General features: G+C 37.9%; 6 protein-coding genes and 7 long non-coding RNA genes across 13 annotated transcripts; 11 read left to right on the top strand and 2 right to left on the bottom strand.

The window, feature by feature from the left end:
* Window positions 1–1,369: 1,369 nt before the first annotated feature.
* On the top strand, window positions 1,370–1,795 carry LOC146740483 (uncharacterized). The gene is made up of 2 exons (XR_014929985.1): window positions 1,370–1,440; window positions 1,715–1,795. It is a non-coding gene; the product is annotated as an uncharacterized LOC146740483 (long non-coding RNA).
* Window positions 1,796–4,632: 2,837 nt separating this feature from the next.
* Window positions 4,633–5,057, top strand: LOC146740482 (uncharacterized). The gene is made up of 2 exons (XR_014929984.1): window positions 4,633–4,703; window positions 4,977–5,057. It is a non-coding gene; the product is annotated as an uncharacterized LOC146740482 (long non-coding RNA).
* A 1,503-nt stretch (window positions 5,058–6,560) lies between these two features.
* On the top strand, window positions 6,561–6,985 carry LOC146740481 (uncharacterized). Its single transcript, XR_014929983.1, has 2 exons — window positions 6,561–6,631; window positions 6,905–6,985. It is a non-coding gene; the product is annotated as an uncharacterized LOC146740481 (long non-coding RNA).
* A 910-nt stretch (window positions 6,986–7,895) lies between these two features.
* Window positions 7,896–8,320, top strand: LOC102807545 (uncharacterized). Its single transcript, XR_013422505.1, has 2 exons — window positions 7,896–7,966; window positions 8,240–8,320. It is a non-coding gene; the product is annotated as an uncharacterized LOC102807545 (long non-coding RNA).
* A 71-nt stretch (window positions 8,321–8,391) lies between these two features.
* On the top strand, window positions 8,392–19,015 carry LOC102801273 (uncharacterized). The gene is made up of 17 exons (XM_085501806.1): window positions 8,392–8,452; window positions 9,077–9,109; window positions 9,664–9,894; window positions 10,168–10,380; window positions 11,002–11,232; window positions 11,506–11,718; window positions 12,340–12,372; window positions 12,926–13,156; window positions 13,426–13,638; window positions 14,259–14,489; window positions 14,762–14,974; window positions 15,594–15,626; window positions 16,181–16,411; window positions 16,684–16,896; window positions 17,517–17,747; window positions 18,021–18,233; window positions 18,858–19,015. The coding sequence occupies exons 1-17, from the start codon at window positions 8,392–8,394 to the stop codon at window positions 19,013–19,015; spliced, it is 2,982 nt and encodes a 993-aa protein (XP_085357932.1).
* A 589-nt stretch (window positions 19,016–19,604) lies between these two features.
* LOC146740480 (uncharacterized) lies at window positions 19,605–20,029 on the top strand. Its single transcript, XR_014929982.1, has 2 exons — window positions 19,605–19,675; window positions 19,949–20,029. It is a non-coding gene; the product is annotated as an uncharacterized LOC146740480 (long non-coding RNA).
* Window positions 20,030–20,941: 912 nt separating this feature from the next.
* LOC146740479 (uncharacterized) lies at window positions 20,942–21,366 on the top strand. The gene is made up of 2 exons (XR_014929981.1): window positions 20,942–21,012; window positions 21,286–21,366. It is a non-coding gene; the product is annotated as an uncharacterized LOC146740479 (long non-coding RNA).
* A 5,592-nt stretch (window positions 21,367–26,958) lies between these two features.
* Window positions 26,959–35,453, top strand: LOC102808061 (uncharacterized). Its single transcript, XM_085501805.1, has 15 exons — window positions 26,959–27,019; window positions 27,641–27,871; window positions 28,145–28,357; window positions 28,979–29,209; window positions 29,483–29,695; window positions 30,317–30,547; window positions 30,821–31,033; window positions 31,655–31,687; window positions 32,241–32,471; window positions 32,741–32,953; window positions 33,574–33,804; window positions 34,077–34,289; window positions 34,414–34,473; window positions 34,639–34,848; window positions 35,200–35,453. Exons 1-15 carry the CDS (start codon window positions 26,959–26,961, stop codon window positions 35,451–35,453), a joined length of 2,838 nt encoding a protein of 945 aa, XP_085357931.1.
* Window positions 35,454–40,495: 5,042 nt separating this feature from the next.
* Window positions 40,496–78,502, bottom strand: LOC100313725 (SCO-spondin). Its single transcript, XM_085501162.1, has 53 exons — window positions 78,344–78,502; window positions 77,227–77,481; window positions 76,866–76,943; window positions 75,943–76,710; window positions 75,734–75,835; window positions 74,429–75,142; window positions 73,908–73,980; window positions 73,270–73,313; window positions 73,133–73,159; window positions 71,805–72,044; window positions 71,611–71,694; window positions 71,239–71,367; window positions 65,776–66,492; window positions 65,480–65,558; window positions 65,321–65,364; window positions 65,140–65,175; window positions 64,954–65,013; window positions 63,958–64,113; window positions 63,460–63,711; window positions 63,177–63,287; window positions 62,233–62,919; window positions 62,035–62,136; window positions 61,087–61,773; window positions 60,890–60,991; window positions 59,948–60,634; window positions 59,751–59,852; window positions 58,809–59,495; window positions 58,566–58,650; window positions 58,243–58,286; window positions 57,899–58,063; window positions 57,219–57,470; window positions 55,467–55,547; window positions 54,554–55,285; window positions 52,538–52,645; window positions 51,707–52,393; window positions 51,500–51,572; window positions 50,664–50,707; window positions 50,465–50,500; window positions 50,206–50,265; window positions 49,880–50,059; window positions 48,921–49,013; window positions 48,527–48,637; window positions 47,136–47,255; window positions 46,140–46,766; window positions 45,898–45,994; window positions 44,864–45,081; window positions 44,183–44,350; window positions 43,746–43,995; window positions 43,392–43,517; window positions 43,014–43,178; window positions 42,811–42,860; window positions 41,727–42,029; window positions 40,496–40,773 (listed from the first exon to the last, which is right to left on the bottom strand). The coding sequence occupies exons 1-53, from the start codon at window positions 78,468–78,470 to the stop codon at window positions 40,763–40,765; spliced, it is 12,036 nt and encodes a 4,011-aa protein (XP_085357288.1). The 5' UTR covers window positions 78,471–78,502; the 3' UTR covers window positions 40,496–40,762.
* A 3,839-nt stretch (window positions 78,503–82,341) lies between these two features.
* Window positions 82,342–92,576, top strand: LOC146740478 (uncharacterized). The gene is made up of 6 exons (XM_085501803.1): window positions 82,342–82,998; window positions 86,915–87,005; window positions 88,546–89,247; window positions 90,223–90,831; window positions 90,862–90,897; window positions 91,846–92,576. Exons 1-6 carry the CDS (start codon window positions 82,342–82,344, stop codon window positions 92,574–92,576), a joined length of 2,826 nt encoding a protein of 941 aa, XP_085357929.1.
* Window positions 92,577–93,064: 488 nt separating this feature from the next.
* LOC146740477 (uncharacterized) lies at window positions 93,065–95,875 on the top strand. Its single transcript, XM_085501802.1, has 3 exons — window positions 93,065–93,074; window positions 93,495–94,196; window positions 95,190–95,875. Exons 1-3 carry the CDS (start codon window positions 93,065–93,067, stop codon window positions 95,873–95,875), a joined length of 1,398 nt encoding a protein of 465 aa, XP_085357928.1.
* A 2,139-nt stretch (window positions 95,876–98,014) lies between these two features.
* On the top strand, window positions 98,015–115,278 carry LOC146740476 (uncharacterized). The gene is given in 13 exon segments (XM_085501801.1): window positions 98,015–98,024; window positions 98,445–99,146; window positions 100,094–100,795; window positions 101,364–101,477; window positions 104,904–104,974; window positions 106,151–106,838; window positions 107,664–107,759; window positions 107,871–108,585; window positions 109,686–109,801; window positions 109,925–110,615; window positions 111,693–111,735; window positions 112,301–112,400; window positions 114,602–115,278. Coding segments are annotated over 13 exon segments (4,725 nt in total).
* On the bottom strand, window positions 104,853–106,068 carry LOC144348176 (uncharacterized). Its single transcript, XR_013419794.2, has 3 exons — window positions 105,982–106,068; window positions 105,760–105,803; window positions 104,853–104,951 (listed from the first exon to the last, which is right to left on the bottom strand). It is a non-coding gene; the product is annotated as an uncharacterized LOC144348176 (long non-coding RNA).
* Window positions 115,279–118,735: the final 3,457 nt, after the last annotated feature.

The raw sequence follows: 118,735 nt of genomic DNA, 5'->3' as shown, positions 1-118,735 counted from the left end.
AGCTGTACCAGCACCAAAGACAACCAAAATGCCTGGTGGAAAGTGGATCTTGGTGGGAATTACCTTGTTCATGAAGTAATTGTTACTAATCGACTAGATTGCTGTGGTGAGTTGTTTCTTGGTACACTCTCGATCACACTAGTTACAATGGTATTATACAGGTTGCTTTGGTGTCTTTGCATCAAATTGGTACAGTGTGTCCTTTTATTTGTGGAAATCACCAGTTATCTGTATATGTTATATACTCTTTGAAAATATGCAATAAAATGCTTTCACTATAACTTTAATATGGCTGGTTTAGCCATATATTGAGGTTTTTCTATATGTAGCATGTAGTTTTATGAAGCGGGTTACACAAGGTTCATCATTGCATTTCAGAAACCCGTATTTTGAATGCTGAAATTCGAGTTGGTTTGTCAGATGATATATCAGAAAATAGTCAATGTGGTGAAAAAATAACTTCAAGTCAGACCAGTCAGGCAAACATTCATATCCAATGTAACAGTCCAATCGTTGGGCGTTATGTCAGTATGCAGCTGGTAGATAGATCTGACCTTCTCAACTTTTGTGAAATGCAGGTCATGGCTGAAGGTAAGGAACAATCATTGTACATTACCCCTAAAACAACCAAGACGAACTCACCTGACCATGGAATAGTTTTGCTCAGCGACCTACAGCAACATACAGTCCCCATCATTGTTTTCCAATGCGTAATTCATTTATTGATTCTAACAGAAAATGTAGCAAATGGTTGAGAAAGACCAGTAATCACTGAACACATCTTATGATACCATAAACTTCATTAGTATATATATAACTCAATATCAAAGCATAACATTTATTTGTGCAGACACAATGATTATGTTGACTGAATTAATCGTTTTATAATAATAATTATTTCTCCAATTGCGTATAAAATCTAAGAAGGCAGGCACAATCTCAGCAACACTGAATAAATTAAGTGTCTGCATTTCCAAATCAACAAATTACAAATCTCTATATCAAATGTTGAGGTAATATGAAGGTTGACATCTAGAAAAATGGAACATGGTATAAATTATTTGTCGAGTATTTAGTTAGGAATGATTGCGTAAAAGTAATTGACCATTAACTAAAAAAGTTCATCAGCTCCGTGTGCACCATCACGTTAGTCAGCATCTGTTTTAGCTAATTTGAATGCTGACGTAATTGTCACTTTATTCATTTCAGGGTCACAACCAGCACTCGTGAATGTAGCGATCGGTAAGACAGCAACGCAAAGTAGCGATTGGTCGGCTACTTACCCGGCAAGCAATGCTGTGGATGGTAATACAAACACGGATTGGTATAGTGGCAGCTGTACCAGCACCAAAGACAACCAAAATGCCTGGTGGAAAGTGGATCTTGGTGGGAATTACCTTGTTCATGAAGTAATTGTTACTAATCGCCTAGATTGTTGTGGTGAGTTGTTTCTTGGTACACTCTCGATCACTCTAGGTTCAATGGTTTTATAGAGCGTTGCTTAGGTGTCTTTGCATCAAATTGGTACAGTGTGTCCTTTTATTAGTTTTAATTACCAGGTATCTGTATATGTTATATAATCTTTGAAAGTATGCAATAAAATGCTTTCATAATAACTTTAGTATAGCTGGTTTTACCATATATTGTGGTTTTTCTTATATGTAGCATGTAGTTTTATGAAGCAGGTTACACAAGGTTCATCATTGCATTTCAGAAACCCGTATTTTGAATGCTGAAATTCGAGTTGGTTTGTCAGATGATATATCAGAAAATAGTCAATGTGGTGAAAAAATAACTTCAAGTCAAACCAGTCAGGCAAACATTCATATCCAATGTAGCAGTCCAATCGTTGGGCGTTATGTCAGTATGCAGCTGGTAGATAGATCTGACCTTCTCAACTTTTGTGAAATGCAGGTCATGGCTGAAGGTAAGAAACAATCATTGTACATTACTCCTAAAACGACCAAGACGAACTCACATGACCATGGAATAGTTTTGCCCAGCGACCTGCAGCAACATTCATTCTCCATCATTGTTTTCCAATGCGTAGTTCTTTTATTGATACTAACAGAAAATGTAGCAAATGGTTGAGATAGAACAATAATCACTGAACATATTGTATGATACCAGAAACTTCAGATTAGTTGACATATAACTCAAAGCATATCACTTGTTTGTGAAGACGCAATGAATGAGTTGACTGAATTAATGTTTTTATAATAATAATAATAATAATTCTTTCTTCAATTGCGTATAAAATCTAAAAAAGCACGCACAATCTCGGCAACACTGGATAAATTAAGTGTCTGCATTTCCAAATGAACAAATTACAATTCTATATATCAAATGTTGTGGTAACATTGAAGTTGACATCTAGAAAAATGGAATATGGTATCAATTATTTGTTCGAGTATTCAGTTAGGAATAGTCGTGTTAAAGTGAATAACCATTATCTAAATTATTTCATCAGCTCCGTGTGCACCATCACGTTAGTCGTCATCTGTTTTAGCTAATTTGAATGCTGACGTATTTGTCACTTTATTCATTTCAGATTCACAACCAGCACTAGAGAATGTAGCGATCGGTAAGACAGCAACACAACATACATTCCCCATCATTGTTTTCCAATGCATAGTTCTTTTATTGATACTAACAGAAAATGTAGCAAATGGTTGGGATAGAACAGTAATCACTGAACATATCGTATGATACCAGAAACGTCAGATTAGTTTACATATAACTCAATATCCAAGCATATCACTTGCTTGTGAAGATGCAATGAATGAATATGTTGACTGAATTATTCTTTTTATAATAATATATCTTTCCCCAATTGCGTATAAAATCTAAAAAGACAAGCACAATCTCAGCAACACTGGATAAATTAAGTGTCTGCATTTCCAAATCAACCAATTACAAATCTATTAATCAAATGTAGAGGTAACATCAAAATTGACATCTAGAAAAATGAAACATGGTATCAATTATTTGTTCGAGTATTCAGTTAGGAATGATTGTGTAAAAGTGATTATTCATTACCGAAAATATTTCATCAGCTTCGTGTGCACCATCACGTTAGTCTCCATCTGTTTTATAATAATTTGAATGCTGATGTAAATGTTACTTTATTCATTTCAGAGTCACAACCAGCACTAGAGAATGTAGCGATCGGTAAGACAGCAACGCAAAGTAGCGATTGGTCGGCTTCTTACCCGGCAAGCAATGCTGTGGATGGTAATACAAACACAAATTGGAATAGTGGCAGCTGTACCAGCACCAAAGACAACCAAAATGCCTGGTGGAAAGTGGATCTTGGTGGGAATTACCTTGTTCATGAAGTAATTGTTACTAATCGACTAGATTGCTGTGGTGAGTTGTTTCTTGGTACACTCTCGATCACACTAGTTACAATGGTATTATACAGGTTGCTTTGGTGTCTTTGCATCAAATTGGTACAGTGTGTCCTTTTATTTGTGGAAATCACCAGTTATCTGTATATGTTATATACTCTTTGAAAATATGCAATAAAATGCTTTCACTATAACTTTAATATGGCTGGTTTAGCCATATATTGAGGTTTTTCTATATGTAGCATGTAGTTTTATGAAGCGGGTTACACAAGGTTCATCATTGCATTTCAGAAACCCGTATTTTGAATGCTGAAATTCGAGTTGGTTTGTCAGATGATATATCAGAAAATAGTCAATGTGGTGAAAAAATAACTTCAAGTCAGACCAGTCAGGCAAACATTCATATCCAATGTAACAGTCCAATCGTTGGGCGTTATGTCAGTATGCAGCTGGTAGATAGATCTGACCTTCTCAACTTTTGTGAAATGCAGGTCATGGCTGAAGGTAAGGAACAATCATTGTACATTACCCCTAAAACAACCAAGACGAACTCACCTGACCATGGAATAGTTTTGCTCAGCGACCTACAGCAACATACAGTCCCCATCATTGTTTTCCAATGCGTAATTCATTTATTGATTCTAACAGAAAATGTAGCAAATGGTTGAGAAAGACCAGTAATCACTGAACACATCTTATGATACCATAAACTTCATTAGTATATATATAACTCAATATCAAAGCATAACATTTATTTGTGCAGACACAATGATTATGTTGACTGAATTAATCGTTTTATAATAATAATTATTTCTCCAATTGCGTATAAAATCTAAGAAGGCAGGCACAATCTCAGCAACACTGAATAAATTAAGTGTCTGCATTTCCAAATCAACAAATTACAAATCTCTATATCAAATGTTGAGGTAATATGAAGGTTGACATCTAGAAAAATGGAACATGGTATAAATTATTTGTCGAGTATTTAGTTAGGAATGATTGCGTAAAAGTAATTGACCATTAACTAAAAAAGTTCATCAGCTCCGTGTGCACCATCACGTTAGTCAGCATCTGTTTTAGCTAATTTGAATGCTGACGTAATTGTCACTTTATTAATTTCAGGGTCACAACCAGCACTCGTGAATGTAGCGATCGGTAAGACAGCAACGCAAAGTAGCGATTGGTCGGCTACTTACCCGGCAAGCAATGCTGTGGATGGTAATACAAACACGGATTGGTATAGTGGCAGCTGTACCAGCACCAAAGACAACCAAAATGCCTGGTGGAAAGTGGATCTTGGTGGGAATTACCTTGTTCATGAAGTAATTGTTACTAATCGCCTAGATTGTTGTGGTGAGTTGTTTCTTGGTACACTCTCGATCACTCTAGGTTCAATGGTTTTATAGAGCGTTGCTTAGGTGTCTTTGCATCAAATTGGTACAGTGTGTCCTTTTATTAGTTTTAATTACCAGGTATCTGTATATGTTATATAATCTTTGAAAGTATGCAATAAAATGCTTTCATAATAACTTTAGTATAGCTGGTTTTACCATATATTGTGGTTTTCTTATATGTAGCATGTAGTTTTATGAAGCAGGTTACACAAGGTTCATCATTGCATTTCAGAAACCCGTATTTTGAATGCTGAAATTCGAGTTGGTTTGTCAGATGATATATCAGAAAATAGTCAATGTGGTGAAAAAATAACTTCAAGTCAAACCAGTCAGGCAAACATTCATATCCAATGTAGCAGTCCAATCGTTGGGCGTTATGTCAGTATGCAGCTGGTAGATAGATCTGACCTTCTCAACTTTTGTGAAATGCAGGTCATGGCTGAAGGTAAGAAACAATCATTGTACATTACTCCTAAAACGACCAAGACGAACTCACATGACCATGGAATAGTTTTGCCCAGCGACCTGCAGCAACATTCATTCTCCATCATTGTTTTCCAATGCGTAGTTCTTTTATTGATACTAACAGAAAATGTAGCAAATGGTTGAGATAGAACAATAATCACTGAACATATTGTATGATACCAGAAACTTCAGATTAGTTGACATATAACTCAAAGCATATCACTTGTTTGTGAAGACGCAATGAATAAGTTGACTGAATTAATCTTTTTATAATAATAATAATAATAATTCTTTCTTCAATTGCGTATAAAATCTAAAAAAGCACGCACAATCTCGGCAACACTGGATAAATTAAGTGTCTGCATTTCCAAATGAACAAATTACAATTCTATATATCAAATGTTGTGGTAACATTGAAGTTGACATCTAGAAAAATGGAATATGGTATCAATTATTTGTTCGAGTATTCAGTTAGGAATAGTCGTGTTAAAGTGAATAACCATTATCTAAATTATTTCATCAGCTCCGTGTGCACCATCACGTTAGTCGTCATCTGTTTTAGCTAATTTGAATGCTGACGTATTTGTCACTTTATTCATTTCAGATTCACAACCAGCACTAGAGAATGTAGCGATCGGTAAGACAGCAACACAACATACATTCCCCATCATTGTTTTCCAATGCATAGTTCTTTTATTGATACTAACAGAAAATGTAGCAAATGGTTGGGATAGAACAGTAATCACTGAACATATCGTATGATACCAGAAACGTCAGATTAGTTTACATATAACTCAATATCCAAGCATATCACTTGCTTGTGAAGATGCAATGAATGAATATGTTGACTGAATTATTCTTTTTATAATAATATATCTTTCCCCAATTGCGTATAAAATCTAAAAAGACAAGCACAATCTCAGCAACACTGGATAAATTAAGTGTCTGCATTTCCAAATCAACCAATTACAAATCTATTAATCAAATGTAGAGGTAACATCAAAATTGACATCTAGAAAAATGAAACATGGTATCAATTATTTGTTCGAGTATTCAGTTAGGAATGATTGTGTAAAAGTGATTATTCATTACCGAAAATATTTCATCAGCTTCGTGTGCACCATCACGTTAGTCTCCATCTGTTTTATAATAATTTGAATGCTGATGTAAATGTTACTTTATTCATTTCAGAGTCACAACCAGCACTAGAGAATGTAGCGATCGGTAAGACAGCAACGCAAAGTAGCGATTGGTCGGCTTCTTACCCGGCAAGCAATGCTGTGGATGGTAATACAAACACAAATTGGAATAGTGGCAGCTGTACCAGCACCAAAGACAACCAAAATGCCTGGTGGAAAGTGGATCTTGGTGGGAATTACCTTGTTCATGAAGTAATTGTTACTAATCGCCTAGATTGTTGTGGTGAGTTGTTTCTTGGTACACTCTCGATCACTCTAGGTTCAATGGTTTTATAGAGCGTTGCTTTGGTGTCTTTGCATCAAATTGGTACAGTGTGTCCTTTTATTATTTGTAATTACCAGGTATCTGTATATGTTATATAATCTTTGAAAGTATGCAATAAAATGCTTTCATAATAACTTTAGTATAGCTGGTTTTACCATATATTGTGGTTTTCTTATATGTAGCATGTAGTTTTATGAAGCAGGTTACACAAGGTTCATCATTGCATTTCAGAAACCCGTATTTTGAATGCTGAAATTCGAGTTGGTTTGTCAGATGATATATCAGAAAATAGTCAATGTGGTGAAAAAATAACTTCAAGTCAAACCAGTCAGGCAAACATTCATATCCAATGTAGCAGTCCAATCGTTGGGCGTTATGTCAGTATGCAGCTGGTAGATAGATCTGACCTTCTCAACTTTTGTGAAATGCAGGTCATGGCTGAAGGTAAGAAACAATCATTGTACATTACTCCTAAAACGACCAAGACGAACTCACATGACCATGGAATAGTTTTGCCCAGCGACCTGCAGCAACATTCATTCTCCATCATTGTTTTCCAATGCGTAGTTCTTTTATTGATACTAACAGAAAATGTAGCAAATGGTTGAGAAAGACCAGTAATCACTGAACACATCTTATGATACCATAAACTTCATTAGTATATATATAACTCAATATCAAAGCATAACATTTATTTGTGCAGACACAATGATTATGTTGACTGAATTAATCGTTTTATAATAATAATTATTTCTCCAATTGCGTATAAAATCTAAGAAGGCAGGCACAATCTCAGCAACACTGAATAAATTAAGTGTCTGCATTTCCAAATCAACAAATTACAAATCTCTATATCAAATGTAGAGGTAATATGAAGGTTGACATCTAGAAAAATGGAACATGGTATAAATTATTTGTCGAGTATTTAGTTAGGAATGATTGCGTAAAAGTAATTGACCATTAACTAAAAAAGTTCATCAGCTCCGTGTGCACCATCACGTTAGTCAGCATCTGTTTTAGCTAATTTGAATGCTGACGTAATTGTCACTTTATTCATTTCAGGGTCACAACCAGCACTCGTGAATGTAGCGATCGGTAAGACAGCAACGCAAAGTAGCGATTGGTCGGCTACTTACCCGGCAAGCAATGCTGTGGATGGTAATACAAACACGGATTGGTATAGTGGCAGCTGTACCAGCACCAAAGACAACCAAAATGCCTGGTGGAAAGTGGATCTTGGTGGGAATTACCTTGTTCATGAAGTAATTGTTACTAATCGCCTAGATTGTTGTGGTGAGTTGTTTCTTGGTACACTCTCGATCACTCTAGGTTCAATGGTTTTATAGAGCGTTGCTTAGGTGTCTTTGCATCAAATTGGTACAGTGTGTCCTTTTATTAGTTTTAATTACCAGGTATCTGTATATGTTATATAATCTTTGAAAGTATGCAATAAAATGCTTTCATAATAACTTTAGTATAGCTGGTTTTACCATATATTGTGGTTTTCTTATATGTAGCATGTAGTTTTATGAAGCAGGTTACACAAGGTTCATCATTGCATTTCAGAAACCCGTATTTTGAATGCTGAAATTCGAGTTGGTTTGTCAGATGATATATCAGAAAATAGTCAATGTGGTGAAAAAATAACTTCAAGTCAAACCAGTCAGGCAAACATTCATATCCAATGTAGCAGTCCAATCGTTGGGCGTTATGTCAGTATGCAGCTGGTAGATAGATCTGACCTTCTCAACTTTTGTGAAATGCAGGTCATGGCTGAAGGTAAGAAACAATCATTGTACATTACTCCTAAAACGACCAAGACGAACTCACATGACCATGGAATAGTTTTGCCCAGCGACCTGCAGCAACATTCATTCCCCATCATTGTTTTCCAATGCGTAGTTCTTTTATTGATACTAACAGAAAATGTAGCAAATGGTTGAGATAGAACAATAATCACTGAACATATTGTATGATACCAGAAACTTCAGATTAGTTGACATATAACTCAAAGCATATCACTTGTTTGTGAAGACGCAATGAATAAGTTGACTGAATTAATCTTTTTATAATAATAATAATAATAATTCTTTCTTCAATTGCGTATAAAATCTAAAAAAGCACGCACAATCTCGGCAACACTGGATAAATTAAGTGTCTGCATTTCCAAATGAACAAATTACAATTCTATATATCAAATGTTGTGGTAACATTGAAGTTGACATCTAGAAAAATGGAATATGGTATCAATTATTTGTTCGAGTATTCAGTTAGGAATAGTCGTGTTAAAGTGAATAACCATTATCTAAATTATTTCATCAGCTCCGTGTGCACCATCACGTTAGTCGTCATCTGTTTTAGCTAATTTGAATGCTGACGTATTTGTCACTTTATTCATTTCAGATTCACAACCAGCACTAGAGAATGTAGCGATCGGTAAGACAGCAACACAACATACATTCCCCATCATTGTTTTCCAATGCATAGTTCTTTTATTGATACTAACAGAAAATGTAGCAAATGGTTGGGATAGAACAGTAATCACTGAACATATCGTATGATACCAGAAACGTCAGATTAGTTTACATATAACTCAATATCCAAGCATATCACTTGCTTGTGAAGATGCAATGAATGAATATGTTGACTGAATTATTCTTTTTATAATAATATATCTTTCCCCAATTGCGTATAAAATCTAAAAAGACAAGCACAATCTCAGCAACACTGGATAAATTAAGTGTCTGCATTTCCAAATCAACCAATTACAAATCTATTAATCAAATGTAGAGGTAACATCAAAATTGACATCTAGAAAAATGAAACATGGTATCAATTATTTGTTCGAGTATTCAGTTAGGAATGATTGTGTAAAAGTGATTATTCATTACCGAAAATATTTCATCAGCTTCGTGTGCACCATCACGTTAGTCTCCATCTGTTTTATAATAATTTGAATGCTGATGTAAATGTTACTTTATTCATTTCAGAGTCACAACCAGCACTAGATAATGTAGCGATCGGTAAGACAGCAACGCAAAGTAGCGATTGGTCGGCTTCTTACCCGGCAAGCAATGCTGTGGATGGTAATACAAACACGGATTGGTATAGTGGCAGCTGTACCAGCACCAAAGACAACCAAAATGCCTGGTGGAAAGTGGATCTTGGTGGGAATTACCTTGTTCATGAAGTAATTGTTACTAATCGCCTAGATTGTTGTGGTGAGTTGTTTCTTGGTACACTCTCGATCACTCTAGGTTCAATGGTTTTATAGAGCGTTGCTTTGGTGTCTTTGCATCAAATTGGTACAGTGTGTTCTTTTATTAGTTGTAATTACCAGGTATCTGTATATGTTATATAATCTTTGAAAGTATGCAATAAAATGCTTTCATAATAACTTTAGTATAGCTGGTTTTACCATATATTGTGGGTTTTTTATATGTAGCATGTAGTTTTATGAAGAGGATTACATAAGGTTCATCATTGCATTTCAGAAACCCGTATTTTGAATGCTGAAATTCGAGTCGGTTTGTCAGATGATATATCAGTAAATAGTCAATGTGGTGAAAAGATAACTTCAAGTCAAACCAGTCAGGCAAACATTCATATCCAATGTAACAGTCCAATCGTTGGGCGTTATGTCAGTATGCAGCTGGTAGATAGATCTGACCTTCTCAACTTTTGTGAAATGCAGGTCATGGCTGAAGGTAAGAAACAATCATTGTACATTGCTCCTAAAACGACCAAGACGAACTCGCATGACCATGGAATAGTTTTGCCCAGCGACCTGCAGCAACATTCATTCCCCATCATTGTTTTCCAATGCGTAGTTCTTTTATTGATACTAACAGAAAATGTAGCAAATGGTTGAGATAGAACAATAATCACTGAACATATTGCATGATACCAGAAACTTCAGATTAGTTGACATATAACTCAAAGCATATCACTTGTTTGTGAAGACGCAATGAATAAGTTGACTGAATTAATCTTTTTATAATAATAATAATAATTCTTTCTTCAATTGCGTATGAAATCTAAAAAAGCACGCACAATCTCAGCAACACTGGATAAATTAAGTGTCTGCATTTCCAAATGAACAAATTACAATTCTATATATCAAATGTTGTGGTAACATTGAAGTTGACATCTAGAAAAATGGAATATGGTATCAATTATTTGTTCGAGTATTCAGTTAGGAATAGTCGTGTTAAAGTGAATAACCATTATCTAAATTATTTCATCAGCTCCGTGTGCACCATCACGTTAGTCAGCATCTGTTTTAGCTAATTTGAATGCTGATGTAAATGTTACTTTATTCATTTCAGAGTCACAACCAGCACTAGAGAATGTAGCGATCGGTAAGACAGCAACGCAAAGTAGCGATTGGTCGGCTTCTTACCCGGCAAGCAATGCTGTGGATGGTAATACAAACACAAATTGGAATAGTGGCAGCTGTACCAGCACCAAAGACAACCAAAATGCCTGGTGGAAAGTGGATCTTGGTGGGAATTACCTTGTTCATGAAGTAATTGTTACTAATCGCCTAGATTGTTGTGGTGAGTTGTTTCTTGGTACACTCTCGATCACTCTAGGTTCAATGGTTTTATAGAGCGTTGCTTTGGTGTCTTTGCATCAAATTGGTACAGTGTGTTCTTTTATTAGTTGTAATTACCAGGTATCTGTATATGTTATATAATCTTTGAAAGTATGCAATAAAATGCTTTCATAATAACTTTACTATAGCTGGTTTTACCATATATTGTGGGTTTTTTATATGTAGCATGTAGTTTTATGAAGAGGATTACATAAGGTTCATCATTGCATTTCAGAAACCCGTATTTTGAATGCTGAAATTCGAGTCGGTTTGTCAGATGATATATCAGTAAATAGTCAATGTGGTGAAAAGATAACTTCAAGTCACACCAGTCAGGCAAACATTCATATCCAATGTAGCAGTCCAATCGTTGGGCGTTATGTCAGTATGCAGCTGGTAGATAGATCTGACTTTCTCAACTTTTGTGAAATGCAGGTCATGGCTGAAGGTAAGAAACAATCATTGTACATTGCTCCTAAAACGACCAAGACGAACTCACATGACCATGGAATAGTTTTGCCCAGCGACCTGCAGCAACATTCATTCCCCATCATTGTTTTCCAATGCGTAGTTCTTTTATTGATACTAACAGAAAATGTAGCAAATGATTGAGATAGAACAATAATCACTGAACATATCATATGATACCAGAAACTTCAGATTAGTTGACATATAACTCAAAGCATATAACTTGTTTGTGAAGACGCAATGAATAAGTTGACTGAATTATTCTTTTTATAATAATAATAATAATTCTTTCTTCAATTGCGTATAGAATCTAAAAAAGCACGCACAATCTCAGCAACACTGGATAAATTAAGTGTCTGCATTTCCAAATGAACAAATTACAATTCTATATATCAAATGTTGTGGTAACATTGAAGTTGACATCTAGAAAAATGGAATATGGTATCAATTATTTGTTCGAGTATTCAGTTAGGAATAGTCGTGGTAAAGTGAATAACCATTATCTAAATTATTTCATCAGCTCCGTGTGCACCATCACGTTAGTCGTCATCTGTTTTAGCTAATTTGAATGCTGACGTATTTGTCACTTTATTCATTTCAGATTCACAACCAGCACTAGAGAATGTAGCAATCGGTAAGACAGCAACACAACATACATTCCCATCATTGTTTTCCAATGCATAGTTCTTTTATTGATACTAACAGAAAATGTAGCAAATGGTTGGGATAGAACAGTAATCACTGAACATATCGTATGATACCAGAAACGTCAGATTAGTTTACATATAACTCAATATCCAAGCATATCACTTGCTTGTGAAGATGCAATGAATGAATATGTTGACTGAATTATTCTTTTTATAATAATATATCTTTCCCCAATTGCGTATACAATCTAAAAAGACAAGCACAATCTCAGCAACACTGGATAAATTAAGTGTCTGCATTTCCAAATCAACCAATTACAAATATATTAATCAAATATAGAGGTAACATCAAAATTGACATCTAGAAAGATGGAACATGGTATCAATTATTTGTTCGAGTATTCAGTTAGGAATGATTGTGTAAAAGTGATTATTCATTACCGAAAATATTTCATCAGCTTCGTGTGCACCATCACGTTAGTCTCCATCTGTTTTATAATAATTTGAATGCAGACGTAATTGTTACTTTATTCATTTCAGAGTCACAACCAGCACTAGAGAATGTAGCGATCGGTAAGACAGCAACGCAAAGTAGCGATTGGTCGGCTTCTTACCCGGCAAGCAATGCTGTGGATGGTAATACAAACACAAATTGGAATAGTGGCAGCTGTACCAGCACCAAAGACAACCAAAATGCCTGGTGGAAAGTAGATCTTGGTGGAAATTACCTTGTTCATGAAGTAATTGTTACTAATCGTCTAGATTGTTGTGGTGAGTTCCTTCTAGGTACACTCTCGATCACTCTAGTTAAAATGGTTTTATAGAGCGTTGCTTTGGTGTCTTTGCATCAAATTGGTACAGTGTGTCCTTTTATTAGTTGTAATTACCAGGTATCTGTATATGTTATATAATCTTTGAAAGTATGCAATAAAATGCTTTCATAATAACTATAGTATAGCTGGTTTTACCATATATTGTGTTTTTTATATGTAGTATGTAGTTTTATAAAGCGATTACATAAATTCATCATTGCATTTCAGAAACCCGTATTTTGAATGCTGAAATTCGAGTCGGTTTGTCAGATGATATATCAGAAAATAGTCAATGTGGTGAAAAAATAACTTCAAGCCAAACCAGTCAGGCAAACATTCATATCCAATGTAGCAGTCCAATCGTTGGGCGTTATGTCAGTATGCAGCTGGTAGATAGATCTGACCTTCTCAACTTTTGTGAAATGCAGGTCATGGCTGAAGGTAAGAAACAATCATTGTATATTGCTCCTAAAACGACCAAGATTGGTCACATGACCATGGAATAGTTTTGCCAAGCGACCTGCAACAACAAACATTCTTCATCATTGTTTTCCAATGCGTAGTTCTTTTATTGATACTAACAGAAAATGTAGCAAATGGTTGAGCTGGAACAGTAATTACTGAACATATCGTATGATACCAGAAACTTCAGATTAGTTTACATATAACTCAATATCCAAGCATATCACTTGTTTGTGCAGACGCAATAAATATGTTGACTGAATTTTTCTTCTTATAATAATATATCTTTCCCCAATTGCGTATAAAATCTAAAAAGACAAGCACAATCTCAGCAACACTGGCTAAATTAAGTGTCTGTGTTTCCAAATCAACAAATTACGAATCTATTAATCAAATGTAGAGGTAACATCAAAATTGACATCTAGAACAATGGAACATAATATCAATTATTTGATCGAGTATTCAGTTAGGATTGATTGTGTAAAAGTAATTATTCATTACCGAAAATATTTCATCAGCTCCGTGTGCACCATCACGTTAGTCACCATCTGTTTTAGCTAATTTGAATGCTGACGTAAATGTTACTTCATTCATTTCAGGGTCACAACCAGCACTAGAGAATGTAGCGATCGGTAAGACAGCAATGCAAAGTAGCGATTGGTCGGCTTCCTACCCGGCAAGCAATGCTGTGGATGGTAATACAAACACAAATTGGAATAGTGGCAGCTGTACCAGCACCAAAGACAACCAAAATGCCTGGTGGAAAGTGGATCTTGGTGGGAATTACCTTGTTCATGAAGTAATTGTTACTAATCGACTAGATTGCTGTGGTGAGTTGTTTCTTGGTACACCCTCGATCACGCTAGTTACAATGGTATTATAGAGGTTGCTTTGGTGTCTTTGCATTAAATTGGTACAGTGTGTCATTTTATTTGTAGCAATCACCAGTTATCTGTATATGTTATATACTCTTTGAAAATATGCAATAAAATGCTTTCACTATAACTTTAATATGGCTGGTTTAGCCATATATTGAGGTTTTTCTATATGTAGCATGTAGTTTTATGAAGCGGGTTACACAAGGTTCATCATTGCATTTCAGAAACCCGTATTTTGAATGCTGAAATTCGAGTCGGTTTGTCAGATGATATATCACAAAATAGTCAATGTGGTGAAAAGATAACTTCAAGTCAAACTAGTCAGGCAAACATTCATATCCAATGTAGCAGTCCAATCGTTGGGCGTTATGTCAGTATGCAGCTGGTGGATAGATCTGACCTTCTCAACTTTTGTGAAATGCAGGTCATGGCTGAAGGTAAGAAACAATCTTTGTACTTTGCTCCTAAAATGACCAAGACGAACTCATGACCATGGAATAGTTTTGCTCAGCGACCTGCAGCAACATTCATTCCCCGTCATTGTTTTCCAATGCGTAGTTCTTTTATTGATACTAACAGAAAATGTAGCAAATGGTTGAGATAGAACAATAATCACTGAACATATTGTATGATACCAGAAACTTCAGATTAGTTGACATATAACTCAAAGCATATCACTTGTTTGTGAAGACGCAATGAATAAGTTGACTGAATTAATCTTTTTATAATAATAATAATAATTCTTTCTTCAATTGCGTATAAAATCTAAAAAAGCACGCACAATCGCAGCAACACTAGATAAATTAAGTGTCTGCATTTCCAAATGAACAAATTACAATTCTATATATCAAATGTTGTGGTAACATTGAAGTTGACATCTAGAAAAATGGAATATGGTATCAATTATTTGTTCGAGTATTCAGTTAGGAATAGTCGTGTTAAAGTGAATAACCATTATCTAAATTATTTCATCAGCTCCGTGTGCACCATCACGTTAGTCGTCATCTGTTTTAGCTAATTTAAATGCTGACGTATTTGTCACTTTATTCATTTCAGATTCACAACCATCACTAGAGAATGTAGCGATCGGTAAGACAGCAACACAACATACATTCCCCATCATTGTTTTCCAATGCATAGTTCTTTTATTGATACTAACAGAAAATGTAGCAAATGGTTGGGATAGAACAGTAATCACTGAACATATCGTATGATACCAGAAACGTCAGATTAGTTTACATATAACTCAATATCCAAGCATATCACTTGCTTGTGAAGATGCAATGAATGAATATGTTGACTGAATTATTCTTTTTATAATAATATATCTTTCCCCAATTGCGTATAAAATCTAAAAAGACAAGCACAATCTCAGCAACACTGGATGAATTAAGTGTCTGCATTTCCAAATCAACCAATTACAAATCTATTAATCAAATGTAGAGGTAACATCAAAATTGACATCTAGAAAAATGGAACATGGTATCAATTATTTGTTCGAGTATTCAGTTAGGAATGATTGTGTAAAAGTGATTATTCATTACCGAAAATATTTCATCAGCTTCGTGTGCACCATCACGTTAGTCTCCATCTGTTTTATAATAATTTGAATGCTGATGTAAATGTTACTTTATTCATTTCAGAGTCACAACCAGCACTAGAGAATGTAGCGATCGGTAAGACAGCAACGCAAAGTAGCGATTGGTCGGCTTCTTACCCGGCAAGCAATGCTGTGGATGGTAATACAAACACAAATTGGAATAGTGGCAGCTGTACCAGCACCAAAGACAACCAAAATGCCTGGTGGAAAGTGGATCTTGGTGGGAATTACCTTGTTCATGAAGTAATTGTTACTAATCGACTAGATTGCTGTGGTGAGTTGTTTCTTGGTACACCCTCGATCACGCTAGTTACAATGGTATTATAGAGGTTGCTTTGGTGTCTTTGCATGAAATTGGTACAGTGTGTCATTTTATTTGTAGCAATCACCAGTTATCTGTATATGTTATATACTCTTTGAAAATATGCAATAAAATGCTTTCACTATAACTTTAATATGGCTGGTTTAGCCATATATTGAGGTTTTTCTATATGTAGCATGTAGTTTTATGAAGCGGGTTACACAAGGTTCATCATTGCATTTCAGAAACCCGTATTTTGAATGCTGAAATTCGAGTTGGTTTGTCAGATGATATATCAGAAAATAGTCAATGTGGTGAAAAGATAACTTCAAGTCAAACCAGTCAGGCAAACATTCATATCCAATGTAACAGTCCAATCGTTGGGCGTTATGTCAGTATGCAGCTGGTAGATAGATCTGACCTTCTCAACTTTTGTGAAATGCAGGTCATGGCTGAAGGTAAGGAACAATCATTGTACATTACCCATAAAACGACCAAGACGAACTCACCTTACCATAGAATAGTTTTGCTCAGCGACCTACAGCAACATACAGTCCCCATCATTGTTTTCCAATGCGTAATTCATTTATTGATTCTAACAGAAATTGTAGCAAATGGTTGAGAAAGACCAGTAATCACTGAACATATCGTATGATACCATAAACTTCAGATTAGTTTATATATAACTCAATATCAAAGCGTAACATTTATTTGTGCAGACACAATGATTATGTTGACTGAATTAATCGTTTTATAATAATAATTATTTCTCCAATTGCGTATAAAATCTAAGAAGGCAGGCTCAATCTCAGCAACACTGAATAAAATAAGTATCTGCATTTCCAAATCAACAAATTACAAATCTCTATATCAAATGTTGAGGTAATATGAAGGTTGACATCTAGAAAAATGGAACATGGTATAAATTATTTGTCGAGTATTTAGTTAGGAATGATTGCGTAAAAGTGATTGACCATTAACTAAAAAAGTTCATCAGCTCCGTGTGCACCATCACGTTAGTCAGCATCTGTTTTAGCTAATTTGAATGCTGACGTAATTGTCACTTTATTCATTTCAGGGTCACAACCAGCACTCGTGAATGTAGCGATCGGTAAGACAGCAACGCAAAGTAGCGATTGGTCGGCTTCTTACCCGGCAAGCAATGCTGTGGATGGTAATACAAACACGGATTGGTATAGTGGCAGCTGTACCAGCACCAAAGACAACCAAAATGCCTGGTGGAAAGTGGATCTTGGTGGGAATTACCTTGTTCATGAAGTAATTGTTACTAATCGCCTAGATTGTTGTGGTGAGTTGTTTCTTGGTACACTCTCGATCACTCTAGGTTCAATGGTTTTATAGAGCGTTGCTTTGGTGTCTTTGCATCAAATTGGTACAGTGTGTCCTTTTATTATTTGTAATTACCAGGTATCTGTATATGTTATATAATCTTTGAAAGTATGCAATAAAATGCTTTCATAATAACTTTAGTATAGCTGGTTTTACCATATATTGTGGTTTTCTTATATGTAGCATGTAGTTTTATGAAGAGGATTACATAAGGTTCATCATTGCATTTCAGAAACCCGTATTTTGAATGCTGAAATTCGAGTCGGTTTGTCAGATGATATATCACAAAATAGTCAATGTGGTGAAAAGATAACTTCAAGTCAAACCAGTCAGGCAAACATTCATATCCAATGTAACAGTCCAATCGTTGGGCGTTATGTCAGTATGCAGCTGGTAGATAGATCTGACCTTCTCAACTTTTGTGAAATGCAGGTCATGGCTGAAGGTAAGAAACAATCATTGTACATTACTCCTAAAACGACCAAGACGAACTCACATGACCATGGAATAGTTTTGCCCAGCGACCTGCAGCAACATTCATTCCCCATCATTGTTTTCCAATGCGTAGTTCTTTTATTGATACTAACAGAAAATGTAGCAAATGGTTGAGATAGAACAATAATCACTGAACATATTGTATGATACCAGAAACTTCAGATTAGTTGACATATAACTCAAAGCATATCACTTGTTTGTGAAGACGCAATGAATAAGTTGACTGAATTAATCTTTTTATAATAATAATAATAATAATTCTTTCTTCAATTGCGTATAAAATCTAAAAAAGCACGCACAATCTCGGCAACACTGGATAAATTAAGTGTCTGCATTTCCAAATGAACAAATTACAATTCTATATATCAAATGTTGTGGTAACATTGAAGTTGACATCTAGAAAAATGGAATATGGTATCAATTATTTGTTCGAGTATTCAGTTAGGAATAGTCGTGTTAAAGTGAATAACCATTATCTAAATTATTTCATCAGCTCCGTGTGCACCATCACGTTAGTCGTCATCTGTTTTAGCTAATTTGAATGCTGACGTATTTGTCACTTTATTCATTTCAGATTCACAACCAGCACTAGAGAATGTAGCGATCGGTAAGACAGCAACACAACATACATTCCCCATCATTGTTTTCCAATGCATAGTTCTTTTATTGATACTAACAGAAAATGTAGCAAATGGTTGGGATAGAACAGTAATCACTGAACATATCGTATGATACCAGAAACGTCAGATTAGTTTACATATAACTCAATATCCAAGCATATCACTTGCTTGTGAAGATGCAATGAATGAATATGTTGACTGAATTATTCTTTTTATAATAATATATCTTTCCCCAATTGCGTATAAAATCTAAAAAGACAAGCACAATCTCAGCAACACTGGATAAATTAAGTGTCTGCATTTCCAAATCAACCAATTACAAATCTATTAATCAAATGTAGAGGTAACATCAAAATTGACATCTAGAAAAATGAAACATGGTATCAATTATTTGTTCGAGTACTCAGTTAGGAATGATTGTGTAAAAGTGATTATTCATTACCGAAAATATTTCATCAGCTTCGTGTGCACCATCACGTTAGTCTCCATCTGTTTTATAATAATTTGAATGCTGATGTAAATGTTACTTTATTCATTTCAGAGTCACAACCAGCACTAGAGAATGTAGCGATCGGTAAGACAGCAACGCAAAGTAGCGATTGGTCGGCTTCTTACCCGGCAAGCAATGCTGTGGATGGTAATACAAACACGGATTGGTATAGTGGCAGCTGTACCAGCACCAAAGACAACCAAAATGCCTGGTGGAAAGTGGATCTTGGTGGGAATTACCTTGTTCATGAAGTAATTGTTACTAATCGCCTAGATTGTTGTGGTGAGTTGTTTCCTGGTACACTCTCGATCACTCTAGGTTCAATGGTTTTATAGAGCGTTGCTTTGGTGTCTTTGCATCAAATTGGTACAGTGTGTTCTTTTATTAGTTGTAATTACCAGGTATCTGTATATGTTATATAATCTTTGAAAGTATGCAATAAAATGCTTTCATAATAACTTTAGTATAGCTGGTTTTACCATATATTGTGGGTTTTTTATATGTAGCATGTTGTTTTATGAAGAGGATAACATATGGTTCATCATTGTATTTCAGAAACCCGTATTTTGAATGCTGAAATTCGAGTTGGTTTGTCAGATGATATATCAGAAAATAGTCAATGTGGTGAAAAAATAACTTCAAGTCAAACCAGTCAGGCAAACATTCATATCCAATGTAGCAGTCCAATCGTTGGGCGTTATGTCAGTATGCAGCTGGTAGATAGATCTGACCTTCTCAACTTTTGTGAAATGCAGGTCATGGCTGAAGGTAAGAAACAATCATTGTACATTGCTCCTAAAACGACCAAGACGAACTCACATGACCATGGAATAGTTTTGCCCAGCGACCTGCAGCAACATTCACTCCCCATCATTGTTTTCCAATGCGTAGTTCTTTTATTGATACTAACAGAAAATGTAGCAAATGGTTGAGATAGAACAATAATCACTGAACATATTGTATGATACCAGAAACTTCAGATTAGTTGACATATAACTCAATATCAAAGCATAACATTTATTTGTGCAGACACAATGATTATGTTGACTGAATTAATCGTTTTATAATAATAATTATTTCTCCAATTGCGTATAAAATCTAAGAAGGCAGGCACAATCTCAGCAACACTGAATAAATTAAGTGTCTGCATTTCCAAATCAACAAATTACAAATCTCTATATCAAATGTTGAGGTAATATGAAGGTTGACATCTAGAAAAATGGAACATGGTATAAATTATTTGTCGAGTATTTAGTTAGGAATGATTGCGTAAAAGTGATTGACCATTAACTAAAAAAGTTCATCAGCTCCGTGTGCACCATCACGTTAGTCAGCATCTGTTTTAGCTAATTTGAATGCTGACGTAATTGTCACTTTATTCATTTCAGGGTCACAACCAGCACTCGTGAATGTAGCGATCGGTAAGACAGCAACGCAAAGTAGCGATTGGTCGGCTTCTTACCCGGCAAGCAATGCTGTGGATGGTAATACAAACACAAATTGGAATAGTGGCAGCTGTACCAGCACCAAAGACAACCAAAATGCCTGGTGGAAAGTGGATCTTGGTGGGAATTACCTTGTTCATGAAGTAATTGTTACTAATCGCCTAGATTGTTGTGGTGAGTTGTTTCTTGGTACACTCTCGATCACTCTAGGTTCAATGGTTTTATAGAGCGTTGCTTTGGTGTCTTTGCATCAAATTGGTACAGTGTGTTCTTTTATTAGTTGTAATTACCAGGTATCTGTATATGTTATATAATCTTTGAAAGTATGCAATAAAATGCTTTCATAATAACTTTAGTATAGCTGGTTTTACCATATATTGTGGTTTTCGTATATGTAGCATGTTGTTTTATGAAGAGGATAACATATGGTTCATCATTGCATTTCAGAAACCCGTATTTTGAATGCTGAAATTCGAGTTGGTTTGTCAGATGATATATCAGAAAATAGTCAATGTGGTGAAAAAATAACTTCAAGTCAAACCAGTCAGGCAAACATTCATATCCAATGTAGCAGTCCAATCGTTGGGCGTTATGTCAGTATGCAGCTGTTAGATAGATCTGACCTTCTCAACTTTTGTGAAATGCAGGTCATGGCTGAAGGTAAGAAACAATCATTGTACATTGCTCCTAAAACGACCAAGACGAACTCACATGACCATGGAATAGTTTTGCCCAGCAACCTGCAGCAACATTCACTCCCCATCATTGTTTTCCAATGCGTAGTTCTTTTATTGATACTAACAGAAAATGTAGCAAATGGTTGAGATAGAACAATAATCACTGAACATATTGTATGATACCAGAAACTTCAGATTAGTTGACATATAACTCAAAGCATATCACTTGTTTGTGAAGACGCAATGAATAAGTTGGCTGAATTAATCTTTTTATAATAATAATAATAATTCTTTCTTCAATTGCGTATAAAATCTAAAAAAGCACGCACAATCTCAGCAACACTGGATAAATTAAGTGTCTGCATTTCCAAATGAACAAATTACAATTCTATATATCAATTGTTGTGGTAACATTGAAGTTGACATCTAGAAAAATGGAATATGGTATCAATTATTTGTTCGAGTATTCAGTTAGGAATAGTCGTATTAAGGTAGCGAGAAGGTTTTGTGACGTTTTTAAATAAAACATTCTCTGTCTGTTGTCTCGTTCAGAACAGTAATTTAGGTTATATATATCAAAAGACTAAGTATAGAGGTGCAAGTTCGCACAAACTGGACAGACATTGTTTACGTAATTATCACGTGACATCAAAAATGGCGAACCTTGTAAAAATGACTAAGTACGCGATTGCGAGAGCACACTGCGGAATTTCCTGGTGAAATTTAAGTTATGCATTGTCTGTAATCAAGTCCATTGAAATGCGTCTCCGATAATCAAAAGACCTATTATTCCGATTTCTATGCAGGTTTGTTTTTTTGTCCCCAAATTATTTCATACTTGGCACCTTTAACAGACTATTATTCTGTGACAAAGCATTTTCTTTAAAAACCCAGAAATATTTCGCACCATCATTATCTTTTGAACAATAACTGCGAGTTTGAATGTCCTAGTCCGAACGCACTTGATTTGGCGGCGGTCCCAATGAGTCGTTCTCGATCAAAACTTCAACTCGAGAAAAACGCGAAAAACAGTTTTGGTTAATAAAACACTGTAGATTTGCTGCATTATTATAAATATACACTAAAAATGGCCAAACATATTAACCACTGATATCATAGAACTCATAAAAAGTGTCAGATAATGAATAATTTCAAGCTCGAGCGCGAAAAAATGAAGAAAACTGCTGGCATTTGAGTCCGTACTCCAGGAACGTTCGGGTTTTCCATTGTTATGCAAACGAACAACGAGGGATAATCCTCTGACAAACATTACTGTCCCACTGTACACGCTGACAGTTTACAAACAAGCTAATCCTTCAAGTGTCTCAGATAAGACATCTAATAAAACGGTTTTCATGGTGAAACAAAATGGCCGATGTTTGAAAAAACATTGCTGTGTCAGAGTGCGACACTGAGTGGCAGATTTTTCTTTGCCTCGTCTGTTAACGCTTTCTTTCTTTTCTTCGCCATTGCGTTAGAAAAAAAAATGTATTAGTAAAATAGAATATTGACTTGGAAAATAAAACGATTTAAAAGAAAGTTGTGCAAAGTTACAGTACTCCTTTCGCACAACCTCCCGCCCGCTTACGCTTTCCAATCACCTTTTTCTCTCGCTTTTGCGACCGCTTGTTGAATTCCACCGGACAATTTCCGCTTTATTTTCGACCGCGCAAACCCCGAAATATCACCGCCCACCTGCTCGCTCGCGTGCATTTAAAATTCGGACTAACAGAATAATTTCCGAGGTTCACATTGTCTTATAATTGTCTTTCTGGTTTTTATAGATGTTGAACAGCTGACAAAAGTTCAAATACTTTTTGTTTTAACTATATACAATTACATGCACGCAACCTGACCCTTTGACCTCGATTTGGCTTGGACTGAATATTTTATTTTAAACAATATTCTGAAGTGAAATACAAAATGTATTTCAACACAAGTACGACATGGTTGTCTGGGGTTTCTTTCCTGATTGTTGAGTCTTCGCAATGTGTTTTGTATAATTATTGTTGTTTTCCCCCGATGCTGAAGGACCGTAAAGCTAAATGCATGCATGGGCTGAGTGAAAGAAAATATTTCTAAGCCTAATATAAAACCTAATATTACACCTCTTTGTGTATTTGTTAATTTTACATATGTTTGCCATGACAGTATGTTTGTAAATATCTAGAAAAATCTCGTCTTTCGTTGATAATTTCGATTGTTTGTTTGGAATGTCGATCCCCGTTGGTTTCTCCATACTGAGTTTAGGAAGGGCGTCGATCAACACCGTGACAATCAGCCGAGAGAAGACAAACATTGACCGTAATTCATGGAGATCATGTCCGTAATTTGTGGGCTGAAACCCCAAATAATTAATCAAGTATTATTATTTTAATATATATTTTATTTTACATCGCAAAACTAAACCATGCCCAAAACAGAGCTAGAGTTGTTCGCGGTGAAACAACCACATTGAAGACGATGCAACTCCAGCTAGCCATTTCTTACCTTGAAATAAAAAAAATAAAAATTCGAAGAGCATAGGGGAAAATATTAATAATCATCCTTATCAATCGCTTGCTTTATTTTATTCGAATTCATGAAATTCAAGATTTTTTTTACATTTGTTGGCAACTTCCGCGCTAAAAATGATTGAAAATGTGGGTGTGGTTATTTTGCAAAGTCCTGTTGATAATACGGACAAATATGGTTCTGTGACCCAGTTCGTGCTCCGATCAGGTGACTCTCAGCCAATCAATGATGTTGTAACAAAGCATATTTGACGCTAATTGAAGGGTCGTCGTACAATCCAATCACCGGCGTCGATTCACATAGTTGTTTGTGCTGTGACAGGCTTCAAAATTATTCGCTGAAAAACATATATTTTGACAAACTGATGGAATTTGACCTTAGTTCAAAAAGAAAATACTAGGCTAAGATACATTAGAGCTCACGCGAATCAGTTTTCTCTGCAAGTTGTGAAATAAAGTAAACCAGAGTAGCGTCGATTTTCAGCCCTGAAGGACTTTGAATTGTTCATCGACTGGCCACCAAATAGTTATGGCTATAACTAAATTTGACACGCTTTTCATTTAAGCCCAATAAATTATTCATACATGTCAAGCTCTGTTCGATTTGTTCAGGGCATGTGGCCGTTTTTAGTCGAAAATATTTTTTGTGGGAACACTTTTGCGGTACGTATACGGTATAGACCGAGCTCATTCAATGATCGTGACTTAATTTTAAAAATTGAATGTCAAATTTTACCAGACGTGGACCGATGTGGATTCGATATCGTTATTTTTGGAATTAATCACTAACATTTCCTCGTTTCTCTGCTCTGCCAAAAAGAGTTACCTAGGCTTTTTTTCACGTAACTGTCTCATTAAAATAAAAATATTACATCTAGAACAAGCACCCAAAACACGTAACAAGAAGTCCCAGTTCAGTTGCTTTCACGATACAAGTGTAATACAGCTATTAGATTTGAAGTGTCGTTCAGAATGTAATAATAGATAATACTAGTTGTATGTTCACACTTTACTATCAAAACCACCATTTCGACCACCCATGTGCCAGTTTTCAGTGTTTGGGCGAGCGGTCAATGTTTTCAATGAGCGAGCGAGCGAAAAAAAAAACGCGATTAAAATGCGGTCGGTTTCCGGTCGGACATGACCGCGTGGTCGGAAATTAAGCGATAAGCGGTCGATGTAAAAGCGGAAGGTTGGGCGAAATGAGTACTGTATGACCATGTTTCTCCGACGAAGTCTCGACTGACAATAATGCTGACAATGGACGTTAGATAAACACGCATTGTTTGCAACTGGAAGCTTACCACCCGTTATATCAGAATCGTCAACAACAGAGTATACAGATAAGATGTTATCATTTAATTCCTTCCAAAGATAAACACTATGCAAATATCCACGACATGGCAGTTGTAGTCTTTTTCTGCTAGTGTTTTAAAACACTAATTTGAGCAACGTTATTTCGCAATTTCGATCTTTTGTAAACCTGGGGTGATGTATCAAGGTCTAAAGTAACCGTTTTATCAATTTTTGAAAAATCAAGAAAAAATTGAAAATTTCCCTTCTCGCTACCTTAAAGTGAATAACCATTATCTAAGTTATTTCATCATCTCCGTGTGCACCATCACGTTAGTCGTCATCTGTTTTAGCTAATTTGAATGCTGACGTATTTGTCACTTTATTCATTTCAGATTCACAACCAGCACTAGAGAATGTAGCGATCGGTAAGACAGCAACACAACATACATTCCCCATCATTGTTTTCCAATGCATAGTTCTTTTATTGATACTAACAGAAAATGTAGCAAATGGTTGGGATAGAACAGTAATCACTGAACATATCGTATGATACCAGAAACGTCAGATTAGTTTACGTATAACTTAATATCCAAGCATATCACTTGCTTGTGAAGATGCAATGAATGAATATGTTGACTGAATTATTCTTTTTATAATAATATATCTTTCCCCAATTGCGTATAAAATCTAAAAAGACAAGCACAATCTCAGCAACACTGGATAAATTAAGTGTCTGCATTTCCAAATCAACCAATTACAAATCTATTAATCAAATGTAGAGGTAACATCAAAATTGACATCTAGAAAAATGGAACATGGTATCAGTTATTTGTTCGAGTATTCAGTTAGGAATGATTGTGTAAAAGTGATTATTCATTACCGAAAATATTTCATCAGCTTCGTGTGCACCATCACGTTAGTCTCCATCTGTTTTATAATAATTTGAATGCTGACGTAAATGTTACTTTATTCATTTCAGAGTCACAACCAGCACTAGAGAATGTAGCGATCGGTAAGACAGCAACGCAAAGTAGCGATTGGTCGGCTTCTTACCCGGCAAGCAATGCTGTGGATGGTAATACAAACACGGATTGGTATAGTGGTAGCTGTACCAGCACCAAAGACAATCAAAATGCCTGGTGGAAAGTGGATCTTGGTGGGAATTACCTTGTTCATGAAGTAATTGTTACTAATCGACTAGATTGCTGTGGTGAGTTGTTTCTTGGTACATCCTCGATCACACTAGTTACAATGGTATTATAGAGGTTGCTTTGGTGTCTTTGTATCAAATTGGTACAGTGTGTCATTTTATTTGTGGCAATCACCAGTTATCTGTATATGTTATATACTCTTTGAAAATATGCAATAAAATGCTTTCACTATAACTTTAATATCGCTGGTTTAGCCATATATTGAGGTTTTTCTATATGTAGCATGTAGTTTTAAGAAGCGGGTTACACAAGGTTCATCATTGCATTTCAGAAACCCGTATTTTGAATGCTGAAATTCGAGTTGGTTTGTCAGATGATATATCAGAAAATAGTCAATGTGGTGAAAAAATAACTTCAAGTCAAACCAGTCAGGCAAACATTCATATCCAATGTAGCAGTCCAATCGTTGGGCGTTATGTCAGTATGCAGCTGGTAGATAGATCTGACCTTCTCAACTTTTGTGAAATGCAGGTCATGGCTGAAGGTAAGGAACAATCATTGTACATTACCCCTAAAACGACCAAGACGAACTCACCTGACCATGGCATAGTTTTGCCCAGCGACCTGCAGCAACATACAGTCCCCATCATTGTTTTCCAATGCGTAATTCATTTATTGATTCTAACAGAAATTGTAGCAAATGGTTGAGAAAGACCAGTAATCACTGAACATATCGTATGATACCATAAACTTCAGATTAGTTTATATATAACTCAATATCAAAGCGTAACATTTATTTGTGCAGACACAATGATTATGTTGACTGAATTAATCGTTTTATAATAATAATTATTTCTCCAATTGCGTATAAAATCTAAGAAGGCAGGCACAATCTCAGCAACACTGAATAAATTAAGTGTCTGCATTTCCAAATCAACAAATTACAAATCTCTATATCAAATGTTGAGGTAATATGAAGGTTGACATCTAGAAAAATGAAACATGGTATAAATTATTTGTTCGAGTATTTAGTTAGGAATGATTGCGTAAAAGTGATTGACCATTAACTAAAAAAGTTCATCAGCTCCGTGTGCACCATCACGTTAGTCAGCATCTGTTTTAGCTAATTTGAATGCTGACGTAATTGTCACTTTATTAATTTCAGGGTCACAACCAGCACTCGTGAATGTAGCGATCGGTAAGACAGCAACGCAAAGTAGCGATTGGTCGGCTTCTTACCCGGCAAGCAATGCTGTGGATGGTAATACAAACACGGATTGGTATAGTGGCAGCTGTACCAGCACCAAAGACAACCAAAATGCCTGGTGGAAAGTGGATCTTGGTGGGAATTACCTTGTTCATGAAGTAATTGTTACTAATCGCCTAGATTGTTGTGGTGAGTTGTTTCTTGGTACACTCTCGATCACTCTAGGTTCAATGGTTTTATAGAGCGTTGCTTTGGTGTCTTTGCATCAAATTGGTAAAGTGTGTCCTTTTATTAGTTGTAATTACCAGGTATCTGTATATGTTATATAATCTTTGAAAGTATGCAATAAAATGCTTTCATAATAACTTTAGTATAGCTGGTTTTACCATATATTGTGGTTTTCTTATATGTAGCATGTAGTTTTATGAAGAGGATAACATATGGTTCATCATTGCATTTCAGAAACCCGTATTTTGAATGCTGAAATTCGAGTCGGTTTGTCAGATGATATATCACAAAATAGTCAATGTGGTGAAAAGATAACTTCAAGTCAAACTAGTCAGGCAAACATTCATATCCAATGTAGCAGTCCAATCGTTGGGCGTTATGTCAGTATGCAGCTGGTAGATAGATCTGACCTTCTCAACTTTTGTGAAATGCAGGTCATGGCTGAAGGTAAGAAACAATCATTGTACATTGCTCCTAAAACGACCAAGACGAACTCACATGGCCATGGAATAGTTTTGCCCAGCGACCTGCAGCAACATTCATTCCCCGTCATTGTTTTCCAATGCGTAGTTCTTTTATTGATACTAACAGAAAATGTAGCAAATGGTTGAGATAGAACAATAATCACTGAACATATTGTATGATACCAGAAACTTCAGATTAGTTGACATATAACTCAAAGCATATCACTTGTTTGTGAAGACGCAATGAATAAGTTGACTGAATTAATCTTTTTATAATAATAATAATAATTCTTTCTTCAATTGCGTATAAAATCTAAAAAAGCACGCACAATCTCAGCAACACTGGATAAATTAAGTGTCTGCATTTCCAAATAAACAAATTACAATTCTATATATCAATTGTTGTGGTAACATTGAAGTTGACATCTAGAAAAATGGAATATGGTATCAATTATTTGTTCGAGTATTCAGTTAGGAATAGTCGTGTTAAAGTGAATAACCATTATCTAAATTATTTCATCAGCTCCGTGTGCACCATCACGTTAGTCAGCATCTGTTTTAGCTAATTTGAATGCTGATGTAAATGTTACTTTATTCATTTCAGAGTCACAACCAGCACTAGAGAATGTAGCGATCGGTAAGACAGCAACGCAAAGTAGCGATTGGTCGGCTTCTTACCCGGCAAGCAATGCTGTGGATGGTAATACACACACAAATTGGAATAGTGGCAGCTGTACCAGCACCAAAGACAACCAAAATGCCTGGTGGAAAGTGGATCTTGGTGGGAATTACCTTGTTCATGAAGTAATTGTTACTAATCGCCTAGATTGTTGTGGTGAGTTGTTTCTTGGTACACTCTCGATCACTCTAGGTTCAATGGTTTTATAGAGCGTTACTTTGGTGTCTTTGCATCAAATTGGTACAGTGTGTTCTTTTATTAGTTGTAATTACCAGGTATCTGTATATGTTATATAATCTTTGAAAGTATGCAATAAAATGCTTTCATAATAACTTTAGTATAGCTGGTTTTACCATATATTGTGGGTTTTTTATATGTAGCATGTAGTTTTATGAAGAGGATTACATAAGGTTCATCATTGCATTTCAGAAACCCGTATTTTGAATGCTGAAATTCGAGTCGGTTTGTCAGATGATATATCAGTAAATAGTCAATGTGGTGAAAAGATAACTTCAAGTCAAACCAGCCAGGCAAACATTCATATCCAATGTAACAGTCCAATCGTTGGGCGTTATGTCAGTATGCAGCTGGTAGATAGATCTGACCTTCTCAACTTTTGTGAAATGCAGGTCATGGCTGAAGGTAAGAAACAATCATTGTACATTGCTCCTAAAACGACCAAGACGAACTCGCATGACCATGGAATAGTTTTGCCCAGCGACCTGCAGCAACATTCATTCCCCATCATTGTTTTCCAATGCGTAGTTCTTTTATTGATACTAACATAAAATGTATCAAATGGTTGAGATAGAACAATAATCACTGAACATATTGTATGATACCAGAAACTTCAGATTAGTTGACATATAACTCAAAGCATATCACTTGTTCGTGAAGACGCAATGAATAAGTTGACTGAATTAATCTTTTCATAATAATAATAATAATTCTTTCTTCAATTGCGTATGAAATCTAAAAAAGCACGCACAATCTCAGCAACACTGGATAAATTAAGTGTCTGCATTTCCAAATGAACAAATTACAATTCTATATATCAAATGTTGTGGTAACATTGAAGTTGACATCTAGAAAAATGGAATATGGTATCAATTATTTGTTCGAGTATTCAGTTAGGAATAGTCGTGTTAAAGTGAATAACCATTATCTAAATTATTTCATCAGCTCCGTGTGCACCATCACGTTAGTCAGCATCTGTTTTAGCTAATTTGAATGCTGATGTAAATGTTACTTTATTCATTTCAGAGTCACAACCAGCACTAGAGAATGTAGCGATCGGTAAGACAGCAACGCAAAGTAGCGATTGGTCGGCTTCTTACCCGGCAAGCAATGCTGTGGATGGTAATACAAACACAAATTGGAATAGTGGCAGCTGTACCAGCACCAAAGACAACCAAAATGCCTGGTGGAAAGTGGATCTTGGTGGGAATTACGTTGTTCATGAAGTAATTGTTACTAATCGCCTAGATTGTTGTGGTGAGTTGTTTCTTGGTACACTCTCGATCACTCTAGGTTCAATGGTTTTATAGAGCGTTGCTTTGGTGTCTTTGCATCAAATTGGTACAGTGTGTTCTTTTATTAGTTGTAATTACCAGGTATCTGTATATGTTATATAATCTTTGAAAGTATGCAATAAAATGCTTTCATAATAACTTTAGTATAGCTGGTTTTACCATATATTGTGGGTTTTTTATATGTAGTATGTAGTTTTATGAAGAGGATTACATAAGGTTCATCATTGCATTTCAGAAACCCGTATTTTGAATGCTGAAATTCGAGTCGGTTTGTCAGATGATATATCAGTAAATAGTCAATGTGGTGAAAAGATAACTTCAAGTCAAACCAGTCAGGCAAACATTCATATCCAATGTAGCAGTCCAATCGTTGGGCGTTATGTCAGTATGCAGCTGGTAGATAGATCTGACTTTCTCAACTTTTGTGAAATGCAGGTCATGGCTGAAGGTAAGAAACAATCATTGTACATTGCTCCTAAAACGACCAAGACGAACTCACATGACCATGGAATAGTTTTGCCCAGCGACCTGCAGCAACATTCATTCCCCATCATTGTTTTCCAATGCGTAGTTCTTTTATTGATACTAACAGAAAATGTAGCAAATGAGTGAGATAGAACAATAATCACTGAACATATCATATGATACCAGAAACTTCAGATTAGTTGACATATAACTCAAAGCATATAACTTGTTTGTGAAGACGCAATGAATAAGTTGACTGAATTATTCTTTTTATAATAATAATAATAATTCTTTCTTCAATTGCGTATAGAATCTAAAAAAGCACGCACAATCTCAGCAACACTGGATAAATTAAGTGTCTGCATTTCCAAATGAACAAATTACAATTCTATATATCAAATGTTGTGGTAACATTGAAGTTGACATCTAGAAAAATGGAATATGGTATCAATTATTTGTTCGAGTATTCAGTTAGGAATAGTCGTGGTAAAGTGAATAACCATTATCTAAATTATTTCATCAGCTCCGTGTGCACCATCACGTTAGTCGTCATCTGTTTTAGCTAATTTGAATGCTGACGTATTTGTCACTTTATTCATTTCAGATTCACAACCAGCACTAGAGAATGTAGCAATCGGTAAGACAGCAACACAACATACATTCCCATCATTGTTTTCCAATGCATAGTTCTTTTATTGATACTAACAGAAAATGTAGCAAATGGTTGGGATAGAACAGTAATCACTGAACATATCGTATGATACCAGAAACGTCAGATTAGTTTACATATAACTCAATATCCAAGCATATCACTTGTTTCTGAAGATGCAATGAATGAATATGTTGACTGAAGTATTCTTTTTATAATAATATATCTTTCCCCATTTGCGTATACAATCTAAAAAGACAAGCACAATCTCAGCAACACTGGATAAATTAAGTGTCTGCATTTCCAAATCAACCAATTACAAATATATTAATCAAATGTAGAGGTAACATCAAAATTGACATCTAGAAAGATGGAACATGGTATCAATTATTTGTTCGAGTATTCAGTTAGGAATGATTGTGTAAAAGTGATTATTCATTACCGAAAATATTTCATCAGCTTCGTGTGCACCATCACATTAGTCTCCATCTGTTTTATAATAATTTGAATGCTGATGTAAATGTTACTTTATTCATTTCAGAGTCACAACCAGCACTAGAGAATGTAGCGATCGGTAAGACAGCAACGCAAAGTAGCGATTGGTCGGCTTCTTACCCGGCAAGCAATGCTGTGGATGGTAATACAAACGCAAATTGGAATAGTGGCAGCTGTACCAGCACCAAAGACAACCAAAATGCCTGGTGGAAAGTAGATCTTGGTGGAAATTACCTTGTTCATGAAGTAATTGTTACTAATCGTCTAGATTGTTGTGGTGAGTTCCTTCTAGGTACACTCTCGATCACTCTAGTTAAAATGGTTTTATAGAGGTTACTTTGGTGTCTTTGCATCAAATTGGTACAGTGTGTCCTTTTATTAGTTGTAATTACCAGGTATCTGTATATGTTATATAATCTTTGAAAGTATGCAATAAAATGCTTTCATAATAACTATAGTATAGCTGGTTTTACCATATATTGTGTTTTTTATATGTAGTATGTAGTTTTATAAAGCGATTACATAAAATTCATCATTGCATTTCAGAAACCCGTATTTTGAATGCTGAAATTCGAGTCGGTTTGTCAGATGATATATCAGAAAATAGTCAATGTGGTGAAAAAATAACTTCAAGCCAAACCAGTCAGGCAAACATTCATATCCAATGTAGCAGTCCAATCGTTGGGCGTTATGTCAGTATGCAGCTGGTAGATAGATCTGACCTTCTCAACTTTTGTGAAATGCAGGTCATGGCTGAAGGTAAGAAACAATCATTGTATATTGCTCCTAAAACGACCAAGATTGGTCACATGACCATGGAATAGTTTTGCCAAGCGACCTGCAACAACAAACATTCTTCATCATTGTTTTCCAATGCGTAGTTCTTTTATTGATACTAACAGAAAATGTAGCAAATGGTTGAGCTGGAACAGTAATTACTGAACATATCGTATGATACCAGAAACTTCAGATTAGTTTACATATAACTCAATATCCAAGCATATCACTTGTTTGTGCAGACGCAATAAATATGTTGACTGAATTTTTCTTCTTATACTAATATATCTTTCCCCAATTGCGTATAAAATCTAAAAAGACAAGCACAATCTCAGCAACACTGGCTAAATTAAGTGTCTGTGTTTCCAAATCAACAAATTACGAATCTATTAATCAAATGTAGAGGTAACATCAAAATTGACATCTAGAACAATGGAACATAATATCAATTATTTGATCGAGTATTCAGTTAGGATTGATTGTGTAAAAGTAATTATTCATTACCGAAAATATTTCATCAGCTCCGTGTGCACCATCACGTTAGTCACCATCTGTTTTAGCTAATTTGAATGCTGACGTAAATGTTACTTCATTCATTTCAGGGTCACAACCAGCACTAGAGAATGTAGCGATCGGTAAGACAGCAATGCAAAGTAGCGATTGGTCGGCTTCCTACCCGGCAAGCAATGCTGTGGATGGTAATACAAACACAAATTGGAATAGTGGCAGCTGTACCAGCACCAAAGACAACCAAAATGCCTGGTGGAAAGTAGATCTTGGTGGAAATTACCTTGTTCATGAAGTAATTGTTACTAATCGCCTAGATTGCTGTGGTGAGTTGTTTCTTGGTACACTCTCGATCACACTAGTTGCAATGGTATTATAGAGCGTTGCTTTGGTGTCTTTGCAGCAAATTGGTACAGTGTGTCCTTTTATTTGTGGAAATCACCAGTTATCTGTATATGTTATATACTCTTTGAAAGTATGCAATAAAATGCTTTCACTATAACTTTATATGGCTGGTTTTGCCATTAACTTAAGTGTTTCTAGAATTAGCATGTAGTTTTATGAAGCGGATTACATAAGGTTCATCATTGCCTTTCAGAAACCCGTATTTTGAATGCTGAAATTCGAGTCGGTTTGTCAGATGATATATCAGAAAATAGTCAATGTGGTGAAAAAATAACTTCAAGTCAAACCAGTCAGGCAAACATTCATATCCAATGTAGCAGTCCAATCGTTGGGCGTTATGTCAGTATGCAGCTGGTAGATAGATCTGACCTTCTCAACTTTTGTGAAATGCAGGTCATGGCTGAAGGTAAGAAACAATCATTGTACATTGCTTCTAAAACAACCAAGATAGTTTCACATGACCATTGAATAGTTTTTGTCCACCGACCTACAACAGCATTAATTCACCGATATCGTTGTTTGTCCCATAGTTCCTTTATTGATGGAAGCAGAGGACGAAGCGATTGGCAGTGAGAAACCAATGTTACATGGTACGTAATAACAGGAGTGATGCATGTGTATCTGTTTTAGACTCAATAGCATTTCATGTATCCTCTCATCCAATAGACGCTCACGTGTTAATGTATCAACTAGTGTGTTTGGTAATATATGTCATACCTATAAGTTCCAATCTGCAACTTTTCGTACTCAAACAGAAAATGTTGGACTAAAAGGAACAGCAAGCCAAAGCAGCACTGCTTATGATGGACCAGCTCATTATGCAAATGATGGAAATGATGATTCTATATATGGTGATCAAAGTTGTAGCCATACTGCAAAGGAACAGGGCGCTTGGTGGAAACTAGATTTGGGAGAAACATACTCTATTTCTCAAGTGGTAATAACAAATCGACAGGATTGTTGTTGTAAGTAGATCTTAAAATGCAATGATGTTATTTTAGATTATATTCATTATAATTTTCTTAAAAAATACAAAAAATGTCTAACACAAATACATGATATTTTATATATCTCGAATTGTTGTATTGTGTGCATGAATTGCTTACATGTAAAACATGTGAAATTATGACCAGGATATTCTGTCTAATGAAATCAATTGTTGATTTATTCATTCCATCGAGTTTAGTGAATATATGTCATGTAATAAATAATGCATGTTTTCCCAGTCTTTTCAAGCTCGCACTCACAAACTACGCGGTTATACATGACATAACATATCAAATACGATTAGAATAATTGACGTTTATATATTTCAGCTGAGAGAATTGATGGAGCTGTTGTGTTAATTGGTGGCAATTCTGATTTAAGCCAAAATGACCAATGTGGAGATCAAATAGACTGGAACGCAAACACATATGGAGAGAAGATCACACTTGATTGTCAGCTAAATGGACGTTATGTTGGGGTACAATTGAAAGATCATAACAACTATTTACATATGTGTGAGGTGGAAGTGTTTGGAAAGAAACATCACAAAACTACTCCTTGTTCACTGAATTGGACATATTAGTACAATAAATCATATTAGTTCGGTGATTCACGGGAATGAGGGTTTCCCATTATTAAATTAATTTCATTGAAATGAGTGACTCAAATTAACATATTTGACAAATCTATTTTTATTTCTTTAATTTTAGTATAGACGTTTATGACTACTAATTGTGTTACTGTATGTATCCACTGAATGATTTCGCGAGAAAGTTATTGTAACGTTCGATATTTTTGTTTCATTTCTAATGTTTATACTTTTTTCCAGAGAGTCCATTGTCATGTCAATGTATCATATTATTATACTTTATAGCCCTACCAGCCAATCAGATTCGCTCATTTGGCACTCAATATTTCCACATATATTTTTCAATCTGTGGACATCATTTCAGCTTCTGCGCTTGTTCAGACGTCATAATAGTTCTGAAAATGGCCAATTTACTGTAGCAGTTTTCAGCAACTTCTTGTACATTACTTGGGATGCGTTCTATATGAATACTTGTATCTGGGGGCGCATCACTGAACAACATATCTAAATCGATCGGTTGGTTGGTTCGAGGTTCCCATAATGTACCTCAGTGACGAATGATGAAACTTTAATTTCGCGTGTATTTTTATTTATCGACTATGTATATCACTGTTTAGTACATCAATCTATTATTTGACAAGTTCTTGTGTATCGCATATTCATATGGGTTATGAATATTAAATTGCACTTCTTACCGGAAATGCGTTGTTTTTATTTAGGACCTAATTTCCCCTGTGCCGTGCACAGTTTAGGGATGGTTGTCTGTTCTGCAAAATGATTTTTGTTTTTTCGAGAGTTGCCGTGAAACGCGGAGATACTTAACACCAGAGGCCCATATATCAAATTCGCAAAGGGCATTCAGTTTTCAGAAGTCACTTCATTTTGTTACTATTGCGTCATTTGCTGTTATTATTATATTCACGCACCAAGTCTATGACACTACATTGATATCCTCACAGGAGCCCGACAATCTATACATGGACGTCCATGTGGGCTTTACGATCGAAACCACGAAAATCACTAATACTTTTTTCCGACCGATCAGGCTGTGCACTACTAAACAAGACATGCACACATTTTTTAGCTGCTGAAAATTATACTTCCGCATACAACATTTGCAGTCCCGCTGTTTGAAGGTATCCCACGCATGCGCAGATTGACACGAACAGTATCTGTTCCTACTGCTTCAACCATCTGGCAAATTCCAAATACGATCTGTATTCTCGTTCCAGTGTATGAATACAGATGAAATTTTTCTCATTTCGTAGTGCCTGTTGTTGAAACTCGTACCCAATGCATAGACGTTGTTTGCGTCATGTTTATATAAACTACAGAACTACGAAATAAATTGACGTAATACTAATAACTAGTTTGTTTGGTTCATATCTGGTTCATAGCTTGAAATTTTCACTGCAGCGACTAGTTATATATTGATCAACGGTGTTGTCCGTCATATTTCTCAGATATATAGGGCTTTATTGTTTTCATGTCGCAAAAGTATCACTGGTTTATTTTTGAAAGATTACGGACTGCGTTCACTCGATTGTACCATATATTGTGCCCCTGGTTTTTAGTTTGACATATTACAAAATGACAAATTAAATACAAATATTGCGTTTTCGACCGTTTTGCGATAGTCTTTGATTGAATGCGACATTTACTGTTCATTCAAAGTTCAAAGTTGCATAGGAACGTAAGTTGATACATTCTGTTATTGTACCTCATGACCATGACAGCCAATCAGATTCACGCATTTTAGGTAGACATATTCCCGTGTCTACCATGCTGACATATTGGGATGTCTACCTCCATCCGAGTATCTTTCTCCCAAAGACGCGGCATTATTGATGAAATAACTAGTTTGTCATGTTTGTTTTCACTATCTATTTGAAGATAAAACTAGGATTTTCACATGATTTTTACCCGCTCTTGTCGATCAAATTCAATCATTGTTTTTGAACTCTTTCAACTTGTACATTTGTGTGCATACTTGCACTCAGCTCTACGAGCGTGCCCTGAATGATTGCCATAATTGAGTGCAACAATTTCTATTTTACTATTTATTTGGTACATGTATAATAATAATAATACAAATATTTATCTCAACAAGGGTAGACATACATTTTTAGAGACCTTCCGAGCAAAGCCGAGGCTGACAATGAGATCTACGCGTCGCTAAAACTGTATGTCCCCCTCTTGTTTGCGTGAACATTTATAATGGCGATGTATATTAGAGGCGCCGTTGGTGGCAGAATGTATAAACCGGACCGAGATGATACGAACAAATACAAACCGTTCTGCTGGAGTGATGAAACTTTTTAAATGGACGACAATCACGCGTTTCGTTTGTTTCAAAAACGTTTTTTTTTTTTTAAAACGTGTGTATTTGTTCTGCATTAGATGCTTGAAGGCAAACTTATTCTTGATATCCTTCATGAATTAATACTATTTTTGTGGCGGGTGGGTTGCCAGTAGTCAAAATCTGCATCTTTTATTTCTCTAGTAATATCAGTCTCCATTTAGTCAGATTCACCTTGCCTACGTGTACAATACTTTATCACTTGGTTCTACTAATGGAGAAATTCCCTCTCACTCTGGTCTGAGTTCTTTCTTCTTAATTCTATTTCTATTGCATTATTTGCATCACGTTTCTGGTAAAATCTGGCTGTAATTGTACTGTACCTGGTATAGTTTTTCTTTTTTCTATGGGGAATGTTACCATCTCAGGTACCGTATTCACTGACTTCAGAATTGTGTCGCTTAAAAAAATGACTCATTAGCATTGCCATGCAAGTATGTAAATTACTTAATTTACATTCACCGTTCATTTATCATCCTGCATCTGGGCATGGAACTACAAACTACAATGGAATATTTTTAGAAATGAATGTAAGCGAACATAACATTGTCAACGAAACTACTCACCGCTCCACGACCTCTCATGTTGTACTGTTGTGTTTCCGGTCACGTGATTACACCGAACCGATCGCGCATGCTCAATGACACCTACTTCACATTGTACGCAGGAATATTTAATTCATAAAATTTAATTTTTTTACGCATGGAAACGCCCATAGTTAAAACGGCTACGCAGTACTGTTGAAAGAAATGTTAAGACAAAATACATAAGCCTATTAACTGAACTGAAACAAAGGACGTTTTAATCTTCTTTAATCCGTTATTCTTCCTGGGGTTTGTAGTTCCATGATTTGGAGAGAACGACATATTTCAGACATTCAGTTTGAGCCTACATTCCCCACTCCAATCAAATAATTTTCACAGCCTTGGTGAGTTGTATACATAACGTATATATAACGGCTGTGTTCAGAGACGCATGTTCATCGTTCATAAAACGGGAGAGGTTCTTTGTCATTAAAGAAAACCCCTAAAGAAAAAGCTCCACAAATGTAGGAGAATGCAATTTACTGTTTTTTATATCAGTTTTCATTCTCTAGATATTCAACTTTTCATCGGTATTATGTAATTAGCCATCTTGATTCTCAAGCAAAGGATTATGAGTAAAGTATGACATCATAGAATCTGTTGTCAGAAATTGAGAAAATTATTTCATCTATAACTTCAAAAGTTGAACTTTATGTTATGTTGTTTGGGTTGATGTTTCCTTTAATGTTTCCTTTCATAAGGTATACACGCGATGTGTATATAAAGAGCACTCATTCTGACTTCTAGGATATACCTGCATTTGCGTTCCATGTGTTTGAGTGATCGTGACAACCACGAAAATCAGCATAGGATGTCACTAGTGTGTATTAGTTTGAAACGCATTTTAATACCATTTTTTGCTTCCTAGATAAGTCGTCATTGGCAAAATATAGTAGTACATTCTACGATAGACGACTTTCCCGGAAGTCGAAGATACGGCGTTTCACATGCGCCCCTAGGAGGGGGGGGGGCTACTTGCAAAAAATAATGACAGGAGTGTGTAGCTGGTTGTTTGAAACCCCTACCCCTTATCAGCAAGTAACTCAAAAAGCAGGTGGGCTTGAAAGAAAAAATACAAAATGCTTTGACGATCGAAAAGTTACAGAAAGAAAAAGTCTGCTTCATTCTACTGAATCACTCAAGCTCTAGAGGCAGTTTTTGGAAACTATGGACCCCTTTTCAGACAGAAATAATGAAAAAAGGATACCCCTTTTCAGACAGACATGGTAAAATAACATACTCCTTTTCAGACAGAATCCTAGATCCGCCCATGGTGAATTTGGGACCCCTTTCGGCGGCACATATGCATATAGCACTTCTATCTTCTATCTTCTATCTTCTATCTTCTATTCTCTTCTATCGACTATAAGCCATGACAAAGCAGGAGTATTTTTGCACCCCAGTCTCGCTACTTCCGGGAAGTTTTCTATGCAGCAAACCACGTGGTGGCGCTATTGCATCAATCGTACGATGGCACTATTCTCGGGGCAACCATCACGATGAAAACAAAGGCCAAAAACTCTCAGAGAACGGTACTTTGGGATGGTTGTTGAAACTCCCCTGGACAGTGTGACAAGATTACCCCTCCGTGTGTAACATATATAATAAATTCGGTTGTTGAGTCTGTTTTTTCCGATCCGAGGATTACGCAATTTTCGATATTTAATAATAGGTATTTTGGCTTTCTATTTTATCACTGGTTAGAAGTGAGTATGGTTTACGAGAGGTGGGCTCATCTGATACGTGTATGGTCCTCAATTCGCCCAGTACTGCTTCTTGCAATACCACACATTGGCAACATCAAAAACAATATAATATTCATGTGAATTCGCAAGGTCCGCTTCAGATCTGTTTATGTATAAACATGAACGAACTAAGTGCTAGTTTGTGATATGACTATTAAGCAACAAAATAAACAATGCACTACAAAACACTATGGCATTATAGAAGTCACGCAATGTCATTCAAATTTTTTGTAAATAATGTATTTTACAAGTGTTGTATATGTTATTATGAGTCCATGTCAAACATGACGCAAAGACTGTATCGCTCTAAGAAATATTTGGTAATAACAAAATGACACAACATAAAAATGAAGCTAGAATATTATCTCTTTATTTTTGAACACCAGAAAGTTACATATATTCATAATATGGGAAGATGTTTTTCCCATTATTTGCTTCAGTTAAATTGCATAAAAGTTAAGAAACATAGGTTGCAAAATATGTTTTGAAAACTGGTCATTGTGGTTTAACAATATTGAATAAAATTTAAACTGCAAATAATTTAATGATTTATTGTATTTCTGAATTTCTTCTCCGGTTGTACATACTACGTGATTAATTTAAATTGTTGTCTTGTTAAGGCTCACCTAAAATAAAACATAAAGTCAAGAAATCAATATAATAAGCAACACATACCATGCATGTGTGCAACACAATATGTCATCAAATATTAAATATCTTAAGCATTCTTGTTTTAAATGCATAATTATAATTTTCTTTGTAAAGTGACACAATATCATTTATATATATATTGACAATCATCGTTTACATATACCAATACATTTTCAGCAATTATATGTAAATTCACATATGTTTAAAATTTATTTGCCACATTTTATTTGTAACACTTGTTACCTAATGAGCTACTCCTATGAAAGTTAAGTATTGGCCAGAAATATTAGAAGGATAATGGTTTTTGAAGTACGTTTTTTAACTGAACTAAAATGTGAATATCAATAATTTACTGGAGATATATACACTATACACAATTATCAAATACAAATGTCAATTGATATCATTTCTTTTAGACAATGATATGTAATGCAGTAGAATGTTTTATAATGATCTAAGATAAACTTGTTTTCCGCAATACAATTTGAAACGCAAAATAATTAATATACCTTTATCAAACATAGTAAATATTTATTATAATTGACTCATTAAGAGCTATTCAAGCTGAATTCAAGTTATGCACTTGAATCTTACTGCACATATATGCAATGTATAAGTTCCCTCTGTATATGAAACACATTATCATCCTTGAAACACTAAATCATATGTCAATTTGTTGAAATATTTTCACATCAAACGTAACATTAATCTTATATGATTTTTTTATTCCATGTCACGGAGCAAAATTTTGAAATATTAATAAATATTTTTAGATATTAAGAAAAGTATTTTGACCATTTTCCACTACATTTCTGTGGGTTTTTTTTCATTTTCAATATCCTGATGGCATGAACCTATAATAATGAAAATTTGTTGAACATGATATATAAATTTCAACTTGGCCCAAACCTTTTCAAAATATGCTTACCTCCACAGGCCTTGCAGTCACATCCAACGAAGTGGACCATTGTAACATCTTTTGTTGTGCCATCCGGACATATTAATGTTAGCACATCACCTTCGCTGGGTTTTTTGCCATCACTAATATCATCATCAACCTTGTCTGGAAGAACACCTTGGCAACACTTACATTTGTTCTCATAGTATGGTGGGTCTGGTATGGCTATTGTCTCAGAATGACATTCCCCTTCACATGTATTGATTGCAATTCCATCTGCAGTACAACCATCTGAGTCTGTGATATTTCTTATTTCAGACACTAGGGAACATACTGTGAATAGAATGAAATAGTATCACTGTTACAGATTGCATGCAATTACATTAAACAGAAAAACAATACACCATGCTAAAATTCCCCAAATAAAAATGGATATAGCACAAGTCCAATAAGAGGTAAAGTGTGTTTTTTCAAGCCACACCCAAATGGCGTACATCTGTAATATATCTGTAGAACATAATATTAAAAATGTAAATGTATACTAATTGAGGTATATATAAAGATTCGTTGGTGCCATACTATATAATTTGGTTTTAAAAAACGATGCAGGGATCTTCATACAATTTATGAAAAACATTTTGCAAAACAGTAATCTGTTTATATATATTTATATTATAGCCACTTTAGTATAGGTTTCTGTATAATTTGAATTGTGCAAATGATAAACTCCTATTTTGTGTTTTTAGAAAGGTAATTGCTGTCGCAAAATCAAATCTAAGGCTGGTCCTAAATTATTTAATATTTGCTGTTCAACAAGAATGTGTCTTCAAGCAAGTTATGTATAAGAAGACAGGGAAAAAATATGAATCTTCAAGCTCTGGGATCAATTTAAGTTTGAAACTCTAATACCAATTGACAAAATGAAATAGAATTAATGCTCACATTAACACATAAATAATCATATGTAACTGTTGGTTATAATTGTACTCTCAATACCCAGACCTTTTGCTCAAAATTTTCCATTCCCATGTAGACTTGTTTATGATACCAATTAACAAGATAGCTGATGCGATTCTCACATAAACATAATGTTCTTTTTCCTTATATTACTCACCTGCACAATGTTCTTCATCCACACATACCATTTCACTATTTGTACACATGCTGTAAAAAAAATAGACGATTAATTACATGTAATTAATATGCAAAAATAATGTGTTTTTTTTCTTGAGCACTGAATCATCTTCAACAGATATATTTTTATATGTATTCATTAATTTATTTTCTTTCACTGGCTTATATTTACACCAAACTTACCACATCTGACATTCTTCATCTTTAATTAACTCGCCATCTAAATATGTCACTCCATCAATTACACATGGTCCTGGTGCACATTCTTCCAACATACATTCTCTGGTATTTTCACTACTGCCTATGCACTCTTCTCCTCCATTGGCTGCAGATGGGTTATTTGCCGACCTTCAATATAGAATGAAGAATAATGATGTACTAAACAGGCATCTAGCAACAATTATGTACAATCAGGTTTAGTATGCACAATTCTTTAATGTGACTTGGTAAGTATCAGCTTTTTAAAGCCCCCACTTTAATGTAACTTTTCAATCTTATGCACTTTGCTATCAATATCTTCCCAAGGCAGATGTTCAAATAAGTTTTCATAATGATACCTACCTAAATCGAGACTCTGATCCTTGGCCACATGTTTGACTACATTCTGTCCATGGCGTCCAAGCACTCCACCCACAGTCCACTGAACATTCCTCTTCAGTACATATAATTTCACCTTCTTTACATGTGCTATTTTCAATAAACAAAATATTTCATTTTAACCACAAATTTTAAAAACAATTGTTCCATATTGGCTGTGATGAACTTCCTGTATCCTCTGTTCAGTTGATATATGTATTGTCAGAATAAAACACACCCTGTGTAAATAAAACCAGGATCCAACTAAAACAACCAGTAGATCATGTTCCAGTCATACTTCTATGTGTAGAGCATTAGTACAATTGCATTTTAACTTACCAGTTATTACAGTCTTTTTGAATAATATCCCCTGGTGGCCAAAGTTTCCCGTTTTCATCGACACACTCACATGCTTTAAGTGGTACACATTCATCATCATCATTTAACAAAGTATTTTCTGGACAATGGCATCCTGGGACACATTCATCAGCATCAACACACTGTGCATTCTCCTGCAAGTCTCTACATGAAAGTGGACACTGTCTCTCACAGTTTTCATCCCACTCTGTTCCTGTGGGACATTCTTCATCTAAGAATAATCATTTGACGGATTGATTAATAGAATACACACATGTTAAGCAGAATAGCATTATTTATGGAGCAGCAGTACAGTTATACTGATGTCTAATAATATAACAATTTCGTCATTTTACATAATATTGGCATGGTGATGTTTTTATTTATTCACTCATATGCATTAAACATTTAAAACTTACCACACATTTCTGGGTTACATTCCTTTATTTCGGTTTTTACTCCTTCACAATCCTCACCATCATTCTTTGGTGGTGGATCATCACATTCCCTTGACCTAGTCGTTCTGCCACTTCCACATGTCTTGTCACATTCTCCCCATTCAGACCATGGTGACCATTCACCATCAACTGTGTACGAGATTTAATAATTTAATTAAATGGTTATATAGTGGACAACATTTAGTTATGCATATTCAGTATTCGATGACCATTACAAATTGACACTAATGACACAGGAAATGTATATACAAGAAAAACAATAGTTCACTTGAAACATACGATGAGTGTAGTTTGTAATATTCCTAATTCTCAGGGATGGAGCTACGACACAGAAAATTTCATGTTGCTAAGATGTGCGTGCACCACTGTACAATGTATTTATATAGGCTCTGCGCAAGCTGTTTTGGAGCGCTGGTCAAAGAGCCGGTGAAAACAGCTAAAATCCTGAACAACAAAATTTATATAATTATGTTGCACATGTAGGAGTAATCTTATTATACACAGTTATACGCATACTGTTCAGAAATATCTCAAAAACTAGCCCAAAGTACAGTTTTTTGAGAGCTCTTGACCATTGTTTTTGCCGACTGTGGTTGCAAGGCGATGATAATGTGTGAATCTTCGCTTCTGAAAATACTGTACCTGAGCATGCTTCCTCGTTACAGAACTCAACCTCTTCTGTTTGGTCCTGGTTTTCGCATTCCTCACCACCATTACGTGCCGGAGTAAATGACCTTGATCTTGTTTTCTCTCCCATACCACAAGTTTTAGTACATGGCGTCCATTCACTCCATGGATCCCATGTACAATCCTCTTTACAGAGAACATCCTCACACTGGAATTGCCCGTGTTCACAAGTGCTATAGAAACATAATTGTCATCAATACTGTGAAATACTTGGAATTTAAATCAATTTTCGCTATTTTCACCGAAGGAAGGATTCAGTGAAAATAAAATCCAGCAAAAATATCTTTTTCCTATATTGTACATTCAACTTGTCAAAAATTAGTGAAAATAAATTCCATACAAAACAGGGAAAATGAATTCCGGCTAAAATAAAGTATTTTACAGTATATTGAATTGGTTACGTTTTATTTGCATAATTATATACATAAACATTCATATTGTATGTATTTAATAATAATAATTAAATAATTAATTAATTACTCTACAAGAACCATCTGTATGGTAAAAACAAAACATAACATTGTACAGACAAAAACAAATATTATGTTTTAATAATAACTAAAATCATAAAGAAAAATATCTATTACAGAAATAAAAGCCCTCGTTCTTATTCAATTTAATTTGTATATTGTATTTTTTAAATATTTGGCCAATGCAATACTAAAATTGCACATTTTTATAAAGTTGTTTAGTCTTTCTTTTTTCTGATTTGTTTTGATATGATTACATTCATAACCACGCCCATTTATGGCCTACCTGGACCATTAATGAGCATAACCTGGAACAATAGTTGATAAGATATAACACAAAAAATAACTGACAACAATTCCATGCTACACTACATAATCAAATCAGTAGGAGAAAAATATATAGACTCCATGGTACACATGAAGTAATGTCAGGTGTTTTGAAATAATCAAGTACATCCTGCTTTACATATTATACATCTACCATATATCATTGTGTATGTTAGTGCTTCTAGTACTTACCAATTTTGGCATTCTTTGACAAGTACAAATCCAGGTGGATATTCTACTCCATTTACAACCATTCCAATTGATTCAGGAAGTGGCACAGCAGTTGTTTCTGAAACAAATAATTGAAAATTAAGTAAAAATCTTAAATCACAGTTAGCAATGTTTTTTTATCATATATAACCATAAATGTACAATACATACAAACAATAATAATAATACAATACAATAATTATACAATACAATACAATACGAACCTAATAATGTCTGTGTTACAGACGGTCCACCTGGTCCACCAGGTCCACCAGGTCCACCTGGTCCACCAGGTCCACCTGGCCCAAGTGGTCCCAATGGGCCATATGGTTCTCCTACATTATCTGGTATAAGTTCTTGTTCCTCATCAGTTGATGGAGGCCCATCTGGTCCACCAGGACCTCCAGGTCCACCAGGCCCACCTGGACCTCCTGGTCCACCAGGCCCTCCAGGTCCTCCTGGTCCTCCAGGTCCACCAGGCTCCCCTGGTTCTTGAGGTTCTTCTGGCAATGTGGATGGATCACCAGGTCCTCCAGGACCTCCTGGTCCACCGGGGCCACCAGGTCCTTTTGGCCCAAGTGGTCCTCCAGGTCCCTTCGGCCCACCAGGCCCATCTGGTCCACCCGGACCACCAATTTCTCCAATGTCATCTGGTATTTCAGTTTCTGGTGATACAGTAGGTCCTCCTGGTCCCCCTGGACCACCAGGGCCTCCCAACCCACCAGGTCCACCTGGTCCACCTGGGCCTCCAGGCCCACCAGGTCCTCCTGGACCACCTGGACCACCTGGTTCATTTACTTTATGTTCAGCATCTGGTGGGAGAGTTGGTCCACCTGGACCTCCTGGTCCACCTAAAGTAAAATCAAAGAAAGCTTAGAAAGAACTCCCATGATGATACGAGGTACCTGTACCTTACGAAACAGTGCTTTGGAGTTTCAATATTCATGTAGTTGTGTATTAATTCCTCTATTAGCGTATTTATTCACTCTACATATACTTTGTATTGAGCACTTTTGTTTTGAAATAATCGACTCCCACATCTAGACTACATACAGACAGACATACAGACAGGGTAGCTGCAAAGACTCCCTTTTGTGCTTCGCACACGAGAGTCAAAAATGGCTAAATGTTAAATAAATACATTTGATTAATAATAAAATTTAGCTTAAAACAAAATCCTTCAATTCCTTGTCATAATTTGACATATTATATCCACCTACCTGGTCCTCCTGGTCCCCCTGGTCCTCCAGGTCCATCTGGTCCACCAGGCCCATTGGGTCCCAAAGGCCCGCCAGGACCACCAGGTCCACCTGGTCCACCTGGTTCTCCAGGTTGTGGCCCTGAATGGAATATAGTGTTGTTAGCTTCTCAACATAAATAATATTGTATGCAATAATAAAAATGTTAATTTACAGATTTAGTCTCTGTCTGGAATCATGTGAATGGCATGGAAATGATGACTAGATACATACACTACATACACTACAAAGACTTTGTTATATGTTTCACATTACAAATATAACTTTTCACACATGCAATGGAAACCCCACAGGCTTGAATGGTTGTATTTCAAATTGTTTATTAAAAATGATACCAGAATCATAAAACCTTTAACACCACATGCAGTATTTTTTTTAAAGATTTAACTATACTTCAAATTTTCTAGTTTGTGAGGGTAGCAATACATTTCATTATTAAAATTGAATATTTGCTTATAGTTAAAGTGAAGACCATATATTAAGCAAATATAATCACAATTAAAGCCAACTCAACCCAAGTTTTATGGACTTCAAGGTAAATAAATGCATGAGGTTATAAATGGCAAACAAGGGTATTTGGTAAAGAATATAAAACCTCTCTGGGGAAAATTAGAATATTTGGTGGGAGATAACTGAGCGTAAGAAAAAAAATGTGCTCATTTTTAGCTAATCTTGATATTTAAGCCAGTTTATTCAGTTTCAGAGAGGGATCACAGGTCTTGTAGTGCCAGATATAAGACCTTGCTTCAGCTATTCAGATTGCTAGATTCAGATTAACCATGTTATAATAGTTTAATGCATATGGTAATACTTTTTCCTTTCCATGTCACCCTTCAATCATGGTCAACATGGTTTACATCCATACAAATTATTATCATGATTGTTTTGAAAAGAGAACCCATTAACGTTCAATCCAAAATTATCTGATATTACGATTTGACTGTATTAACTATTTGAATGTCATATGTTTTATTGCCGAAAGTGTGGTGGAACATTCTGAATTATATCTCTACAATTTCGTAGTTAACTTTCCATCAAATGGAAATAATTTTCTATGGGCTACAGGTTCATATTTAGATAAACAAATAGGAAGAACCTAAAGTAATTAAAGCAAGGGAGTCATCACCTGCGCATGTGTCAGATGGCCTTAGCGTGTCATTATTTACAAACAATCGTCTACCCATGAGCCTTTGCATTTTTAGCAGGTGATGACCCTCCCGCTTTAAAGTAATTGTGAATTGTTACAAAAGTTCAAAGGTTAACCAAAATTCTGCTAAGGCTGGTTTGAAGAATTATGGACTGAACACAAGCTCAAGCTATAGTTATCATAGCATGAAATACAACTGATGTACCTGTCGTTGGTATTTCTTCTTCTAAATACAAACATCTGCATTCGTCAACCCCAACACATTCCCCATCTTGCAATACCTTATCATCAGGGCATTCACATCCACCAACACATTCTGAGAAAAAAAAATTATATTTATAATTAATACTGTAACAATAGGTAAACTGATATGTATATTACGAGGTCATATCAAGCTGAGGGTTACATTTCCATCATGTAAATACTTTTTCATTGTTCGAACTACAAGGTTGTGCAATATGTTGAAACTTTTCATAGATGTACCAAATATGAAAAAAATAATTAGAAATTTATATTATTTCATTCATGTATATGTTAATTAAAATATCAAAAGCAAAAACAACTATGGCAAAAAATAACCCCCTTGATAAAGAAATCACCTTCCGCTATGCATTCAACATCTGCTTGGATGTCTAAACATGTTCTGTGGCATGCATCCATACATTCGTTAAGTACCAAACCTTCATCACATTCTAAAAAAAATGAAGAGTATTATGTTGGTTAGTGTAAACTGTATGTTTCAATAAAGTTGATATAACATTTATCATTAGTACTAGGGCTCTAAGGGAGATTCTTTCAGGAAACATTCACTATGAGCACTATTGCATGATGGTTAAACAGGTGCCAACTGACCTTAAACTAAAGTGGCCACTAAAATTTGTTGAGAACAAGATAGATATAATAATAATAATAATAATAATAATAATAATAATAATAATAATAACAATAATAATAATAATAATAACAATAATAATAATAATACATTTTTTGCATCTTTATATAATACATATAATACTGATCAGAAGTAAAATGTCAGTTAATGTTATTTCTGATCTCGAATATTTTGTATAAGTATTCACCAATACTTATTAAATATGTGTTCTCTTGAATATATATTTAAATATCTGGACATCGCTTATTAATTCTTTTGGAATATTGTTTTTATTAAATAACTTTTGAATTTGTGTTCCATGAAGAAATGTTCCTCATTTTTATCTGGGAAGGAAGTTGTGGGTTGAGTACATTGTATCTCTATGATATGAAACTTGTTTTGCCTCTTATAATGTCATCTTTTATCTTTATCACATTCCTCTAAAATATATATGTAACCGTGGTCATGTATTAGGCACTGTACAGTGAAATTAATGTCATGTGAGAAAGATCAAAGCATAATTTAAAGGACAAAAAAGTCACTCTACTGCTCTCAATGAGATATCTGTAGCCATTTGTATTTAGGGTCTTTTCAGTAAAACAATCGGAAACCCATTGTTTAACAATCATGAACATAAATATATTAAATATATTTGTTAAAATTTTTACAATCTACTTGTTTTATTACCTTCACATTGTTGTGGTGCTACACATGTTGTAGCTTGCACTGCACTGCCAGGGCATTGTAGATCTGGGTCATTGGACGATGGTGATGGATTGTTGCATCCCCGAGACCTTACAATTTCCCCTACACCACATGTAATTGAGCAATCTGACCATGGTCCCCATGACGACCACTCACCAGGAACTATAAAATGCAAGAAACACAGTAAATAAATCGATACAGTAAACATATAAATGTGAATGAATTTCTGAATTGTTCAGGTTACTGTGAATCAGGAATATTGTATGTTTATGGATCCGAAGTGCTAATGTTTGTATGTACACATGTACCTTCCATTGGTGGTTGGCTCGTACCAATGAAAGCTGGAAGTACTGGTGGAGGTTGACGACCTGCAAAAATAATATATACAACATTTTATCAATTCTGGTTAAACAATGATAAAATTCAGTCTTTTATACATGCATATCATTGTAACAATCAAAGTATTCTATTCTACACAGCAAGTTATCTTGAATCCCTCTAGTTTTTTTTTTAGTTTTTGTTGCAACTTTAAGTATTTGTATCACTGTATACATGATGCAAACTTACCAATAGTAGTCTCCTTCACAGTCGGCGCTGTTGAACCTGCAGATGAGTGGAGACAAGCTTTTTATTACATTTACCAAGTAAATAAGAAGGGAACATGTATACTTAATGTGAAAATTAACCAATAGAATCACAACAGTCACAGCTACAAATGAAAGTATTGGTGATGCAGAGATTCGATAATTAAGTTTTAATAACTTACCACATATATGGTCTGTACAGTTTAACATTCCCTCTTCACACGTGCTGTATAATATGAAATATATGTATCATCATTGCAATTTTGACATTAAACCATGAAATAAGTTTGTCTAAAGGTTTAACTATGACAAATCTATCTATATGAAAGCATACTGATGATATCCATAGTGTAGAAATTAAACTAATCTTAACCTTCTAGAATAATGTAAACAAATTATCAATTATCTATTTTACACAACAGCATTTTTTGGAGCTTTGATAAAATTTGGCTCTTATATATCTTGTGGTTGAGCACAGATAAGACTTGACCGGACATGACCTTGGACCTTGGAAACATATTGAGACCAAAATCTCCTATATTGCCTTGTCCAAATAATGTTTCATTTATTTCCAAATTGATAGTTTAATTGTGCATTTCAAATCAAATCCACTGGAAACAGAACATTTCATCAAATGCGCAGTCACAGTACACTGCCAGTCCATGTTTTGAACTGTAAAAAATCCCTTCAAATAAACTACTGTATGTGCTATCATCTTTGAAAAAAACTTGTATCAGTTCCTGACAATTTAACATCAATCTGTCTGAACAAAAAAAACTAACATGCAAACTTTCTTTGGCTATAACAAAGTATTTTCAAAATGATCAAAACTCAGGCTCTTCTCTGTTGCTGTTATCTTTCATATTTTGTACTACCCTCACCCATTGCTAGATAGGTTACCAGTAGAATGACAGTTTGGTTCAGATAAAATTCTGCTGCGTAAACCTAGCAAATATATGAGTAATTTTTCTTTAAGTATGATCTTCTCTTAAAAACAAATAATGTACTAGTATCTTACCAGTTGTTGCAGTCAATACGAATTATGGTATTAGGGTCTATGAGTTGTTCACTTGGTAGGAGTCTTGAAATAACTGCCAGAAAGTAACATAAATAATTGTCATATATGATGTTCACAGGACAATTTTTAGGAAACAACTTTGCATAGAAATACAGTGTTCTACAATCAGACACACTTGAATCAAATGAATAATGCTAATAGACTCACCAGTAGTTAGTGTAGGTCCACCAGGTCCTCCAGGCCCTCCAGGTCCTCCTGGTCCACCAGGTCCACCAGGCCCTCCAGGCCCTCCAGGTCCTCCTGGCTGTCCAGCATTTTCTGGTAGGGTGACACCTGGGGGCAAAGATGGTCCATCTGGTCCTCCAGGTCCTCCTGGGCCACCTGGTCCGCCAGGTCCCCCTGGTCCACCAGGACCACCAGGCCCCAAAGGTCCAAGTGGCTCATTTATATTGTCAGGTATTAGTGCCTTGTCTTCAGGGGTAGGTGTAGGTCCCCCTGGACCACCTGGGCCATTGGGTCCTCCAGGGCCATTTGGCCCTCCTGGCCCATTAGGACCACCAGGTCCATTTGGTCCACCTGGACCATCTGGCCCACCAGGTCCACCGGGTCCACCAGGTCCTCCTGGGCCACCTGGACCACCAGGGCCATTGGGTTTGCCAATATTTGGAGGTGTTGTTTCATCTGTTTCAAGAGGAGGGCCACCAGGTCCTCCTGGGCCCCCTGGTCCACCGGGTCCACCAGGACCTCCTGGCCCACCAGGACCTCCTGGCCCACCAGGTCCGCCTGGTCCTTCAGGTCCAAGTGGTCCACCAGGCCCAAATGGTTCACCTGGGTTATTAGGTTCCAGAGTTGGTCCTCCAGGTCCACCAGGTCCATTTGGTCCACCAGGGCCATCTACATCAAACAAAACATATCCCATATTGGGTTTAGTATTGTGCTTGACATTAAATCTATACGACATATGTCTCTAGTCAAAGTACAATAACCTCACTACAAAGATACATACTGTAGATTAGAGTTTAATAATAAAACACTTACTTGGGCCTCCTGGTCCACCTGGTCCTCCTGGTCCACCTGGTCCTAGGATTCCACCAGGGCCACCTGGCTCACCTGGTTCTGCCAAGGATGATACTGGAGTCGTCAAAACTGAACAGAAATGGTGACAATACAAAGTTATCTCATGTAAATACAAATTGCATCATATTTAATGTAACTAAAATCTTCATTAAAATCATTAAAAACATAGAAAACACATAATTTATTTATTAAATCTTGCAGGGACAGGGTTCTATCACTTACTGCATCCAATGTGGACAATATAAGTGTTTGAAGTTCTAAGATGCTGTCAGAACGCTTTCAAACGTGTCAGTATGCTGTTTTATGAATGGATTGGATGAATTTTATTGTTGTGGCATCAGATTTGAAATAATCATAAATATGTCTCATAATTCATAGTAAAAGGCAAAGTAGTAACTCATTTCTCATTCGATGAACAGTCAGGCATGTTGTATATTAATAATTGCCTGTGACATTTTCAAGTAATAAGGTATGTTGTATACTAGGGTTGTGAATGATTTTTGCTCAAATCTTGAACAAAATATGACGCATGCCTATAATCCAATATCATGCCTATTTAGTTACAGATGGATGTGATGCTAAATTTGAGTGAAATCAACCTGTTCATCTCTGAGAAATAGTTGGAAATGTTTATAAACTGCAATTTCAGGATTTTAGGCAGAATGGCCATCAATTCAACACATTTGATCAAACAAAAAAATGACACAACCCAGAGTATAATCTAAGAGTATGGTATGCAAACTTTCAACTGAATCAGGCAATATATTAGTGAGTAATCACATTGGACAAGAGCAACTTAAGACAAATTGGTCACAAGTCAGCTATTTTTGTTCAAATCTCCAAAAAATTACCTTTAACCAAATATGCATGATCATGATTACAAATGAATGAAATCACTCTGTTCATTTCTGAGAAATGATTCTGAACATGTTTATAAACTGAAAGTTCAGGTATTTAGATAAAACAGCCATCAATACCACAAATTTGATTGAATCACAAAATAACAAAATTGCATCACATAATCCCTGTGAGTTTAAGAAATACATAAAGTTTGAACATGAACATTCATTTGAAAAACAAAATGATGTGCAATCATGGCTTCATAATGTCCATTGTATGTAATCAAGTTTGACCAAAATCCATTCATACATGACCAAGATCCGTTTCTGGAATGGCAGAAATGCTTGATTTTGCTAATTTTTTTTGCACTAAAATGGCCACGATTCGGCCATCTTGACCCAGAGAATGAAACGATTATGTTGCTCAAGATATGTGATGTATTTGTGATATTTGAATGTAATTGGACCAGTCATGTCTGAGATACAGGTGGAGACACACAGACATACACAGACCGAGGTGAAACGTAAGTCCTCATTTTCAAAAACAAAATGGCCACCAGGCGGTCATTTTATTTGAATCTCAAACAAAATATTACATGCACCTGTAACCAAATATGCATGATCATGATACAAAGTTTGAAAGGAATTGCCATGTTCATCACCAAAGAGCAGTCATGAACATGTTTAAAATGGCCACCAATCCATTGATGTGCATATGAAATTCATCATACATGGTTTGAATGTGATTGGTCAAAAAACAGGATTGGCTCCAGGTACACGAACAGTACCCAAATTAATACTGTAAAATACTTTAAATTATTTTAACTGGAATTAATTTTCGCTGAAAAGACTTTTTGGTCGTTTTGTATTAAATTCATTTTCATTGATTTATGACGAGTTGAATGTAAAATATAGAAAAAAAGGTATATTTGCTGGAAATAGCGAAAATTAATTCCAAGCAAAAATATATTTATAAAAAATATATTTTTTATAAATGGGGACTAATAAGTATACATGTAAGTATACAAATAATTGCCAGATAGATATTTATTAGTAATGAGACCTGGTTTTACTGGTTTCAATATTGGTCCACCATGACATTATTACTGTACTGAAACTATAAAACTGATTGAATTACCTGTGGTGAGAGGCTGTCCTCCTGGTCCACCCGGTCCACCAGGCCCATAGGGTCCCCCAGGGCCACCTATACCCTGAGGCCCTCCTGGACCACCTGGTCCTCCTGGACCTCCTGGTTTGCCAATATCATCAGGAAGAGTTTGGTCTGAAGTCAGTGGTGGGCCATCAGGCCCTCCTGGTCCCCCAGGCCCTCCTGGTCCACCTGGTCCTCCAGGCCCACCTGGGCCTCCTGGTCCCCCTGGACCTCCTGGACCCCCTGGACCCAAAGGTTCTAAAACATTTGTTGGTATCTTATCCTGTTCTTCCGGAGTTGGAGTGGGTCCACCAGGACCACCAGGTCCATTGGGCCCACCAGGTCCATTTGGTCCACCTGGTCCACCAGGCCCTCCTGGCCCATTAGGTCCACCAGGTCCATCAGGTCCACCAGGTCCCCCTGGACCACCAGGGCCACCAGGACCCTCTGGACCACCAGGTCCACCGGGTTCACCAGCATTGAATGGTACTGTTTCATCAGTTGCAAGTGTTGGCCCACCAGGTCCTCCTGGACCTCCTGGCCCACCTGGTCCACCAGGTCCACCAGGACCACCTGGGCCGCCAGGTCCACCAGGTCCACCTGGACCATTAGGCCCAAGTGGTGTACCTGGTTCATGAGCATCTTCTGGAGAAATAGTTGGCCCACCAGGTCCTCCTGGACCATTTGGCCCACCTGGTCCATTGGGTCCTCCTGGTCCATCTGCATTAGTAAAACAGTGACATTTAAATATACAGCATGTATGTGCAGAAGATAAAATTGTTAGCTTCAGGTTTGTTTGTTTCTTAGAATAGTAATTATTCTTGTATGAATTATTAAACACTAAAGACACATTTAATATAATATTGTAAATTTATAGCTTATTTATAGTAATAACACATACTTGGTCCCCCTGGTCCACCAGGGCCCATCGGTCCTCCTGGTCCTCCCGGTTCACCTGGTGCAATTCCCATAGGAGTTACAACTGATGGAAATAATTAATAGAGAATTAACTTGTTATACAAGTGTGACAAATCACATTGAATTGTGTCTATATAGTATATCAAATGAGTGAACCTACGATATCAGATTTATTAGTAGTAATTTTCATTTGTTCCAAGCTTTTTGCAAGGAACAAGTGAAAATTACTATATAATACAAGTTTAATAAATCAGATTGTAGAGTTACAAATTTGATATCCTATCCTATCCTAAGGTATTTGTTTTACATCTTCTAAAGGCTAAAAACAAACACAGTAATCATAATGTGTTAGTTCTGGCTCATTTGCATGAAGCACCATGCAATTACTAATAGTTTACCCTTATCGCATTGATAAATATATTTACTTGGACACATCACTATATTTATGGTTTCAAGATGTATTGTTTGTTTCACAATCTTTGAAAATTGATGCTAGACTAGGGTGAAACACATTTCTGCACTCAGAGAAATTGTATTGCTGTATTGCCATGGTATATGGGATTACGCTGTATTGCCATGGTATATGGGATTACACTGTATTGCCATGGTATATGGGATTACGCTGTATTGCCATGGTATATGGGATTACGCTGTATTGCCATGTTATATGGGATTACGCTGTATTGCCATGGTATATGGGATTACGCTGTATTGCCATGGTATATGGGATTACACTGTATTGCCATGGTATATGGGATTACGCTGTATTGTAATGGTATATGGCATTACGCTGTATTGCCATGATATATGGGATTATGCTGTATTGCCATGATATATGGGATTACGCTGTATTGTAATGGTATATGGCATTACGCTGTATTGCCATGATATATGGGATTACACTGTATTGCCATGGTATATGGGATTACGCTGTATTGCCATGATATATGGCATTACGCTGCATTGCCATGATATATGGGATTATGCTGTATTGCCATGATATATGGGATTATGCTGTATTGCCATGATATATGGGATTACATTGTATTGCCATGATATATGGGATTATGCTGTATTGCCATGATATATGAGATTACACTGTATTGCCATGGTATATGGGATTACGCTGTATTGCCATGGTATATGGGATTACGCTGTATTGTAATGGTATATGGCATTACGCTGCATTGCCATGATATATGGGATTATGCTGTATTGCCATGATATATGGGATTACACTGTATTGCCATGGTATATGGGATTACGCTGTATTGCCATGATATATGGCATTACGCTGCATTGCCATGATATATGGGATTACGCTGTATTGCCATGATTTATGGGATTACACTGTATTGCCATGGTATATGGGATTACGCTGTATTGCCATGATATATGACATTACGCTGCATTGCCATGATATATGGGATTATGCTGTATTGCCATGATATATGGGATTACACTGTATTGCCAAGGTATATGGGACTATATTGTATTGCCATGGTATATGGGACTATGCTGTATTGCTATGATATATGGAATTAGGCTGTATTGCCATGATATATGGGATTATGCTGTATTGCAATGATATATGGGATTACACTGTATTGCCAAGGTATATGGGACTGTATTGTATTGTCATGGTATATGGGACTATGCTGTATTGCCATGATATATGGAATTAGGCTGTATTGCCAAGGTATATAGGATTAGGCTGTATTGCAAGAGATGTTACCTGGTATTGTGGTTACACGCTCAACTACTTCGGCACCCTCAAATATGCTCATATCAAATGGACATTTACAATCAGCTTTTTCTACACATTCTCCATCTTGCTCCACTGTATTCAACGGACATCGGCATCCAGGTACACATGCACCATCATCAACACATTCTGTTGTTTTAGATATATCTCCACACGTAGCTGGACATACTGGAATGTCGTCGCAATTCTCAACAAATACTCTACCATCAGTACATGTTGTCCCTTGAAAAGAAGATAATTAGCATTCATTTATTAATATACAGAATATATCAACATATGATATTGATGTACACTCCACAACTGATTGCATTTGGCTTCCAGGCAAAAAACTATTCAAACAGATTATTGTGTGACATTGTTAAAAAATAAGTGCTGTAACATCGCTTGTGTTGTTTATTTATACTGTCCAATGACAGTATGATCCTGTACAACAGAATCAAATTTCTGAGGGTTCAAATTCAAATAGGTATTGAATAGTGATTAAATCAGCTACCATGTGCAAATATGTATATTAATTGTCCCAGATTTGAACACTATATAAACGTGTGAGCATTTCAAGAGAATTCATCCACAAACCGTGATCATGCTGTATATGAAAATAAATATACCTGGCTATGTGATTAGTTATTATGCACAAATGTTATATCTACCTTCACATGGGTCTGTATTGCATTGTTTGCTTTCAGCGTCAGTGCCTCTACATTGGTCACTTTCTTCTCCTGTATTTTGATTCTCACATCCCCTGGTCCTTATCTGTACACCACCATTACATGTCACTGAACAATCGCTCCATGGTGACCATGACGTCCAAACATCTGTAATAAGTATTTGTTCAGTATTATGATTCATTCATTAGAAAAATTGCTAGGTTTTATTATTTAAGCAAACGACTCGCATAAACAAGTTGGAAATATTGGGTAAATGTGCAAAATTTATTTTCTATATAATTGTCTTCATAATCTGAAAGCTCAATACTAAATAAAATGTAACCTACCACAATCTTCGTGTGTGCAGTTCATTATACCACTCTCACACGTGCTATAATAAAATGACAATAAATAACATATTAATACATGTTAAATTTTTGTTACAGTCTTAATGGGTCCTGATTTCCTAATTTGCAAACGCAAATCTTGTTTGAGCAACTTTAATGGGTATTCTCTTGAACAAGTATTGGTGACTTAATATGTACCCTAATTTTTCCAACAAATACATACCTCTACCAATTAATATAAATTTACATAAAGTATGCCAAGCTAACAACAAAAGATTTTTTACAAATAATGTGACTCGTATTAAAAAAATTAAATATCTTACCATACACTGCAATTCAGGTGGACTATTGTATTCCTATCAATATACCGTTCAAGTGGAGATACTGTCGTTACTACTGGTGTAATTACTACACATACAGCAAATATAAGAAACAAATATAAATTAAATGCTTAAAATAATGTCTTGGGAGAATATGTAGTTATTTGTATTATTATTCAGAACTTGCATGCATGTACTGTCATATAAAGTCATTTATTGAATATGTTACTCTGCAAGTAAACACACCTGTGGTTATTTTAGGTCCTCCAGGTCCTCCAGGACCTCCTGGTCCACCAGGACCTCCAGGTCCACCCGGTCCGAATGGACCACCAGGACCAAATGGTCCTCCTGGTCCATTAGGCTCACCAATATTTGGAGGGAGTGTCACATCTGTAGCTAAAGTTGGCCCATCTGGCCCACCCGGCCCTCCTGGGCCTCCAGGTCCACCTGGCCCTCCTGGACCTCCAGGACCGCCTGGGCCTCCTGGTCCACCAGGACCACCTGGTCCTAAAGGTTCTAAAACATCTTCAGGTATTTCATCTTCTTCTTCTGGGGTAGGCGTGGGTCCTCCAGGTCCCCCAGGACCATTTGGTTCCCCAGGCCCATTAGGCCCACCAGGTCCATTGGGTCCCCCAGGTCCATCTGGTCCTCCGGGTCCACCTGGTCCACCAGGTCCTCCAGGGCCACCTGGTCCACCTGGACCATTAGGTCCCCCAGGTCCACCAGGTTCCCCTACACCAGGAGGTGTTGTTTCATCAGTTGACAATGTTGGTCCATCAGGCCCCCCTGGACCACCGGGACCCCCTGGCCCACCTGGTCCTCCTGGACCACCTGGTCCACCAGGTCCAAGTGGCTGTCCAGGTCCACCAACATCATTTGGTGATAGTGTAGGTCCACCAGGTCCCCCTGGACCATTGGGTCCTCCAGGTCCACCTTAAATTAGGAAAAAACCAAAAGTACTGAAGTGAACAATGATAATACAACTTCTATATTATTGTTCTGATTAGAGTATTAACGTAACAACTATGTTTTTTAGACATTACATAATTCAAGGCAATCAAGATACATTATTGCTATAATTAGAATTTACCAATAGTTATGACAATTGTGTAGCACATAATTGACAATGACTATGGAAACATCAAATAATTTTAAACAAGAAAGATTTGTAAAAAGAACTAACTGTACCTGGCCCGCCTGGTCCATCTGGGCCACCTGGTCCCCCTGGTCCTCTTGGTCCCCCAGGTCCACCAGGTTCACCAGGTTCTGCCAACTGTGGTGTTGTCATAACTGTAAATGATATAATCATAATGAACAGTAAATTTATTTTGTTTGCTTTCATTATGTACATAAACATAAATTATGAAAACAAAATTAACTTTTACCTGTAGTAAGCATCGGTCCTCCTGGACCACCAGGTCCTCCTGGTCCACCAGGACCTCCAGGTCCACCCGGTCCAAATGGTCCACCAGGTCCAAATGGTCCTCCTGGTCCATTAGGCTCACCAATATTTGGAGGGAGTGTCACATCTGTAGCTAAAGTTGGTCCATTTGGCCCACCCGGCCCTCCTGGGCCTCCAGGTCCACCAGGCCCTCCTGGGCCTCCAGGACCTCCTGGGCCCCCTGGTCCACCAGGACCACCTGGTCCTAATGGTTCTAAAACATCTTCTGGTATTTCATCCTCTTCTTCTGGGGTAGGTGTGGGTCCTCCAGGTCCCCCAGGCCCATTTGGTCCCCCAGGCCCATTAGGCCCACCAGGTCCATTGGGTCCTCCAGGTCCATTGGGTCCTCCAGGTCCATCTGGTCCTCCGGGTCCACCTGGTCCACCGGGTCCTCCTGGACCATTAGGTCCTCCAGGTCCACCAGGTTCCCCTACACCAGGAGGTGTTGTTTCATCAGTTGCCAATGTTGGTCCACCAGGCCCCCCTGGACCACCGGGACCCCCTGGCCCACCTGGTCCTCCTGGACCACCTGGTCCACCAGGTCCAAGTGGTTGTCCAGGTCCACCAACATCATTTGGTGATAGTGTTGGTCCACCAGGTCCCCCTGGACCATTGGGTCCTCCAGGTCCACCTTAAATTAGGAAAACACCAAAAGTACTGAAGTGAACAATGATAATACAACTTCTATATTATTGTTCTGATTAGAGTATTAACGTAACAACTATGTTTTTTAGACATTACATAATTCAAGGCAATCAAGATACATTATTGCTATAATTAGAATTTACCAATAGTTATGACAATTGTGTAGCACATAATTGACAATGACTATGGAAACATCAAATAATTTTAAACAAGAAAGATTTGTAAAAAGAACTAACTGTACCTGGCCCGCCTGGTCCATCTGGGCCACCTGGTCCCCCAGGTCCTCTTGGTCCCCCAGGTCCACCAGGTTCACCAGGTTCTGCCAACTGTGGTGTTGTCATAACTGTAAATGATATAATCATAATGAACAGTAAGTTTATTTTGTTTGCTTTCATTATGTACATAAACATAAATTATGAAAACAAAATTAACTTTTACCTGTAGTAAGCATCGGTCCTCCTGGACCACCAGGTCCTCCTGGTCCACCAGGACCTCCAGGTCCACCCGGTCCAAATGGTCCACCAGGTCCAAATGGTCCTCCTGGTCCATTTGGCTCACCAATATTTGGAGGGAGTGTCACATCTGTAGCTAAAGTTGGTCCATCTGGCCCACCCGGCCCTCCTGGGCCTCCAGGTCCACCAGGCCCTCCTGGGCCTCCAGGACCTCCTGGGCCCCCTGGTCCACCAGGACCACCTGGTCCTAATGGTTCTAAAACATCTTCTGGTATTTCATCTTCTTCTTCTGGGGTAGGTGTGGGTCCTCCAGGTCCCCCAGGCCCATTTGGTCCCCCAGGCCCATTAGGCCCACCAGGTCCATTGGGTCCTCCAGGTCCATTGGGTCCTCCAGGTCCATCTGGTCCTCCGGGTCCACCTGGTCCACCGGGTCCTCCTGGACCATTAGGTCCTCCAGGTCCACCAGGTTCCCCTACACCAGGAGGTGTTGTTTCATCAGTTGCCAATGTTGGTCCATCAGGCCCCCCTGGACCACCGGGACCCCCTGGCCCACCTGGTCCTCCTGGACCACCTGGTCCACCAGGTCCAAGTGGTTGTCCTGGTCCACCAACATCATTTGGTGATAATGTTGGTCCACCAGGTCCCCCTGGACCATTGGGTCCTCCAGGTCCACCTTAAATTAGGAAAACACCAAAAGTACTAAAGTGAGCAATGATAATACAACTTCTATATTATTGTTCTGATTAGAGTATTAACGTAACAACTATTGCGTTTTTTAGACATTACATAATTCAAGGCAATCAAGATACATTATTGCTATGATTGGAATTTATGACCAATAGTTATGACATTTGTGTAGCACATAATTGACAATGACTATGGAAACATCAAATAATTTTAAACAAGAAAGAGTTGTAAAAAGAACTAACTGTACCTGGCCCGCCGGGTCCATCTGGGCCACCTGGTCCTCCTGGTCCTCTTGGTCCCCCAGGTCCTCTAGGTTCACCAGGTTCTGCCAACTGTGGTGTTGTCATAACTGTAAATGATATATTCATAACGACCAGTAAATTATTTTTTTGTTGGTTTCATTATGTACATAAACATAAATTATGAAAACAAAATTAACTTTTACCTGTAGTAAGCATTGGTCCTCCTGGACCACCAGGTCCTCCTGGTCCACCAGGACCTCCAGGTCCACCCGGTCCGAATGGACCACCAGGTCCAAATGGTCCTCCTGGTCCATTAGGCTCACCAATATTTGAAGGGAGTGTCACATCTGTAGCTAAAGTTGGTCCATCTGGCCCACCCGGCCCTCCTGGGCCTCCAGGTCCACCCGGCCCTCCTGGACCTCCAGGGCCACCTGGGCCCCCTGGTCCACCAGGACCACCTGGTCCTAAAGGTTCTAAAACATCTTCAGGTATTTCATCTTCTTCTTCTGGGGTAGGTGTGGGTCCTCCAGGTCCCCCAGGCCCATTTGGTCCACCAGGCCCATTAGGCCCACCAGGTCCATTGGGTCCTCCAGGTCCATCTGGTCCTCCGGGTCCACCTGGTCCACCGGGTCCTCCAGGGCCACCTGGTCCACCTGGACCATTAGGTCCTCCAGGTCCACCAGGTTCCCCTACACCAGGAGGTGTTGTTTCATCAGTTGCCAATGTTGGTCCACCAGGTCCCCCTGGACCACCGGGTCCCCCTGGCCCACCTGGTCCTCCTGGCCCACCTGGTCCACCAGGTCCAAGTGGCTGTCCAGGTCCACCAACATCATTTGGTGAAAGTGTAGGTCCACCAGGTCCCCCTGGTCCATTGGGTCCTCCAGGTCCACCTTAAATTAGGAAAACATACAAAAGTACTAATTTAAAGTGAACATTGATAATACAACTTCTATATTATTGTTCTGATTAGAGTATTAACATAACAACTATTGTATTTTTTAGACATTGAATAATTCAACTTAATCAAGATACATTATTGCTATAATTAGAATTTACCATTTTACCAAATTAATTAAATTGTAACCAAATATATTTGCTTTACATACATTATGTAGGTTCATACTATTTATTTTTTCTTGTATCTTACCTGGACCACCAGGCCCATATGGCCCTCCTGGTCCACCTGGACCTTGTGGACCTCCTGGTCCACCTGGTTCTCCTGGTCCGGGTGCAGATGGTGTTGGCGCAGGAGACACAACTGCAATAATGTTAATCAATACAATGTTACAATTCACATAAATTATGAATGTTATTTTCATCAAGCGTGTTAGCTGTTACACTAAAATTTAAAAAAAACACATAAATATACAATGTATACTGCCAAAATACAGTACTTAAAATTGCTGCGTATATAGCTAAGATTGACTCACCTGTTGTTTCAACTAATCTTTCAAATACAATAGTTACTCCTTCAAATGCACTCATATCGAAAGGGCATTTACAATCAGTCCTATCAACACATTCCCCATCTTGCTCAAAGGTATCTAAAGGACAATGACAACCTGGAACACAGACATCTGGGTTCACGCACGTTGTTACTTTGGAAATGTCGTCACAGGTTGCAGGACATGCTGGAATGTCTTCGCAATTGTCTACGTATACTTTATCATCAGGGCAGGTTTCTGTAATAGGGAAAAAACATTAAAAATCACATAACTTGGCAGAAGAAGAGAGAGTTTTAATTATGTATAATTGATAGCAAACTAATACAGCAGATGAAACCAGCTTGTCTGAAATATATAATACTCATATAAATATTGTGTATCAAATTAACAACACTAAAGACTATAACTAAAAGTAGATTACATATTATAGCATTTAAAAAAAAAATAATAATAATAATAATAAAAATGTGTAGTTTCTTGTACCTGCACATGGTTCAGTATTACATTGTCTATTTTCGACATCAGGACCTTCACATTCAACGCTGATCTCTCCAGTCAATGGGTTTTCACAATTTCTACTTCGTTGTTGAATACCACCATCACATGTTACAGAACATGCTGACCACGGAGACCATTCACCTGTGTATTAAAATACAGTGATATTGAAAACACTACTTTGAGCAAATACAATGAAATACATTTCCTTGGCATCGCAGTAGTCTAGGAAACGTTTTTAAGAATCAAATTGCCAGCCCACTCACACCTTCCTGAGCACACGATTTTTAGTAATTAATTAATTAAAGTCATTAATTGCAAACAAAGATTTCTGAATCAATAACCTTTATTGAGGTTCTTTTTTCAATACTAGCTCAATTGATTGAACTAAAAAGTTCATGAAGATTAATTTTGCAGGTAAGGTTTTACAGAACAATACATGTCTTGCCCTATTAGATGAGAAGAGCAACAGACACGTTAAAGACCATATACCAGTCTTGCTATTGAATTAGGTAGTTACAAGTTTAGTTTATGAGCACATCAAAATAATGTAATCATTTGTTTTATATCAAAACAGGTTTAATATTAACATTTCAGTGCTTGATCACAAATGTAACATTGATGTAACATCACAAATGTAAGCATGCAGGTAATAATCACAATGAGAGGTGATAATTTGTTATAAAAAAAGTAAAAAAAAACAAAGTTAAGTGGCAACTTATGTGTGTAATTTCAATTTTTTAAAAAAAAGCTTCAAGTAAAATTGTGTCTAACCATCTGTGTGTTGAATGATCTAAAACTAACCATCTGTGGTAGATTTATTTGGTATGATTGATTCACAATGATTGAATTTATTTTATATTAAGTTTATTAACATTTCATCATGCATAATAATATGCGATAAACATTTTAGCAGCTATAAAGGCACAGAATTACTAGTAACAGATCATTTAAACCTTAATAATGTTTTCTAAGAACACTCACCTGGTACAACTGTTGTAAATAACGTTGCCGTTGGTGGCCTCGTTCCCGGTGGGGTAGCCGCTGAAACATAATCATAAATGATACATGTTGTTTTATTACAATACAATCTGAATATTCTGTCACAACAACACTTTTTGGAAACCTATATATTTAATATTTTTTTTAACATCAAGACAATTACCTCACCTTTTTCTGGTAGAATCACAGGTGGTATAGATGTAGCTACAAAGAGAGTATACTAATAGTTAATACCATTGACACAAGCCATTGATTCGCATTTAGTGCTGGTATGTGTTTACTTATCTGTGTTTATTTATTACATAAATGTGTGCAAGCATGGCACACTATGCACAGAATAATAACTTACCACATATCTCATGTGTGCAATCCAAAATTCCTTCGTCACATGTACTGAAAAAATATCATTGAAATGACATTATTATGCGAGCACTGGTTACAAGTCACATTATTATATGTTTAGCATATACAAACCAGCATATTAAGCATAAAGGTAATCAAAACTTACCAGTTATTGCAACCAACTCGGATTATTATGCTGGAATCAATTAGCTGATCAGCTGGTGGTAGTATTGTTATTTCTGGAACTACAATGAATTATAATATAATCATTCAATAAATGAATGAATGAATATTTTACATTATAACATGTTTTCTATGGTCTATGATTATACAAACACTATAACATGGATGCAAACGCAAGTAAGAATGCAAAATATCTTACTTGGTATTCACATATGTTGTCTCAATTACTTACTATTTGTTATTTTTAATTTTAAAATTTTCTTTCTAACTGTTACTCACTTTTGGTTACTGAGGGTCCTCCAGGTCCTCCTGGAACACCTGGTCCACCAGGACCACCTGGACCTCCAGGCCCACCAGGCCCACCAGGTCCAAATGGTCCACCAGGTCCGAAGGGACCTCCAGGTCCTGATGGTTTTCCAATGTTGTTAGTAACACCAGGATCTAATGTAGGGCCATCTGGTCCTCCAGGGCCTCCTGGACCTCCCGGTCCTCCAGGTCCACCTGGACCACCAGGGCCTCCAGGTCCCAAAGGTCCCAATGGTTCATTCACATCTTCAGGTATTTTCGTCTTCTCTTCTGGTGTAGGTGTTGGTCCCCCAGGGCCCCCTGGTCCATTAGGTCCACCTGGTCCATTAGGTCCCCCAGGCCCATTAGGACCACCTGGTCCATTTGGTCCTCCTGGTCCATTTGGTCCTCCTGGACCACCAGGTCCTTGTGGTCCACCTGGGCCACCAGGCCCGCCGGGTCCATTTGGCTTTCCAATATCTGGTGCTACTGTCTCATCTGTTGCAAGAGTTGGTCCTTCAGGTCCTCCTGGTCCACCAGGTCCGCCAGGTCCACCAGGTCCCCCTGGTCCACCAGGGCCTCCAGAACCAAGTGGTCCTCCAGGACCATTAGGTCCAAGTGGTCCTCCAGGACCAAACGGTTCGCCAGGTTCTGCAACATCTAATGTAGGTCCGCCAGGTCCACCTGGTCCATTGGGCCCACCAGGCCCACCTGCAATACATGTCATCAGTAGAGCTTTAAACATTATTGCATATGACCAAAATCAAAATAAAATATTTATATGCCAAAAAAATAATCTTACAAATTGATGAATGATGGGATAGTGGTATGTGGACCGCAATATGAGAGATATGGTAGCAGTATGTGTAACACAAGATGGAAGATATGGTAGCAGTATGTGGTCCTCAAGATAGGAGATATGGTAGCAGTATGTGGACCTCAAGATGGGAGATGTGGTAGCAGTAAGTGGTCCTCAAGATGGGAGATGTGGTAGCAATAAGTGGACCTCAAGATGGGAGATGTGGTAGCAGTAAGTGGACCTCAAGATGGGAGATGTGGTAGCAATAAGTGGACCTCAAGATGGGAGATGTGGTAGCAGTATGTGGACCTCAAGATGGGAGATATGGTAGCAGTATGTGGACCTCAAGATGGGTGATATGGTAGCAGTATGTGGACCTCAAGATGGGTGATATGGTAGCAGTATGTAGACCTCAAGATGGGAGATATGGTAGTAGTATGTGGACCTCAAGATGGAAGATATGGTAGCAGTATGTGGACCTCAAGATGAGAGATATGGTAGCAGTATGTGGACCTCAAGATGGAAGATATGGTAGCAGTATGTGGACCTCAAGATGGAAGATATGGTACAGTAAGTGGACCTCAAGATCGGAGATATGGTAGCAGTATATGAACCTCAAGATGAAAGATATGGTAGCAGTATGTGGACCTCAAGATGGAAGATATGGTAGCAGTATGTAGACCTCAAGATAGGAGATATGGTAGCAGTATGTGTACCTCAAGATGGGAGATATGGTAGCAGTAAGTGGACCTCAAGATGGGTGATATGGTAGCAGTATGTAGACCTCAAGATGGGAGATATGGTAGTAGTATGTGGATCTCAAGATGGAAGATATGGTAGCAGTATGTGGACCTCAAGATGAGAGATATGGTAGCAGTATGTGGACCTCAAGATGGAAGATATGGTAGCAGTATGTGGACCTCAAGATGGAAGATATGGTAGCAGTAAGTGAACCTCAAGATGGAAGATATGGTAGCAGTATGTGGACCTCAAGATGGAAGATATGGTAGCAGTATGTGGACCTCAAGATAGGAGATATGGTAGCAGTATGTGGACCTCAAGATGGGAGATATGGTAGCAGTAAGTGGACCTCAAGATGGGAGATATGGTAGCAGTATGTGGACCTCAAGATGGGTGATATGGTAGCAGTATGTGGACCTCAAGATGGGTGATATGGTAGCAGTATGTAGAACTCAAGATGGGAGTTTGGTAGTAGTATGTGGACCTCAAGATGGAAGATATGGTAGCAGTATGTGGACCTCAAGATAGGAGATATGGTAGCAGTATGTGGACCTCAAGATGGGTGATATGGTAGCAGTATGTGGACCTCAAGATGAGAGATATGGTAGCAGTATGTGGACCTCAAGATGGAAGATATGGTAGCAGTATGTGGACCTCAAGATGGAAGATATGGTAGCAGTAAGTGAACCTCAAGATCGGAGATATGGTAGCAGTATATGAACCTCAAGATGAAAGATATGGTAGCAGTATGTGGACCTCAAGATGGAAGATATGGTAGCAGTATGTGGACCTCAAGATAGGAGATATGGTAGCAGTGTGTGGACCTCAAGATAGGAGATATGGTAGCAGTATGTGGACCTCAAGATAGGAGATGTGGTAGCAGTAAGTGGTCCTCAAGATGGGAGATGTGGTAGCAATAAGTGGACCTCAAGATGGGAGATGTGGTAGCAGTAAGTGGACCTCAAGATGGGAGATATGGTAGCAGTATGTGGACCTCAAGATGGGTGATATGGTAGCAGTATGTGGACCTCAAGATGGGTGATATGGTAGCAGTATGTAGACCTCAAGATGGGAGATATGGTAGTAGTATGTGGACCTCAAGATGGAAGATATGGTAGCAGTATGTGGACCTCAAGATGAGAGATATGGTAGCAGTATGTGGACCTCAAGATGGAAGATATGGTAGCAGTATGTGGACCTCAAGATGAAAGATATGGTAGCAGTAAGTGGACCTCAAGATCGGAGATATGGTAGCAGTATATGAACCTCAAGATGAAAGATATGGTAGCAGTATGTGGACCTCAAGATGGAAGATATGGTAGCAGTATGTAGACCTCAAGATAGGAATTATGGTAGCAGTATGTGGACCTCAAGATGGGAGATATGGTAGCAGTAAGTGGACCTCAAGATGGGAGATATGGTAGCAGTATGTGGACCTCAAGATGGGTGATATGGTAGCAGTATGTGGACCTCAAGATGGGTGATATGGTAGCAGTATGTGGACCTCAAGATGGGTGATATGGTAGCAGTATGTGGACCTCAAGATGGGTGATATGGTAGCAGTATGTAGACCTCAAGATGGGAGATATGGTAGTAGTATGTGGATCTCAAGATGGGTGATATGGTAGCAGTATGTGGACCTCAAGATGGAAGATATGGTAGCAGTATGTGGACCTCAAGATGGAAGATATGGTAGCAGTATGTAGACCTCAAGATGGAAGATATGGTAGCAGTATGTGGACCTCAAGATGGGAGATATGGTAGCAGTAAGTGGACCTCAAGATGGGAGATATGGTAGCAGTATGTGGACCTCAAGATGGGAGATATGGTAGCAGTATGTGGACCTCAAGATGGGTGATATGGTAGCAGTATGTGGACCTCAAGATGGGTGATATGGTAGCAGTATGTGGACCTCAAGATGGGTGATATGGTAGCAGTATGTGGACCTCAAGATGGGTGATATGGTAGCAGTATGTAGACCTCAAGATGGGAGATATGGTAGTAGTATGTGGATCTCAAGATGGGTGATATGGTAGCAGTATGTGGACCTCAAGATGGAAGATATGGTAGCAGTATGTGGACCTCAAGATGGAAGATATGGTAGCAGTAAGTGAACCTCAAGATCGGAGATATGGTAGCAGTATGTGGACCTCAAGATGGGAGATATGGTAGCAGTATGTGGACCTCAAGATGGGTGATATGGTAGCAGTATGTGGACCTCAAGATGGGTGATATGGTAGCAGTATGTATACCTCAAGATGGGAGATATGGTAGTAGTATGTGGACCTCAAGATGGAAGATATGGTAGCAGTATGTGGACCTCAAGATGAGAGATATGGTAGCAGTATGTGGACCTCAAGATGGAAGATATGGTAGCAGTATGTGGACCTCAAGATGGAAGATATGGTAGCAGTAAGTGAACCTCAAGATCGGAGATATGGTAGCAGTATATGAACCTCAAGATGAAAGATATGGTAGCAGTATGTGGACCTCAAGATGGAAGATATGGTAGCAGTATGTGGACCTCAAGATAGGAGATATGGTAGCAGTGTGTGGACCTCAAGATAGGAGATATGGTAGCAGTATGTGGACCTCAAGATAGGAGATATGGTAGTAGTGTGTGGACCTCAAGATAGGAGATATGGTAGCAGTATGTGGACCTCAAGATAGGAGATATGGTAGCAGTATGTGGACCTCAAGATAGGAGATATGGTAGCAGTATGTGGACCTCAAGATGGGAGATGTGGTAGCAGTATGTGGACCTCAAGATGGGAGATATGGTAGCAGTATGTAGACCTCAAGATGGAAGATGTGGTAGCAGTGTGTGGACTTCAAGATGGGTGATATGGTAGCAGTATGTGGACCTCAAGATGGGTGATATGGTAGCAGTATGTAGACCTCAAGATGGGAGATATGGTAGTAGTATGTGGACCTCAAGATGGAAGATATGGTAGCAGTATGTGGACCTCAAGATGAGAGATATGGTAGCAGTATGTGGACCTCAAGATGGGAGATGTGGTAGCAGTATGTGGACCTCAAGATGGGAGATATGGTAGCAGTATGTAGACCTCAAGATGGAAGATGTGGTAGCAGTATGTGGACCTCAAGATGGGTGATATGGTAGCAGTATGTGGACCTCAAGATGGGTGATATGGTAGCAGTATGTAGACCTCAAGATGGGAGATATGGTAGCAGTATGTGGACCGCAAGATAGGAGATATGGTAGTAGTATGTGGACCTCAAGATGGAAGATATTGTAGCAGTATGTGGACCTCAAGATGGGAGATATGGTAGCAGTATGTGGACCTCAAGATGGAAGATATGGTAGTAGTATGTGGACCTCAAGATGGGAGATATGGTAGTAGTATGTGGACCTCAAGATGGAAGATATGGTAGCAGTATGTGGACCTCAAGATGAAAGATATGGTAGCACTATGTGGACCTCAGGATGTAAAGCAAATAAGTGATGTATATATGATGTGCATAAGATTTTGACTTTTTACTAGACTAAGTGTAATGTCTAATTAATGTCTGAATAACTCTAAGTCTCACTAAGAGAAGGAAAATGAATATGTAAGAGGAAAATGAATAAGTATTTACAATGAAAATATGTTTTAAGTAAAAAGCAAATTGCATAGTTGACAAGTAGATATTATATTAAAATACACATTGGGCCAAACTCACTGCCCTCTCCCCAAAAATTATTCGATCTATTTTAAAGAATGGTGGTCATCGTAACACGTCGTGTTAGATACGGCACACATAGCGACATATACAATTTATGTATAATACATTGTTCGTTTACATGAAATTCAAACATGCACTGTGCGATTAGATGAAAAGAGTTTTATTAGATATGCACAAATTGTTTAAAACAATTGTGTAAGTCAATATTACAAATATAATGCATCACTAACCTGGTCCTCCAGGTCCAAATGGTCCACCTGGTCCCCAAGGTCCCAATGGTCCGCCAGGTCCACCTGGCTCACCTGGCTCACCTGGTTCACCTGGTATCACCAATATTGGTGTGGTAGTGGTTGTCATTACTTTAAAAAAAATAGACATGTAGATTACAAAGAAATCAAGAGCTGTCAAATCAAGAATGGATTCTATGAGAATTAGGCTATTAACAATCAAATATTTAAAATCATCAGTGGGACAAATAGTTCATGTTAAATAATATAAATCTGAACTGGTACCAAGAAAAGAACCCCCAGCTTCCCTGGCAATCTATACTAATTATAATACTAATCTATAATAAAGTTATACACAAATTGCAGAATGCTTACCTGGTCCACCTGGTTCTCCTGGTCCTTCTGTTCTACCTGGTTCTCCTAATCCTGCTGCAGGAGCTGTTGGAGTTGGCGTCACCACTAAATATAATATGAATATTGACAATATGTCAGATTTGCAAAAGTAGGTCTTATCTTTAATAAAGTTAGTTACTTTACATTTATAAACATGCAACGGTAACAAAACGTACCTCCAAGTTTCACAAATGTGACATCCGATGTTTCAAATTCAGCCATATCAAACGGACATTTGCAGTCAGCCTTCTCAACACATTCCCCGTCTTGTTCCAATTGGCCTTTTGGACATCGACAACCTGGTTCACATACTCCAGATTGTTTACATGTTTCTGCGTACAGATCTTCGCAAGTAGCTGGGCATGCTGGTATGTCATCACAATCTTCAACAAATATCTTTCCATCAGTGCACTTCTCTGAAAATTACAATCATTGTCATTGTAGTTTATGTATTCACAATTCATGGCATTTAATTTATGAGATAAGAGTACATATATTCAGAGTTCAAATATGACAGATGGAGAATTAAATTAAAAATACAACTTACAATGTTCAACTATTGTTTCATATAATTTTTTTAAGATATAAGGTTTTAAGATAGAAGCCTAGTCATAATTTTTGACAAAATTTGTCATAAATCGCATGACAATGTTCATTAGTTTATTATGTACAATCATGAAGCTAATATCCCATATTTTATGTGTTACAGTTAAGCTTTTTGAAAAACGTGTCCTAATATAGCTTGAAAATTGCTAGTTTTAGAACAATTCCATAGAACAGAAAAATTGCATTTTTGACACTTTTTAAAACCCAGACTTTTTAAATAATTAAGAACAACAAAAAGTACTCCATCATTAACAATATATGATTTTTTCAGCCAATGTCACCAGGCTAGATTTTGAGATATTGCATAATATCTCTGCCATAGGAACCTGTGGTAAAAGTGTAATAATAGTGTCAAAATGGCGACTTTTCACTAAAAATACGACCATCAATTTCTCAACAAAAAAAAAGGCTGGTGACCCCCAACTTTTTTTAGGTCAATATTCTTATATTGTGTTTATTGCAAAATGAATAAAATCTGGGCATTTTAATTTATGAGTTGGCTTCTACCTTAAGTTGTAATAATATCTTTTTATTTCGTACTGTGGCCATTGGCCTTATGTACAGATACAAATAAATACATAATAAATTAGATTGGAATGGTCGCAGTAACAAGTAAAGAAAAACAAATATAAAATCATAATACATAACATTTGCATAATTAAGTGTTCTCTCCAAGCATAAGTTGTCGTACTTGAAAACTATAAAATATAAATTTACCAAGGTTTAATTGTATATATGGGGTTTGATTCTGAAATAATGAAATAAACTTTATCTCTGTAGGTGGGGAGTAGTAATACTGTGCAATAAACTTCAACCTTCTACCTTAAGTTAATAATATTTATTTCATGTCTACTTGCAATGTTGGAATGTTAATGTTTTTAAAAACTGGAGAACTTACCAGTAACGGCTGGTGGTGGGGAAGTAGCTGTAACCGAATAAAGGAATGTATATCAGAACATGTCTATAGCAAAATATGGACAAATCTGGTATGATACACAGATGTATTGAATGATATATCATTGGAGCTATACTTACCGCATGTAATGTCTGTGCAATTCAGCATACCTTCCATACATGTACTACAATGAAAGGAAAACATTATGATGTGGTGTGAAGTATAGTTTATTTTATATGCACTGTAGGCCACTGACCCTATGTGCTAAAAAGTATTGGGTAATGTTATACATATTAATGTTAACCGATGCAGAATAGTATCATTCTCATCCTCCATAGAGTAGAGTCGCACACACAGATCCTTTGTTCTCATGGTATTTTCATTTGTCTATCGCTCTCAATGCACAGTGCATGTGCTAAAAAACAATCTTACAAAAGCTGAATTCATAAATTTATTTTTTAGATAACTAATTATTTCTGCATGCCAATCCTGACCATCTATGTCTAAACATCGTTGCTTAAAAGTAGCAAAAAAAAGATATTTTATTCGCAACATACACCATAATTGTACAATGCTTCTACATTTATTAATTCATTTTTTATTCACTGCATAGTAACCTCAAACCTACATCTATAAACCCCTCTATAACTATATAAACTTGATAATTATCAAAACAAAACATGAGATGAAATATCATACAAAAAATCATATGTAGACCGAATGCCAACAACATAATGTGATGGTTAGGTTAGGAAAAGATGACAATTAACATGCTTACCAGTTACCACACCCAACATGAATGATTGTCTTTGAATCAATGAAACCAGCAAATGGTGGTGTTGTTTCGATTTCTGTAAGTATAAAAATAATGTGGTAGATACAATACAACAAACATTTATTTGTAGAAGCAATATCCATAAGCTTCTTTTGGCAGATTGGTGAACTAACTGATTTGTTTCATAAGAATATATATAGGAAAAACAAAACATAAATAATTTATATTGTGACTACTGTATGAACTCAGCAGGTGTAGCCACTGATGTATAAAATATTGTGTTGTCTAGTATAATGTAGTTCAGACATGTGGCTCATACAGAATATAACAATAACATTATAAAATATTGTGTTGTCATGTATAATGTAGTTCAGACATGTGGCTCATACAGAATATAACAATAAAATTATAAAACCTCATGCTCATGTTTGAAATATTAATATTTCAAACCATTTTGTTTATTCAAAAATCAGATTAAGTTGTGATAACTAAAGTTTTTTCAATCATTGTTTTCAGTATCTTACCTGCGGTAAGTTTAGGACCTCCAGGTCCACCAGGACCACCTGGTCCTCCTGGTCCTCCTGGTCCCCCTGGTCCTCCTGGGCCTCCAGGGCCTTCAGGGCCTCCTGGTCCAAATGGCTGGCCAATGTCTTGAGGAACAGTTACATCAGATGGCAATGAAGGTCCCCCAGGTCCACCAGGCCCATCAGGTCCTCCAGGTCCACCAGGTCCTCCTGGGCCTCCTGGTCCTCCAGGTCCACCAGGTCCTCCAGGTCCTAATGGCCCTAATGGTTCCAACACATCATCTGGTATCTTTTCCTTTTCTTCTGGGGTTGGAGTTGGTCCACCTGGACCACCAGGTCCATTGGGTCCCCCAGGTCCATTGGGTCCCCCTGGACCATTAGGTCCACCAGGACCATCTGGTCCACCAGGTCCACCTGGTCCACCAGGTCCACCTGGTCCACCAGGGCCACCTGGTCCTCCGGGTCCTCCAGGTCCATTAGGTTTTCCTAAATCAGGCTGTAGTGTTTCATCTGTTGCAAGAGTCGGTCCACCTGGGCCACCAGGGCCACCGGGACCCCCAGGTCCACCAGGTCCACCAGGCCCTTGAGGCCCCCCAGGTCCATTTGGTCCTCCTGGTCCATTAGGTCCAAGTGGTTCACCTGGTTCATTAGTGTATTTGGGTGCTAGTGTTGGTCCTCCTGGTCCACCAGGTCCATTTGGCCCACCGGGTCCATCTATAATAAAACAAGTAATTGCATTACATAGTACCTGTGAGTTTTCAAATTTAAGAAATATTTCGATTTTCAATATGAACAGATAGATAATGTTAATAACTAAAACACATTACGCAAACAACACTAATGCATTAACTAAAACAAAATAGCCACCAGTCGGCCATTTTGAATCCAGTTCTAACAAAGAAAATGTGGTGCATTAAGTTCCATGAAGCTCAATTAGTCTATGAATGACTAAGATTCAGATCAAAAATTGCAGAAATTTTCTTGATGAATTTGTAACACAGACGCTTATGGCTTATGGCATTTATTAAAACAAAATAATCACCAGTCAGCCATTTTTAATCCAATCTAAAAAGCAAAGGTCCAATATTGTCCAATGTGTGTTTGAACAAAATTGGTCCATACACGGCCAAGATCTGGCACACATATGCCCACAAAGATTTTTCAACTTTGTCCAAACTGGGCTTTACAACCAGTCAAAACATAATGATGAACAAATGTCTGCCCATTATATATTTTGACTGGCAAATATACAGTACCCTATAAGTATATAATTTTTACTATCTGTAAGTGTGAAAATAAACTCACTTGGTCCTCCTGGTCCATTTGGCCCACCAGGTCCACCAGGACCCATTGGACCACCAGGCCCACCTGGCTCTCCTGGTGCTTTAAATGTTGGTGTTGTCAAAGCTGCAAGTAGATAATACAATGCATAGTAAACATCATGCAGACGACAATTTAAATTCTTTCAAATGTGAATTAAATTAAACAACAAGAATGTTTAGTTTTTTAATTACTTGTGGCTAAAGGAGAGCCTCCTGGACCTCCAGGGCCTCCAGGACCATATGGTCCTCCAGGTCCGCCAGGCCCCTCTGGACCCCCAGGTCCCTCTGGTCCGCCAGGTCCTCCAGGTTTACCAATATCTTCAGGGAGCGTTTCACCTGCAGGTAATGATGGTCCATCAGGACCACCAGGTCCATAAGGTCCTCCAGGTCCACCTGGACCGCCTGGCCCACCAGGTCCTCCAGGTCCACCTGGTCCACCCGGTCCACCTGGTCCCAGCGGTTCCAATACATCTTTTGGTATTAAAAGTTCATCCTCAGGATGTACAGTAGGTCCTCCAGGTCCTCCAGGTCCATTTGGCCCTCCTGGACCATTTGGTCCTCCTGGTCCATTTGGTCCTCCTGGACCATCAGGTCCTCCTGGCCCTCCTGGTCCACCAGGACCACCAGGTCCTCCTGGGCCTCCTGGACCAAATGGTCCACCTGGTCCATTAGGTCCTCCTGGACCTTCTGGTTTGCCCACATTTTCAGGTATTGTTTTATCTGTTGCCATTGTTGGTCCACCTGGTCCACCAGGTCCTCCTGGACCACCTGGTCCACCTGGACCGCCAGGTCCACCAGGTCCACCAGGTCCTAAAGGCCCTCCAGCTCCACCAGGTCCTCCTGGTCCATTTGGCCCAAGTGGTTCACCAGGTTCATGGGTATCTTCAGGTGCCAAAGTAGGTCCTCCAGGCCCTCCAGGACCATTAGGGCCACCAGGTCCCCCAGGTCCACCTGGTCCGCCTATGAAAAGAAATGCAGATTTATATACCAACACATAAAAAATAACACATATTAGTAGAGAAGTTTGCTGCAAAAATGTATAATCCCTTTTATCACATAGTTGAATTAAAATAGTATCATTATATCTTGTACATATTTTGTACATATTTAAATACCTGGTCCACCTGGACCTCCTGGGCCCAATGGTTCTCCTGGTTCTCTTATTTTTGGTTGTTCGACTGGTATGCCAATAACTAAAAAGAAAATAGAGTTATGATATAAGCTGAGGCTGCTGCCTACCTAATTTAAAAAAAGTCGTGAGTATTTGATTGTTAGATTACATAATATAATTTGAGACATGATTGCGTTAATTTACATATTTATTGACCTTGTGTATTAATATTCATGACATATTTGATATGCTAACATTTGATTTTAAATTAACAAAAGAAATATTTTGTTTATGGTTATTTTTTATGCAGTCACATTTTCACCATAATTATAATATATCAACAACAGTAACAATATTTATCTCACCTGTTGTTTCGCCTAATCTGCTAAAATACACTGTGACATCTGTAAATGCGCTCATGTCGAACGGACATCTGCAGTCAGTCTTCTCCACACATTCGTCGTCTTGTTCAACTTGGCCGGGTGGACATTGGCAGCCAACCACACATACATCTGGATCTACGCACTCTGTTATTTGCGAAACATCATCACACGTTGCTGGACATGCCGGGATTTCACCACATGCCGTCACAAATATCTTTCCATCAGTGCATGTTTCCTCTGTGTAAGTAAGTCAATGCACACATAAGTGCAGAAGAAACCGATTCAGCTTGGTAAATCAACATGAGCAGTGTGTGTACAAAATGTTGTTTTATTTGGTTATTTACTTATTATATAAACACTAATTGGAAGCTTATCAAAGGTACAGTTGGTACACGAATAATATGGCTAAATAAACCATCATATTTTTATCTGTAATTAAAAAGGTAGGGCTTGTTTTCAATACAGTCAACGACTAGTCTCATTTACAGTAATCACTGTCAACCATGCTTATAATAAACATCAGCTACACTGTCTCTGACTATCTTTGAGTCAGTTTGTCTTGTGTTTAGACACTGCTTTATTTTGGGGTTATCACAATTCAATTATTAAACTGCACTGATTATTTGCTGTAATGAATGCTGTATAAATCAAATATCACTATATTGTGCAAGATGATGATATCTGTGAGTACACACGGAGAAATAAACATGAAGAAGTAATTCATTTCCAATAATGTACAAATAGCAGTATCTACCATGTTGTTTGACATATAGTATATTAGTAACTGTATGCTCTAGTATGTGTTTATAATTAGTAATTAAATACATGATATATCATAGTTAAGACGTAACTTATTATAGATAATGATAAATTTGCACTGATCAACCAAACAAATCCTCAACTGATAAGACCCATGTTGTGTTTACAAGTTCAAACTTGAATATTGAACTTGTACTTTGACTTAGGTTCATAATCTGATCACCTCATAACAAAAATTAATGTAAATTTGAAATTCATGTGAGATCTACAATTATAGTGGTTTACAAGTACAAAATGTACAGCCTGAAAAATGTCACATGATGATATTAAATGTGTTTACCTTCACATGGTTCTGTGTTGCACTGCTTACTCTCTACATCTATACCCACACATATGTCGCTTAATTCTCCTGTTTTAGGGTGTTCACATTCTCTGCTTCTGATCTGCACGCCCCCATTGCATGTCATGGAACAATCCGCCCATGGTGACCATGACGACCAGGTAACTGCAAATATGTAAGTCAGTCATGCCATACGTTTTGCATATTCAAAGTAGCAGAAATGTTTTAAAAACATCACATTTAATAAATTATCCTTCGATATAATCATGTAATTACAGATCATATAAAGTTTAAATATACAATTCTGCCTTACCTGTTGGCACAGTAGCTTTTACAGCGACTGTTGGTTGGAACGTACCAGGTGGATACACTAATAAACGTAAATAGAAAATCATTTGTCATGAAAATGAGTTTATCACGAAGCTGTTATGGAGGCTGTATGGGTGTTAACCTGACATGTATAACATGAATGTAATGCTATCAGGTTATGCAGGTTGGTAAGGTAGTTATTATTGTTGTCAATGATGTTTTGTCATGTGGTATGTGGTATAGGTGTTATTGACATATTGAGTAGCGATGTTATGAAAACTTTTGATATTTTTTGCAGTGTTTTGTAGTCATACTGCTGTACCATTATTCAATGTAGAGCCAATAAATAAATACAAGTAATTGAATTATCTTGATTCAGATCATGAAGGAAATAGATATGCATATGTGATGTACTATCTGTGAAGTTTGAATGTGATTAGGCCAGGCATGTTCAAGTGACAGATGGTGATGCACAGATACATGTACGCACACACACACACACATATGTACAGAAGTCAAAACATAAGGCCCTGTTTTTGGACTGAATCCAAATTCGTAACACTTTGAAACATATCCTGACAATGTTTTATGGATGGATGAATTCTGTTGTTTTTGATGTCAGATTTATAATATTAGAGCAGATTGTTATCTCAATAATTCCATTGCGTGAAACACTTACCAACAGGTGGTGTAGTCCTACCTGGTGGTGGTGGCGGCGGCACTAAAAAAGATGCAAAATATACAAAAGTCAACATCAATAAGATACCCTTTGAATTTATAAAATTATATTCGAAACAATAAATGCAATTATAAATGTCTCACCTGGGGTTGTAGCTGATGGTGGTTTAGCAGTAACTGAAAGAGGACAATATGTGATTACATGATGCATCATAAGTTATGTAGCAAGTATTACGATGTGGAGCATGATTATATAAATATATTAGCACACAATTGATAAAATAGTGTATTATTAGTAACTGAAAATGTGGGAAAATTGATTAACAAAAATTACTTCAAAACATAACATATAATATATTTTGTGTGTTTCGATTTTAGCTAGTACAGATTTAATATTTTATTGTATATTCTAAAAAAAGTATTACAAAATGAGTTTTTATCTATATTTATATAAATTCAAAATATTAACACTCCACGTTCTTGACCACATGTGAACACAGTCATGAACACTTACCACAAACCTCCTCTGTACAATTCAGATGTCCTTCAATACATGTACTATTGAAATAATCACAATCAACAAATCAGTATATAAACATGGTTGAGGATTATGCACACATCCACATTCTTATTATAGATCATTTATGAACAATTTGCAAATGTACACATTTGAATACTGCAATTTTATTTTAAAATACCGTGGAACGCTAGTTTTCCAAATTCAATGGTTAAAAATACAGAATGTTTCAGCAAACACACCTCGCTAATCTTTTTCTTACTGATAACAAATACGATAATGTTTACATGCTGCATTTTATGTGCACGCACATGCTACTATAACTTGAAGGGGAGCTGGCTTTCTTCAGCGGATCAAATAAATCCCAAAATAATGTGTATATAAATGCATTTTGCAGGCTCAATGATTGAAAATGAAAATTATGAGCGGATAAAAAAAAGGTGTCCAACGGTCAGAAAATTACAACACACAAAATGAATGTGTGTTTTGGTTTGTATCTAAGTTCTCTCCAATCTGACCACTGTCAGCATGTAGTCATGTCATTGAAATACCAAGCAAAGGTGTGCCTCCTGAGTTTTTATGTCACAGCATATGCTGCAAGGGTTGAATTTGAAAGACGGCTAGTCACGGCAGTATTTGTGTAGCAACCTTATGTTCAATGTGAAATGAAAAAATTAAATGAAAAAAATTACCAGTTATTACAGTCGACGTATATTATCGTATCCACATCAATGAGCCCTTCAGGTGGTGGCACTGCAGTTACTTGAGTAATAACTGTAACAAGAATATTTCAAGTTATGAAAGAAAGAAATATAAATCATAATAATATATCCACTCAAAGATACATTACAAATGTAAGTTATCAATTACCTTCTCCCAGTTCTGGTCCTCCAGGACCGCCTGGACCTCCAGGTCCACCTGGTCCTCCTGGTCCACCTGGGCCTCCTGGTCCACCTGGGCCTCCTGGTCCTCCTAGACCTAGAGGTCCCCCTGGACCTCCTGGAATGCCAATATTTTCTGGAAGAGTCACATCAGATGGTAGTGTAGGTCCATTTGGTCCTCCTGGACCATCAGGTCCACCAGGACCACCAGGTCCTCCAGGTCCACCTGGTCCACCCGGACCTCCTGGACCACCTGGGCCACCTGGCCCCAAAGGCTCCAGCACATCTGTTGGTATCTCATCCTCTTCGTCAGGAGGTGGTCCACCAGGGCCACCAGGTCCATTTGGTCCCCCTGGCCCATTTGGTCCCCCAGGCCCATTTGGTCCTCCAGGCCCATTTGGTCCTCCAGGGCCACCAGGACCCCCAGGACCCCCTGGTCCTCTAGGTCCACCTGGCCCATCAGGCCCACCAGGACCGTTCGGCTCTCCAACATCTGAAGGTATTGTCTGATCTGTAGCAAGTGTTGGTCCATCAGGCCCACCTGGGCCACCTGGCCCTCCTGGTCCACCAGGCCCACCAGGCCCACCTGGTCCACCAGGGCCTCCAGGCCCACCTGGTCCATCAGGTCCGAGTGGTCCATTTGGTCCAAATGGCTCTCCAGGACTTTTAGGTGGAAGCGTGGGTCCACCAGGCCCACCAGGCCCGTTTGGTCCACCTGGTCCGCCTATAATCAAAACAAAATTGTTATTTTAAAATGAAGATTGTATTATTTGTATACACATGTAGTATGCATGGGGAGGATCTCATATCATGAATAGTGAATAACAAACTACCCAAATGAAAAATGAAATGCATGAAATTAACATACCAGGTCCACCTGGTCCATATGGTCCACCAGGTCCTCCAGGACCCATCGGTCCACCTGGTCCACCAGGTTTACCAGGAGCTGCTACTGGAGGAGTTGTCATAACTACAATCAATGATAAATTGTTTTACATTTTAGTGTGCTAATTAATTAATAGATATAGTGCAGTGATTTTATTCATGATACACAAGTACAAGACATCAGTTCTCTTTTTGATTATGCTGTATTATTTTCAAACATGAACATGTATATGAAAAGTAGTATCTAAACTAATATGTTGTGAACACATTTAATACAGTATGTTTTTAAAAATAGGTTACATAAACGACTGGAACAAATGCTATATAGCTTTGGAGACTTTTGGAATGCATCAGATGCTCACTCATAATAAAACATGACACATCAAGTGACTTGTATTACTCTTGAGTTGCCTGACCATATATAATATAGCATCTTTGGTTGAAGCTACATTGGACATTTTTGTTCTGTGTCTTTAAAACACAAATTTAAAATCCAGATATAGATTGATTTAGGTATGATGTTTTCAAGAATCATTAACAATTAATATTGTAAATAAAATGACATCATATTAAAAAGGAGATACTTACTTGTGAGTGCTGGTGGGCCTCCTGGACCTCCAGGACCCCCCGGTCCTCCAGGACCTCCAGGTCCCCCTAGACCCAGTGGTCCACCAGGACCCAACAACCCACCTGGTCCTCTTGGCATACCAATATCTTCTGGAAGAGTTATGCCTGCTGGCAAAGTTGGTCCATTTGGTCCCCCAGGTCCATCTGGTCCTCCAGGCCCTCCCGGTCCTCCAGGCCCTCCTGGTCCACCTGGTCCCCCTGGGCCTCCAGGTCCACCTGGTCCCAAAGGTTTTCCTATGTCATCTGGTATATTTGTTTTTTCCTCAGGAGTTGGTGTTGGTCCACCAGGGCCTCCAGGCCCATTGGGTCCACCAGGCCCATTAGGTCCACCAGGGCCATCAGGGCCTCCAGGCCCTTCTGGACCACCTGGCCCACCAGGTCCACCTGGACCTCCTGGTCCTCCAGGTCCTCCAGGTCCTCCAGGCCCCCCAGGTCCTCCAGGTTCACCCACATTTAATGGCAATGTCAAATCAGTTGCTAGAGTTGGTCCCCCTGGTCCTCCTGGTCCCCCTGGTCCTCCAAGTCCACCAGGACCTCCTGGTCCACCTGGCCCACCTGGTCCACCTGGGCCTCCAGGACCACCCGGTCCAAGGGGTTCTCCAGATTTTATAGGTGAAGATGTGGGTCCTCCGGGCCCATCTGGGCCATTAGGTCCACCAGGACCATTAGGTCCTCCTGGGCCATCTACAATAATTACACAAATACATGGCATTGCTTATTTTCAGAAAGTGGATATTATGTTGACTATGTCTTATATGGTACTATTCAAATACACAACTTGTTTTTAAAGTTTTGTTATTTAAATCTGGGCAGTAACTCTCCTTAGTCACTTCAAAAATGAGTGAAGCAACAATAGGATTAACACATAAAAACAGAAGAAATGATAAATACTTTCAAGTCATTTTAATTAGTGAGACATTAACACTTTTCAAGTTCCATCATTTTCCGAGACTTGAAATATATTGCATAATTTAATACAAAACATATAAAAATGTTAATATATATTGACTCACCTGGACCACCAGGTCCACCTGGGCCTAATATCCCCCCTGGTCCACCTGGTTCTCCTGGCGCTGCTGCTGCAACTAATAAGATATTAAGTAATGTAATGACAGTATTTTGTTTTTTGAAATAGCTGTCAAATGTCAGAATAAATAAAGTCATTCATGCTCACCTGTTGTTCTGATGAGTTTACTAAACTCAACGGGTACTGCTCCAAATATTTCCATATCATATGGGCATTTGCATTCTGCCTTCTCAACACATTCCCCATCTTGTTCAACCTTATTATCTGGGCACCGACAACCAGGGACACAACTGTCTGGATTTACACATTCAGTTATGCCAGAAACATGTTCGCAAGATGAAGGACATGATGGGTATTGATCACAGTCTTCCACGTACACCTTCTCATCCATACATATTTCTCCTGTACATTAATCAAGAATATAATTGTAGGATGATCACGCCTGTAAGTTATCTTTAATCAGGAATTTGGGAGCATGGCTATGGTATGCGTGTGTATTTGTAATTATATTTTAATCTTCCATGGGACTTAGACTTACATACATTTTTTTTCTCTCAGTAAAACAAAATTGAATGGATGAATGAACTGAATGCATTGCCTGGAAATATATGTGACAGTAGATATAGTGACTTTAAGGTGTTTTTCTCTTAAAGATGGCCGCCAGTTTTTAGTATGCAAATGACACTCAATCGTGAAACTAGTTTCGACAATTTTAACGCCTGTGGTGTTCCCTGAAATATATCCCCACAGTGAAATGATTGGTGATCGACAACATTGTGTGAAAAAATGTATGTGTGTCCATGTTCAAAACCTTTGAGTCGCACATATACTCATGTATATATAGTTATTTGGCAAAAGCAATGACAACAATTACCAAATCGTTTTGATCTTTTCAAGTTAGAAGCGGTGAATGAAAGTTTCAGTCACCATTTACCACCCAACCTCTCGGCAATGAATTTTTGCCAAGGGTTTATTTATAAATATTTACTCATGACACGCATGTTATAGTTACGGTGTATCTATATTGATTTATTTATAACTTTGCGTATTTAGATTTTTTTACTCATAATTGGCATGTACAACATAATGTATTTATTATATTTATTTACTAATAAACCTATGTTACAAGCAAGACATGACACAGTACATAAATAGAAATACACCGTGCTTGTAACGTACGGGCTGTGAGTAAATAAATATAAATAGGCCACACTTGTATAATGTTGGTACAAGAGTGCATGAGATCAATTCAGAAACACCACTGAGAACAATGCCCTATTGCCAAACGTTTACAGAAATTGTGCTTTACAAGTCACAACAAGTGAAACAAACACAGAAAACTGCTTTCAAAAGAATGTGTGGGCCCTGTGAGCATTGAACAATGCGATTCAATAAGGATCATAACATAATGCATGATGTTAGCTTACAGGTTAACACCTTCAATTGAAATGATAACAGCTGTGTACCAAGTGAACAACTGCATGGGCGAACTATGCAAATTACGTTACCCATGATGCACTGGTGCAATCCCTGGGATTGTGGATGCATGCTTTTAAGAGAAACACTGGTAAATTACTATTGGTTGTACATGCAACTGGATGTTTAATTTGTAATTTGTAAAATAATGATTAAATGTGTATGTAATTTTATTAGAAATATTATCAAATTTGTCAAAGAAGTTGTTTCTAATACTTGTGTATGCTTTACAATGAAACAGAATGTGTAACACATCTTCAACCTGCTGAAAGTCCTGTACTTTACACAGTTACTACCAGAAAAGTTGTCTATATTGAAAATTTGTTGGTTAAATTAAACACATCTAGTTTGCAAGCAGTAGCACTTATTATAAATCAAATGTGAAGATTGACATGTGAATATGTACCTTCACATGGCTCTGTATTACATTCCTGGGTCTGGGCATCAACACCAGTACAGTCAATACTGGACTCTCCAGTTTTAGTGTTTTCACAGTCTCTGGTCCTTGTCTCAACACCACCATTACATGTTACAGAACACTCACTCCATGGTGTCCATGACTGCCAAACACCTACAGATAAATGAAATTAGTGACAACAGAGGTACATTACTTGGGGTTTGCAACACACATAGTACTGTATGGTGACATCATGCCAAGATCCCATTCAAGTCTCATCTCGTAGATAACGAGACTGATGCTACTATTTTCTGACATGACATAGGCAGTTTGTAATAAAACAATAAAACATGTATTACCGCATTCATAGTGTAAAAATGTATTACATCGAAAATGTACCTATTTTGATCCACCTGGACATCCCAGTGTCCTAGTTACCTCGGGCATGCACATTCGCATTTTTCTGAGTTGGAACACTTATGCGAGAGCGAGATTGTAACGGGATCTTGGTATCATGTCACCGTAGTTGCAAACCCCAAGTAATGTACCTCTGGTGACAATAATAATGAAATTACAAATTCAACAAATTTCTATTTCCAATTCAATTTTATACATTGTTATCAAAATAATTACTGCAAAAACATTATTATTTGTGATATATGGTATATTGCATTTAATCCAGTTTCAAGTTTCAATCATTTATTATTATTCATACTTTCTTACTAGCTTATCCAGTATGCCAGGGCCTGTAGTACATAATATACATATTTAGGCTTTTTTAAAAAGACATTGTCTTAATTTTCTCATCAAAACTATTAACCAAGAATTTTGTAGAGAATGACAAAATCTGCACAACCTAGATCCAGAATTGAAGATTGAAGTGCTTGATTTTCATGAATTATAACATGACATTCATCAAAGACCCAATATAATGTCTGAAGTATGTACCCAGTTTGTACAAATGGAATATGGATTGTCATAAATGAAAAATATGCATATGTGTGACATGATGTATGATAAAAATTGAACATTATCAGTCAAGGCATGTCAGTGATACATGTATATAGCTATAGAACAGCATTTATTAAAAAACAAATTGTTCGCCAGTTGGCCATTTTGAAATTGATCTGAAAAACATGATGGGCATCAAGGTTCCATAATGTCTGATGTTTGTAATAAGTTTGAACACAATGAATCCATACATGACAGAGATCTGGTTCCGGAATGGCAACTGCTTGATTTTGATGAATTTTTAACCTTCTGGCCATCTTGAATCAGATTGCAATACCAAATGATGTGCATATGTATCCTACTAAGATGCATGATGTATGTATGAAGTTTTCATGTATTCAGCACAGTCAGAAGTGAAGATGCACAAATGCAGAAACAAACATCAATACTTTCAATGGGGACTAACAAAAAAAGTATAGAAAAATACGTTGAAATGTGTAAACAAATTTGGTTGGGAAAAAATATGGCACCCGAAAGTTTAAGCATCTATGGTGGAGAACTTCCCACATTTCAGATCATCCAATATTGCCTGTAACTAATATCTGTTGGTCGATTCTGAAAAAATTAAAGTGACAACAGTTTTAACACCACACGCACTTACTTGGAGCAACTGTATGTACTACTGTTGTAGGTTGTTTAGTACCTAATACAGTAACTCCTAAAGAAAAACAAAAACAAAAAATAGAATCAGACATAGTGTGTTTGGTACATGTAATCTACAGCCTACTATTAATTTTTTGATTTGAGTTGATGTTATTGCTAGTTATCTGTTCTTATATTTTACTCACCCGGGGGAGTGGTAATCATGGCAGGGGCAATCACCGGTGGTGGACGAGTCTTAATAGCCCAAACAGGTTCAGTAACTAAGAAAAATATAATTAATTAATTCTATACATAAATGTGCACCATTTCCTGATTTTGATTGTTTGAATTATTTGTAGCACATCTGTGAGAAACCGTTTTTTGTGGTGAATGTTTAATTTCCCAATAAATACTGAACATTTTTGGTGCAAATGTAATATTGATAATTGTACAAGTGACATATTCATTTTGAAACATATGCTTACAGTAAATAAATATAAAATAGAAACAGCAGGAACATACAGAAATCAATACTAGTATCTAATTCCCACAACAGCAGGATACCATTTCCTGCTCACATCACCACACATACCCTCACCTACAAACACATACACACACACATACACACATACTTGTATTGCTATATGTCCCGAGTACTCCATTGAATTAAGTATACATTGAATAAACTATTAAATGCATTTATATTTTCCAAGTATTATATTGGACCCAGGTATATATCTGTATTTACATGCTCGAAACATACAACAATGCAAGTTCACACACACTTTATCAACACACTCACACTCTCTCTTGCTCTCGTAAAAACAGAGGGGACATATAGAGAAAACCACATCATGAACCATCTTTATTGTTGAACGTCAGTAATAAACATATTTATATATGTTCAAAGCCGTGTAAATCGTTATTACGATAAATGTGCTGTAGTGAAAAATCACACGAGAAGGTTAATTTCATCTCAAGCAAATTGTCATATGAGACACTGCAGACAATTGAAAGTTAATAATATTAGTTCATGCAGCTGTAGGTGTGTTCCGCAGATTTAAAGTTGAAAAATTTGACATGCTTCCAAATTAGTGTTAATACTGTATATTACAATAAAATGATAAATAAATAGTATTTATAGAGTATTTATAATGGCATTAATAACATGCAAACATGAACAAAATTGGTAATCATGATATGTGCATTTAAAAGTCAACAAAAAAGGAAACATTAATTTCTCATTTGCAGTTAGCGAATAAAACTAAAAATAATAAATATTAATTTGTTATTTGCAGTTTGCAAATAAAACAAAAGTCAATTTTGTTTTAAGAATCTAGTGTTAATTTTATTTTTAAATAAAGATCAATCAAACTCAAGTTTGGTGGGCTGGGCTCAGAACAACCTCTTTCCACCAGATCAATTATTTATATTATTTGCACAGAATGTAACATCACTAACCTGGCTCACCAATTCTACCAGGTTCGCCTGGCAAAGTTGTCATGGGAGTTGCTCCTATAACTAATATTATAAATAGGAATAAAGTTAGTATTTCCTACATAATCAGCAGGAACACCTACACATGCAATTATCATTCGAGTGTTGCACTATGAAATCATTTTCTAAAACTCATATATTTCTTTATCTTGTATCTATTTAATGCTTACAAATTGGTTCAAAACAAATGAATGCAATCACTATTGTCATTGGATTTTGGTGAAAGAAAATAATCAATGTTTAGGAGTGATTTTTGTAATTACTGTTACATTCACAACAAACATTACATGAACATTAAGTACATCAGTGCATAAGAGTGGTACTCACTCGTGGTTAATGGAGGTCCCCCTGGTCCGCCAGGACCACCTGGTCCAAATGGTCCACCAGGCCCTCCTGGGCCATATGGTCCTCCTGGACCAAATGGACCACCGGGTCCACCAGGTTTGCCAATGTCTTCAGGAAGAGTTACATCTGTAACTAGAGTTGGCCCATCTGGCCCTCCAGGTCCACCTGGTCCCCCTGGACCTCCAGGGCCTCCTGGGCCACCAGGTCCCCCTGGACCCAATGGCCCTAAAGGTTTTCCAATGTCTGTTGGTATCTGTTCTTCCTCTTCAGGTGTTGGTGTTGGCCCACCAGGTCCTCCAGGTCCATTGGGTCCTCCAGGCCCATTTGGCCCTCCAGGTCCATTTGGTCCTCCTGGCCCATCAGGTCCACCCGGTCCACCAGGTCCACCAGGTCCTCCTGGCCCTCCAGGTCCACCAGGCCCCATAGGTCCACCGGGACCTCCCGGTTTGCCTATATCAGTTGGAAGAGTTTCATCTGTACCGATGGTTGGTCCACCAGGGCCTCCAGGGCCACCAGGTCCTCCTGGTCCACCTGGGCCTCCAGGTCCAAGTGGTCCTCCAAGTCCATTTGGACCTCCTGGTCCATCAGGACCCAGAGGTTCACCAGGTTCTTTGACGTATGCTGGTTCCAATGTAGGTCCACCAGGACCACTAGGTCCATTGGGTCCCCCAGGTCCATCTACAACATTCGGACATAGATAATACAATTAAGCTTGATAAAACTTCAAAATCTAACTGTTACAATAACAATATCTTAACAAATATTACTCTTTTCACTAAGCAAGAATGTCAATATCATAATTTTGTCATTGGGTAAAAAATTTGTAATTCTGTTCCATGATAATGTATTTAAATACAAAATATTCAATAACAATATTTTACACTTAGAAAGCATGTGAATGATATATTTTGAAAATGTCCAATGACTGAGCAATTGCATTTTATTATTTGTACACTTTACTTTTAATGTATTAATAGAAAAAGATTATAACAATGAAACACAAGTTCTATGGTATAAATTAGTCAAGCAAATATATGAACACACAATCAATTTACCACAACCTATTATAATTTAACGATCTAGCATAAATTATATTGATTAATAAATTTTTATTCATACTTTATAAATACTTTTTCGTCAAACAACTATAATCTCTTGGTATCTGAATATGCAGAAAACAACACATCAAAATGAATAATGGTATTGCTAATATAGGATATTTCACGTACCTGGCCCACCAGGTCCTCCTGGTCCACCTGGACCTCCTGGCTCACCAGGTTCACCTGCAGCTAATAATGGCAATGTTGTCATGGGAGTTGCTCCTATAACTAATATTATAAATAGGAATAAAGTTAGTATTTCCTACATAATCAGCAGGAACACCTACACATGCAATTATCATTCGAGTGTTGCACTATGAAATCATTTTCTAAAACTCATATATTTCTTTGATCTTGTATCTATTTAATGCTTACAAATTGGTTCAAAACAAATGAATGCAATCACTATTGTCATTGGATGTTGGTGAAAGAAAATAATCAATGTTTAGGAGTGATTTTTGTAATTACTGTTACATTCACAACAAACATTACATGAACATTAAGTACATCAGTGCATAAGAGTGGTACTCACTCGTGTTTAATGGAGGTCCCCCTGGTCCGCCAGGACCACCTGGTCCAAATGGTCCACCAGGCCCTCCTGGGCCATATGGTCCTCCTGGTCCAAATGGACCACCGGGTCCACCAGGTTTGCCAATGTCTTCAGGAAGAGTTACATCTGTAACTAGAGTTGGCCCATCTCGCCCTCCAGGTCCACCTGGTCCCCCTGGACCTCCAGGGCCTCCTGGGCCACCAGGTCCCCCTGGACCCAATGGCCCTAAAGGTTTTCCAATGTCTGTTGGTATCTGTTCTTCCTCTTCAGGTGTTGGTGTTGGCCCACCAGGTCCTCCAGGTCCATTGGGTCCTCCAGGCCCATTTGGCCCTCCAGGTCCATTTGGTCCTCCTGGCCCATCAGGTCCACCCGGTCCACCAGGTCCACCAGGTCCTCCTGGCCCTCCAGGTCCACCAGGCCCCATAGGTCCACCGGGACCTCCCGGTTTGCCTATATCAGTTGGAAGAGTTTCATCTGTACCGATGGTTGGTCCACCAGGGCCTCCAGGGCCACCAGGTCCTCCTGGTCCACCTGGGCCTCCAGGTCCAAGTGGTCCTCCAAGTCCATTTGGACCTCCTGGTCCATCAGGACCCAGAGGTTCACCAGGTTCTTTGACGTATGCTGGTTCCAATGTAGGTCCACCAGGACCACCAGGTCCATTGGATCCCCCAGGTCCATCTACAACATTCGGACATAGATAATACAATTAAGCTTGATAAAACTTCAAAATCTAACTGTTACAATAACAATATCTTAACAAATATTACTCTTTTCACTAAGCAAGAATGTCAATATCATAATTTTGTCATTGGGTAGAAAATTTGTAATTCTGTTCCATGATAATGTATTTAAATACAAAATATTCAATAACAATATTTTACACTTAGAAAGCATGTGAATGATATATTTTGAAAATGTCCAATGACTGAGCAATTGCATTTTATTATTTGTACACTTTACTTTTAATGTATTAATAGAAAAAGATTATAACAATGAAACACAAGTTCTATGGTATAAATTAGTCAAGCAAATATATGAACACACAATCAATTTACCACAACCTATTATAATTTAACGATCTAGCATAAATTATATTGTTTAATAAATTTTTATTCATACTTTATAAATACTTTTTCGTCAAACAACTATAATCTCTTGGTATCTGAATGTGCAGAAAACAACACATCAAAATGAATAATGGTATTGCTAATATAGGATATTTCACGTACCTGGCCCACCAGGTCCTCCTGGTCCACCTGGACCTCCTGGCTCACCAGGTTCACCTGCAGCTAATAATGGCAATGTTGTCATGGGAGTTGCTCCTATAACTAATATTATAAATAGGAATAAAGTTAGTATTTCCTACATAATCAGCAGGAACACCTATACATGCAATGATCATTCAAGTGTTGCACTATGAAATCATTTTCTAAAACTCATATACTTCTTTGATCTTGTATCTATTTAATGCTTACAAAGTGGTTCAAACCAAATGAATGCAATCACTATTGTCATTGTATTTTGGTGAAAGAAAATAATCAATGTTTAGGAGTGATTTTTGTAATTACTGTTACATTCACAACAAACATTACATGAACATTAAGTACATCAGTGCATAAGAGTGGTACTCACTCGTGGTTAATGGAGGTCCCCCTGGTCCGCCAGGACCACCTGGTCCAAATGGTCCACCAGGCCCTCCTGGGCCATATGGTCCTCCTGGTCCAAATGGACCACCGGGTCCACCAGGTTTGCCAATGTCTTCAGGAAGAGTTACATCTGTAGCTAGAGTTGGCCCATCTGGCCCTCCAGGTCCACCTGGTCCCCCTGGACCTCCAGGGCCTCCTGGGCCACCAGGTCCCCCTGGACCCAATGGCCCTAAAGGTTTTCCAATGTCTGTTGGTATCTGTTCTTCCTCTTCAGGTGTTGGTGTTGGCCCACCAGGTCCTCCAGGTCCATTGGGTCCTCCAGGCCCATTTGGCCCTCCAGGTCCATTTGGTCCTCCTGGCCCATCAGGTCCACCCGGTCCACCAGGGCCACCAGGTCCTCCTGGCCCTCCAGGTCCACCAGGCCCCCTAGGTCCACCAGGACCTCCCGGTTTGCCTATATCAGTTGGAATAGTTTCATCTGTACCGATGGTTGGTCCACCAGGGCCTCCAGGGCCACCAGGTCCTCCTGGTCCACCTGGGCCTCCAGGTCCAAGTGGTCCTCCAAGACCATTTGGACCTCCTGGTCCATCAGGACCCAGAGGTTCACCAGGTTCTTTGACGTATGCTGGTTCCAATGTAGGTCCACCAGGACCACCAGGTCCATTGGGTCCCCCAGGTCCATCTACAACATTTGGACATAGATAATAGAATTAAGCTTGATAAAACTTCAAAATCTAACTGTTACAATAACAATATCTTAACAAATATTACTCTTTTCACTAAGCAAGAATGTCAATATCATAATTTTGTCATTGGGTAGCAAATTTGTAATTCTGTTCCATGATAATGTATTTAAATACAATATATTCAATAACAATATTTTACACTTAGAAAGCATGTGAATGATATATTTTGAAAATGTCCAATGACTGAGCAATTGCATTTTATTATTTGTACACTTTACTTTTAATGTATTGATAGAAAAAGATTATAACAATGAAACACAAGTTCTATGGTATAAATTAGTCATGCAAATATATGAACACACAATCAATTTACCACAACCTATTATAATTTAACGATCTAGCATAAATTATATTGTTTAATAAATTTTTATTCATACTTTATAAATACTTTTTCGTCAAACAACTATAATCTCTTGGCATCTGATGTGAAGGAAACAACACATCAAAATGAATAATGGTATTGCTAATATAGGATATTTCACGTACCTGGCCCACCAGGTCCTCCTGGTCCACCTGGACCTCCTGGCTCACCAGGTTCACCTGCAGCTAATAATGGCAATGTTGTCATGGGAGTTGCTCCTATAACTAATATTATAAATAGGAATAAAGTTAGTATTTCCTACATAATCAGCAGGAACACCTACACATGCAATTATCATTCGAGTGTTGCACTATGAAATCATTTTCTAAAACCCATATATTTCTTTGATCTTGTATCTATTTAATGCTTACAAATTGATTCAAAACAAATGAATGCAATCACTATTGTCATTGGATTTTGGTGAAAGAAAATAATCAATGTTTAGGAGTGATTTTTGTAATTACTGTTACATTCACAACAAACATTACATGAACATTAAGTACATCAGTGCATAAGAGTGGTACTCACTCGTGGTTAATGGAGGTCCCCCTGGTCCGCCAGGACCACCTGGTCCAAATGGTCCACCAGGCCCTCCTGGGCCATATGGTCCTCCTGGTCCAAATGGACCACCGGGTCCACCAGGTTTGCCAATGTCTTCAGGAAGAGTTACATCTGTAGCTAGAGTTGGCCCATCTGGCCCTCCAGGTCCACCTGGTCCCCCTGGACCTCCAGGGCCTCCTGGGCCACCAGGTCCCCCTGGACCCAATGGCCCTAAAGGTTTTCCAATGTCTGTTGGTATCTGTTCTTCCTCTTCAGGTGTTGGTGTTGGCCCACCAGGTCCTCCAGGTCCATTGGGTCCTCCAGGCCCATTTGGCCCTCCAGGTCCATTTGGTCCTCCTGGCCCATCAGGTCCACCCGGTCCACCAGGTCCACCAGGTCCTCCTGGCCCTCCAGGTCCACCAGGCCCCATAGGTCCACCGGGACCTCCCGGTTTGCCTATATCAGTTGGAATAGTTTCATCTGTACCGATGGTTGGTCCACCAGGGCCTCCAGGGCCACCAGGTCCTCCTGGTCCACCTGGGCCTCCAGGTCCAAGTGGTCCTCCAAGTCCATTTGGACCTCCTGGTCCATCAGGACCCAGAGGTTCACCAGGTTCTTTGACGTATGCTGGTTCCAATGTAGGTCCACCAGGACCACCAGGTCCATTGGGTCCCCCAGGTCCATCTACAACATTCGGACATAGATAATACAATTAAGCTTGATAAAACTTCAAAATCTAACTGTTACAATAACAATATCTTAACAAATATTACTCTTTTCACTAAGCAAGAATGTCAATATCATAATTTTGTCATTGGGTAGCAAATTTGTAATTCTGTTCCATGATAATGTATTTAAATACAAAATATTCAATAACAATATTTTACACTTAGAAAGCATGTGAATGATATATTTTGAAAATGTCCAATGACTGAGCAATTGCATTTTATTATTTGTACACTTTACTTTTAATGTATTGATAGAAAAAGATTATAACAATGAAACACAAGTTCTATGGTATAAATTAGTCATGCAAATATATGAACACACAATCAATTTACCACAACCTATTATAATTTAACGATCTAGCATAAATTATATTGTTTAATAAATTTTTATTCATACTTTATAAATACTTTTTCGTCAAACAACTATAATCTCTTGGCATCTGAATGTGCAGAAAACAACACATCAAAATGAATAATGGTATTGCTAATATAGGATATTTCACGTACCTGGCCCACCAGGTCCTCCTGGTCCACCTGGACCTCCTGGCTCACCAGGTTCACCTGCAGCTAATAATGGCAATGTTGTCATGGGAGTTGCTCCTATAACTAATATTATAAATAGGAATAAAGTTAGTATTTCCTACATAATCAGCAGGAACACCTATACATGCAATGATCATTCAAGTGTTGCACTATGAAATCATTTTCTAAAACTCATATACTTCTTTGATCTTGTATCTATTTAATGCTTACAAAGTGGTTCAAACCAAATGAATGCAATCACTATTGTCATTGTATTTTGGTGAAAGAAAATAATCAATGTTTAGGAGTGATTTTTGTAATTACTGTTACATTCACAACAAACATTACATGAACATTAAGTACATCAGTGCATAAGAGTGGTACTCACTCATGGTTAATGGAGGTCCCCCTGGTCCGCCAGGACCACCTGGTCCAAATGGTCCACCAGGCCCTCCTGGGCCATATGGTCCTCCTGGTCCAAATGGACCACCGGGTCCACCAGGTTTGCCAATGTCTTCAGGAAGAGTTACATCTGTAGCTAGAGTTGGCCCATCTGGCCCTCCAGGTCCACCTGGTCCCCCTGGACCTCCAGGGCCTCCTGGGCCACCAGGTCCCCCTGGACCCAATGGCCCTAAAGGTTTTCCAATGTCTGTTGGTATCTGTTCTTCCTCTTCAGGTGTTGGTGTTGGCCCACCAGGTCCTCCAGGTCCATTGGGTCCTCCAGGCCCATTTGGCCCTCCAGGTCCATTTGGTCCTCCTGGCCCATCAGGTCCACCCGGTCCACCAGGTCCACCAGGTCCTCCTGGCCCTCCAGGTCCACCAGGCCCCATAGGTCCACCGGGACCTCCCGGTTTGCCTATATCAGTTGGAATAGTTTCATCTGTACCGATGGTTGGTCCACCAGGGCCTCCAGGGCCACCAGGTCCTCCTGGTCCACCTGGGCCTCCAGGTCCAAGTGGTCCTCCAAGTCCATTTGGACCTCCTGGTCCATCAGGACCCAGAGGTTCACCAGGTTCTTTGACGTATGCTGGTTCCAATGTAGGTCCACCAGGACCACCAGGTCCATTGGGTCCCCCAGGTCCATCTACAACATTCGGACATAGATAATACAATTAAGCTTGATAAAACTTCAAAATCTAACTGTTACAATAAAAATATCTTAACAAATATTACTCTTTTCTCTAAGCAAGAATGTCAATATCATAATGTTGTCATTGGGTAGCAAATTTGTAATTCTGTTCCATGATAATGTATTTAAATACAAAATATTCAATAACAATATTTTACACTTAGAAAGCATGTGAATGATATATTTTGAAAATGTCCAATGACTGAGCAATTGCATTTTATTATTTGTACACTTTACTTTTAATGTATTGATAGAAAAAGATTATAACAATGAAACACAAGTTCTATGGTATAAATTAGTCATGCAAATATATGAACACACAATCAATTTACCACAACCTATTATAATTTAACGATCTAGCATAAATTATATTGTTTAATAAATTTTTATTCATACTTTATAAATACTTTTTCGTCAAACAACTATAATCTCTTGGCATCTGAATGTGCAGAAAACAACACATCAAAATGAATAATGGTATTGCTAATATAGGATATTTCACGTACCTGGCCCACCAGGTCCTCCTGGTCCACCTGGACCTCCTGGCTCACCAGGTTCACCTGCAGCTAATAATGGCGATGTTGTCATGGGAGTTGCTCCTATAACTAATATTATAAATAGGAATAAAGTTAGTATTTCCTACATAATCAGCAGGAACACCTATACATGCAATGATCATTCAAGTGTTGCACTATGAAATCATTTTCTAAAACTCATATACTTCTTTGATCTTGTATCTATTTAATGCTTACAAAGTGGTTCAAACCAAATGAATGCAATCACTATTGTCATTGTATTTTGGTGAAAGAAAATAATCAATGTTTAGGAGTGATTTTTGTAATTACTGTTACATTCACAACAAACATTACATGAACATTAAGTACATCAGTGCATAAGAGTGGTACTCACTCGTGGTTAATGGAGGTCCCCCTGGTCCGCCAGGACCACCTGGTCCAAATGGTCCACCAGGCCCTCCTGGGCCATATGGTCCTCCTGGTCCAAATGGACCACCGGGTCCACCAGGTTTGCCAATGTCTTCAGGAAGAGTTACATCTGTAGCTAGAGTTGGCCCATCTGGCCCTCCAGGTCCACCTGGTCCCCCTGGACCTCCAGGGCCTCCTGGGCCACCAGGTCCCCCTGGACCCAATGGCCCTAAAGGTTTTCCAATGTCTGTTGGTATCTGTTCTTCCTCTTCAGGTGTTGGTGTTGGCCCACCAGGTCCTCCAGGTCCATTGGGTCCTCCAGGCCCATTTGGCCCTCCAGGTCCATTTGGTCCTCCTGGCCCATCAGGTCCACCCGGTCCACCAGGTCCACCAGGTCCTCCTGGCCCTCCAGGTCCACCAGGCCCCATAGGTCCACCGGGACCTCCCGGTTTGCCTATATCAGTTGGAATAGTTTCATCTGTACCGATGGTTGGTCCACCAGGGCCTCCAGGGCCACCAGGTCCTCCTGGTCCACCTGGGCCTCCAGGTCCAAGTGGTCCTCCAAGTCCATTTGGACCTCCTGGTCCATCAGGACCCAGAGGTTCACCAGGTTCTTTGACGTATGCTGGTTCCAATGTAGGTCCACCAGGACCACCAGGTCCATTGGGTCCCCCAGGTCCATCTACAACATTCGGACATAGATAATACAATTAAGCTTGATAAAACTTCAAAATCTAACTGTTACAATAACAATATCTTAACAAATATTACTCTTTTCTCTAAGCAAGAATGTCAATATCATAATGTTGTCATTGGGTAGCAAATTTGTAATTCTGTTCCATGATAATGTATTTAAATACAAAATATTCAATAACAATATTTTACACTTAGAAAGCATGTGAATGATATATTTTGAAAATGTCCAATGACTGAGCAATTGCATTTTATTATTTGTACACTTTACTTTTAATGTATTGATAGAAAAAGATTATAACAATGAAACACAAGTTCTATGGTATAAATTAGTCATGCAAATATATGAACACACAATCAATTTACCACAACCTATTATAATTTAACGATCTAGCATAAATTATATTGTTTAATAAATTTTTATTCATACTCTATAAATACTTTTTCGTCAAACAACTATAATCTCTTGGCATCTGAATGTGCAGAAAACAACACATCAAAATGAATAATGGTATTGCTAATATAGGATATTTCACGTACCTGGCCCACCAGGTCCTCCTGGTCCACCTGGACCTCCTGGCTCACCAGGTTCACCTGCAGCTAATAATGGCAATGTTGTCATGGGAGTTGCTCCTATAACTAATATTATAAATAGGAATAAAGTTAGTATTTCCTACATAATCAGCAGGAACACCTATACATGCAATGATCATTCAAGTGTTGCACTATGAAATCATTTTCTAAAACTCATATACTTCTTTGATCTTGTATCTATTTAATGCTTACAAAGTGGTTCAAACCAAATGAATGCAATCACTATTGTCATTGTATTTTGGTGAAAGAAAATAATCAATGTTTAGGAGTGATTTTTGTAATTACTGTTACATTCACAACAAACATTACATGAACATTAAGTACATCAGTGCATAAGAGTGGTACTCACTCGTGGCTAATGGAGGTCCCCCTGGTCCGCCAGGACCACCTGGTCCAAATGGTCCACCAGGCCCTCCTGGGCCATATGGTCCTCCTGGTCCAAATGGACCACCGGGTCCACCAGGTTTGCCAATGTCTTCAGGAAGAGTTACATCTGTAGCTAGAGTTGGCCCATCTGGCCCTCCAGGTCCACCTGGTCCCCCTTGACCTCCAGGGCCTCCTGGGCCACCAGGTCCCCCTGGACCCAATGGCCCTAAAGGTTTTCCAATGTCTGTTGGTATCTGTTCTTCCTCTTCAGGTGTTGGTGTTGGCCCACCAGGTCCTCCAGGTCCATTGGGTCCTCCAGGCCCATTTGGCCCTCCAGGTCCATTTGGTCCTCCTGGCCCATCAGGTCCACCCGGTCCACCAGGTCCACCAGGTCCTCCTGGCCCTCCAGGTCCACCAGGCCCCATAGGTCCACCGGGACCTCCCGGTTTGCCTATATCAGTTGGAATAGTTTCATCTGTACCTATGGTTGGTCCACCAGGGCCTCCAGGGCCACCAGGTCCTCCTGGTCCACCTGGGCCTCCAGGTCCAAGTGGTCCTCCAAGTCCATTTGGACCTCCTGGTCCATCAGGACCCAGAGGTTCACCAGGTTCTTTGACGTATGCTGGTTCCAATGTAGGTCCACCAGGACCACCAGGTCCATTGGGTCCCCCAGGTCCATCTACAACATTTGGACATAGATAATAGAATTAAGGTTGATAAAACTTCAAAATCTAACTGTTACAATAACAATATCTTAACAAATATTACTCTTTTCACTAAGCAAGAATGTCAATATCATAATTTTGTCATTGGGTAGCAAATTTGTAATTCTGTTCCATGATAATGTATTTAAATACAATATATTCAATAACAATATTTTACACTTAGAAAGCATGTGAATGATATATTTTGAAAATGTCCAATGACTGAGCAATTGCATTTTATTATTTGTACACTTTACTTTTAATGTATTGATAGAAAAAGATTATAACAATGAAACACAAGTTCTATGGTATAAATTAGTCATGCAAATATATGAACACACAATCAATTTACCACAACCTATTATAATTTAACGATCTAGCATAAATTATATTGTTTAATAAATTTTTATTCATACTTTATAAATACTTTTTCGTCAAACAACTATAATCTCTTGGCATCTGATGTGAAGAAAACAACACATCAAAATGAATAATGGTATTGCTAATATAGGATATTTCACGTACCTGGCCCACCAGGTCCTCCTGGTCCACCTGGACCTCCTGGCTCACCAGGTTCACCTGCAGCTAATAATGGCAATGTTGTCATGGGAGTTGCTCCTATAACTAATATTATAAATAGGAATAAAGTTAGTATTTCCTACATAATCAGCAGGAACACCTACACATGCAATTATCATTCGAGTGTTGCACTATGAAATCATTTTCTAAAACCCATATATTTCTTTGATCTTGTATCTATTTAATGCTTACAAATTGATTCAAAACAAATGAATGCAATCACTATTGTCATTGGATTTTGGTGAAAGAAAATAATCAATGTTTAGGAGTGATTTTTGTAATTACTGTTACATTCACAACAAACATTACATGAACATTAAATACATCAGTGCATAAGAGTGGTACTCACTCGTGGTTAATGGAGGTCCCCCTGGTCCGCCAGGACCACCTGGTCCAAATGGTCCACCAGGCCCTCCTGGGCCATATGGTCCTCCTGGTCCAAATGGACCACCGGGTCCACCAGGTTTGCCAATGTCTTCAGGAAGAGTTACATCTGTAGCTAGAGTTGGCCCATCTGGCCCTCCAGGTCCACCTGGTCCCCCTGGACCTCCAGGGCCTCCTGGGCCACCAGGTCCCCCTGGACCCAATGGCCCTAAAGGTTTTCCAATGTCTGTTGGTATCTGTTCTTCCTCTTCAGGTGTTGGTGTTGGCCCACCAGGTCCTCCAGGTCCATTGGGTCCTCCAGGCCCATTTGGCCCTCCAGGTCCATTTGGTCCTCCTGGCCCATCAGGTCCACCCGGTCCACCAGGGCCACCAGGTCCTCCTGGCCCTCCAGGTCCACCAGGCCCCCTAGGTCCACCAGGACCTCCCGGTTTGCCTATATCAGTTGGAATAGTTTCATCTGTACCGATGGTTGGTCCACCAGGGCCTCCAGGGCCACCAGGTCCTCCTGGTCCACCTGGGCCTCCAGGTCCAAGTGGTCCTCCAAGACCATTTGGACCTCCTGGTCCATCAGGACCCAGAGGTTCACCAGGTTCTTTGACGTATGCTGGTTCCAATGTAGGTCCACCAGGACCACCAGGTCCATTGGGTCCCCCAGGTCCATCTACAACATTTGGACATAGATAATAGAATTAAGGTTGATAAAACTTCAAAATCTAACTGTTACAATAACAATATCTTAACAAATATTACTCTTTTCACTAAGCAAGAATGTCAATATCATAATTTTGTCATTGGGTAGCAAATTTGTAATTCTGTTCCATGATAATGTATTTAAATACAATATATTCAATAACAATATTTTACACTTAGAAAGCATGTGAATGATATATTTTGAAAATGTCCAATGACTGAGCAATTGCATTTTATTATTTGTACACTTTACTTTTAATGTATTGATAGAAAAAGATTATAACAATGAAACACAAGTTCTATGGTATAAATTAGTCATGCAAATATATGAACACACAATCAATTTACCACAACCTATTATAATTTAACGATCTAGCATAAATTATATTGTTTAATAAATTTTTATTCATACTTTATAAATACTTTTTCGTCAAACAACTATAATCTCTTGGCATCTGATGTGAAGAAAACAACACATCAAAATGAATAATGGTATTGCTAATATAGGATATTTCACGTACCTGGCCCACCAGGTCCTCCTGGTCCACCTGGACCTCCTGGCTCACCAGGTTCACCTGCAGCTAATAATGGCAATGTTGTCATAGGAGTTGCTCCTGTAACTAATATTATAAATAGGAATAAAGATTGTATGTCCTATATGATCTGCAGGTACACCTGCTCATAGCAATGTACACTGATTCAAAAGTGTTTCATAGTTATTTTCAAAACTTGTTGGTCCCATTATTTGAGTATGGTCTGCATACCTATCAGGAACACTATTCCATGAACATTTGAAATGATTCCCTGTGAAAATTATTGCCATTAAAAAAAATTGGTGATAAATTATATATGGTTCACTGCAAATAAGATGTCATTTCAGTGTAGGTTTTCACTTGAGTCACTGATATTTGGTTAGCAAAATTGCATGTCAATTTGTATTGAGTAAAGCCAAGGTTTTAAAATGGTGGTCTGAATGACAGTTTTGCAACAAGGTATCAATCGATGAATGTTGCAAGAGACTAATATAGCTACAAACTATTCAACCTGCAACATGTGAACACCATTTCATGAAATGTCTGTAGTTTTATAAATGTATGTGTTGACTGGCATGATCATGATGAAAAACAGTACTAGTCTATAGATCCACTGACACATGTCTCATTGATATATATAGTTTCTTCATCTTTTGTTATCAAAATTATAATACAGGGATGAGAATATTTCACCGACCACTAGTAGTGAGATGGTTGTTGCATATGTCCAGCCCAACAATTTGTAGGCAAAATCATTCAGAGATTCATCAAGATTAAGTGGGGGTGGGTCTTGGTTGCTTTTTCTCAGGCTATTTTGGTTGATGCATGTGTTAGCAGAATGTAGTTTTATGAAATAGACTTTGATATTCTTTTGTCGTGCAACTGAATATAACTTTCAGCAATGGGAATGAGTTTATTATTGTCTAATTTACTCTACAGGTGTTTGTAGCAACCATACAATTGCAGTATTTGTCTTGAGGAGGGAATGGCGTCTTATCAGATGAAACCAATAACAAACTCTAGATTCTGTGCACATCATCATCGCACCTAACTGCTACAAATAACATTAATACAATAGTCAGCATTGACTTATTGCATCCATTAATAAATCTAGGACAAATAATGGCTACGATATGTAGTATTGTTTGATTGGTTGGTTGACTGTTAGCAGAAAAGCGAAATGAATCTCTGTTGTGTATATCAAGATTTGAACTTTCAAAATAGATTTGTCAAAATAGATTTGTATAATGAAATCAGAAAAATATATTGCTACCATTCATTATTATTTAAAATAATATTAGTATTGCTATTGTCGTCTCACTACATGTGTGTGTTATAGTCACTTTTATATAATAACTCACTTAAATTTTAAACCATGTGGCAAAGATAAAATGCCAGTTAATTTCAGCTTTAGCAATGTAATGACATTTTTAAATCAATGTGTGTTTCTTCCGAAGACTTGTAATGGTAAGGTTTGTAAATTAATAAGTTTGTGGTATAATTATAATGTAAAATTAGCATACCAACTATCCGGTAGTCATTTTAATAAAACAAAATATCCACTCTACTCTAAATAAATATTCTCAAAAGAAACTATCATGTACGACTGCCATCACATTAACCCCGTGCTTATCAACACACATACATACACATACAAGGCCATTGGGCCATTTATTTAGTTATGGTTCATTCTTAATAATAAAAATTAAAATAACTTAATAACAGCTTTTCCACTGTGACTATGATTATATGTCATGTGTCTTTTATGCTGTTGACAGATGATAATAAAATCTATTTTCTTACACATTATGGACAAATTTCATCTTGCACCACTTCTGATAGTTTTATAGAATCTGGAATAGAAATAAATCAATACTATTTAGAACACAAATAAAGATTTTAATGATGGTTAGTTCATAACATTTTTTATAATTAAGCATAAATTATTGTAGATAAGCTGGTAGATCACCATCATGGTCTGATTAGTGTGTGTAGTGAGAAAATTATTTTTACATTAATGAAGGCTGTTCGTACAATAGACAATTTCTTCATAATAATGCGATATTTAATCTTACATGTCATAATGCCAAAATTATTGTTTTGACTGTTGAGCAAACCATGCAACAACCACAACTTGAGACGTTACCAAGGTTTCACTCGATAATTTATCGAGTGTCATCAACGGTACTTAGTACACATCACGCCCGAGTCAAAACTTGTATTTATGATTTCCATTAGTAAAGGATTGCGGAAAATTCATGTTTATCAACAAAAGTGTTGCACATGTGCAGCATGCAACCACGCCCTTTAAGGAAAAATGGTTGCCATGATGATATGTGTTACTCATGTAATAACACATACTTTAACAAGTTCATTCATTAGAAAAATATATTAATGGTAATACTTTACTGTTTAATGCGCATTTGAGTGTTTTTTATGAACTATTAAGAAAAAAGTTTACGTATATTAATTACCTGATCACAGCAAACAGTTTACCATCGCAATAATAAAGTATCCACTCATTGTATTATATCCTAGCTCTTGATGTTCAAATAACTAAAACGCTTCATTTGTGTGAATCTAATAAAATAAAATTGTATAATATTAAAATCACTAATAAAATCAAAATACCAACCACTACAGTTATTCTATTATAATTGGAGTTTGGAACTGAAAAACAATCCTATACTGGCCGATAGTACTGTTTTAGGCAGATTATAATAAACTAATAAACAGTTTATTTGCTATTTCAGTAATATATTGTGTTTAATAGATAAAAGTACATGATAGAGTTGTGTCTATGGTAACAATAATTGTTATCATAAGTTATGTTTTATTGATCCATCATACAATTACTACAATTGTTGGTGTATGTATGTTTGTATTAGAAATATGCCTCTAATGGAACAAAATAATACAACTTGTCTGAATAACGACAGCTTTAAAATCTACACTCGGTGTACAAATCTCTTGAATTCGTAACTACATGTAATATGTTTAAATGTATTCTGTTATTCATTGGTATAAAAACAAAAATAAACACATCAACGTTTTAAAAAAAAAAACAATGAATGTCGAATAAATTCAAATTATATACCGGTATATGCTCATTTCAGTCATAGCTTAATAAATACTATCATGTTATGTGTCCAAAATCACAGATACTGATGTATGAAAACAACCTGAAAAGTTCATATTGCAATAATTATAAATTATGAAACATTGTTCTTACCTGTTTTATCTGCACCAACTGAAAATTCTCTTTGATTGATGGTCCATCTTGGTCCACTTAGACTATTGATTCTTATGTCTACCAGCATCACATGCAGCTTGAAGATTATTTATTTTGATGTTGTATACGCGCAGAATGATATATACTCATTCTATCATGGTACCTCATTCATTGAATAATCATAAACCGAACATACTGTACACAACTAATGCATTCATTCATTCATTTCTCTCTTTCTTTCTCCTTCTCTATTTCACTTTTGCTTTCATACTCTTTCATGACATATTATCTTTCTATTTACTCACCAGTGGGTGCAACTCCTGGAATGCCAGGTGGTATCTTCGGTGCAGGTGTAGCTATGAAAGAGAAACATTGTAAAGTTAATACTAATCAGTTTTCCATAAAAAAAACAAAAACATTTTCCTTTGTTACACTAGTTTTTTTTTTTATATATATATATATTTTTTTTTGTGCCAGGCGACAGTTCCGGACATTAAGTGTCACTGTTGTCTCTCCTGACTTTTTTTTTGTATGTGCAAATTGCAAGTGACGACACATAGTGCATTTTGCCACAGAAGTCATATTCATGTTTGGGACTACATGACAGGGCTGTGTGGCCATCTCTCTGTCAAATGGCAATTTGTAATGCGCTATCCTGGCATCAACCAGGCCCGGCCGAACACAAGCACCTGTGGACCTTAACCAAGGTTCCTCCAAAGTCGCATTCGTTAGTGAATGAATCTCGGGAAGTGGAATTGGCCTTCCCATTGAGTCTGTGGCACACTCACCCAGGGTAGGGGTCGACCATTTTGATGTTCAGCCTAAGGTAGGATTTGAACTTGGGTCTACCGATCATGAGTCTGGTGCGACAACCACTATGCTACCAGTGACCGGTTACACTAGTTTCATATAATAACAATCAATCAGTAGTCAATCAATCAATATTTGGTTTAAACAACATCATCTACATAACAGTGTATATTAAATTGTTCAATAATGAATATAATGGACTGTGAATCACATCAAATCGTAGATAACTTTGTCTGACTCTTTTTTTTTTCATTAACATACAATATACCCATCTCATCCAAGTTCTTGTTCATTCTAATTACAACATTTGTTTTACCACACAGTACGGTACATATTCTACAAATCGGAACTTACCACAGTCGAGGTGTGTACAATTCAAAATTCCACTTTCACAGGTGCTGAAAGGAGAAAATTTAACAAACTTCAGTTCAGTAAAAACACAAATTAAAATGATACAAATATTACATGGGTTGGAGTGCATATTAAATATATTTTACTTTCTGGATAAATGTTTACTAACTTCAGAGCAAACTATACTTTAATAGTTAATTAGTATAACTAATGTTATAGTCTCACCAATTATTACAGTCAGCATGGAACATTGTATCTTTATCAATGTATTGTCCAAGTGGAGGTACTGTAGTAACTACTGGGGTCACTGCTGAGAATATAAACAGATAGTTAAAGTGAGCAATTGCAGTATTCAAGATAAAGAATCTGATATATCTTATAAGATCTTGCCTAGAACCATGAAGATTTGCAGTACATACCTATTGTAACTACAGGACCGCCAGGGCCTCCAGGGCCACCAGGTCCATCTGGTCCACCAGGTCCACCTGGTCCACCAGGACCTCCTGGTCCACCGGGTCCTCCTGGTCCTTCAGGTTTGCCAATTTCATCAGGTAAGGTTATTCCCTGTGGTAAAGAAGGCCCATTTGGTCCACCAGGTCCATCAGGTCCTCCTGGTCCACCAGGCCCACCAGGTCCTCCAGGACCACCTGGTCCACCAGGTCCACCTGGTCCCAAGGGTCCTAATGGTTCACCAACATTATCTGGAATTTCTGGTTCTTCTTCGGGAGTTGGCGTAGGCCCACCTGGTCCACCAGGTCCATTTGGCCCACCAGGTCCATTGGGACCCCCTGGTCCATTTGGTCCTCCTGGGCCATTTGGTCCCCCAGGACCATTTGGTCCACCTGGTCCACCAGGACCTCCAGGTCCTCCTGGCCCTCCGGGTCCTCCAGGACCACCTGGTTTACCAACATCAGGTGGTGTTGTCTCATCTGTTGCAAGAGTTGGTCCTCCAGGACCTCCAGGTCCACCAGGTCCACCCGGTCCACCAGGCCCACCAGGTCCTCCTGGGCCACCAGGACCAAGTGGTTTGCCGGGTTCACCAATGTCTTCTGGATTCACTTCAGGTCCACCAGGTCCATCAGGTCCATTTGGTCCTCCAGGGCCATCTTAAAATATAAAGTATCATAAATTTGTAGGTCTTGGCACACACATTGATAATGTTGGGCTTGGTTTTTGATTTGTCTTTTTTCTTGTTGTTGTTGTTGTTGTTATTCAATGTTATTATCATTTCATATTTCTCTAAAAAACTATGGTAATGGTCCAAAATAAATAAAACTCTTGCTGATTTTTTGGGGGTGATATTTCATGAATACCATGTTGTCCCAGTTTTTACATCCGGTATTTTAGCTGGAACTTTGCACATATCATTATTATGCCATTGACAATCAATTTACAAACATCTGGTCACATACCATAAGGTAATTATGATACAGTTAATTTCATGTCTGGATATATGATCTCATGAACAATACATAGGTATATTGGTCACAAATTGTCCAACTAACAGACAAAGAAGAAGACAGATGTAGGGATTCAGCAAATTTTATGAATTGCCAAGTGTCTTGAATCAATAAGGCACATATAAAATTCTCAAAGATCTATTGTAGAGTTGTATTATTTGTTATTTGAACACCTCTGGCAACAGACGATGTGTTCTAATTAAATATGCATCACTGACAGAGAATAATGCCAAGCCGAGACCTCATTAGGAACCAAATAAACAAAGTGTTGACCTAGAGATTATTGTAACAAGTTTTCAGCTACAAATCAAATTTTAAACTAGTTTTTGCTTGGGCTAGGTACCTGGTAATTTTAACAATATTCACTGAAGGATATGTTATATCTGTGCCTACACATGAAATGAAAAAATAGTTATGTGCATGTATTATGAAGGATTTGGCATTGACACTTACTTGGCCCTCCTGGTCCACTTGGTCCACCTGGTCCCCCTGGTCCCATTGGTCCACCTGGTCCTCCTGGTTCACCAGGTTCTGCCATTGCAGGTGTTATTACTACAGACAGATACATATAAAGGCTTAAGCAACATATTTGGTACACTGTTACATGTATTGTGCATTTATTTAGTTATATAGTTTATGATATATACATTCAAGTTTTACCTGTACTCAGTTCAGGTCCACCCGGACCACCAGGACCACCAGGACCAAATGGTCCTCCAGGTCCACCAGGTCCAAATGGTCCTCCTGGTCCATATACACCACCAGGTCCGCCAGTTTCACCAATATCATCTGGTAGAGTTACACCAGGAGGTAAAGATGGGCCATCTGGTCCACCAGGTCCATCAGGTCCCCCAGGTCCACCAGGTCCACCTGGTCCCCCAGGACCCCCTGGTCCTCCAGGACCACCAGGACCCAATGGTCCTAATGGTTCACCGACATTATCTGGAATTTCTAGTTCTTCTTCTGGTGTAGGTGTTGGTCCGCCTGGTCCACCGGGCCCATTTGGTCCACCTGGTCCATTTGGACCTCCTGGTCCATTTGGCCCTCCTGGTCCATTTGGTCCGCCAGGGCCATCAGGCCCACCTGGTCCACCAGGCCCGCCAGGTCCCCCAGGACCATCTGGCCCACCAGGACCTCCTGGTTTTCCCACATCAGGGGGTGTTGTCTCATCTGTAGCAAGGGTTGGTCCTCCTGGTCCTCCTGGTCCCCCAGGGCCTCCTGGACCACCTGGACCTCCCGGTCCTCCAGGTCCACCTGGACCAAGTGGCTTCCCAGGATCTCCAATGTCTTCTGGATTTACTTCAGGTCCACCTGGTCCATCAGGCCCATTTGGACCCCCAGGTCCGTCTTTACAAAAGACAAATAATGAGTATATTATAACAGTGTGGTATGTATGGTTTAAGAACTAGTATATGCCATATTCCTCAAATAATACTGTATTCATTTCAATGTTCCTTATAGAATAGAATAATATAACAAAAATAAAAGTTTCCAAAAATAATAGTACAGCAACATATCTAAACACGACAAAATACTACTAGCCATCATATGTTCCTCAATTAATACTACATGTACTGTGTATTCATTTCAATGTCCCTTATAGAATAATACAAAACTTTCCAAATAATAGCGCAGTAATACATTAAGCAATATAAAATCTGAACCAGATTTGAAAAAAGACGAGAAAATTACACTTATCTCTTTTTTTATTTATACTTCTAGGGGAAACAACATATCAGTTTACTACACTTATCTTATTGACAGATCTTTGAAAGCATATTTACTGTCATCTGGTTCTCATTACTTGAATTGAACTTTGACATTTTATATTGATTGATGAAATACCATAATTTAAAAATGATCAGATAAAAATTGTGTGAGTTAATGTAACCACAAGAAGATAATTTTCATGCAATATCTTGAAAAATATACACAGAACATGAACCAAAATGTTAGTTGAGATCCCAAACAGGTTAAAATAACATCAAAGTTTTAAAGGAATTGGATCAAACTGTTTAACTACAAAAAAACGTTTTACGACAGAATCAATGACAACATATTGAGAGATATAGTTGTGGAACAGCATTAAATAAACAAAATGGCCACCGGTTGGCCATTTTGAATCAGATCATCAAATCAATACATCTGTATATTTATGGCATGATGTATAAATGAATATTTAAAATTTGAGCATCAGTCAAAGCATATCAGAAATATGACACTAAAACCACATTTATAAAAAATAAAATAGCTGCCAGCCAGCCATTTTGAATCTGATCTGAAAAAAAAAATTACATGCATCTATGACCCATAATGTCCAAAGTATGTACCAAGTTTGAACAAAATCCATATGTAAACACACAAGAAATGTTTGATTTTGATTTTGCACTACAAAAATAGCCGCCATTCAGCCATCTTCCCCTTAAATGATACAGACAAGGTAATAAAGAACTATTAAATTGTTTGTAGAGATTTGAAACAGATACAATACGTACTTGGCCCTCCTGGTCCATCAGGTCCACCTGGTCCTCCTGGTCCCATTGGTCCTCCTGGACCACCTGGTTTACCAGGCTCTGCCATTGCAGGTGTTATTACTGCAATAAAACGTTTATACTAAATTGTTGTATATTAGGTATTTGAGATGCTGTAAACAAGTACAATACAAAACAGTAATTTAAATATAAAATAAAATATTACTTTACCTGTAGTCAATTCTGGCCCACCTGGACCTCCAGGACCACCAGGTCCAAACGGCCCTCCAGGACCTCCAGGTCCAAATGGCCCTCCTGGTCCAAAAGGTCCACCAGGTCCACCACTTACACCAATGTCATCAGGTAAAGTAACACCGGGAGCCAATGATGGTCCATCAGGCCCTCCTGGTCCATCAGGTCCACCTGGACCTCCTGGCCCTCCAGGACCCCCGGGCCCTCCTGGCCCACCCGGTCCACCTGGTCCCAAAGGTCCTAATGGTTCACCAACATTACTTGGAATTTCTGCTTCATCTTCCGATGTTGGAGTTGGTCCACCTGGTCCACCAGGCCCATTTGGTCCACCAGGTCCATTTGGACCACCTGGTCCATTTGGTCCCCCGGGTCCATTTGGTCCACCAGGTCCATCTGGCCCACCTGGTCCCCCTGGTCCACCTGGTCCTCCTGGTCCACCAGGTCCCCCAGGGCCATCTGGCTTTCCCACACCAGGTGGTGTTGTCTGGTCAGTAGCAAGAGTTGGTCCTCCTGGTCCTCCAGGACCTCCTGGCCCTCCTGGTCCACCAGGTCCTCCAGGTCCTCCTGGTCCACCAGGACCAAGCGGTTTTCCAGGTTTGCCAACATCTTCAGGATTTTCTTCAGGTCCACCAGGCCCATCAGGTCCATTAGGTCCACCAGGTCCGCCTATAATTCAGTAAATAATTATATTGACTTTGAGTCAATCAATGTCAGAGAGGGGAGATAAACAATTTATTGAGGAACGAGAAACATGAAATCTATTTCCTATTTGTATATAATTATTTCATCACATATACTTATGCGCGCATACATGTATGTATACATTATAATATCACATGTGACATGTAATCATGCAGCAAGTGCAGTCATTATGGTCAAGTAAATAGACTCACAATGAAACCAATATCTCTATTGTCCCTGAAAGTTTTGTTTTTAAATCTCTGACCTACTGATAAATGCATCAAACAAAATTTAAAAGCTTCTCAAAATAAAAACACTACCTACACTATAATCCACCTTACTATTAATCCACCCTTATGCCTGACGATTCATGGTTAAAACACAAACAAATAGCCCAACAAATTATTATTTAATTCACTAAACTTAATAAGGCATGTTTATATTATAATGGTTATGGATCTGAATGCATCTTGTCAACCACTAACTTAAAATTGTGTATTAACATATTGGTTATAATTTTTGCAATCGATACAAAATATATTTCTTGATAGTTATGATTCGTACATACAATTAAATAGACGAAAACAGACAATAACTATTACACAGATGAACAAGTGACTTGAGGTATTAGTACTATAATAATAGTAATGACTTCACAGTTGGAGAATACATTTTAATATTTAAAAGTACCATACTTCCACGATCATAAGCCTATGTATGTATGCCTATATATGTAAAATCAGGAAAAGTAAGTATAAACTCGAGGACCACCTCAGGAAAAAATATTTTTTTTTGGTTTAACATTGTGACCACTTTACCACCCCCGAAAAATTATCCAAATTACATTTTTTATTAACCACGCCAGGCTCGGGGAAATATTTTTCTTTTTTGAAGAAAAAAAATGCGAAATTAGTTGTCATTGATTTCTTCAACACTTTTACAATGAAGAAATAAACATGTTCATAAAAGTACACACATTTTATTACAATATGCGAACTCTCGATGGAAAGCAATTCCCGCCATGATTTTTTCAGTATGATTTGACCTGAAACAACGTCCTTTGACCTCACAGGTCATGGTCTTTTTGGTCGATTTTATGGTCGATTTTTGAAGATGTAATTTGTTAACACGATGCGGAAGTCAAGTACCGCCATGTTAAAATGCGACCTGTAGCACTAATTTCATGATTTTTTTCCTAAAAGGAGCAATTATTTGAAAACCTTTCCATGAATGCCAAAAGGTCATGTTGAAGAACAGTTTACTTATTCATACTCCTTTCATGATTGTCTCAATGGACACAAACGATGTCCAATGACCAGGTTTCACGACTTGACGATAAAATTTTTGGCATTTCAAACGCTACTACTAAATGAAATATGGATTACTAATCAGTATTGCAACATTGGGGATTATCCTGAGTAAATAACAGAATAGAAAGGGTGTGAACCATATTATGTACGTTCGCCATGCACTTAATGCAAATTTTCTCATAAAAGCATGAACCAAACTACAGTACCAATTACAATTTTTATGCAATGACACACACTTTTCACATGCATATTTTAATGAACGTCATCGACTCCCAGTGAAAACACCCTGGGCTTATAATAGGAGATGCCCTTAACTTATACACAGGAAGGGGCTTATGATTATAATTCTTGTCTTTTGATTGAACTGTAGTTAGTCTTACCTGGACCTCCTGGACCTCCTGGACCGCCTGGTCCACCAGGACCTTGTGGTCCTCCTGGTCCACCTGGTTCCCCAGGAGCTGCAAATTGTGGTGTCACAACTACAAATTAAAAAGTACATAACAGTAAATGTTTCATCACCATTTGAGAAGGTGAATATAATAATCACAACACATACAATTATGAACGATAAATATCATCAAATTTACCCACCTGTAGTTTTCACTAGTGATACAAATGTGAGAGTAACTCCTGTAAATGCACTCATGTCAAATGGACATCTACATTCTGATTGGTCAACACATTCACCGTCTTGTTCTACTGTATCCAATGGGCATCTACATCCAGGTACGCATGCGTCAGGGTCTACACAAGATCCAGGACTGGATACGTCATCGCATGTAGCTGGACATACTTCAATTTCACCACAGTCAGTCACATAAACTTTACCATCAGTACATTCCTCATCTCCTAGAAAGTAATTATGATATTATAACAGGATAATCTACATACACTATTCGTATGATGAATTAGGAAAGTCAAAACTTGAATTGAGTGCAAAGAGTAGAACTAACCAATTTTTCAAGAAATTGGAGAATATATTTCATTAGAGAATATCACTTTGGGTTTTGAAAATTCAGTGACAGACATGGGTGGCACAAAGTTGGGTTGTTCAAAACATCAATGTCATTTTGATCTGTATAGTCCTTATTAAAATTAATATACATTTTAGATGACAAATGACTTACACATCCAAACACAGTTAACAATATAAACGATACTATTTCGCCCAAAAACATAACTTTGATATCAAGTGTGTGTAATGAAATGGAATGATATATTACATACCTGTACAGGAGTCAGGGTTACATGGCTTGCTCTCAATATCTATACCGTCACATTTGTCACTTATCACCCCTGTGATAGGATTTTCACAATCTCTACTCCTTCGTTGTACACCACCATTACATGTAACAGAACAATCTCCCCATGGTGTCCATGGCGACCAAACATCTACAGGTGAATATTCCGTGTAAGTTAGTTAATTTAGCCATGATTGAAACTACTGTTCAAGCACAGCGATTGTAAGTAAACTAAGATTATCATATTATTATCATGGACCTCAAGTCTGTTGCAACAGAAGTAAAACATCAGGTCTCAATGTCAAACGTCAATGTCATTTGATGTGATTCATACATTCTCAAATATGGTAACACTGGAAAAGTATACCGCTATCTATATTGTGAGTAATGCAGAAAGGGAGAATGGATGTTACCAGCATGTAATAGAGAAATTATCATTACTGTTTTTGAGTTCTTTTAATTTCATGTGCTTTAACCACAGTTGACGCAGACACAACAAACAATTCATACAACCATGTCACAATATCTAAGTTGTACATATTATATGTGTGGTATGGAGCATATAAAATAACTTTAGCAAATAACCTGGGATATTAGATGACTGCTCCAATAGATATGTTATTCGCTCAGATTACTAATTAAGTTTCTTTTACTCTATTTTCCTCTCACTACATATTCACCATGAACATACTCACCAGAAGGAGCTGTTGTCACTTCTGGAATACTTATTGGTACACCCGGTGTTGGAGTGGCTATTGGAGAGATAATTATGCCAATATCAATGATTTATCAAGAAAACCAATTTAGATTTAAAAACCAATTAATATTATATTGAATATCATTAATATTCTGTCCATCAATACAGTAGTCTCTTTTTAAAAATCACATCACATGGCAGATATCATGGTGACAATGTTTTTTTCTGCGATAATGTGTTTGTGCATTATTAGTAAGTATACAATGCATTACTCACCACAGTCGAGGTGTGTACAATTCAAAATTCCACTTTCACAGGTACTGACAAGTAAAATAACAAATGGATAACAGATTACTATCTCACACAAAAAACTACATCATATTATATATCAAGTGGGTTTAAGTTCATCATAAATTTTTTTTTTTATCTTGATGATCTTTACCAACTTACAAGAGTGAAAATTTTTTAATGTTTTATGTTAAAAAATTAATTTTAATGTTTTAGTCTCACCAATTATTACAGTCAGCATGGAACATTGTATCTTTATCAATGTATTGTCCAAGTGGAGGTACTGTAGTAACTACTGGGGTCACTGCTGAAAATATAAATAGACAGCAAGTAAGCACTGGCAATGGAAATCCAGAAAGCATTTAAAATGATGAAATCATGTACAATTTTGCTTTGAACCATGAAAATGTGTAGCTGTTTGCATACATACCTACAATAACAACAGGACCACCAGGGCCTCCAGGGCCACCTGGACCATAAGGCCCACCAGGTCCACCCGGTCCACCAGGACCCCCTGGTCCATTTGGTCCTCCAGGTCCATCAGGTTGACCAATATTTTTAGGCAGGGTTATTTCCGCAGGCAGAGAAGGTCCATTTGGTCCACCCGGCCCATCAGGCCCACCTGGTCCACCAGGCCCACCAGGTCCTCCAGGACCCCCTGGCCCTCCAGGTCCACCTGGCCCCAAGGGTCCTAATGGGTCGCCAACATTATCAGGAATTTCTAGTTCTTCTTCTGGTGTGGGTGTAGGCCCACCTGGTCCACCAGGTCCATTTGGTCCACCAGGCCCATTGGGGCCACCTGGTCCATTTGGTCCACCTGGACCATTTGGTCCCCCAGGACCATTTGGTCCACCTGGTCCACCAGGACCTCCAGGCCCTCCTGGCCCTTCAGGTCCTCCAGGACCACCTGGTTTACCAACATTAGGTGGTGTAGTCTCATCTGTTGCAAGAGTTGGTCCTCCAGGACCTCCAGGTCCACCAGGACCACCAGGACCACCAGGCCCACCAGGTCCACCTGGACCACCAGGACCAAGTGGTTTGCCGGGTTCACCAATGTCTTCTGGATTTACTTCAGGTCCACCAGGTCCATCAGGTCCATTTGGTCCTCCAGGGCCATCTTAAAATACATATACATAAGTATTATATATTTAAAAGCCAATGTTATTATTTTTAATATAAGATTATTATTGTTTCTTTCATAGAGTCCATATTATTTTTTGTTCAGATTTATCATTAATTAATTTTCCATAAACACTGCAAATACCAGGAATTAATAATCCTGGAGACATGACATTATCTATGATTTTCCAATTATCTAATTACTTGTGTATAAGACATTGCCAAGAAATTCAGATGAATATAAATTTCACACAGAAGTACAGTGCAAACCAAAACCCAGTTGTGGAAATGCGCACAAATAAGCTTAAAAACACTGTACTGCGTGCTGTTTACAATAGTGCAAATGTTTGCATTTTCATTTTATTACTGTCACTGTACATGTATGTCAGTCAGGCACAGGCCGGGCATGTTTGATCTGATGTTCAGTATACACGTACAGCTTTGGTTTCGAAGAAAAAAACTTGTCCCCTTTGTTTTCACTAATATTGAAATAGTAGAAACTTACTTACTCAAGGGATATGCGAGGCACCCAAGGTGTCTGTAAATTATATTTCATAATGGGCAAGGGGTCTTTTTTTTCAACATTTTTAGGAATGAATATTTGACCATAATTTATGTATTCACTATAAAATTTCATGTCAAATAAAATATACTATACTAAAGTTGACACTAAGGGGTATGGTTTTCTTGTAAATTTGTTGCATGGATGGGTTCTTTCCAAACTGATTCACTCGCATTTCTACGATTGTGTTCTGGTTTGCACTGATTCTGCTTGGAACTAATATGCCAGCTGCTGGTAATGTGAGGGCAGATTACTGTTGAGTTCGAAAGCTAGTTTTCAACAGAAACAGTGTAACAGTTGTACTACTATAAACATCACATGCACTGCTTATCGGAAAAACAATCATAATATTATTACTTCACACTTGCTGTAACTGTGACTACGCCAAGCAATCGCTTTGCCGGCAATATTTGATATTGTACATTCATGTAGGCAGTTGTGGGTGAACAGTGGGTACTAATATAATAGTTTTTGTTTTATTACAATGTATAAATTATGTGATCCAATTATAAATCAGTGTACAATTTTGTATTAGTATAATTGTTTTATTTTATTATACTTTATTGTAATAGATGTTTGCAGCGATAATACTATCTTAACATCATTATAACAATATTCAATGATTACAAGTACATGTTATATTTATGCCAATATCTCAAGATTTAAGATTTATTGTGTATGTATTATCAAGGATTTGGCGATGACACTTACTTGGCCCTCCGGGTCCATTAGGTCCCCCTGGTCCTCCTGGTCCCCCTGGTCCCCCTGGACCACCTGGCTCACCAGGGCCTGCCATTGCCGGTGTTATTACTGCAATAAAATTTCAACGATTGCTTAATTGTTGTATATTGTGTGATTAGGATGTGCTGTAAACATTTACATTACACAACAGTAATTTAAAATAAAATACTGCTTTACCTGTAGTCAGTTCAGGCCCACCTGGCCCTCCAGGACCACCAGGTCCAAATGGCCCTCCAGGACCACCAGGTCCAAATGGCCCTCCTGGGCCAAAGGGACCACCAGGTCCACCACTTACACCAATATCATCAGGCAGAGTTACACCAGGTGCTAAAGATGGACCATCTGGTCCACCAGGTCCATCAGGTCCCCCAGGTCCCCCAGGTCCACCTGGTCCTCCAGGACCTCCAGGTCCTCCAGGACCACCAGGACCCAACGGCCCTAATGGTTCACCGACATTATCTGGAATTTCTAGTTCTTCTTCAGGAGTAGGTGTGGGTCCGCCTGGTCCACCAGGCCCATTTGGTCCACCTGGTCCATTTGGCCCACCTGGCCCATTTGGCCCTCCTGGTCCATTTGGTCCTCCAGGACCGTCAGGTCCACCTGGTCCACCTGGACCTTGTGGGCCCCCTGGACCACCGGGTCCACCAGGACCTCCTGGTTTTCCCACATCAGGAGGTGTTGTCTCATCGGTAGCAAGGGTTGGTCCTCCCGGCCCTCCTGGTCCTCCAGGGCCCCCTGGTCCACCTGGCCCTCCAGGTCCTCCAGGTCCACCTGGACCAAGTGGCTTCCCAGGATCACCAATGTCTTCTGGATTGACTTCAGGTCCACCTGGTCCATCAGGCCCATTGGGACCCCCAGGCCCATCTTTACAAAAGACAGGTAATGAATATATTATGACAGTGTGGTATGTATGGTTGTAAGAAAACAAAATGTATTACCTTGTTCATTTGTGATATTTGTGCTTAATGCAAATAACTATACAATCAATCAATCAATCAATTATAAAAATGTATAAAGTGCCTCACTCCAAACTAAGTTTTGTTCAAAGGTGCTCGGAAAGTTATTCCATAATGTAGACTTTGTTGAATATATATGTTTTAAGGTAGCGAGACTATTATTTGTGTTGAAAATTACGATTTTCATATTTATTTATTAATTGATGAAATGCACTATAAACTTTCATATGATAAAGTCAACATAACATAGAATGTCATGTAATTTGGTTAAAATGTAGATTTTCTGAAGGAAAGCAAGGCAGCCTCAGTAGTGTTTTCAAAAATCAACAACACAGGTTTAATCTGTGTGCCTATAAGTTTCAAAGATAAACTCAAGACAAAGCAATGTTAGGATGTGTTATCAGTAGCTATCTGACACACAATGAGTGTTTCCAAACATTTGAGTGGTTTGTCTCCGCCCCTGTTGTTTCACAGATTAGTCATTTGCATATGAATGTGTCAGACACAAGGTCACACAGCCACTGAAAAAAATCATTGATTTTGGTGTTTTCATATGCCGAATTTATCCAAATATAGCTATCCCATTCCTTTATTTTTTTGGTATCCAATAGCCTTACACATTTGGATGTCCCTACACATGTTAAAACAGACCTTGATGGGAAAACAAATTGATTGTGCCAATAAACAAGCTTGAAAATCTTTGCTGTGACTTCATGGACGTTTTCTAGGAGTTTATGTTTTTCAAAATACAAGGTCTTTAACAAAAAATAACGTATACTTATTGTCGTCGGATTAACACCAAAATTTCACAGCTTTAAGGTGACAATGAGAGGAACTTGAATGTGTCCAGACAAACTATTTCATCGATTATTTACCAACGAGTTGTGGTTTGAGTTGGGGGCAATGCGACTAAAACAGTAATTGAAATTCAGCACACTATTTTTTAAAACGCGTTGCTTGAATAAAACTGACCAGACACATTCAATTTACCAGACTATTGAACAACTAGGAAAAGTGAAAAAAATACTTCTTACCGCCAGCATAAATGCGTAATTATTTTTTTTACAGAAAAAGTAATTTTTCACCTTTGATTGAGTAACGCGTCGTAGAATGCAGATACGGGCATGCAAAATACACTTGTGAAAAGCTTGAAGTCTGGCGATTCTAAAAATATATACTTTCCCGGGTCTATTTGTAGTCA

Source organism: Saccoglossus kowalevskii, chromosome 7, assembly GCF_978046115.1.
Source record: "Saccoglossus kowalevskii chromosome 7, keSacKowa6.1, whole genome shotgun sequence".
Taxonomy (NCBI): Eukaryota; Metazoa; Hemichordata; class Enteropneusta; family Harrimaniidae; genus Saccoglossus; species Saccoglossus kowalevskii.
This window is presented reverse-complemented; position numbering and strand designations above follow the sequence as displayed.

Bases quoted from the DNA above. Each gene is read 5' to 3' on its own strand.
- LOC102801273 (XM_085501806.1), top strand. From the start codon at position 8,392: ATGCAGCTGGTAGATAGATCTGACCTTCTCAACTTTTGTGAAATGCAG. The intron at 13,639-14,258 runs GTAAGAAACAAT...CATTCATTTCAG, and splicing joins AATGCAGGTCATGGCTGAAG to GGTCACAACCAGCACTAGAG. The intron at 14,490-14,761 runs GTGAGTTGTTTC...ATTGCATTTCAG, and splicing joins TAATCGACTAGATTGCTGTG to AAACCCGTATTTTGAATGCT.
- LOC102808061 (XM_085501805.1), top strand. From the start codon at position 26,959: ATGCAGCTGGTAGATAGATCTGACCTTCTCAACTTTTGTGAAATGCAG. The intron at 33,805-34,076 runs GTGAGTTGTTTC...ATTGCCTTTCAG, and splicing joins TAATCGCCTAGATTGCTGTG to AAACCCGTATTTTGAATGCT. The intron at 34,849-35,199 runs GTAAGTAGATCT...TATATATTTCAG, and splicing joins AAATCGACAGGATTGTTGTT to CTGAGAGAATTGATGGAGCT.
- LOC100313725 (XM_085501162.1), bottom strand. From the start codon at position 78,470: ATGACATGCAATGGGGGCGTGCAGATCAGAAGCAGAGAATGTGAACAC. The intron at 62,920-63,176 runs GTAAGATACAAG...TCCTAATTTAAG, and splicing joins ATATGGGCCTGGTGGTCCAG to GTGGACCTGGAGGACCCAAT. The intron at 55,548-57,218 runs GTAACATCTCTT...TATTTCCATCAG, and splicing joins GCGTGTAACCACAATACCAG to TTGTAACTCCTATGGGAATT.
- LOC146740478 (XM_085501803.1), top strand. From the start codon at position 82,342: ATGCCTGCTGGCAAAGTTGGTCCATTTGGTCCCCCAGGTCCATCTGGT. The intron at 82,999-86,914 runs GTACTATTCAAA...TGTTATTGCTAG, and splicing joins TGTTGACTATGTCTTATATG to TTATCTGTTCTTATATTTTA. The intron at 87,006-88,545 runs GTTCAGTAACTA...TCAGTGCATAAG, and splicing joins AGTCTTAATAGCCCAAACAG to AGTGGTACTCACTCGTGGTT.
- LOC146740477 (XM_085501802.1), top strand. The intron at 94,197-95,189 runs GTCCATCTACAA...CTGGTCCGCCAG, and splicing joins AGGTCCATTGGGTCCCCCAG to GACCACCTGGTCCAAATGGT.